This window comes from Mytilus galloprovincialis, chromosome 9 (assembly GCF_965363235.1).
Source record: "Mytilus galloprovincialis chromosome 9, xbMytGall1.hap1.1, whole genome shotgun sequence".
NCBI lineage: Eukaryota > Metazoa > Mollusca > Bivalvia > Mytilida > Mytilidae > Mytilus > Mytilus galloprovincialis.
This window is the reverse complement of record NC_134846.1, coordinates 29350575-29494753: the sequence shown is the minus strand read 5'-3', so window position 1 is coordinate 29494753 and position 144179 is coordinate 29350575. Positions and strand designations below refer to the sequence as shown.

At 31.6% G+C, this 144179-nt stretch overlaps 2 protein-coding genes across 12 annotated transcripts in view; one reads left to right on the top strand and one right to left on the bottom strand.

The window, feature by feature from the left end:
* Positions 1–6020, bottom strand: part of LOC143046722 (perlucin-like protein) — a 7159-nt gene extending 1139 nt beyond the window's left edge. Inside the window, exons 1-4 of the mRNA XM_076219819.1 lie at positions 5964–6020; positions 1397–1543; positions 871–944; positions 623–707 (exon numbers count right to left, since the gene is read on the bottom strand). Coding sequence (XP_076075934.1) covers positions 623–707; positions 871–944; positions 1397–1535 — 298 coding nt within the window. The 5' untranslated portion in view covers positions 1536–1543; positions 5964–6020. The remainder of the gene's footprint in view (positions 1–622; positions 708–870; positions 945–1396; positions 1544–5963) is intronic.
* Positions 6021–31409: 25389 nt separating this feature from the next.
* LOC143044761 (FMRFamide receptor-like) lies at positions 31410–111342 on the top strand. Of its 11 annotated transcripts, none has more exons than XM_076216921.1 (4): positions 31410–31717; positions 98836–98902; positions 104450–104487; positions 108830–111342. In XM_076216921.1, exon 4 carries the CDS (start codon positions 108893–108895, stop codon positions 110045–110047), a length of 1155 nt encoding a protein of 384 aa, XP_076073036.1. In that variant the 5' UTR covers positions 31410–31717; positions 98836–98902; positions 104450–104487; positions 108830–108892; the 3' UTR covers positions 110048–111342. The 11 variants fall into 11 exon arrangements, with proteins under 11 accessions (XP_076073036.1, XP_076073035.1, XP_076073027.1 ...); XM_076216923.1 differs by lacking the exon at positions 31410–31717 and adding an exon at positions 44560–44681; XM_076216922.1 differs by lacking the exon at positions 31410–31717 and adding an exon at positions 74302–74443.
* The last annotated feature ends 32837 nt before the right edge of the window (positions 111343–144179 follow it).

The window sequence follows — 144179 nt, the reverse complement described above, 5'->3', positions numbered from 1 at the left end:
CGAAATTCATTTAAACGTTACTGGATATAAGTTGACCTCGTCAATGTATATCCTACTACATAAAAAAAAAACGGATACCGGTCTCATGTAATGTTATTTATACAGGAATGATTTGGACACAGCCATAACATTTTAAGGATGCTAATATTATTTTGAAGCTTGTTATCTTTTCGGAACACTCAAGTATGACTTGTTTTTCACTTACTTAACCGTTGCTTATATATAGAGATTTTTCCCCGTCACCAATGACCATGTGTTATCATCTGTTCTATGGTGGATAGTTGTTTCATTGCTAATCTTATCACATCTCTTTTTTATACGTATGTGATGCTTCTAAAACATGACTGGTTTAAACTTAACCAGAACATTATAAAAGGTGCTACTGAACCTGTAGTATTCTGTGAAGTATCATGAGAACAGTTATCATATACTTGTAATCGCCATTTTGTTTACCTACTGTTCCTAACTTATGTTTCATTACCTATTGCTACTTTCTTACTTTTCCTTCTTAGTTGAATTGGTATTTTTTTTATCAATGTTAATACAGTAGCATGAAGTTTAACAATAGAATTTTAATTAATATTATCTTAATTTTAAGAGTATAAAGATGATAAATGCTTACTCTTACTAAACTGTGTTTTCAACCATACATTTTCTGAAGAGTCGTCAATTTTGACCAGATATCCACCTATTTGACGACATTTTTTCTGCAAAAAACAAAAGTGAAGGTTGCAAACACATTAAAGCTTTCAAAATTTCTGGGTGTTTTTAATTAGAGAAGTATATTCCGACAACCAGTAAATGAATGAACATTTTTTGATATACGTTTAAGACTTATGATTTATCATTATACCGTATATTATAAGTTACCTCTGCAGTAAACCAAGTTTCGGGATCTCCTCCAAAATAATAACAATGATCTTTGTACGTTTTCCATTCTTTCTCTATCAAATGATAAGCAAACCATTATACATACTAGTATTACATTGTAGTTTTTCTCTTAGCTGAAGAAAGAACACCGTTTACACGAAAGTGATTGCATATAATGGAATAATTTAAGAGGAGTCATGTCTCTAAACTTTAAGAAAGCTACGATTGCTTTTTGACATCGACCATTCGTCCATGTATGCAAGGGGAGGGGGCTTGAGTATTTTACTCAGAACAAACAATTTGGTTCAGTACATACATGAGCTCGAATAATTTTGATTTTCACTCATTTTCCCTCCCCTCAACCAAAAAAACATTAACTTTAGACACTAGCCTCTCAAATTACACAACACACACAAAACACAAGTGAGCCGTACTTTTGTTTGGAGGAAAATGTTTTGTTTTAAGACTTGTTATGTGGGTTTTTTTTTTTTTAAATTGATTGCTGTCAATGTTTATTTGTACTTACTCTCTAGTTCCTTCTCTAAACCATCCAATGTCTTTTTGGTTTTCTCAAATATCTTCTTAGATTTGTCTGACAGACATGGCAAACAACAAACTTGAACTACCATTAAGGCAAGCACTAACAACACAGTAAATGCAACCATTTTCTATCCTAAAAGTATATTTTCAAAATTTCAGTTATGTTATCTCCAGTGTTTACATTTGTTCCTCATCAGATGACAAAAATCATATTTACAAGAGAAAATTAAGCAAATAGTTAAGTAAGGAACCATTTTGCGACCTCTATCTACACGCAATGGTCGTAAATCTACAGCCCGTAACAGAGAAGTGATCGAATTCGCGTTTCTTTACCGTCAGAATAAGTTACGTTATCGACAAACTTATTTCAGAAGTGACATAATTTAATTTTCTTCATCGACAAAATATTTCATGTACAATGTGTAAGTTTTCATTCTTTAAGTCGAAGTTTTTTTCTTTATATCGTCTATAATCTCTATACTTTCGTTTCCATGAAAAGGCAAATATAGCTTACGTTTACATAGAACAAGAACGAATTGCACTGTACATGCTGTAGTTTATAATACATTGTTTCTTTGAAAGTCGTTATAAAGAATTATTTACATCACTGTATACAGGTTCATTTAATTTTAGAAATAACCGATTATTTATTATACACTGCTTGCACTGTGAATATTTATGGGATTCAACACTGTAAAAGTTTTTCTTTCGTCTGATACAGAATACCCCATATCTTTTCTTTTTCATACCTATCTGTTTATTGTGTCCCCGGGATTATGTCAATCATACATTGTTGCAATACCGACATATAAAAAAGAAGATGTGGTATTATTGCCAATGAGACAACTATCCACAAAAAGACCTAAATGACACAAACTATAGGTAACCGTACGGTTATGCGTGTACTTTGTCACAGAAAAAACTGAAATAAATTTCTTTCAAATCGAAGCAAAAAATACAAATGTACCCTTTAACATTTGAAATTTGAAATGTTAAAGACAAAATTGCTCTTTATCTTAAGTTATTGACGAATATTTGAAATTTAAACCTCTATAAGATGTGATGTACGGCATTTCATTTTATCATTGGTAATGATCCATATCTGACAGAGAAGAAATATTCATAATTCTCAGAAAGTTTTCGTAAATATTGTTAGATACCACTAATCGTTCAAACAATCAAGACATCAGAGACAAACAGGAAAAAAAATATGAAAATGAAAAGATATGACCTAAGTGTTAGCATGTTAAGGGAGACGGCACCTAATTTACAAAAAAAATAATTGATGTTTTAAGAAACTGTAGAGAACTCCACAGGTTTTCAACAAGGGTAGAATTCAAAACCTTGAATATGAAAGCCTCGAAATCCATGATACTTTTTCTGTGCGGTAGTTATATCTACAAAATCCAATCATGTACACGACATATAATACATGTATGAAATACATGTATATTCATACATGTATATGTATATATTGGGAATTTATTTTTGTTTCCAAACAGAATTATAAGGTTATGTATAAGTGCCTACGTTCACTGCACAATTGTAAATTGTCTTCCTAACGACCAGCAAAAATAAATGGCACAAGTTCACGTAGTCATAAAAAAAGTCGTATAATTTACGTTATCGAACAAAAAATCAGAAATACGGAATAGTATAAATTCAAATTCAAATATTTTATTGGACAAAGCACATATGATACAATGCGTATTCCAAGATATAAACACATTAAACATGACAATTTATGCAAATACAACATAAAGAAAACATTTGAAGTACCAATTATATATATAAAATTGAGAATGGAAATGGGGAATGTGTCAAAGAGACAACAACCCGCCCAAATAAAAAACAACAGCAGAGGGTCACCAACAGGTCTTCAATGTAGCGAGAAATTCCCGCACCCGGAGGCGTCCTTCAGCTGGCCCCTAAACAAATATATACTAGTCCAGTGATAATGAACGCCATACTAATTTCCAAATTGTACACAAGAAACTAAAATTAAAATAATACAAGACTAACAAAGGCCAGAGGCTCCTGACTTGGGACAGGCGCAAAAATGCGGCGGGGTTAAACATGTTTGTGAGATCTCAACCCTCCCCCTATACCTCTAACCAATGTAGTAAAGTAAACGCATAACAATACGCACATTAAAATTCAGTTCAAGAGAAATCCGAGTCTGATGTCAGAAGATGTAACCAAAGAAAATAAACAAAATGACAATAATACATAAATAACAACAGACTACTAGCAGTTAACTGACATGCCAGCTCCAGACTTCAACTAAACTGACTGAAAGATTATGATTTCATCATATGAACATCAGGCACAATCCTTCCCGTTAGGGGTTTAGTATCATACCATCATAACATATATGAGAAGAACATAACCCGTGTCATGCCAACAACTGTTTTTAGAATAAATGTGTTTAGTTCCGATGCAAAGACCTTATCCATGACTCAATATTAACGCCAAAATATGCAATCTTTAATGACTTGACAACAGTATCGTAATTATATCCCTTCTTAATAAGTCTATTCAAAGGTTTTGTAAGTTTCTGAGGTGAATACTGACACATTTGTGCTTTATAAAGAATATTACCATAAAAAATTGGATGTGAAATACCTGAACGTATTAAAAGTCTGCATGTTGAGCTATATTTACGAATAATGTCTTTATACCGATGATAAAATTTAGTAAATGTTTTGACTAGTTTGTGATATCGAAAACCCTGGTGTAATAATTTTTCAGTAATACATAAATTTTTCTCGTTAAAATCTAAAACATTGTTACATACACGAGCGAATCGTACAAGTTGAGATATATAAACACCGTAAGATGGTGACAAGGGAACGTCACCATCTAAAAACGGATAATTAACGATAGGAAATGAAAAATCATCCCTTTTATCATAAATTTTAGTATTCAGCTTTCCATTAGTGATATAGATATCAAGATCGAGAAAAGGGCAGTGGTCATTGTTAGTATTAGTTTTATTTAAAGTAAGTTCAACAGGATAAATTTCATTAATATACATACTGAAGTCGTCATTATTGAGAGCCAAAATATCATCCAAATATCTAAACGTATTATTAAATTTGTTTATCAGATGTTGTTTCGATGGGTCTTTGCTTATATATATAATATCACAGTATTACATAGTATTATACTTATGGTAGACCAACTGACATTAGATTATTATTACGAGCTTCAAAAGCTTGACTTAAATAAGTGAATGGTTAGGAAATCCCGTTTCCCCTGCGTGTTTTAAAAGTCAAAGACAAATGTTTTCCCTGATACAAACGTTTTAAGAACTAGCTTTGTGTAACCTATAGACAAATTCGACTGTATATAAGGAAGTGAATATGTTTACTCTGATTTGAAACTATCTTATAGAACTTGTTTTAGTAATTGAGAACCTATGTTGTTTATGGGTAATAGGTGAAATGTTGCATGACCCATCAAAATGACAGCAAACGCAGTTTTCCGGACGATTTTTATTTGTACACTGTTAAAAACTGACAATCATGTGAAACGGACGAAGACATATTCTAACAGAAGTACAAATACCAGTCCTCCCTTTTGTGTATACATATGAGAAAACATTTCAAAGTTATTAATTGAATTCAAATCCATCACACATACGGTACACATTGTATTCCGAAACAAGAATGTGTCCAAAGTACACGGATGCCCCACTTGCACTATCATTGCACTGGCATTAAAATTAGAAAGATCATACTATAGGGAACATATTTACTAAGTTTCAAGTTGATTGGACTTCAGCTTCATCAAAAACTACCTTGAACAAAAACTTTAACCTGAAACTCCCACGTTCATTTTCTATGTTCAGTGGACCATGAAATTGGAGTCAAAAGTCTAATTTGGCTTTAAAATTAGAAAGATCATATCATAAGCAACAAGTGTACTAAGTTTCAAGTTGATTGGACTTCAGTTTCATAAAAAACTACCTTGACCAAAAACTTTAACCTGAACGGACGGACGCACGCACAGACGGACGGACGAACGAACGGAGCCACAGACCAGAAAACATAATGCCCCTCTACTATCGTAGGTGGGGCATAAAAATAAAGGACTTCATTCCTATCAAACACCTTTTTAATTGTTTAAACCAGTATATTTCTTTTAGTTTTGGGTAAAATTGTAAAGGAAATAATACTACCAAGACGTCCTTCCATAAACCTTCTTTTTCTGTTCTGACTTTGAAGAAATGACTTCTTTTCACCCAATCGAAATGGTGCATGGACATATTTTGTTTCATATTATTAGAATTATTTTCAATATTATCGGTATTAAACTTGATTATCGACACATGAAAGTCTGTCAGCATTGTCAATCTTTTTAACGTTAAAGTTCCAATAGTTCGGTCACTACTCAATTAAGTTTGTCGATAACGTAGCTAATTTTGACGGTAAAGAAACACCAATTCGATCACTTCTCTGTTACGGGCTGTACACGGTTACCGACATCTTAACTCGATGAATATCCAAATTCAGAGGAACACGAATCTTAATCGTTTGTACATAACTTACCTTTGTTTAAATTTCAATGTGCAATAATAAGTTGAATGTAAACCTGAATGAAAACAATTTATAGTGAATCTGCGTTCTTCAATGCCATTATAATGAAATAGAAAACGAAATCAATGACACACTGTCACGTTTAGACAATTTCCACGAAATTCAAGAATGTGAACAAATTTTGTTGTTATACAATCTCTTTCTTGTTTTCCATATAAACTACAAAAAATTACTATGCAACAGTACGATATATTTCAATTTGTGCTTTCGATTTTAATATTCATTTAAAAAGATCTTGAAAATAACAAATTTTTAAATGTTATATAAATGACCATTTTTTTTTTAAATATTGTGGCTAAACTGAGTTACTTCGCTTTGCATATAAAAGTGTTAAATTAACATGTTGTCTATCACTTTCAATGTAAATTTAGATACCTTATTTTTACCATAAATGTTTAGCATCGACAACAGACAGAAAATGCGCGAAAGAATTCCTCCAAAAAATAAACTCAAAATTAAGAATTGAGATGGTAAACACAAATACTTGTAATTGGGGTCTTTTGTGTATTTCTTTGAAACACACTTCTAACGAACTGACCAAAGAAACTTGATAAATGAAACTGCTTCCTGAAAAGATTATTGAGAATTTAGTACCGATGTCAGATTGAATTAGTATAAATTTGTATAAATTTCCGACTGTAAATACAATACATAATAAATTTAGTTCCAGGGTGGAAGGGAAATAGCCCGTTAAGTTAAGGCTTTGAGATTTGTTTTCTTACGTGAACTATTACCTATCTTCTTAATTTAGACAGGTGTGAATAGATAAAGGTCTATGTTTTATATTTTCAATGATACATATTAACTGCAATTATACGACACCAACGAAATCCAAAAGAGATCTACAAGTCATTTCAGGTTAAACAATTATCGGTAAGTGTTTTTACTCTGGATTTCCCCAAAATGTAGATCTAGAGTATCCACATAGTGAATAATAATTAATCTCACAGAGACGACATTAAGTCTGCTAAACTACTGTTTCGAACAATCAAGCACATTTAAGACCAGATTCCGCGTATCAGTATAGACAAACAGATACCAATAGTGCTGATGTGTGAACATCCGTGACATGCTTTTTACATTTGGACATTTGGACCCACCGAATGTCAAATTGAATAGCGGCGGAATGACATTTTATGGCGTGTCGGGATTAGTTGTTATTTTTTGCGGTATTCAGGATAGGATTTATTTTCGCGCGAATTCAAGATTCACAGCTGTTGAGATTCGGGAGTTACGTTAAACGATTAATTTTGCGGATCCAAAAAGAATACTTTTTTAGGGGGATTTAGGATGACACCACCTCCTGCAGGCCCTCAGTAAAACATCTCTACGTCTGTATTCTAAAACCTACATCTGGATTGTAAAGAATTCCTGAATGTACAAAAAAATTATGTATCAACAAGAACCACTAACTAAACTTTTGGCTTAGAACGAAAATATTAGAGTGCAGCGGGATTAAAAATAAACATTTCCCTTTAAAATTAGTTTTGTAGTTTTATTCCCTTTTATGGAAATCACTGATCTACAAAAGGAACAAATTAAGACAAAAAACACAAAATAAATCCGTCTGAAAGACTACTTTATTCATTAATATTGATATTATACACAAAATGAAAGAAAGTTACAAATGTATTTCACTGACTTTACATGAGTTAATTATCCCTCAAAAAAGAGGAACTACAGTCTCTTGTTACATCTGGATTATTTTAGTCGTAGGAATTTTATCGATTCATACATGAGCCACCTCCTCATACTTAAAAATATTACGTTTAAAATACGAAACTTAGGTGCAGGGTGTATTTCATATTCTGTTATGTTTTTCTACATTACCAGATATCTATTTAAATGAGTCCATAAGTGCAGTTGCATAAGCCAGCTACTTTAGAATTATTTTAGTTCATTGTTATATAGGATTTACATTAACGAATTATCAGTTAGTCGTTTGTATAGGTTTTTACAACGGTATAACAGATATTTATAGTTTTATAAATCAACCATGATGACAAAATCTATCTGCTTTCATAAAACGACCCATACAATAATTGAAATGTTTTCGTTTGGAAGTTTTGTATAACCCTATGGGATATGGAAGATAAAGTAAATGGAGTGATTTCACGGCCAGCAATTTCTATGTCTCCCCTGCGTCGAAAACTACTAGAATTTCCATTTACAATGCAGCATGCTTAAATATGGAGAATTATTTAAACGGAATAGTCACGCATCTCAAAAGTTTTACGTACAACTTGAATGAAAATGTAAATTTCAATTAACATTTAGAATTTTTGTCTATACACCTACTTTTAGAACACGGTACTGAATTTCTGCAATAAGGTAAATGTTCACGTAGTGATATTGCAGGCCAAATTTTAATTAAATCTGAAATCTAATACAACTTGTGCTGATATATTCGAAGAGGATAAAATTTGTCATCGTATTTTACCTATTTTTGGACTATTATCGTGAAAAAAATCGCAATTTCACAATTAAACATTTTTTTCATACTTTCTATAAAGATGAAGTGGACCAATCTGAATAACTTTTACTTACAAAAATTATAGGTAGGTGTTAATGTAAGAAAGTTTTATCATATTTTGACGCTTTTTTGTGTAAAATTTACCATGATGTCAATTTTGTATTTTTGTGATTTTTCTCAGTTTTAGGAACAAAATGCATATTATTTCAACTTTTTTGTTATAAATGATTGAAAAAATACATATCTAAGAAATTTGAAAAGACCATAATGATATGGGATGTACATAGTTCTTGTAAAATCATTTTTTGTATCTCTCACCCATTTTCTCAAAATTTTGGCTAAAAATACTGACTTGATTGGTCATAAACTTTGAAAGCTGGATTACTCAAACACCATTCATTGTAAAAACACAATTTTTTCACAGATTTATGTTTGTTTATAATATTTTTAAAATTCATTGATATTTTCCACTTTTATCACATGTTTTGGAAATAATTCAAGAACGAGATTTCAACGAGACTGAACGAGACTTAAAAGTCAGAAAAATACATCCTTAAAGTCCGATTTATTGTTCCATCTTACTACCGGGTTCCATAAATACATGTCAATGTTAAAGGTTCAACAGATAGGCAGTTATGCGCTCTTTACTACATTTGACACACTATATATAGATAACCATAGTAACTGTTTCTTTTGAGATTTTCTTGAATTGATAACATGCAAACGGAAATACACATTTATGATAATTGCTTGTATATCCATTTCTAAGAATATATATCTTTAGCTGTATTTGGCAAAACGTTTAGGAATTTTGGTCCTCAATGCTCTTCAACTTCGTACTTTATTTACCCTTTGTAACTTTTTTGGATTCGTGCGTTACTGATGAGTCTTTTTTTTTAGACGAAACGTCCTTCTAATGTAAATATACATTTAATCCTGGTATCTATGATGATATAAAAAAGAAGAGGTGGTATGATTGCCAATGAGACAACTGTCCACAAGAGACCAAAATGACACAGACATTAACAACTATAGGTCACTGTACGGTCTTCAACAATGACCAAAGCACATGCCGCATAGTCAGCTATAAAAGGTCCCGATATCAGTTTGTTTTCAAAAGAATGTAAAGTTTTTATGCAAATATCTTTTCTTTTAATTAAAAGAATGTTGATACTTTTTATCATGAATACAGGCAAACAGACCTAAACTTTTCTATACAGCAACTGTTGCAAGATGAGTCATTTCCCTTTATAATACACAAATATTTTGTCTGTCATCGATATTAACCTATCAGTCTTCGTGTAAATGAGGCATGAAATAATAAAAGATAATGATGTTTTAAAAGCCGGACGCTATCATACTCGTATATTTAAGACTGGACTTAGGTATGCTAAGCCTGTAAGTTCTGATGATTAAACGAGGTTATTTACAAACAATGCCAACGCACCCCACAGAGCAATACACCTACTTAATATACTATTCTAAGTAATTCAATAATTGATTTTTCAAGTGCTTCTGAAAGCCGTTAACAGCTGTGTTTATCGTTACTGGTGCAGTACCGAGGCACACATATAATAAATGAGGGGTGAACAGTTTGCTCCTTTAATGATTTTTTGTTGATGTTCTTTTTACTATTGTTTATATGAATTTTTGTTGATATAATGGCAAATGTTATCAAAAATAAATATCTGTGATATAGGTCAGAAAACTAAATATGAACTCATTATGACAAGTAATGAAGACATGAAAAGATGTATACCAATTGTCCATTAATAGTGAACTGACAAAAACAATTGCAGATAATTTTCAATTCATCAAGCTTAGACACGGATTAATCTAAGCAGGGACGAAAGATACCAGAAGGACAGTCAAACTCGTGCATACAATGTAGATTGAAAATAAACTGACCACGTCATGGCTGAAAATAAACAACAAATAGACACAACATAAGTTTTCTGTGGAGTATCTTAAGATTTTTTATTTGAAATATCAAAACTGTAATAGTCCATTACAGTTTCATGTGACATAAAATTACACTTTTGTTTATTGAACACATAATGTTTGGCATGTTCTATGAATGTTCGTTTTATATTTTCTTTGATAACTTCTGATATGTAGAATAAGAACATGGTATAGCTATTCCATTTTACCTCAATCTTAGTATGAGCTGCTATTGATATCGAGAAATTCATATTTTAGTGTTAACTAGAATTAAATTAGAAAAGCCATCACCATCAGTATAAACTAAAAAGTACATTTGTTAAACATGACAGAATTATATTCCACGTTTGCGAACGTTAGTGTGTCATTATATATTTATTTTAATATGATACATTTTTAATGCTTTTATTATTGTCCTTTTTTGACGTGGTGTAAGCATTTGCAAAGGAAATGGTCATACTTTTGTTTAGGTTTTCTCACTGAAAATTGTTTGTTTTGTTGTCACACTGTTGACAGACATATATGCAATTCTTCTCCCCTAATATTCTCTTGCGTGAAGCTTTTGTTTTAGAGCAACTGCAACTGTCTTCTTTGCAAAATTAGGTCTTGTCTTGTGGGGAATTTGTAGGCAAGGCTTTGGAAATGTAGGGATATCAAATAATTACTGCAGTAAATAAAGGCAACATTAGTTTTTCGCTGTTCAAACAGAATAAAAACCGGGTTACAAACTAAAACCGAGAGAATCACATCAACTATTAGAAGAATACAACGGAACAACAGAAACACTGACGTGCAACAAAAACAAATGACAATGCTACTTACATAGAAATGAACTTTTTGATAACAATTGCCATATTCCTGACTTGGTACGGGACATTTTAAGAACACAATGGTGGGATGAAACTGGCTTTATGGCTATCTAAACCTCCCGCTGATATGGAAATGATCAAAATTTCGCCGAAATGACAAAATTACGTAACAGGCCAAATAAAAGTAAGAACAATCAGAACAGAGAAATACATAAATAAATAATATAAAAGTATATTTCGGCAGGTACGCCGCAGAATAATAACGAATACCTAAAATTATTTTACGACAGTCCACACACACAGCGTGATAGAAGTATGAACTGTGCTTCACAGTAATGTATCAACGCCACAAAAAGTAAAGCTGTATTCTCATTCAATGATTCTTCAATGAATGCGTCAACCATGACACATATTTGGTTATGTAAAGCGTTCATCAACTCCTATATATTAATTCCTGAACGTACCGTTTTCGTGAGTTTTACCTGCTCATTTCATTGATCATGATCATGATGTTGGTTGAAGTTAAGAATTTAACCAATAAAAAATAATCTTCATAGATACCAGGCTTAAAATATTAAATCCTTGACTTTATTTCAGAAAACACTTACTATTGAGCATGATCGTAAGTCTTGAATAATGCAGTATACTTAAAATGTACGACCAATCTTGTTCGTATTTTTTGTGAAACCGAATTCAGATATCTGAATTTACGGTTGAGTTATCTACATGTAAGTCATTATGGGCCGCTCTCTGGATTAACCATCATCAGAGGAATGCCCAAAACACCCCCATTTGATATCCAATGGTGTATAAGATCTAAATACATGAGGATAATTCTATCCTTAAAAAGGGACATAATCAGGATAGTCAAATTCATTTAGAGTAAACTTTGAATATTCTGTGTGCGATTTTTCATAAGTAATGTGTAATTTCTTACAATCATTGTATATAATATTTATATTCAGTTGAATATTTTTTAACTTTTATAATCTCAATTCTTTTTTTTTCAAATAGAACTGTGCTTTTGTTTCCAATATAGTGTGTTTTGTGTATTTTAAACTCTGCATGTAATCATTTTTTGTCGAAGAATGGTTTCAATATATATAGTTTAGATAACAGGTTGTTTATTAAGATATTCGCTTTCGCCTATAAAAACCAAACATTGTGTAGATGTCTGGGTTTTTCTTTTTGTCGATGTGTTTGTTTTCGTTTGACATTAACTTCCGTAACACCAATAATTGTTTACCTGCTTAGAAAGCTACTTGGAAATTACCTAGAAAGATTCCTTTTTCACTATTGGTTTGAGGATGTTCATTTCCTGTTTTATTTGTATAAAAAAATGGGTGAGCCGCTTCCGACTATGAACAAAATGGCGAAAACCAGTTTTGAATTTTCCTTTTTTTTTAATTTTACATTCCAGTTATTTTGTTATTCTTCAAAACACCAAAATGAAGTTAGACGTGATTGACTTGTTTCGATAGTTGTGGAATTTCATTATGTAATTTTATTGATTTATTTTGCTTTGTTGTTATATTAATTTTGACGATTGGAACTAAGTGGATAGCTCCTTTACTCAGGAGCAATAATACATTTTTAGTTATCAGTATTTAAAGAAATTTCAGTAATTGCCAACGTCTAAACAAACAAATAAATAAAATAGTTGTCTACTTTTCTAAACTAATGATATAACTTTAACAATTATATGAAAATCAAATCTAATAGATTACCTGAAAGAAACATCATTCGGAAATTGAATATGTTGAAAATAGAATATTGTAAACGGAAGTTGGCATGCACTGCAGTGATAATAATAGAAAAAAGATAGAGATGGCAATTTGTAATAAGGTATGGCGTCATTTTAAATGATAGTTTAAACTTCATTAATTACAACAAGACACCGACAATATAATGATGTTTTGATGGTTGAATAGCATGTACGCAGAAATATAAATTTTTCTACACCTATTCTTCCAGACAAACTATTAAAATGAATATGAGAATATACCAAAAATTGCGTACAAATTGTAGTCACATATTTATACAAACATGTACATTGTATATATACAGTTAACACTTGTTGTATCGAACTCTGTTGACTCGAGTTTAGAATATTAAAGGTCAAGGAAAATGTCATAGATTTTGCTAAAATTTTGCATGCAAACTAAAACTGAAAATCGAAAAAATAAGGCATTTATCTCTTTTGTTTTCTGAAATATTAAAGATTGATTTCTTTCAATATGGGTGAATATTTGTATAGAAAGCACATCAAATTGTCTAAAAACCTTCTAAAATTTGCCTTAAAATTGTCAAATCTCTTATTCTACTCCATAGAATTTCTTAAATAAACTATATGTTGTTGATCCATAAATTTCTGTTTTTATGATATAAAATAATCATGTAGTTACCGACTTTATGTTTGTCTAATGAACATTTTGTTACATTGTTCGTAGCAAAAACGTCAAAAATAAACGTTTTCATGGATTTACGGCCTGTAACGCGGTAGCGTTGCGATTATTAAGACGTTTTGTTAGATTTTTTCACTTGGAATGTTGTTTAACTTACAAACGAAGTCGGGAGTCGAAGTTGTTCCGTTTCAGTTTGAGTCGAACTACGGGTATTTTGAAAGATTTATCTGGTCCGGCTGACTTCGAGATAAAGAAAGTCGAGTAAATATATAAAAAGTGACAAATCAGGCTGTAATCATTCTTTAAATCTTGAGTAATTGAAAACAATAGAGGAAATGCGAAAGCCTTTTTAATTTAAATATTTGATAAAAACGAGTTTTTGGGGTAAGAAAAAATATCTCTTACTTAAAAAGAAAATGTATTTAAGACAATAACAATCAAAACCAAGGAGTAAACAAAGACTCACAAAACCAATGGACATTTACATCAACAGTTATAAATAAAAATAAGAAACAACACGAACTCCACTAGAAAGCGGGGGTGAAATCAGTTGGTCCGGAAGGGTAAGCATTTCCTGCACCGTATTCGGCACCCGTCGTGCTATTTTTTTGTTCAGTTCGGTAATGATGGAAGGTTATAATGACGGAGGAAGAATATCAGATATGATTTCTGACACACTTTTGTCATAATGGCCAATCAGCTCATGATGGCGACCGTTAAATTTCTTGAGTGATGACTTTAATTTGATTGATTCATAGCCCTGTCTTAGCAACTTTTGAGAAAGCAGTATCCCTCGTTCAACAATATCAACGAACCTTGAGCTAGCTCTAGAGAAACGTATCAATTGAGACACATTTACTCCATATGATGGTGCCGCTGGGATGTTGCTACACAGAAATGGAAAGTTGACTATAGGAAAATTAAAATCATTGCGTTTGTCATAAATTTTGATATTTAACCTACCATCAGTAGTTTTTAAATATTTAAATATTTAATTTGAATATTTAAAAACGAAAGTTTTTGGAGTAAGAAACAAATATCTCTTATTTAAAAAAAATGAATTAGAAGAAATGAGTGTTGAACATCGGTTAATTAATACTACCTAAAAAAGTATTTAAAATATCAAGAATTCCATTTGTCAGAAACATATTGCATTTTCAGTCGGTTCATGATATTTAAAAATCGGTTAACTACTGTCGCTTTGAGGTGGCACTAAACACATTTGATTAAAAGTAATTTGGCTCGTTTAATTGTCAAAAATTTTAGACAAAATATTTCATTTTGACTCTTCTGACAAAATGATTAAAAAAAAAAATGGTAAAAAAAATAGAACCACACACTATCTCGGATAAAAACATTGATTTTCTACTTTTTACAGAATTATCACCTTGTTGTTTTATGTAAAACATTCATTTACTTTGGAATTTCTCGCTACATTGAAGACCTGTTGGTGACTTTCTGCTGTTGTCTTTTCTATGGTCGGGTTGTTGTCTGTTTGACACATTCCCCATTTCCATTTTCAATTTTATGATAGCTGTGTTAATTTAAATTTCTGGTTAATTGTTTTCTACAATGGGTAATGTTTTTTTTTTCGTGTGTCTAGATTGCTTCAGAATCAAATTAGGTATGTGAATAGATTGTGAGGTAATATATGCAAGTAAAACAATATTTTAGATCATCTCATAAAAAACGTGTATATTACGGGTTAAACTTTACTATTCAAACCATATATTTTTTATCAACCACTACACATGTCATCAAATATTTGTTTATATGACTGCATTCGATAACAGTACACAGCCATATATTAAGAACAATGACTGACAAACTCTCTTATGATTTTCCAGCACTTTAAGAACAATGCTTAATGTACAATTTTATTACGAAACTTTTTTAAGTTAATTTCACAGTCTTTGATTATAATGTTTTAGAACATGCTGAATAGTCACTGCACTTTAACGGGGATTTAGAGATTTGCTTTTGTTGAATTAATAATCAGATGACATTTAGATTATATGATAATTCGAACGTAAAATGATAAGTGTAAGTCAAAGTACAAAACAGATTTAATTTTGATAAGAACTCATCAGCTTACAAAATAGTGAGAATTTGATTTGAACAATTAATTTAGTTTTTGATAAGAATTTGAAAGTACTGTAAGCACCAATTTATGATTAAATAGACACCTCATTTAGTTATCCGTTAAAGTGGGATCCTATAGTTTTAGGTGTTACTTAATATACGTGTATGTAGATATGAAATTTATATAATATGCACTAGTTGACTAGATATATTAGTCAATAACCTTTCAAAAATCCTGAAAGTTTGTAAACAGATTTAACATTCTGAAGATTTTCCCCAAAAAGGTGCAATCACACCTGTTTCAGTTTTGCTTTTTAATTTATCTACACTAAATATACCCTCTATTGATTACTGAGTTCAAAGATTTAAGTGCATCGTCTCATGAACAGAGTATTTTTATTTTCAAAGATCTGAATCGTATAAAAAAATCCCTTTTTTCACGTCGTAAAAAATCGTATAAGAGAAGAATCACACCAATACCAACATTAAAATCACCAATAATGATATCATTAAAATTGTGGACTATTGATCGAGATCATATTTGTTGAGTTGATCGTTGATATTTAAAAAAGGCGGTATTTCAATGTTTCAAAGTTCTTCAATTTTTAATTGTTAGATATATAAATTGTGCTCTGTCTCTCAATCGCATATATCCCATCACTCTTGAGATAATGATTTTTTTCAAAAACTATAAGGTCTGCATCATATATATCTTTAAGTTTTGCTATATTATCACTGATGCACGACCTCAATTAAAACCAATGACAAAAGTGAAGATTCAAACTTTGAAAGTTGTGTAGTTCCCATAAACATACTGACAGCACCATGGTATGGCGTATACAATTCAACCTTAAGGGCATACGATACAGTTACAGGGGAGGTAATGACGTTGCTAACGTAAATTGTTATTTTCGCGACGTCAAACGGTGACTTATCGGGAAAAGATGCAGTTTTCGGCTGATTTTTATCATTCAAACTGCTTAAGGTGGCTCGTGGGTACAAAAATTTCAGCAAAAAATTGAACCTTTATTTTTTCATTACACATTTTATTTATTACACTATTAGTTATCACTTTATGATATGGTAAAAAAATCAACCCAAAAAATCGATTCGGTTTGGCCCCAGATGACTTTAAATGTTTATATCATTGAAAAAGTTCCAAATTATCTCCCTTTGGTGCAAAAAGGCCATTTTTTTACATTAAATTTGAAATATCTTTTTTAACTCATCGGTGACCTATATTTTTTATTATTGTTTTCATATAAGCTGTACATAAACTAAATAATTGTAAAATTTAAGCGATTTCTGTAATTAGGTTATTTTTTTATTTCGATATTACCTCTATTTCTCCTATTAGTTCAACAGAAAAAAAGGACATTAACAAAAATGTTTGCTTTTTCCTGAGGCAGATTGTGAGCTTAAATGAACGGTGACCCTATTTTTTTATTTCATTTTTCTTTTAAGTGTATGATAAAGTTCATTTATAAAAAAAATATAGCGAAATCCTATATTAGAAAAAAAATTTTGATTTATACCCAGGAGCCCTTTTAAACTTGAAAACGAGTTCATGGACTCCTCTTATGGAAAATGACATTTGGTTTGATTACGTAAGAAGATTCTGTGTACCAATTTTCCTGAAAACGTAAATAGTGCAATTTTTTAAATATACAGCAAAATATGACGTCTTTTTCCTACATTTACGATCATTTGATAAACTTGAGTTATTTGTAAAAATGAAATGTACAAATATATGCACTATTTATATAACACATAAATTACAAATAATTTAACAAAAAACAGATCGTGTTTATCTTTTAAAACAAAAACGTTATGCATTTCTAACAAAAGGAAAAATACGTCCCCAAATCCGTATTTTGAGTAAATATCTGAAATGTGAACCTCAATTTACTCAAAAAGTAGCACATGAAGGTATATTTTTTATTACATATTTGATTTAATCAGGTAAAAAAAAAGCCTACTTGCAAATTTTCAGAAAAATTTAAATACGAGATAAATACTGTATCGTATGCCCTTTACACATTATACATGTACTCGTTGTCGTTTGTTTATGTAATTTATACGTGTTTCTCGTTTCTCATTTTTGATATAGACTAGACCGTTGATTTTCCCGTTTGAATGGTTTTACACTAGTAATTTTGGGGCCCTTCATAGCATATTGTTCGGTGTGAGCCAAGGCTCTGTGTTGAAGGCCGTACATTGACCTATAATGGTTTACTTTTATGACACAATATGAGATCACCCTAATTTTTTGGTTGGGTTTGCGTTACTCAGTCTTTTGTTTGCTATGATGTGTCCAGTGTACAGTTCTTTGTCCTTTTAGTTGTTTTCTTTTTTTTTCTATGGTGTTGTCAGTTTATTTCCTTCTTATACATGTAAGTATCTTTTTCGCCTCTTTCTGAATAAAAAACAAACAAGGAAAGTACGATGTTATTGCTACATAACCAGCACATTAAACAATGCATTTCTTTACGAAAGGAGATGAAAAACAGATCTTTATTTGTTTCAGGTGTTTGAGGCTTTTTTTCTTTAATTCACCTCCATTAAAACGCTAAAAGACGAACATCTAATAGCCGAGGGTTTTAAGGGATCGACATATTTGGCTCTAGTAATATAAGTTGAAACAGAATTTTTTTCATTAAATACATGTATGTAGATATAAGATGTGGTATGAATGCTGATGAGACAACTCTCCATCAAAGTCACAATTTGTAAAAGTAAACAATAATAGGCCAAAGTACGGTCTTCAACACGGAGCCTTGACTCACACCGATTTATATATGTTTTACGGGTTTATAACCCTATTACAGACATAAGGAATAGCGCTGGTAGCATGGATGGAGGCGATTACATACTGACACATAAAAACATACCAGCTTCCATTTCTACATTTTCATCAGACAAAGATGACGTCATAATCAAAAATAAAATTACTGACAAAAGGGAAACAATTCTCTCTTACACACAGAAACATAATCCGACCATACATACTGATATATAACACATCGTTACCTTAACCATAACACAAAGAACGGATTTTTGTTACAAACTATGAGCTAGATTAACAGCAATGGTCACACACACTTCTTTTGTATTCGGCATGTTTTGTTTTATAACATATATTTCAGAAGAATTAAATCGTATAAATCATGATTATAAGACGCCATTTTACTGTCAAAAGTATGAAAATCGCTGATGGAAAAGTCAGCGACAATTATGACCTAAATTAATAGAGACTGCATAACAAATTAATTAGATAGTGTTTAGTGTATATTCTGACTTTATTAATTAAGTTAATTCCATGGACATGTTGTTTGCCGTTAAATAAAATCAGTTTATAGATATAGGTAGATGTGGTATGAGTGCCAATGAGACAACTCTCCATCCAAATAACAATTTATAAAAGTAAACCATTATAGGTCTATGTACGGCCTTCAACAGTTTAGTCTACCGATCTTTCTGTCATCAAAACAATTATTAGAAAAATGTTTCGCTAGAATCACTGTGTTGCGTAACCTGTTTTTAAGACTAGGATTGTAACACAGAGTCAAGCAGAATTCGTGTATAGAATTCCTGTCTGACAAACAAAACATGGAATTAAAAGAACTATTAAAAAGTTTGTATTGTGTCTGTAGGATTTTTTTAAATTGCTTTGGTTGACAATTAGCTGCATAGGTTCTATTAACCATCACGGGAGTATTATTGCACGTGAACATTTCAAAAATGTAAACTGAAATGCGTGACATTAGTTACTAGAAACTTCAATGTGTAAGAGGTTATTAGCTTAATGGGGTAGGCCTTGGTTACACCAAAATTCTCCTCTCGTTTTCTTATATTTACATCATTGAAAAGGTAGGGGTCCATGCATCATCTGCCAAAATCTTAAGAAAATTGACCGTTTCATTTTATGTTTAGGGTATATTGAATATGAACAGTTTTGGGGTACCCTAAAAAACGGTCCAAAACACTAGTAGGTAAAAATCATTGAGTGTTTTTGCATATGTTGTCACTAGAAATACCCCTGACTGTTAAATTGCATAGAAGAAACTTATCTTAAAGTAAATCTGAAACATCATGGTAATATAAATAGACTGAACGTAAAAAAAAACCTGTTTTGATAATTGATACGGTGAAAGTCTGGCCAGCTCAGATAACACATTTTTTTTCAAATTTAGCCAGAAAAATTTTTTGTCGTTTAATTTTTGCCAAAAATTGTTTAAACATTTCTTGGTTATTAATCTATAAAATCACAAAATTTTAACGAATTTGATCTTTTCAAATTTTCAAAATTTGTCAACAAGTTGGCTAACAAGGCGCACGAAAAAAGTAGAATTTTGAGACAAAATTCATGTTTCCCTTATAAAACCTCCAACAGACTGTTTTTGCATTCTTTTAATGTGTAATAGTAAAGGAGTACTGTCTTAATAATTATTGTATCAATTATATAAGGAAAAAAACCATTAATATTCAGTATGGGACGCAATTCTTGGGACGAGTTGACATAATTTATTATCACAGCTATTTATTTTTTTTCTTTCCCCAGAGTACAAAATGCCCCTGTCATCAATAGCAGACGCTATCAGAAATCATTGTTTTAACAGTCTGTCACTATCTAAGTACTATCTTTGTGTTAATGTAGATTATCTATTAGCATAAGTTTGAACTAGGATTGATGCACAGATCATATCTTCTGGAATATAGCCTTTTATATTGAAAAAAAACCATGCAAACACAAATAGTAAGTACAAACTCTGTATCAATGACTTAGCACTATTTGGAATTTGATTGGACTGTCATACAAGTGAGAGGTTTAGCTAGCTTTAAAACCAGGTTCAATCCATCATTTTCTACATTAGAAAATGCCTGTACCAAGTCAGGAATATGACAGTTGTTATCCATTCGTTTGGTGTGTTTGAACTTCTGATTTTGCCATTTGATTGTGGACTTTCCTTTTTGAATTTTCCTTGGAGTTCAGTATTTTTGTGATTTTACTTTTTTCTCAAACCATATTACTTCATTATTTACTTTATATGTTCAAATCTAATTTCCCTAATCTTCAAAGCTTTTTGCTAAAGGATGCCACAAGGCTCTTTAGTCAATAAAATTGCTCCAGAACTCACCAGACTCAGTTCATTGCCATACATAATTTGTGTTTTTATAAGCATTTCATGTATGAATGGTAATTTTCTACCTTTTTATCCACATCATTTAAAAAAAGATGTTCTTTATTTTAATGTTTGATGGTGTCAAACATGTACAGCTTACTTGTTCTGTCTGCATCATTTTCTCAGCCAAATGTAAACAACATAAATGCTTGATCACAGTTTAATTTACTGCTATGTTAAAACGCACTAATGACTTTCAATACATGTGTAAGAGTTATCTCCCATATCCCACTCAGGTCAACCCCCTTAAAAGTATTTTTCTTCAATTAAGCATCAATGTTTCAAAACTAAAAGTAACAAGAACATGAAGAATGAGCATTTTGTCTTTTTACCAGTTTAACAGATTGACCATTAAATTTCGAATAAAACTTTTATAAATAATGGAAGACTTTGAGAGTAAAATGAAAACTATTCAATGTATGGAGCCAAATTTGTGTACCGATTTCTGCTAAATATTTTTCTGTGACTTCTCCTGTTTTCCAATCAATATCCTTGATACCGTTTTCTCTTTCCCAATTATCATCGTAGTAGGATAACTTGTCTGACTTCACTAACAGGGTCGTGCAATATACACAACAATGTTATGAAGAATAGCGACTGAAACATACGGTCATCATCATGAATCGTGTTGTTTTCAATTTTTCTAGCAATGGGTTGCTACCTCTTCTGATATTATGGTTTCATCATTCCAATAGGCAGTAATTGGGTAATGACATGATTTATAACAAACCTTTCAAAAATGGTCTGTTAATAGATTTTCAAATTATTAGAAACTAAGGTCACAACTCCCTCCTAATTGAACTTCGATGGACTTGGCTATTTTAAGGTCCTTTTTGTGACATTGCTCTTCAACTGTTTCGGTTCTTGTACATCCTTTGATTTCAAATATTCAGCTTTAAGGATTCCAGATAAAGGTAGATACCAGACGCCTTGTACGCATGAAATTTATAAGGTTTTGTTTCCATTTTTTGGAGTTCACGTGTTTCCTACAGTTTATTGTGTTCGCTAAGTGGGTTTGTTTCTCCTTAATCGATTTACAATATTTGAACATCGATAAACTACTGTTGCCTTCGTTTATCGTGAATGACAAAACTTTAGGTCATAGAGTGTTCTCATTGTAGAACTATTAGTGTGATCAACTGGACAGTTAAACATAAATTCATTTTGTTTTACAATATTAAAAGTTTAACAACATTGATATTAAGAGACCTTACTATAATATTAAACTGATATCTGTATTCAAATGAAAACTAACTTTACAAGGATTGTATCCAAATGTGCGAATTCTATAAACAGAAACACTGTAAACTTTATAATGCTATATTCCGTTCGTACCCTCATAAAATATAATTTTCAAAAATGAGTTTTCAGTACATTCAAAATTCATTGAATATTTAAATCCTCCAAAATTCTAATGCGTTTCTTCTCTCAGATAAAGAAAGCTTTATTCGGATTTATCCTATTTCTATAATTTTGTTTGAGCTGTTAAACTTCATAATTAAGTTGGTTTTTCCAATTGTTTTCATTTGAGTGCTACTAGTAATTTTGATTTAGAAGAACCCGTGTTTGACGTAGACATTCGAAAGCTTTGTAATTTTAAGTGTTTTGTGATAAGATTCCTACTTGTTTCGTCAAATCTTCCACCCGAAATCTATGTATGTGTACATCATAGGATACTTTGTACAGAACTTTAAAAGCGAAAACCATTTCATAAGTGTAGTGAGGAGCTTTTGATGGTAATACTTACTTAACTACTGATCCCAAACTCTGATGGATACTAGCATATATCAGACTTTTGTTATTGCATTATCGTGGGTTTCATATATCAATAATTTTTCAGCATTTTTGTTTCACACATTCATTCAACAATGGTAGGATTAATTACAGACTCATAATAAATTGGTTGAACATGTTAAAATATAGATGAGAGTGTAGGCAGCCGTCATATGATTGTGTGTGTTAATTGAGATGCAATTTTATCTTTTAATTGCATTGGTATATCATATAGATTAATAAATCGAAAACTGTAATTTTGAATCTTTTTTAGTAAATAATCTATTAATGCAGACAAATATAGAAAACTTTTTTTAAACCGTACAGTTTAATTTATATATCATTGTTGCTTGGAAACGTTTTCCGGGAAATCGTTCACATTGGATTATGAAATGACTACAGTTTTTCAAGTATTTTCTATTAAATTAACGAATTATGTCATTTCTGGTGGACATAAGGCGATAACCATACATTAAATCAATTTTGAAATAGAAAAGTTAATAGCTTTTGTCACAAAAAGAAAGAAAATATCATAATAGATGTCATTTTCTTAACATTAAATCGATATAGGCATGTTGAAGAACAAACAGTCAAATCACCAAAAAGTTGCATCCACCCGTTAGCAACAACCTCAATTCTGATTCATGAAAGTAGTGAATATGAATTTGATATTATATATTCAATAAAATTGAGAATGGAAATGGGGAATGTGTCAAAGAGACAACAACCCGACCATAGAAAAAACAACAGCAGAAGGTCACCAACAGGTCTTCACTGTAGCGAGAAATTCCCGCACCCGGAGGCGCTCCTAAACAAATATATACAAGTTCAGTGATAATGAACGCCATACTAATTTCCAAATTGTACACAAGAAACTAAAATGAAAATAATACAAGACTAACAAAGGCCAGAGGTTCCTGACTTGGGACATGCGCAAAAGTGCGGCGGGGTTAAACATGTTTATGAGATCTCAACCCTCCCCCTATACCTCTAGCCAATGTAGAAAAGTAAACGCATAACAATACGCACATTTAAAATTCAGTTCAAGAGAAGTCCGAGTCTGATGTCAGAAGATGAAACCAATTAAAAAATAAACAAAATGACAATAATACATAAATAACAACAAACTACTAGCAGTTAACTGACATGCCAGCTCCAGACTTCAATTAAACTGATTGAAAGATTATGATTTCATCATATGAATATCAGGCACAATCCATCCCGTAAGCGGTTTAGTATCATACCATCATAACATATATGAGAAGAACATAACCCGTGTCATGCCAACAACTGGTTTTTGAATAAATGTGTTTAGTTCTGATGCAAAGACCCTATAAGTGAATCAATATTAACGCCAAAATTTGCAATCTTTAAAGACCTGACAACAGTATCGTAACTATATCCCTTCTTAATAAGTCTATTTAAAGGTTTTGTTAGTTTCTGAGGTGAATACTGACATTTTTGTGCTTTATAAAGAATATTTCCATAAAAATTTGGATGTGAAATACCTGAAGAACGTATAAGAAGTATGCATGTAGAGCTATATTTACGAATGATGTCCTTATACCGATGATAAAATTTAGTAAATGTTTTGACTAGTTTGTGATATCGAAAACCCTGGTGTAATAATTTTTCAGTAATACATAAATTTCTCTCGTTAAAATCTAAAACGTTGTGAAGCTTAAATTGAAAAAAAAATACATTTTTTTTCTTTCTGGTATCTTCTTTCATGTCTTATACATTTTCAGGGAAAAATACTTGAAATTTGCCCGAATCTGTTAATACTTGCAGTTTTGAACTGTGCTCAGGAGTTATAATTAGTGTGTTAATTCTTTTTAAATTAAGACCTCATGTTTCATAACACACATTCGGCTTTACTACCGTAAATAAAAGTAAAGAATGAACGACTTTTTTTTTAATTTGGCCTTGTTGTGAAATATATTCAAAAGGAACATTGGCCCCTATTCTTTATCTTTTGAAACTTTTTTGTCAAGAATAAGATTTTGTCTCAGCTTTGTAAAATTCCATGAATTGGTTTAAAGATATACTAATGTAGAATGAAATTTCATTATAGACCCAAATGAATGTTACAGACAACAACTAAATGTAGGATCGCTATATCTCTCCTCCGCTACTTTTTAAGCAGGCTCGACAAACATTACATAATCTTATGTATAAAGGGATTTCTATGATGTTCTTTAATAAAGATAAGCAATGGACTTTTTTTTAATCAGCTACAAATTACGATATAGAAGCTAAAAAGTATTCCGGTAATGAATGTTGTAATTTACATGTCCATTGTAATTCCTTGCCTTGTACTATTTAATTTTATGTATATATGATTTCTTTGACACTCCATGCAACTATACCTCGGATTATTTTACTCTACAAACAAGGTACTTGTATTTGATCATGACAATTTTCCTCAGAGTTCAGTATTTTTGTGATTTTACTTTTTGCCTATTTCAACTACTAACTATATTGTATATATCTGATCAATTTTAATGTCATATCAAAACACCGTTAATAATTCAAAAAGAGATACAAATACTGTTCTACATCTATTCCTATGACAGCATATGTACAACACGTGGAGAAAGGAATTTTTGTCATATATCGGAAACATATTTGTTTGATTATATATAAACTGAACAAATTAAAGGGGCATTATCTTCAGTTTATAAAAAAAATAAAAAAGGATTAAATGATATTTATTTGTTTGTTTGTGATACAAGAAAGAATGCTTTATACCTTGACATTTTCCTTCATATTGAAACAGATGAACGATTTCATATTAAAATCTATGACAAACGGGATGAATTCACACTATACCGACTTATAATACAAGAGTAAGCGCCTTACGCAGAAACTGGTCCGACAGAGTTAGGAGGAGGAAAGATTAAAAAATGACACTCCGTAAAAGTTATGGTACCATCACAAATTGATTGATCTATACAATGAGTCGGTGTCTAAACTAACTAATGATATTTCTATCACGTCTTATACTATGGTTTAAAATCTATGTCGTCTGTCTGCAAATTACTTATGTATTTAACTTTGATGTTTTTGTTATTGTTTCGGTTGGATAATATGTTATATCTTATCGTTTTAGTATAGTCCATATAACTATAACATTGCCTTTTGATACCATCATTGTCATGAAAATTGTTTTGGACGAGTATAGTGAAAATAATTGTATAAAGTTCAAGATCGTATGTTGCTTGCGCTGGGGCGTCGCTGATTGTGCTATCCTGCGGTGTTTGTCGTTAACGGAATATATTCGTTGTTGTTCTGCGGATTGCATGTTTTTCGACTATTAATTATTTGTTTGTGTGTCAATCTTTGAAGAATGTTCTTGCTTGTGTTTGTAGTGTATTACTATCATTTAGTATTGTCATTTGAAAGATATTTTTTAACATTGTCACGAAGCAGGTGGTTTGGCTAGCCACTAAACCAGGTTCAACTCACTATTTTTTTAGCGAAATGTCCTGTATGTTTCTACATTTGAAAATGTCTGTACCAAGTCAGAAAAATGACGGTTGTTGTTCGTTCGTTTGATATGTTTTATCATTTGGTTTTGCCATTTGATTAGGGACTTTCCGTTTTGAATTTTCCTCGGAGTTCAGTATATTTGTTATTTTACTTTTTTTTTGGCGTTTGTTTTTGTTGCACCTCAGTGTTCCTGTTGTTCCTTTGTTTTCCTGATAAAGTTGATGTGTTTATCTCGGTTTTAGTTTGTAACTCGGATTTATTTTTTCTCAATAGATTTATGACTTATGAACACCGGTTTACTAATGTTGCCTTAATTAAGCAAATAAAACTGAATATATGATATTAATTCATAGTTTGAATCAACGTATAGCATAACATTGCGGTTTTTTTTTTTTTTACAACTCTTACATAGACGTATTTCACTGAAAGACGATTAATATATTTTTAATTTTGTGAACTATACAATAATAATCCTTATGCTAAAATAGCATGAGACATATATTCATGCCTGTAGACTACATATTTGATCAAAATAGAGGCGTAAGATACCCATGGGACAATGAAACTAATCATTACAAAAAAAAACGGCTAAAAGACAAACAGCAATATACAAAACTTAACATGGAGAACAAAAGACTGAGCAACACAAAAACAAACAAATGGTCTTTTAATTTTATAGGATAGGAACACACATCTTTTCCCGGTATTTTGTTTGCTTCTTTCGTACGGGGAAAAATTAAAAGGCCAAATTATAGGCTCATGAATATTTCCATTCCCCTGCAGTGTCAATCATTTCCAACTCCTAGAGTGTACGAAATCCTGAAAGCTCGATCAAATTATGTATTGAACATCTAAAAAACGACTCATTGAACTTTTTTTCAGGAAAAATGATTTAGGAGTATACATGTATATATTCAGAAAATATTTTAAAAAATCTTCGAATGAAGAATATAAGTTTGAAAAACAGATTTTCGACTCGAATTTTTTTTATTTATCATGATAGATACTGTAAGTAATTCTTGGACAAGGTTTAATTTTTTGGGTTTCTTTTTTGCGTTTTCTATATCGTCTGTTAGGAATGAATACTTCAAAGAACAAGAGAGCTCATTTCCTAAATTTCCGTTCTTAAAAAATAGTTTGTTTCTAAGTATGTTGGCTTTTGATTTTATTTTTTACACTTAAGTGTTTCTGTTGTTCCTTTGTTTTCCTCATATAGGTGGTATGTTTCCCTCGGTTTTAGTTTGTAACCTGGATTTGTTTTCTCTACATCGATTTATGATTTTTGAACAGTGGTTTACTACTGTTGCCTTTATCTATATATAATAGGTATTGTTTAGCGATCGAAAATTCAAGCGATTATCATTTTGCTTTATGTAACGCACGTCAACATCAACGTTATCGCAAAGCAGTCGTTAGTTGCACATTTGATTTAACACTTAACGTTAATCGATATAAATGACACGGAAGCCTTCACACGAATTTAAATGACATACCTAGCATGCGCATGGAGAATCGAAAGAGAACGTTCATTTTAATAACATAAGATAAGGCAGATAGATACGAAACTTCAAAGACTGAGGACAATTTTTTTTATCTGAACTGAAGTAGCTGTCCTGGAAATTATATTAAAAGAACCAGCACTAGATCAAAGCAAAAAAACTACAACAGTAAACTGCTCAGACAATATACAATGCAGTTAATAAAATCTATTAAAAATAAGTTGTGAATGAAAAACCCGCAGGGCCAACAAAATAACTTTGTCATCAACACCTCGTTTCCTTAAATGACAATGAAGATTAAAATATAACAAAAGACAACAACTGGTGGCATTTGCATAATTCCTTGGTCTCTTCAGCTTCAAATTACTATCTATCAGCTTAGACATTTGAAACATAAAATAATTCTTATTGTAAGCTGTAAAACCAGGATTGTTGATGTGCTGCACATGTATTATTTATTGTGGTTGTTTTTCTATTGATCAATTAAAGGATTTGTTTGGCACCAAATGATAAGTTTCAATGATAAAGTAAAATAACAAAAATACAAATCTGCAAGGAAAATTCAAATCGGAGAGTCAAATGCTCAAACACATCAAACGAATAGAAAACAAATGCTTGGTGTAGACATTTCCGTATGTAGAAAAATGTGGATAAATCCTAGTTTTATAGCTAGCTAAAACTCTCACTTTTATGACAGTTGCATAAATATATTGACAATAATGTCTGAACCAAACATGCACAGACATAATAGGTAAAAATGTATAACCCGATGAGGAGATTTTTTTTTTCTTTCTCGTAGACGATATTTTACATTTTTGTTTTATTTCAAGCATTTATTTCTTGAATCTTTATTTCGACAATAAAACTGACCTTTTAGTTCAAAACTAATCATTTCCCTTTCTGCGAAGAAATTTTGCATCAAGGTGGACTGCAAGTACATGCATATTTCAAGCAACTCCATAATGGTGTGCAAATCAATGACATGGACAATCCTGTTTATATATAATAAGTGGTGAATAAGAAAGATTGAGATTTCATCGAGACATTAGTTTTCTGTGTTGTGTCATGTGTACTATTGTGTGTCTGATTGTCCTTTTCATTTTTAGTCATTGTGTTTTCAGTTTATTTTCGATTTATGAGTTTGACTATCCCTCTGATATCTTTCGTCCTTTTTGTTCTCTCTCATTACACACCTCTTGTTGGTTTGTATACTCCTAATCACTGTACCCAAACATTTGACCGTACTCTTGTTTCATAAGTTATAACAGAACATGTGTCATGCGTATTTGAAATTTAATCACAAAAAGAATGAAATAACCAAGGGGACAACCACAAGGTTAAGAAGGACATACAATAGCATGGTAACCTATGTTTAACTATAGATAAGAAGATGTGGTATAATTGCCAATGAGATAACTCTCCATTCAAGTCACAATTTGTAAACAGTAAACCATTCTAGGTCAAAGTACTATTGACAAACCATTGAAAGAGGAAAACCAACGGTCTAATCTATATAAAAAAAAAACTGAAACGAGAAACACGTATAAACCACATCAACAAACGACAACATCTGAACAACAGATTCCTGACTATAGGACAGGTGCAAACAAATTGTTGTTATTGGTTAGCAGACGGAATAATCAGTCGTGGTTTTTATATAGTGTAACATTTGTTCGTCTTTACTTGCAAAATATTAGATTTTGCAAGTTTTTGTGATTTTACTAAAACTTAGGTAAATTTGTTCTCTTAGCGTCGGATTTAGATTTTGATATCCCTTACCTATTAAATCTATTTTTCAAGTTTCTTGATCACGAATGCACCAGATAAGTTTATACAGACAAACATGCTGTATAGAGTGAAATTGTAAAAAAGTAATCTTTACGATTCATGCAAATAGTTCTTTCAGAATATTTGAGATCTAGAGGAATCATGTGCAACTGTGTAATATGAAAGATGGTAAAATAACAGATTACATTTAGCTTCAAATAAAAATGACTGCAAAAAAGACACAGAACGATTGATGTTTAATCGCAAAGTATTTTGTCAAGCATTTTTGGGTGGGATAGGTAAGAATCGTGTGATTAACTAAATTTATGCTGCTATGAAAACTACCAGCAAGCAAAGTATTGAAGTATTTGATGTATTAAATCATGTGCTAATGTGTAATATGAAGGATTGTAAAATAAAAAACAAATCAAACTGACTGCAAAAAAGTCACAGAAAGAAAGATTGATTTTTTATCTCAAGGTATTTTGTCAAGCATTTTTAGGGTGGATAGGTAAGAATCGTGTGTTGAAATTATTTCAATCTAGCTTGTACAAACAGGAAAGTATTGAAGTATTGGATGTAGTAATAACAATTTGTTTGTCTATGATGGATATAACTTATACCAAATACCTCATATGATGTAATGCATATCAAAGAATTCCATGGTATTATTAGCTAATGTTTATCAGGAAATTTGTTGGTATATTCTACTGAAATAATTATAATAATACGAATACCAGAGACAGAGAAAAAAAGAGAAATATAAATGTTTGGCATGTTCAGTATACCAAAGTTCAACATTTGTAGATTTTCAGACTAAATTAACGCATTGTACCAATGAATTATTATGTCAAACAGAAACATTAAGACCGGCCTTTTGAACTATTAAAGTACTATTCTGCAGGTAACAAATTAAAAAAAAAATGATATATAAATCATATGTTTTTTTGTAACTAAATGGGTAGTTTTTATTATAAAACTTCTGTCCTTATACTTTTTTTCAAGAAAATTCTCCAAATTCTCCGAATTTAGAAGACATTTTACTTTTTTTTAATTGTTTGCTTCCAGTGAACAATAATAATTTACCGATATGTTTTCCGTATGCAGTGAACTCGGAGTGACTTTTCTCGTAAAAATCCGGTGATCGCAATAGGCATGGATCTGTCATTGAAATAAACTTTCATCTTATTGTACATGTTATACACGTTCTCAATATCCATGCTTCATTGTTGGTTGTTTACTAAGGGTGAAAATGGGAAAACTACGGCTTCAAAACACGACAATTGATTAGCTGCCATATTCTCACATCATTTTGTAGACCGAGAGATATTTTTTTTACGATTATACGATAAAGATGCGTAAAAACTGATAAAACTGTGCACTAAGTTTTTGGTATATACATGCATTGTTTCAAGAATTGGATAAACATTATTTTACACCAGTCACTCGTTTCATATGACTTTAATTCCAGTTGCATTATGGTTGCAATGCAAATTTCTTCTGGACGATTTAAAGGCATATCTCGGTAACAAAGAATCAAAAAAACTTCCCTATATACAGTTAATAATTCATAAATCGTTAGTTGTTGTCAAAGCTAACACATTGAGATAAAGTTTTTTAACCTTCAATTGGTTTATGATGCAGGTACTAAGGGAAGTCAGAGTACTATTGCAGAACCTGTCATTATAAAGATTTACTTAAATTTATTATTTATAATTTTTCAATTATTGTATAGTTGATAAATAATTTAAAGTGGCATGAAGTACGTAAATTCACAAATCTGACAGCTTTTATATTCAACTATAACTAACCATCGATTTGCAACTCCCATTCATTGTAGAAATGCATTTTTGAAACGAGATTAAAAATATTCTGAAACAACCAATCAAAAATACCGTGCATGTCAAATTAACATGATGAATAGTAGAAATAGTGAAACATACTAAACGGCTTCATCATTACAACATACAACCTTCAACACGCAATATATTATATTAACATAGCTGATTTTCAAATTATATCGCTGATCAAACGAAAGTTATATTATTTTTTGTGGTGAAGTGTAAAATTACTGAAACTGTAACTAATCATCTCCTATATGATTTTTGATCTGCAAAAGTGTATCAATGATATAAATAAACGTAAGTGCATTAGTCCTGAAGCAGAAGTAGTATAACTGTGAAATACTTATTCAAATGGGACATTTCAATTGTGTTCTAAAAACAATGGATATTTACGATTCTCCTTTTTGAAGAATTTTAAGTTGCAAAATAAAACCTAAGGTAAGATTTTCTCTACAATTGTTATTAGTATTTTTACATATTGAAATTGATTTTTTATATAGTCTAAGATTTCCTAGTAGCTGACACTTTTTTATATAATGTATCATGATTACTGCGCTTTATAATAATTGCGTGTTTGCCCACCCAGTTTGAGCGCTGGTATTGTTACGACAATGTTAGTAAAATATAAAACTGTCATAAAATATATTTGCATTGAAAGGGGTTCTCATACCGTTATTGATAATCACTCGACCGTAAATATACGTCAGGAAAACAACGATTTGATAAAGATCATATCTATTTTTCAAGTGTTAGCATTTCTCGTAGGACTTCATGAATTGACTTAAAGGCAACCATGTGATCGCTGTAACACTGATATATGAATTGATATACAAAACAATGTTATTAATTAATTATTTAGTGTTTATAAAGATTATGGACAATAATTGCTTTCAACTCTGTATTGTCATTGATTTAAATGTATGCATGTAACGGGGGTAGGGGCGTATATTTTGCTGTTTCTGCACAAAGTCAGGAACCATTTAATTCCGGACCCTCATCTATTTATTTAAATCATTTTTGTTTTAAAACTCATTTTTGAAACGATAGCATTTCGTTTAAGGCAACAACGTTTCCAGATGTTCTTATACGAAAATATAGATTGAAACAGACACTTAGAAAAAAAATCAGATATATGTAGAATAAAACTAATACCTCACCGTAGTTAGAGGCTTGCGGTAGATAATTCACGATCATTATAAGAAAGTCCAGGGCGTAAAATTGAATATTTAAAATCATCTTTGAAGTATATTAAGTCAGTTGAGAATTAATTATTTTTATATTGAGTTGTGGCTATAAAAACAATTGCAGATTTAGAAGCGATATCAATCAAAGTAAAAGAGATACATTATAAAGACATCATACCTAAAATCTAAGAGTGCTTAAATTGGCCTCGTGAGGAGAGCGAGAAAATAACTTTGATAGCGATTAAGATATTTTGTAGGAAACCACATCTTATTTGAACCCTGTTTGCTTTTTATATGATTAAATGCTAGGTCGTCTTTAATGTGTGTTACATTGTACATCTAACGTAACAATATTTGTCAAAGCTTACGTTAGCAATAGCCAGTAATCACACACATTTTAATATCTCGTTTATTTCATAATTATTGTTGAGTTCAGTAATTAAAGATTCTCGGCTAATTGGTCGTAGGTATAAAATGTTGATAAACAACACTTAATCTTCATTAAGAAAATATCTAGAATAAACAATTTGATAGATGCCTGTTTACATTGTACATGTACTTTATCACACTGCATTGCAAACATTGGTTTTAATCAGCTTTTAAGTTATATTTATATATTTCTTAGAAACATTTTAAACGGTTAAATTATAGCGATATGTTGATGTGCAGTATTGGTTTTGCTCATTGTTTGAAGGCCGTACGATAACCTAGAGTTTTAAAACTTCTATGACAGGGGCTCTCTGATAGAAAGCTGTCTCATTGGTAATGATACCACATCTTCTTAAGTTTTTAATTATCTTTGGGTTACAATTCTACACTTACAGTTCTGGACATTCAAAAAGGTATTCATAGATTCGACCGAGTCCTCCTTTTAAAGTTCTTTACGGAGAAAATTGGAGGTATTTTCCTTTTTTCAGTTTGTTTGCAAAGTCTAGTGATAGGACATTGAAGTATCGACTAGGAACAAAAACAATTAAATTAGTACATGCTTACAGTTAATTCGGTAACTCCGTGAATTAATTTGCATCGAAACGGAAACTCGACGTCAATCTCACTATTTACATATCAAAGCTACTATTGGCTCTCTATCTTCAGGCATACCTATAACATAATCTGGTTAACTGTTAGGAGTAAGAACAGATAGAACGACGGACATGAACGGGACATACCATGACAAGTTCATAGATATTGAATATAGAGAAAGTGCCGAGGATAACTTTAGTCAAAATTGTTGTTTCTGTATGTGTTATCTGAGGAAACACGATGGGATATCTATAATCTATTGCGTTTAAGTGTCGGACAAGATATCAATCATATGATTTCCTTTCCCCTGACACAGGTATCCATCATAAATGCATTTATCTTTACAAAATACTTTTATTATTGATTTGAACAGTCGTTTTTTTAAAGTTTACGTATATCTTTTTGACTCAACAACTGTTTTTATGATTTTGTCCGATGTAATAGCTTTGATCGTAGTGATATGAAAATGATTTAACATATCATACTATTCATTACCAAAAGTCACTTTAAGACGAATGCGCTATCCTATATCATGCGGCGATCATGGTAACTCGGCACTGATATGATATTTATATACATATAGTTAAACTAGTAAAGTAATGGTTTCTGGACTGGATCATGACTTGTTGATGAGGCAGTTATAACCATGCGAGTCAGGTTCAAGGTTGTTTTATCCAATAACCTCTGAATGATGAATATTAATACAAGGTCATTGATATGTGGTATCGTTTTATCTATACCATTAAATATATTTCTGTTTCTCCATGGACAACTCATAGACTTTAAGTAGTCTCACTCTGGATTGTCAAATCTATACCGACCGTTTCTGTTTCAAGACAGGCGTCATGATATTTCAAGTTATGTTTATTACACATGCAATATTGGAAAAAACAAACATAGAGAAAAGGCGATCGTTTTTTTGTTTTTATATTTATTAAACAGTTCTGTAATAAATATAAATCGTGAATTTAGACATACAACCTGTTTATTGCATCTGCCGTCTTTAAAATTTTGTTATTATAAGTTTATGGAAATTTCAAAACCATTACGATTATTTTAAAGTATTTATATTTATCACACACAATTACCTTTCTTTCAACAATTAACAGAAAATTAATGTCTAAGAAATGGTGTTCATGTAAAAATTTACCAATTATATGGTAATGAAATATAAGGTCAGCTGACGGTGTTTAGCTGCTATCACTAAAATCGAGTCAATTTACTACACTATAGCTGTAATTTAAATCAGAAACAATCTTTAATTTAGAATAAAATTTGGGGACAATTCTTAATCTTATAAGTTCATATGTGATGATAAAGATAGTAAGCACAAATTATAGAAATGCTGTGTCTTTATATCAAATTAAATCCTTATTATCCTTTCTTATGGTTATAATAGTGTTTTCAATTTTAAATGTTATTTCTTATAAGTGTTTTCTAATTTTGAGGAATTCCATTGTAGGCGTGGATAACATATCTCTATATGAGATCTAAGATCATCACGGTTATTGGTGGAGTTCGTGTTGCTCTTTTGCTGTTTTTTTTGGGGGGGGGGGGGAAGGGGTGGGGGTTGTAGTTTGTCTAGTGAATCATTAACGTATATTCGATATCTCATTTTATATAAATTAAGAATAGAAATGCAGTTTAGTTTTAGTTTTTTTAATTCATTTCGTCATATCTTAATACGGTAATAATTAGCTGTAACTGTTGCAAATGTATGTTTTCCAACCAAAAGTCGGTGGTTCTCTCAGGGCACTCTGGTTCCCCCAACCAATAAAAAGTTACCGCCACGAAATAGCACAATAGTGCAAATTGACGTTCAACACTTATCAATCGATCATACATCCGGTTGCAAATGACGTTAAATTACTAATTTGGCTTCTTGTATATATTATAGAGTTGTTCCATATGCAATCACACCAAATCTTCTTATTTTCATATTGCCAAAAGAAACAACTCAAACATTGAAATTGCAAAGCATTCTACTGATTTATCATCTATTTTTGTGATATTTCTTTTTTTAATTCAAATCCTTAAAATATCTGAAATTTCAAAATATAAGTGTAATTGTCTAATCTGATTCTATATACTTCCGGTTTCTTTCTGTTTACTTTCTTTCTATCTATAGATATAGGAAGATGTGATATAAGTGCCAATGAGTCAACTCTCCATCCAAGTAACAATTTATAAAAGTAAACCATTATAGGTCGTCTAGGTACGGCCTTCAACACGTAACATAGGCTCACACCGAACAGCAAAGGGCCCCAAAAATTACTAGTGTAAATCATTCAAACGGGAAAACCAACGGTCTTATCTATACATAAAAACGAGAAACGAGAAACACTTATGAACCACATAAGCAGACGACAACCACTGAACATCAGATTCCTGACTTCGGACAGGTGCAAACAATATGCCATACTACAATAGTTGGCACCGGCGTTTCACGTTTCCGCACTTTGGCACTACGTTTCCGCATAAAAATTCCTACGTTTCCGCATTTTTGTAGCGCTCTTTTCTTCATTATTTTTACATTTATTTTTTGTTGAAGGTTATTTACGTTTCCGCATTTTTATTTTTAATGTATGCCTATTCCGTTTGCCAGGTAAACCTGGGGCGTGTTTTTTTGTTCTTCGGTGGTGTTTGGTGTGTAGTACTACTTAAAACACTATTGGGTTATTCTGGTATTATTATTCGTCTTGATATGTCGCTTATGCCTTTTTTTCGTTTTTTAATGTAAATTGATTGATTGTTTGTTTGTTTGTTCCTATATTTTTTTACGCCCAGTCACAAATATTTCATCGGAGTTCAAATCAGTGTGAAGTGGATGTAAGCAATCATAGGCAACCTTTAGGCCTTCATCAATGACAAACCCGATACCGTAAAGTCGTCTAGAAAGGCCCGACATGAAAACTGTGAAACAATTCAAACTAAAAAACAAATTGTCAAATTATACATAACAAAACACTTTACAAAACATCAAATATGAGTAGAGACATGAACCATCGACAACCACTGAACTACAGGATCATGACTTAGGACAGGAACAGTAAAGAATATGAAAGGCTAGGTTTGATATAAAAACAAAGATTTGGTATGATGTCAATGAGACAACACTCCACAAGAGATCAAATCACACAGAAATTAACAGCTTTATATAAATTAATACATGTCGAAGGAATCATGTTCATCATAATAAAATACAAATAATACTTTGATAAAATAAAGTCTTATCTATCATTATCATTTTTTACAGGTGAAATACAGGTAAAAATGTGGAAATGTAGTATCTATTTTTTGCGGAAAAGTAATGCACAAAAATGGGGAAACGTAAAACTGGATTTTTGCTGAATTTGCGGAAACGTAATACGCTCGTTGGCACAATATTCAGCTTGAATAAAGCACGACGCGTTAACCTCTTCATTCAGTTTTTTTTTATAGAGTGATATTTTCATTCTGACAAATCATTTGAATTTAACGATAGCTTTCTTTCAAAATAAATTGCTAACGTCTTTTATGTTTAAATTTGATGATAACCTCTCAGCACTTTCTTTGTGTGTATCTTATTTTTATACACGCACTACAGCAAAATTAGAAATCAAAATTAAATCACTTTCATTGTATGTGCACTATCAATCTGAAGGAATTCATCTTCAGTCTTATCTCTCTATTATGCAATTTATTTACTGATTTAAAGAATTCTGTTATCTTTGAACTGCATGTACAGTATTGCAGACCTGTTTATAAGATCATCTATTATTTCTTTTATTTGCAAAGTTTCTATTTACGAACAATCTTAATGATACTTTGCAACATTATTCACACGTAACATGATCAAAGCAAACTTAAATATTTTCAATAGTTGAATTGAAGATGTAGATCATAGTGCCAATATAAACAGTATTATCAAAGATACAAGAATCCAAACAAACATCGGTAATTGATTCCACAGGAACATGATGAAAAACAGAATAAGGAAGATTTTAAGTTTTAAGTGCTTTAGACCACAAGGAAATTCAAAAGATATCGGTGTATGCACCTGGCCTTATTTTACTTCCTGTTGGGTTTCTCGCATTGTCATAAATACATGTAAGTTAAAGCGATATTTGAAAGGAGACGCAACAACCAATATTTCTTAGAAAAATACAATGTATTGAATTGTGTGAAGGTTACGACAAACCAATTGTCCATTATTAATCCTCGTCAGATTAAATTTAACTCAAGATTGACGCTTTTAGAGTTGACATTGTTGTCAAATTGTAAACTTGTTTTTTTCTTTTGTATTCTGTCTGCTCCGTTATATTTTTCCAAATACTTGCCTGATGAACCTAATTTTGCATGTTATTGCTATAGTTTGTGTTTTGCAAGACTGGCAAAGTTTTCTAATTGCCAACCCTCAAATGCACCATTCATTCATGAGTTTGATTAATAATTCCACAGCGGAAAACATTCCATGCATATTTAGGATGAGACACTGTCAAATTTCAAATTAGGTACATTCATGTAGGCTATGCAAGGCCTGAATGATGCAAATTTGAACTGCAACTGAAACATTTTGTTGTGTTGGAAAGGAACATCAAATTCTTCTTTGCAACAGGCCGAGTTCGGACTCTTAGTAGAGTTGTTTAAAGGGTTCGTTAACGTGCAAGAAAAATTGTTTCCCCCCTAAACGGAATATCTGACTTGACGTCCCCGTTCCGACTGACCGTACATTGTACATAATGTTTTTTTTTTTCTTCAAAATTACATTTTTACTGTTGCTGTTACATTGTACAACTGATAATTAAGCAAGACACTGTAACAAAACTACATTGTATCTAGATATCTCACAAAAATATTGGTTTATTCTATCCTAAATGAAACCCTGTCATGCATAATTAATTTAATCTCCTTTTTTACATGTCAGTTTCCTGTCTGAGGGTATTGGCCGTTCTATGATAATTCGTCAATCTTTTGATCTTCCATTATAATCAATAAGTACAAATGTATACAGTATTTAGAAAATTATTAAGTTTGAAGATCATTTACCGCAATATCCTGTACATCCTTTATTAGTGGATAACAAATTGAATTGATGAATGAATCTTCAAAGTATTTTTAAACAACCATATAGTTATAGAAGTATTTTCATCGCAATTTCAATAGTTTAGTTGAAAAAATAAATCATTCAAAACTAAATACTAAATACTTTCTTATATATATGCAGGACATTTTCAGATAAACGATAGTAAATTAATTTTAATAAATATATTACCAGAAATCTTTTCAATATACACCCGGTCATGCAGAAATATTTAAATTGTACGTTGTAATTGTACTCGGCGCAAAAACTGGGTAAGGGCTTTTTTTTTTTTTTTTTAAGTTTCCTTCTTGTATTGGATGCAAGTTATAATTTGAGACGAGTTACTTCCCTTTCCTGAAAGGAACACGGATTTGCTGCTCAGGATTTTCCGAGTTACCGGTCCTTTCTAAGGGCCAATAACTCTGCATGGGAGATTGTTGAGGACGATTCTATTAATTTAAATCAAATTGAATATTTAGAAACAATTTCAGGTCTTTTTCATACTTCAAGGAAAGTGAAGTTATAATTACATATCGAAGCATTTAACAATTTGTTTTGACATTCTAAACTTCGCTCTTCTTTGTAGCATGTAAGGGTTACACCAAAGGAAGGGGAATAACTCGTATCAATTACTGATGTACTGTCAAATTGAGGCTTTCAGAAATAACTTTGAAGGTATATGAAAATGAAATTTAACAAATTCGAGTAGTGTTAAAATACAATTATGAAGTTTTAACAATAGCGTGACGTTACTTTCAGTATTCATTTATAAATACAATAATAAATACATTCATAATTCTGTATCCAATTGTCGTAAATAATGCATGATTTAACAATACTTTTTACATTATTCAATGTCACTTCAAAATAATAGAATATAAGGAACTAAATTGTTATTCAGAACAATAAGCCAAATCAATTCAATTTCATCTTTTAAATAACGAAAATAACTTTCAAATAGTTTCGTAGTAATTATTTTATTGTATAAACTGATAATTACATGTAAAAAAATGTATAACATTCTTCGGTATCTTAAACATTTTAGTTGGACGTCTGGTTTTGTTATAAACTATAAAATTCTGATATTTCAAAAATTTACTTAAGTATGCATTAACAATGCATGCATTGAAGCAAATATTTGATAATCTAATTAAATGATTTTGAAATTTTTTTGACAGTCTTTATATATTACTATTATATTTGCGTAGGATAGACACATCTGTTAGACAAATATCTATACAAAGTCTGTAACTGTCTGAAAATTGAGTTGATATAAGAACCATATGAAACAAAATAAAATTCTCTTATCACATATTTGTTATGAATATCTTAGGTTTTGCATATGCAATAACCTCAAAATTGCCCGGGGCAAAAAAAAAGAGTATATTGATATTGTGCCCTGATTCCAAATGACGTGACGTCATCGCGTCCTTTACGACACGTTTGTGATAAAATGTGTAAGATTTTACCTTTTATGTTTCATTAAATTGTTATAATTGACCTTTTTTTTTCTCTTTTCTGCAAAACTTAAATATGTGATAAAAAGATTATAACATGTCTTTTCCATATTGGCACGGGTATCATCCCTCGACCCATATCGGCCCTCGGCTAAAGCCTCGAGGCCGATATGGGAGTCTCGGGATGATACCAGGGCCAATATGGAAAAGGGCATGTTATAATCTATACGTATTCAAATGTTCTAAATATCAATCAAAGCCTAATATAGGTGCATGTATACCGTGCACTTACATAAGGTCATTTCTATCCGACGCAAATATGATATAAATATCTGAAATAAATTATTTAAATCTATTATACTTCAATCTTTGCTAAGCATCATGGTTGCCGGGATTCTTAACCAGCTGTTACAATATCATTTCCAAGTACCAACCTTTTAGTTAGTGTGAGCGAATGATACGACAAAATGTATCATCCTTTATCTAGCGTAATATATCATATGTTACAAATCAAATATGAAATTTGAAAACTTAATCTTTATTTACGCTTCTCAAATAACAGATTTAATGTTGATTTATTATAAACAAACATATTACATAACCGCTATTTGGAAATGTTTTTTTTTTCAATTACGTGTTACCCTTTCTAAATAACGATTATTTTTTTAGTTCTCTGTTGCTTTATCTTTAGTTTTCTGTGGCATAATCTTTAGTTTTCTGTGGCTCAATCTTTAGTTTTCTGTTGCTCAATCTGTAGTTTTCTGTTGCTCAATCTTTAGTTTTCTGTGGCTTAATCTTTAGTTTTCTGTGGCTCAATCTTTACTTTTCTTTTACTCAATCTTTAGTGTTCTGTGGCTTAATCTTTAGTTTTCCGTTGCTCAGTCTTTACTTTTCTTTTACTCAATCTTTAGTTTTCTGTTGCTCAATCTATAGTTTTCTGTTGCTCAATCTTTAGTTTTCTGTGGCTCAATCTTTACTTTTCTTTTACTCAATCTTTATTTTTCTGTGGCTCAATCTTTAGTTTTCCGTTGCTCAGTCTTTAGTTTGATGTTTAACATGTAGACAAATATAAACAAGGAATCTGATGAACAGTAGTTGTCGTTTGTTTATGTAATTTATACGTGTTTCTCGTTTCTCGTTTTTTTATTTTATATAGATTAGACCGTTGGTTTTCCCGTTTGAATGGTCTTACACTAGTGTATATTACCACGCCATCAGTAGTATACGGAGAATACTAGAATAACAGTCAATTAGAAGATACATCTGCATTTCAATTGTATGGCAGATGCAATTGCTGTGTTAATAAATATACATGATTGTTGCTAAATCGTCATAATTTGGTTAATTGATTTATGTTCACTTAACCAGCAGTGGCAAATATTTCATGCATTTTCTATACGTAAACATATTAATAATAAATACAAGGGGTGGGTTCGGAGATGTATGTCTTCCGGGATGAAGGGTTGCAAAATATTCATTAGAAAAAGGGGGTATATAAAATATGGGAAAAAATATGTCTTTCAACAGGCAATCTATCAACCCATCAGCAGCAATATTCAAGTGTAATACCACCATTGATTTTCCCCTATTAGTCTTTGTTGAATTTGCACTTTTCAAAAAAAATGTGAAGCATTTATCTTTGTTTCAAATAAAGAATTACTTGGCATAAGTAAAGTTTTATCCTATCCAGAACTATAGAAAAATAATCACATAACATTTAATTGCATATAAGAAAATAACCATCTTTGGAAGTTAACCAATCAAATTTCTCCCCTTATTTTATCTATGTTCAAGGTTCAGTCACCATGTAACTTCAAGATTACAAAATATTCTATAGAAATCCTAAATAAAAGATAATGGTGTTTTGAAATACCCAAGAGATATTATGTTTATGACACAGAAATATTTTACTGCAATGAAATGAAGGATTAATTACCTACAACTGTCAAATTCAAGGGAATATTTTTTTCGACCTACTTTCGTATACAACTGGATGTGACGTACCATGATTTGGTGGTATTACACCTTCATTGGTACTTAAACTGTGGTACTATCTCTGCATCAGTTTCAAATTCAAAATCAGATAAGTCTGCATACTAATTCCTGCTGTACAGTAGTCTGACGTTAGCAAAATTTTGATTGCCCGACGGTAGAAGTATTGACCATCTGTTTATGGTATTTTCGGCAGATTTGCACTCTTGGAGAAAAAATTGAAATGATGAGATCGTAATCTTACCTAGTTACCTTGTAGACTGAAACGTAGAAAAGAAATTCAAAAGAAAAAGAAAAATTTTCTTTACATTCTTCTTTTTGATTTTTTTTTTTTATATCTAAACTCCCTAGTCGTGAAATTAAAGACAATGATATGTGTAAGCTAAATAAATATTTATTTCATTCAGAATGATTGCAAGTGCGTCATTGATCCTACAAATCTATAACAACAAAAAGATGAAAAATAAGATAAAGACGCGCATTCAATTTTGGTGGTATACCTTTTGTTAGATAGGTAAAAATCAATTTTTACTGAGTAGATTACCAAATAATTCATTGCTCCTTTTTACATTTGTAAAAGCTTTACTATTACTGCAGATAAAATGAAAGAAAAGAACAGTACATATTCTATAATGACATTTTTTTCTGCTTTTATTGCATAATAAAAAGCTAATTTACCAACCATCACTAAACACTTTCAAATGATATTACACAATTGTATATCTGTATGAGTTTGAACTTATATCAAAGCTGAAGATATAAACGAATAAAATAAATAGATGTATGTAATGATGATAAAAATAAACAACTGTAGGTGGTTAACCAATATAAACACATGTAATTTCATTTAAGAGCCAAAATATAAAGATAATAACACATAATTATTTTAAGAAAAGAATAAATAAATCGGATTTATTCTTAATAGAAAGATAGGATATCACTGATATCCTTGTGCAGCATAATTGTGCCAAACAATCAAGGAATACTGTGACAATTAGAAAAGGAAATTCCGTTTTAGGAAATTGTAACCATATTAGATAATTCATGTACAAATCTTACTATCGATTTAGAATTATGATATTAAAATCAAGAGACTAACAAAACCCGAAGGACTTGCCTAAATTATAAAGAACAAGAATGTGTCCATAGTACACGGATGCCCCACTCGCACTATCATTTTCTATGTTCAGTGGACCGTGAAATTGGGGTCAAAACTTTAATTTGGAATTAAAATTAGAAAGATCATATCATAGGGAACATGTGTTCTAAGTTTCAAGTTGATGTAACTTTAACTTCATCAAAAACTACCTTGACCAAAAACTTTAAACTGAACTTCGCACTATCATTTTCTATGTTCAGTGGACCATGAAATTGGGGTCAAAACTATAATTTGGCATTAAAATTAGAAAGATCATATCATAGGGAACATGTGTATTAAGTTTCAAGTTGATTGGACTTAAACTTCTTCAAAAACTACCTTGACCAAAAGCTTTAACCTGAAGCGAACGGACGCACTGACGGACGAACGAACGGACGAACGGAGGCACAGACCAGAAAACATAATGCCCCTCTACTATCGTAGGTGGGGCATAAAAATAAACAGAACTTCGAAAAAGCGTTGAAGTTTTGTCTCTTACAATTCAGTATGTATTACCCCCTATGGTATCTACCTTTATTCAGAATGTCACCTCAGGGAATAGGACACAAGCGGAAAACTGAAAGATCAGACGACTTTTCTGGTATAAAAATATCTAAGATTGCGAAAAACACGTCTCATGTGAGTTTAAAAACAGACACATAGTATCGGTCAATCAAAACGTGTTGGTGACACAGTACAATTTTGTTTGATCATCCTGTTCTGTGACTACTTTCAATTCCCGCGAGAGTGCTGATATTTCAATACTGTCACGTGACGAAGATGTTTGATATTCAATCAGTCTCTAATTCAAATATGATCACATGCAGCTTGTTTGAGATAATGATCCGATATTAAGATTTGTCCTTTTGTTTTTAACATCTTCGCTGCAAACTCTGATTTAATCAAATTAGTCAATGAGCAAATTATCAATTCATACTGATATTGTTTTCGACACAAATAAACCGAATGAGTTATAAAACAAACATCGTTTTAAATTGATACAATATGTAAAAACCAAATGTACAAATCTTTTAAGGTTACAACGTTCTCATGAAAAACATATGTGTTTGACCTATGTTTGTACATACAGGAAGAATAACAGCTACTGGCTTATTACATAGCATCAGCATATAATAAGTTATTATACTTGAAAAATGCACTTACAGATAATTGAAATTATCATGGTTCAATTTTCAGAAAGAAAGAAGTCAGTTTTAATTGCCGATGAACATTTTCTCATAAAATGTGGTGTGTATCTAAATGAATGTTAACCATCATATCGTTAACTTGATTCATTAAATTCATGTTGAAGTTAACTTTACATGAAATAAAGCAAGTGTAATATGCGAACAATTTTACACGAGAAGTCTTATTTAAATAAAGTGGGAATTCTTAATTGATTAACAGGTGTTATATGAGCAGTAGCACTATCATGTTTTGTTGTGTTTTGGGATAAATATTTAACCAGCGACAACTGCTGAATGTTGCTGTAAATAGATTTCAGTGATTAAACATAACATTTTGTAATGAAAACTTATATATAAAGGTAAGTCATTTCCAGCACTCATTTTGTTATTTTCCTTTATCAAATAAACTCATCATAGATACCAGGATTACTTTTTGTTACGTCAGACGCGCGTTTTGTTTGCAAAAGACTCATCAATGTCGCTCGAATCCAAAAAAGTTAAACTAATGATAAGGACATTGCTAAATGTTATAACCACCCCAGTAGTCAGCACTTCCGTGTTGACATGAGTTATCATTGATATACGGTTCTAGTTATGAGTTAATTGTTAACAAAGCTTAGAATTATTCAAAATAGTAAGGATTTGACGCGTGAGGAATAGATTACTTTTGATGTATTTGGCAAAGCCAATGCTCTTCAATTTCAAACTTTTATCTTTTTTTTTTAATCGAGCGTCTCTGGCTAGTCTTCTGTAGACGGAACGCGCGTCTGGTGTAGACATTTTCGAGCCTGGTATTTATGATGAGTTTATTAGTATGCATTATTGTAAACAGGATTAAACAGCAAGAGTCCAAGAATAAAAACAGGACAAAAAGTTCTCCCAAAAAGTAAACATATATATTTAAACTAATGACACTCTTAAGTTGCCAACGTATATTCTGAAAATTTGCTCTCTTTTCCCAGTAGCCATAAAACCAGATTCAACTTGTCATTTTTTTCCTTCACCAAAACAGGAATATGGCAGTTGTTAATAAATAATTAGTTTCTGTGTATGTTGGCGTTTATTTTTGTAGCATTCAGTGTTTCTGTTGTTCCGTTCTTTTTTATGTGTTTCCTTCTGTTTTGGTTTATGACTCAGATTTGTTTTCGCTTAAGGGCATACGATACAGTTACAGGGAAGGTAATGACGTTGCTAACGTAAAATGTTATTTTCGCGACGTCAAACTATGACATATCGGGAAAAGATGCATTTTTCGACTGATTTTTAGCATTCAAACTGATTAAATTTGAAAACGAGTGCATGGACCCCTATTTTTTAAAATAGCAATTTGTTTCATTTTGCAAAGGAGATTATGTGACCCAAATTTTATAAAACTGTAAATAGCGCATTTTTTTTAATTTTAATAAACATGCAGCAAAAAATGACGTTTTTTCCTCTATTCATGAACATTTGATAAATATAGAGTTATTTCGGAATAAAAATTGCATAATTTTTAATGATACTTATAAAATACAGAAATTACCGATTATTTAACAAAAAACAATTTGTGTTTATCTTTTAAAGCAAAAAAGTTACGTCGTTCTTTCGAAAAAGAAAATAAGGACACAAATCTGAATTTTGAGCAAATATACAAAATTTCGACCTCATTTTACTCAAAAAGTAGCACATGAAGGTATATTTTTTATGACATATTTGATTTAATCAGGTAAAAAATAGCCTATATGCAAATTTTCATCAACTTGTAAATACAGGTTCAAAACTGTATCGTATGCCCTTAATCGATTTATGACAATTGAACAGCGGTATACTACTGATGCCTTTATTTATCAACCCCTTGCCGTAGCCTATATTCCATAGTCTATATCTAAATACTTAAGAGGAACCGAGAACATAAGGATCGAATCAATGAATATCATTTATATAAGTAATGATGACCTCTCGACCTCACGAGAAAGTGTGAACAGTCCAGTGCATCGTGGATAGCTTTCCACTTTATAACATCGCAACGGTCAATATCAGTTCGTTTCAAATTCTGAATCCACTAGTGTTGCTAGACTGTTAGTTCCCGTCGTTGGATCGTACCATCAGCTTAGTAGTCAGTGCTCCGGCGCTGAAATGAATTTCATCATAATTTTCTGATGATGAAATTGTTGAAAAATAAAGGAAATACTTATAAACTAAGACCAGTTCTATAAAAAAAAATTTACTTAAGCTAGATAAATTTAATTGTTTATTCTTTTTAAGTGCTTAATTTTTATCTCCTCAAGTCCTTATGTATTTATCCATCCTTGACATGTAAATGTCTTGGTTAGAGCGTTCCGGATGAAGGAGGATGAAGGAAAAGGTTGAGGACGTATGATATGTCAAAGTGTTATTTTCAGTCAATGGTGAATGACCTGAAGGTTTCCCAGCTTATAAATGAAGTTATTATTAAATTGAATCATTGCTCTTTATATGATGCAGAGGTTCAGATTGTTAAAGAAGCAAACTCGACATTCAAAATTATATTATCTTTTGTATTTGATATTGACATTTTCAGTACCTTTGAAGGACCAATTACTCAAACCGCCTTTTAAGGGCATACGATACAGTTTTGATCCCGTATTTACACTTTGATGAAAATTTTCATTTAGGCTATTTTTGGCCTGATCGAATTAAAATATGTAATAAAAAGTATACCATCATGTGCTACTTTTTGAGTTAAATGAGGTCGAAATTTTGTATATTTGCACAAAATTCGGATTTGTGGCCGTATTTTTCATTTCGAAAGAAAGACATTACTTTTTTGTTTTAAAAGATAAACACAAATTGTTTTTTGTTAAATAATATGTAATTTCTGTATTTTATAAGTATTCTAACAATTAATGCAATTTTTATTCAGAAATAACTCATATTTACCAAATGGTCATGAATTGAAAAAAAGAACGTCTTTTTTTGCTGTATATTTATCAAAATTAAAAAAAATGCACTATATACAGTCTTATGAAATTGAATCCACATAATCTCCCTGCAAAATGAAACAAAATGTCGTTTTAAAAAAATCCATGCACTCGTTTTCAAATTAAATCAGTTTGAATGATTAAAATCAGTCGAAAAATGCATCTTTTCCCGATATGTCACAGTTTGACGTCGCGAAAATAACATTTTACGTTAGCAACGTCATTATCTCCCCTGTAACTGTATCGTATGCCCTTAATCTGTTTTCAACTTGCTGTTTATACTGTCTTCCTCGTATCGATATATTGATACATACTAGATAAGTTCAAAGTTCATTATTTGTCATATTCATCTTCGTTTGTAAACAACTTAATATTTATTAAAACACATTGTAAACAAATAAATCAAATTATCAGACAAGGTTTGCGATAGGTAGCATGCTTCTTTCCAATTAGTTAATTGCTTCATTGCAAAGACAGTGTGCCTTCACACTTCAAAGATAAAGTAAATTACACCCGTGAAAGTACTATACTTCCACGATTACACTTATAACTTATTGCAGGTACATGTTTCTGATTTGTTATTATTCAATTGTCTTTATTACAGTAATTACTTTGTTATAACAATAATTGCTTTCGCCTTTAGATTTATTTTTTCGCTGTTAATGTTGTAATTCAGAAGTCAATTACATAATTATTATTTATTAGTACTGGTACTGTAGAATTAAGGTAATTTAGGCATATCAACACCGCCAGCAATTCGGGGGATCCATGTACTATTGATAATTTGGTTCATTCACCAGTTTGTTTGTCTGTTCGAATTGTATATCCAGAACTCTTTCCAAAACATTGACAGCATTTTCTTGAAAATTTCAAAATAATTTCTTTTTTGATAAAATAGCACTGCACATCTCCTGTTTTTCTCCCAACTCGCTCTTGTGATTGATTATTTAGGATCATCTCATATCAAATAAGTGTTTCAACAAAGTGCAAAGTGTTCCAGTTAACGCCAATTTCTGGGAGCGAGATTTCCTAGCTGCTTTGAAAAGCTGTTGATGGGCTTATGTTGTTTTCTGCTCTTTGGTCAGGTGGTTGTCTCTTTGATCTCTTTCCAGTTTATATTCCCTATTCTAATGTATGCAAGCATGAGTAAATGTGGTTATATAATTTTTACCATCAAACCTGCATGACTTTATTGTGAGTACCATTAACGAAATAAAAATAAAATTTCAAAATTAGATCATCCAATTGACTTTTGGATCTTATTTGTGGTACAGTTATTACGAATGTTATTTCAACTGATCGGGCGGAGCTTACGTTTTAATTTGCATGAGGACAGTCTATTTGAAGGTGTGTTTGATAAGGATGATTGCCGTTATAATTATTATTGATTTCTAATCACCTATCAGTGTCATCAAAGGAATTTATAAAAGAATGACTGCACACTTCATTGATGAGTTTATCCGAAAACAGCTATCTATAGATGGACTGGTTTGATATTAGGGAACCGGTTAAACCCCGCCCAGTCAAGTGAAATAAATCAAGTAATACCGTTAAATATTAGTTTGTCGATATCGTAGATGTATTTGTCATATAAACATTACCAGGAGTTTATTGTGCTATATAATAATATAAAGATGCTTAGAATAATTTAATATTATTGATAGGTATCATACTTCTAATTCATTTCTTGATTGTATTAGATATTTCCCATTACCGTACCATACTTCTTATCTAATTCATTGCTTGATTGTTTTAGATACTGTTCATAGACGTATCATGTAGACATTCTTCGGAATGTTTTATTTTCATAGCAGTTAATTGCATTGTTGCATAATTTAATTGCATTTATCTACATGCTGCTGATATACTAATTTTCAGTGGTGTATGTTTTTTTGGTAACGATAATGGTGAATTCCTGCTCTACAATATTTTTTGAAATTGATTTATTTGTGATTTAACCAATAAATTTCTTAATCATGATTTACCATGTTATGCAATTTTGCTTTGTTCTAGTTGTTGGATCAGGTCAATAGCCGAATTTATTCAGCCCTAAATCTAATCAAAATCTTGTTGATATACATGTATATATTATATTAAAAATGTTAAAAGTAAAATGCCTTTACCAAGTCAGGAATATGACAGTTGTTTTTCATTAGTTCAATTGGTTGATAAGATCTATGTTTGATAGTGTCAGTTATCATAGACCTTCATCTTTTGAATATACCTTGGAACTCTGTTTTGTTTTTTGTTAATACTGTTTCAATATCCTACAAATGTTTCAGTTTTAGTTTGTAACCAATATTTGTTTTCCCTCGATTGATTTATGTCTTTCGAACAGTGGTATACTACTGTTGCCTTTATTAAGCATTTGAAGGGCAGGGGGACTGAATCTAACGTTCTTCCATTTTTTTTAGTTTCCAATGACCTTCAATCGTGACAAGTCGTTGGATACTGATTCTTTTCTCACTAGAATATACAAATTGTTTTTGTTTGAAACAATAGTTACATTTTACGGTCGGATTCCAGTTCTTCTTGTACATTAAAGATTATTGTGAAAATAAATACTGCAACCTTTGCAAGAGCTGTTTGTTATATGCATAACAAATGAATTGCACATATTATCTCTGTTGTAATAATTACTCGTTCTCGTTGCGTTAGAAGTACATACAAAAATAGCATAATGAAAATGAAACGCGAAATTTGAATATCTAACCATGTGTTAAAGTACTTTTCCGCCGTTTTGTATTGCATAATTAAGAAAGTCGTTCCGTACATGCACACGCTGTCGTATAAATTGCCTTTCTTTGTAGGTCACTGTGCCTTGTAAAACAATTCGGATCTTTGTAAATCATACCATGTAATTAGTAAAGCTCTGATTTATTTAACATGACTATTTCTACCCATTATCTTTACAGATCAGATTATTTTCACAATGGAATTAGAAATTATAATAAATAAATAAAATGTTGTCACGTTTAATGAGGATACAGAGAGAGAGGGAGAGAGAGAGATGCCGAGCTGGTATTGCTGCCATTTCATTTACAGCCAATTATCTTTTTACAACACCTGCTTGTGCGTTCAATGCCATTATCATTAAAAATTTACTTCATCGCTTTATAATAAAAAGACCTTAGATACCATTAGAACAACCAAAGATGTAAATGCAAGAAAAGTAGACATCACCATGGCCTAAACGAAATCAACAAATATACAAAATAAAGTCTGGTGGCACCGTAGGTATTGCTCATTGCATTACAATATTCGGTGACAATTCACAGGGACGGGATTATGGCTAGGCCCGCTGGAACATCTTTGACACAGTGTCTTTATAACCGTCAACCAAATTATGATATCGTTGACCCTCTACCAAGAAAATTATGAAAGCGTAGTACTGGTTATCAAGAAAATCAAGATATGAAATGTAAGCTCTGGAAAATTGTATAAACTTGGGATATATTCCCTGAATATGAAGGTGCTGATGGAATTGTTGCAACATAAAAATGAAAAGTTCACAATTATAATTCTGAAATCATTACCTATAATTTTAAGTAAGCTAATTTCTCAAACGACCTTTGTTGTCAATTTCTAGACACTATATTCAAGTTCATAGATGTATAGCTGCATACGTATACAATTTATAAGGTTTTATTCTATTTTTTATGATACTGGTTTGATACCGCTGCTGGCGGACTTTCAGTCCCCAAGGATATCATCAGCCAAGTAGTCAATTATTTGGTGCTAAAACGATTTATTACAAATTGCTTTTGAAATTGTCGGTTTGAAAATTGATTAGTTATTTAGAAACTTAGTTTCCACCTCCCTCAGGCAAACGTGGCCCTTAAGTGATATTGGCTATTATGTTTAGGTTCGTTTTGATCAAACAGGTCTTTACTTTTTTTGTAAATGCGAACTTAATATTCAGCTTTGATCGTACCTCACGAAAAAAACTAGAAAAAGCGAAGCAGACTCTCACAACTTGCATTGATTATGTAAAAAAGAAACGGAAAGGCTATTGTAACTTTATTTTTTTGTATGTTATCTGCAGAATATTTAATATGAAAGATTGAATAATACTGTAGCACAACCTATGTACCTTATTAATATAAGAAATAATAATAATTAATACGTACTAAAGATTAGTCACTTTTCGACCAATATTTCTACAACTAAGTTAAACGTTGATGTAATTGATTCATAAAGTGAAGAATTAAATCATTATGAAAACAGAAATGGTTTACAAACAATTATTCAGTCTTGTACGCATTAAACGTTCAAAGATGCTCAGTGAAAATAATTCGACAGTAAGTTAAAAAGTTAGTTTGTAGGACGTTTTTTATAACTGTTTCAATTGGCGAGTTAGGTTAGGGTACAAAATAACATGTGCGTGACAATCTCTTCCTTGTTGCCTCATATTTCAAAACAGTTACACTGACAGATGTTTCATACATGTATGGATTGTTTTTTAATGGTTCCTAGTATAATACAGTATTTCATTAAAAACAATTACTCCAGTACTTTTAAACGTAAAAGTGTATAATTTCATACATTGTATACGTGTATACATATTATATAAATATATGTAACGTATGATGTTGTTCTTTGATTTTAATATAGATTTATATGTGACATTCAAATAAACTATTATCTATCTTATCTTATCTATAATATTATATTTTTGATCATGTCACATGTATATTTATTTGAAATAGTTCAGATGTGAAAAAATTCTGTAGCTTTTTGGAAAAAAAACATGCTGTCCTAACCCAGCTGCTGTCAATAATGTGTTATGCCAATGTAATCAAACCATTAAGATTAATTAATGTAATATTAGTGAATATCTGTAATGTAAGACATCCCTATTATATACGAGTCAGATTCAATTGTTATACATGTATATATGAAATTTATATCGATACACAAACATACAAATATAAAGACGATCCGATACCTATCAAATATATTAGTTGTTTCTTTTCTTGAGACAAAAGAGAGAGAGTTGCTTCCCCTTTTGAGATTTGTGAGATTTGAACATAGGTAACTATTGTCTACAGTATACTTATCTAACTTTGTACCTTTACCTGCAGGAAAGAGATTCTAGGTATTTATGTTTTCAAAAGAAATAATTGTAACATGATGATTTTGAAACGGTCGCAATAATAAATACTTTATTCAGTCATTATAATCCGACTTACTATCGATCGCTGCATTCACATCAAGAGGACACTGGCCGAAAGAGAGCGCATTATCAGAAGACGAGTACAAAACAAGAGCAGAATGACACTTATGTGCGACATAAAACAGTGGTTAATTTATTTATAGAAGTGTGTTGCTTATGCGTCTTCGCCCAAAATTAATTACGATCATCATGTCTCTCTGACGGCCAATATTGTCATTTGTGTCCATTTTTATGGCATAATTCGAGCAAAATTAATTTCATTAAGTCTGCTATCAAATAAATTCACAAATCAATGAAAATCAACATTGTGTTATGTATGAAATAAATATTGTATTCATTTGTACTTTGTAACTTTTACATTGTACTTAATTAACTGAAACACAATACGTTTTGATCAAAATTGTGATTTCATCTGGATTAAAATATTATCCCCAGGGAACAATGATAGCTAGTATTGAAATAAATTGACTCATTTATTTTTAATATGTTTAGGTGTATAATTTGTCTAGATTGCAATAGTAATAACTTGACTTTCAATCGGAAGAATTTTTCCTGATTTTCTGACAACACCCAAGACATACCGAAATATTGAGACTGGTGTCCAACAAAACATATATATATATATATATATATTATCCCTTATTAGTATTTTGAAATTATTGACAGGGATTGTCTGTCGTGGTATTATGTAGAATATACCCGGTGATTGCGGTGTATGCCATTATTTTTACGCTTGTAAAAAAGTTGTCAAACTCAACTTCTCATTTTAATTTCATTATTATCAAAACTTTTTAAGTATGTTAATTTTGCCTTAATAAATTTTAATTGTCCTATGTTTGTTCTGATTTGCTATCGTCGTTACGTCGAACATTTATTATATAAATGACAGTTTGATAAGAGCATTTGACTGAACTTCAAAATTGTCGTTGCTTCATTTCCGCCCGCGTTCTTTGTTCTCTGTAGGCCTAATAACCATATCTTGATATTTATATATATAATTCAATGGCATATACGTTTAAGAAATAGTAACCTTTTGCACCTGTAGATGCAGCACATATAGATGTATAGAAATTTTAAACAATTCTTTCATTTTTTCAATATAAGTTCAACACACATACTTTGGTATACATAAGCTTATGTATCACCTGTAATGTTGGGGTTGAGAATATAATACAGTAATTATTTGTTAACATCTATAATTACTGTAATACCACAACTTAGATTTGGATAACATAGAAACTAACATACAACACATTACACGATTATGCATTTTTTGTATTGATGATTTTATTCAATTTAGTGAAACAAAATCGTTTTGATCAAACTTGTGGGGGTTTGTTTGGATAAAAATCGTATCCCCAGGGAACAAAGAAGTTTATTATTGAATCAATTCACCTTGTTTTATTTATATAGATGAAGGAATAAGATACCTTATATAATGATTAACGCAAGTGACGTTTCTTTATTATGTTTCATCACTCAAATACAGCAAAGCTTAGAGGTAAGGCACTTTGTAAAGTAATTTAAAACAAATAAACAAAAGTTTTGATATGATTACCATTTCTACCAATGTCACATAAGAAAATTAAAATACGATTAAAAATGAAAGCGCGAATTTGTCGCAAAACTATGTTTTCTTTTGAAGTAAGACTGAAACATTATATACATACATATATGCATATAGCATATATAAACTCAATATGGCTAGATATTTTCTCAATAATGTTGATTGCATAGATTATTTATCCCGCCAGGTCATTTCAGAATTTAGGTGATTTCAAGATGTGTAAATTGATTATGTTTTATCAAACACGAATACAAATATGCTACAAATGTATTCTCATTAATATAATGCTACAGAGAATTTGGTACAAAATTATAAAACAGTGATAATAGTGCATGCAAATATGAAAAAAGGCAGTACATTGAATTGTGTGTATCTAACAAATTTCAACTAACAAGGAGGTACGACAATCGATAATACGTGTTTAACCAATCTTGCAAGTTTTTCAAAGTTTATTTTTTTTTATTCATTCATTCATTTTAGTTATATCTTAATTCCTGGTAAATGAAATTAAATGAACATACAATTAGTAAATATAAGTAAACGTATAATATAAAAGTCTATTTCATTTGAGTAACATACATTACGGTGGTTTCTTTTGTATCGATGAATTTTATGCCGTCTGCTCGTTTCAATATACAAACGATTACAGCCACATATGAATTTACATGCAAAGTACATGAAGGTAGTTTAGATAAATAACGCTCGAAATAGAACTCATTCTTAAATATTCTACAATTATATCATTTAGTTTTATTCTAATCTTAATCCAATATAATTTAATTTTCGATGTAACGCGTTTTCTGATTGGCTTACGTTATTTTGTTATCAAACCATAGACATTATTTAGTCATGTGACCGTGACGTCATCAACGTTTTTTTATGGTTTTCTACGGTTTAAAATGGACTTTAGAATTAAATTATAAGAAATGACTGTAATATTTTTTCTGTCTATTCAAAATAACATAAAAAATGTGGTGCACACTGTTAAATAACCCGCTACGCGCGTTATTCAGTGTGCACCAAATTTTTTATGTTATTTCTTCATAGACAGAAAAAATATTACAGTCATTCCTTAAATAAGTAAATATGACACTGGGATCTCCAAACATTTGAGAGAAATTGATAGAAGGAAACATTGTCTTACTAATTCATTCACAAACGCTGCCTTTATAAGATAATAATAAGAATTTTATTTATCTAATCAAGAACCCATAAAAGGCATCATTTTACAACAATATTATGCACAATATGATTGGAAAAAAGCAAAACAGCATAAGCATCTTACATTTGCACCGTCATACTATGATAGACGACAGGTAATGTATAATTTTTAATATAGCGGGTGAGATCATCTGTAAACACCTTGTAGAATTTAAGTTCCCATTATAAAAAAAAACCAACAACTTTGAAATGGATAACATATAAACTACTATACCATACAATGAACTACATGATGTTGTATTGTGTTGATTAATGATCTTATTTGATTTAGTGTAACACAATCGTTTTGGTCAAACTTGTTGTTTTTTTTTATAGAAAACTAACACCACAAGAACACAGGTATCTATTATTGAATTAAATTAACCTTATGCATTTATATAGATAAAAGCTAAGATACGTCATTTAAAAAAATACAAATGATATTTTCTTTATTCTGGTTCGTCAGTTTCAGCGAAAAAACATAAGAGGTAAGGAAACTTCAAACAATATTCTGAACAAATGATAAAGAGTTCAATATTCATCAAATGCTTGATTAGTTTTATAAAATATGCTTATTAAATATGTGAAGCGTTTGATTTGTCGTGGTCATATGCGATCAATGTTTTGGTGTCTTTAACGTTTATATACGTTTATATTTTAAAATAGTTTGGCTTTGAGCATCATAAAAGAGAAATATTTCATTGAAATGTGCATTTGGCGCAGTACAAGTTAAATTGGAACCATTAAGGCTATAATATACTCTTTGATTACTACTGAGAGAGGTTGAAGGTTTGATTTAAGTCATATCTACTGCTTCTACCCTAAGTACGAATCAAATAGCAAGATAAAAAGTCCAAACACATCAAACGACAAGCACAATAGTGTAAAAAATTAAATCACAAAAATACTGAAATATGAGCAAAATTCCAAACGGAAAGTACCTAATAAAATGACAAAATCAAAAGCACAAACGCAGCAAACGAATGGATAACAAATTTATTCGGTGGTCACAGTCAATATGACAAGTTAAATAAATAGTTATTAAAGGTACCAGGATTATAATTTAGTACGCCAGACGCGCGTTTCGTCTACATAAGACTCGTCAGTGACGATCAGTTCAAAATAGTTATAAAACCAAACAAGTACAAAGTTAAAGAGCATTGAGGACCCAAATTTCCAAATTAAAGCTTCCTATTTCCTGTGATTTTGAATAGTAAAACATTACAGTTCATATAAAGTATGGACGTGACATACATATTGCAAGACCTTCACTGTTCAATTGTTCCATTATCCTGTTTATTGCCGTTTAAATACATGTATTGCATACATAAAACTCGTTACATAATTCTTTTCAACTTTTATGATCAATTAATCGTTAATTCAGCTGTAACGATAATGTAGATTTTAACAAAATTTTAATAGAATAGAAAGTATGTCAGCTCGCAGTTATCACTTTACTACATAAGATGTTGAAACTAACAGTCTTTATGGTACATTGACGTCGTTTCAAGGCATTTAATGTTGTGTATTTGTCATATAGTGTTATTGTTATGGTTATTCGTGGTTCATTAGGCACCTCTTCAAACAAGCAGATTTCCAGATTAATTGCAATAAAATATTTTTTGTAGAATTGTAATGTTTTCCAGATGGCTTAACTTCTTGTAAAGAAAACAGGATTTTAATATCATTTTGTTTTCTCCTGTTAATTTTTATTTCCCTTTTCCACGTTTATGGACATTTGAATCGGAGAAATGTATTGTTATGCCAGTTGTCAGGAAACAAAAGGTCTACTCGTGTCGAATATAGAGCATAAACCACTGGTGACACCTGCATTCAACTGAAATGAAATTATTCAGTCTAACATCGAGCTTATTCAACTGATGTGCAATTATTAATTCAAAACTGCGCTAAAATATTTGTTAAAAAATCCCAAAACAAGAAATGGAAACTTGAACAAATTACATATTAAACCCAATCGTCGCGGTTCTCTATGTTTGTGTAAGTATATATGATACTGGTTGAGGCCTTATGTGCTGACAGACACGAACAGGATGAGTGCGTGAGTGATACATAATATACATGTACGCTATATTTAGTATATCAAGTTTGTGGTATAAAGAGTTGACTCCGATAATGCTTAGTGATTGTGCAATATATAAAGCACATTACCTGAATGTCTGTTATGAAGCATTTTAAACTATAAACTAGTATAGAAAAGAAATAAAATACATAGTATCGGTTGTCTCTGCAGGATGCCAAAAGGGCAATTCAAATGTGGTTTATTTTCCAACAATTTGTGTGGCGTCTCACGTATTTATTTAGTTATACTGTGATGTTGATGAATTAAAACTTATAAGTATTAACTGTCACAAGCTTTGTGCGATTTTTCTTTCTCATCTCTCCATTAATATATTTCTTTTTGCTTCAAACGCCACTGGTCAGTCTTATGTAGACGATAGGCTTCACAGCCATATCATAGACCTTTTAACTTTGATAAGTTTTAGAACAATTGAGTTAATGCCACTTCTCATGGACGTTTTGTCTTCAAATGTAGCACCAGTCCAGAAGTGAATACTAAAAGTGCTGTCAAGATATTCCGTTGATGGTGTCTTTATATGAGTTATAAATTTGCTATTTATTATTTGTTTAGATAATTTGAAAAACTAAGGTTTTTTCTTCTGACAGGGAATTATGGCACCAGCATGATTTGTTGCAATCTTGTGAATTTTGTTTGTATTGCTCTTCAACTACGTAAAAGATTCTGTAATACAACAACTTTTTTTATTTCCAGATCAACTTGTGGGTCTTGTCGCGAGTAAATGTGTGCCTGTCATGCAACCTTATATGCCTAGTTTTCCTCCCCGTTCGAAGTTGGTTAACATTGGAGCTATAAATTCTCAATGTTATTGATATTGAAAAACGTTCATTATTTGAGCATTTGTTATATTAAAGACAAATCCCTCTATTGTTTATGCGCATATACAAGCGCAACAGTACTGTGCCGTCAGTGGTTTATGACGTCGCGGTTTCCGCGAACTGGAAACGTTTATTAGAGTTATTCCTCTTTGAGCCGATGGAGAGAGTGACAATCGTTTTGATAGGTTAATTTGCCGAGAAAAAAATGAAAATTGTTTTATATAATAGACATGTTCCAGAATTGGATAAAATATGAGAATGAAAACAGAGTCAACTATACAGCAATCTAACAACAAAAAGTACACAAAAATGACCGTAAAGAAACGAAATAGAATCTGGATACTCGACAACAAGATGAGCCAATCAAATTTTAATATAATACTTTTTTCCTTAATTTTCTACATGTATAGACTTTTGTAGGTTCTTAATTACATCGACATTTTACAAATCATTAAGAAAGTACAAAAATCATCAATCTTTCTGATCATGTCCTCAAAATTCACTGTATCTTTAGCAATAGGTATGGATATGGCAAATTGCACTGACGTATTTTGAATGTGTACTGCACTTACATTTTTACATGAATATGATAATTAGGATTTCAAATAAACACCAACAAAACAGCAACCTAATGACGCATACATGTAAAACAAAGTACATCTAGAGAAGTTAACATATAATCTTCTAACATTGTAGGTTTTTTTATATGACCATTCCGAGTTTGTTCCGATTGTTTGATATTTATGTATAAGGTGCGCAATTTTTGTATAAAAAAACATAATCGTGTCTGTGTAAAAAAGATGTCGGAATGAAGAATTACAGATGAATGCATATGGGAAAAAAATAATTAAAAGGAGATTTGAGAAAAGAGGTCGGACTAGGTTTTATTCATACTCACGGTATGACAGCTGTATGAGTATACTAAGACTGAGTTTCTAGCAACATTACGGAATATTTCGATATTCATAGATGCCTAAGGATGAGTGATCAAAACAGAAATGGTGTTAATTAGACCCCGTTATCACTTGCACGGAATTGAAATAAAATCGATCTCTCAAGAGCATCTCGCGTTTTCGATCTTTTTAAAAGAACTTGTGCGTTTACATTTAGTATACATTGCATATCTAAAATAATTAGCCTAACCATTTCGTTGACAAAAAATCGTAAAAAATTGAATAAGGAAATATTTGGTTCATTAGATAATTATATGCTTCTGCATTTATTAATATTATATTTGATTAACATGTCATAAGTAATTAAAAAAAGAATTGTCAGAAAAAAATTACTTATAACGGTCATTTCGTTTGAAGATGAGTAATCTACAGAAAGAAAAAAAATACTGAATGAATACAATTGAAAAGATATTTTTTTAAAAAGGTGCACCGAATATCACACGTATAGTAAGAGAATATGGAACGAATAAGTAACAGGGCATCAGTCGAGCACTGAAACGAGTATTTACGCCTTAGAATAGGGTTATTTTATCTCTTAGAACCAATATATAACATCAGAGACAAGAAAAAAAAAATGGAAGATTTGTTTAAAAAGGTGCGACCTATAACAAACATATTGTAAGCGAATAAGTAGCAGGTCATTGGTCTAGCGCTAAAACTGGTACATACGCGCTAATAGGTATATTTCACTTTTAAGAACCTATAGCTAACACCAGAGACAAGAAAACAATTGAAAAGATTTGTTTCGTAATAGGTGCAATGTATTTCAACGTATAATAATCAAATAAGGAACGAATAAGTAACGGTATCAGTCGAGCGCTGTAACGGGTCCTGTCTCAACTCAGGAGTATGTAATTTAAAGTGGTTGTTGTTTGTAAAAGAGTCACACATTTGTTTTTCATTAATTATTTTTTTTATTATTTTCTAGTTTGAATTGTGTTACATTTGTTCTTTCGGGACCTTTTATAGTTGTGTATGCGGTATGGGATTTGCTCATTGTTGTAGGCAGTACGGTGACCCATAGTTAATAATTTCCAGTGTCAATTGGTCATTTGTGGAGCATTGTATTATTTGTAATCATAGTATTACCACATTTTCTTTTTCTATTTATATATTTTCAGAAGAATGACGCAAAAAACGTCGAATATATTAATTTGGTTTTTATTATCTCCATGGCACGTTTTGTCAAATCATTTGAGAATAAACACTGAAGTCATTTTTAAACTGACCATGAGCAGATTTATTTTCATATCTACATAAAACACTTGGAATTTTATATCGATTGATTGATTGATTGAAAAGTCGATCGCGATGTATCTAAAGCGTTTTCACTTGAAGAAAAATCGGTTCATAAAAAAATCGGTCTTTTAAAACTACGTCTGGAGATGGAATGTTTACGTCCGATTGAAAATCGATCTTTCTCATTTTTGCAATACTAAAGATTGGCGATTTCAGAAATGATCGATCTTTATTGTTATTGGAAACGGAGTCTTAGATTTCTAATGATTTTAAGTAATTATCATCAAAATAAAAAGGAACAACATTCTTAAACGAAATTAAAATTCATGATACCGGAAGCAAAATTCTGTCTTGTCTTTCAGATGTACTTTGATTGAACAATGATATTATATAAAAATGTCTTCACTATTTTAAAAAGAATTTCTGTTCAACACATAAGCACTATGAATAACCTGAAATGAAATGTTCACAGAAGCATTCGTGTGTACATTTGTACAACGCATTGTTTTCCAACCACCGCATTTATATTACGTGTCTGTGATACTGACTGAAAACTAAGTACTATCATGTGTAGATTAATGTGAATTTATCGTAGTTTAAAACAAACAAACAACAAAACAGCAAATAATGAGAACTGGGTTGTCTCTAATTTGTGAGAATATAGCCTAAAACGGCCGAACGTCTTTCGACGTTGTTTTTAGAATTGGCACAATGTGTTCCCGCCAATTCAAATTGTTAACCCCTTTTTTGAAATATCTTTTTTTCCATTACGGTGACCCCATCTTTTTATTTCCTTATTTTGTTTAGATATAAACAACGCATATTCTATTGAAGACTCATGGAGAAATTATTGGTCAATTTTATTTAAACCTATTTTTTTTATAGGTATTTCACAATAAAAAAGGGCGGGAAAACTATTATAGCGACTTATCATTATTGCTTTCCATTCAGTAAAGGGTGATATTATTAAAATAATTTGTATTAACAACTAGGTTAACAAAACAGACAAGTTTTTATTGGATACGGACTTTAAAAAAAATATTACACTGCTATTGACTAGAAGTCCCAATTTCCAAATTCCGTGAAAAAGATGGCGTTTTAAATCGAAAACGAGGTCGGTGACCCCATTTTTTTATTTGCTTATTTTAAAGCTTTTACCTAGCCTAAAGTAAAAATAAAATATAAAAAAGATATTATTGGTAGATCTGAATCAATATTGTCGAGGTCAAAGTGAACAATTTTGATAATGTGAAGAATTTTCGTTTAATTATTGATATGTTTGTTTCCTTTTTCTCCTAGTTAGTATATATAAATGTGTTTCAATTCAACTTACGGATTTCTTTGACATAGATAAAGTTTGCTATTAAATTCAAGTTTTGCCGTATACAACATTTGTATACAACTTTTTATTCTTGACTGTTCCAGCTGTTCATTAATTTATATCAGTCGGATCTACAAAGTTCACTATTAGGCGTAAAAGTAAACTGCATACGTAAATGTAATGCTACATACATATATATGTTACAGTGAATTTGTATAATCAGGAATTATGTAGAATTACTAAAAACATTAGTGATTATATAGATTCGCTGAAAATGACCAGTGATTTTATATAATCACTGATAATTTTAATTATTATTCTACAAATTCCCTAATATGATTTCAGGGATTATCAATAATTAAAAGCTTCAAAGATGATATCTCAAACCAATTACACTAGTGGTTCCACAAGGATTTGCATAGTCTTACTATACAAATCCTTGGTTCCAGGAAAGGGAGATCCCAAAAAACTAATGGTCAATATTCTCGAAAAGGCTGAAGAAGGATATCGCCTTGCTATATAGCATGGAATCCTGCTCGGATCTTTATGTAGACCATACAAGAAATCAGTTTGAGGTTGCTGATTTCCCTTCATTGGTACAATTTGTACCTTCAGATGTTTGTGCTGAAAACTCTATTTCTCTGAGACGTGCTGTAAAATCTGATTTGATGTGGAGGACAAGGTTTTTTTAATGTTGATATCGTGGTAAAAACAGATGTGAATTTGATAGATATGCCTGTAGAAAATCAGGGCAAATGTGTAATAGTCGATGCCATCCAAATTTAGTTTGTAAATAAAATGTTTAATATTAAAATATTACACATAACATTAACATTTATCAAACCGACTGTACGCATAAAAATGGTTTTAATGACAATTTCATTTTATTTCATATTCTGAACCTAAAAACAATTGCTAAAACAATACGATAAAAATAATAATCATTATGCAATTCAATATTTTCATACTGACTTCATCAAGGCTCGCTTGATATTATTACTGATAAAGTCAGTATTAAAATCAAAACATCAATTATTCTATACATATTTTGCTTATCATTTAATAATATCATTTAATTATTTTGTGTATAACATTTCAATATTTTTGTGTCTTTCATATTAATAAATTATGCCTAACGTTTTACAATATTAAGGTTATTATTATGATATATTAAGGTTAACTTTTAAGATATTTCAATATGTTATATATTTTAGTATTATTTCAGTTATTCTGTATAATCCCTGACGTTTTTTTTTCTAGTGATTATACATAATTCCTGAAAGTCTTAGTGTTTATATATAATCCCTAAACTAACCACTGATTATACATAATCCCTGAAAATTTTAGAATTCTACATACTCCCTGAAAATTTTAGAATTCTACATACTCCCTGAAAATTTTAGAATTCTACATAATCCCTGATTATACAAATTCACTGTAACATATATAGTCTTATGGTGCCAAAAGGTTTTCAATCCTTGTTCACACCTCTGAAAGGAGACTGTGTTTATATAGAGCTTGCCTTGTCTTGTGTGTTATTCATAGTATACATTCTTTATCTGGGCCATTTTACATTTTGTTTGTCTTTGTTCGTTTTATTTTTTGGAAGAGTTGGATGTTGGTGTTGGTTGTGGCAATGTACAGTATTTGTTGTTATTACTATCAAAAGTACCTCAACGAGATATCTCGTCATTCGGAAATACAATTCCAAAACAAATTTTCTGATTCGAAAATGTATTTATCATATACATTTACCTTTTGTGAACATGGACAACTAGTAATAAGAAGAACAGAAAAATAACATGCAGGAAAATTTTAATTGTTAACTACATTACAACAGCAGGCATGTAAGAAAATTGTAAGACTTTACTTTATCATTTGAATGCAATTTTGGCACTGACATACCATTAAAAACTGTCAACAATTAGATTGTTTAATCATATGTCAAATTAATAACAAAATACAGAATTTGATGCCAAAGGTTTTAGGGAGACTCAGTGATTAGGAAATGAAACGGAACATTGAAGCAAGGGTTTGGCTAAGATTTATATACATTTAATAATTATACCAGCTGTGTGGATCGTCAAATATGATGTTGTCAAGCTTCAGTTAGTATTTCTTGTATTGTTGCTATGTCAATACTGTTTGCTGTGGAAACGGTTTTCTGTTCTTATGGTCGATTATTTAGCAAGTTGAAAATATAATTCTTATAAGCATTTAGGATATGATAAATATTTGGATAATGAATAACGGTTTTATTTTGTTATTTGTTCAAATGTCAAATATCGTTTAATTTTTTTAAATTTGTTACATAATCAGGCGTATTTTTTTCTTCTACAATTCATGATGGTTGCAATAGTACTTATTTCGGGAATGAATCATTGGTACTTGGGTATTGGATTTATCGTCGTTGCACTAAATATTCACTGTTTAATGCCATATATCCAACTTTACTGAGCATAAGTTTTGAGATATTTAATCATCTCCGATAAAGACCTTTTTTATTAAGTCTCCCAAACAAAGTTTGGAGACTTATTGTTTTTGCTCAGTTCTTATTATTTTTATTATTATTCTTCTTTTTCTTTTTCTTCTTCCGCCACTTTAAAAAATAACTTGTCCGCAGCGTTTCTCCAAAACCACTTGTCAGATTTACTTAGGGTTTCATAAAATGTTAGACTAATATGTCTAGGTGAGCCATCAATCGTTTGTTTGTGCATTGGGGTCTATTAAGGGGTATTTTGGGGGGTCGAAAGAAGGGATGGGTTTACTATAGAACCCTATGGGATTTTATTTTTGAAAATTTTCAAATGAATATAACTTGAAAACTTTAAGTGATAAACACACACAGTCTTCAGAAATGATCATAGGACAATAAAACAAATCACATGAAATAAAGGGGGAATCCCTGGGGGTCATCCCTACCCCCTTAAATTTGAGAATATGCTATTATCTGGTAAACGGTCCAAATCCCCACCCCTAAACCTTATACATTCTTGAATGGGACGATAAAACAAATTTAATGATGTAAAAGGGAAGTCCCTGGGGGTCGCCCCACCCCATTCAATTTGAGAATGTGCTATTATCTTGTAAACGGTCCAGATCCCCACCCCTAAACCATATAAATTCTTGTAGGGGTCAATAAAACAAATCAAATGAAATTAAAAGGAAGTCCCTGGGGGTCACCCCACCCCATTCAATTTGAGAATGTGCTATTATCTTGTAAACGGTCCAGATCCCCACCCCTAAACCATATATATTCTTGTAGGGGACAATAAAACAAATGAAATGAAATAAAAGGGAAATCCCTAGGGGGTCACCCAACCCCCTCTTGTTTGAAAACTTGTAAACGGTCAAGATCCCCACCCCTAAACCATATATATTCTTGTAGGGGACAATAAAACAAATCAAATGAAATTAAAGGGAAGTCAATTGACGTCCATGGAAGTTGTTGCAAAATACAAGGAGGAACAACGTCTTAATGTTACACTTTATATGACGCACACATTAAACAAAATATGTTTAGTACTTCTTTTTTTCTAGAATGATCCAAATAAATAAATTATTATTTATATGTCTGAGGTTTTTTTCATCAAGGAGTCTCTTGTTTTCTTTGATTTTGTGGTCTTCTGTTGTATTAGTTTTTTGAGTTTTTTTTTAGTCTCCTCTTGACATAGATTTTGGAGTATCCTGTTGACTTTGTTTTTGGAGTCTCTTGCTGTCTTAATTGTTTCAGTTCCCTTTTGTCTTAATTTTTGGAGTTTTCTGTTGACTTAGTTTGTGGAGTCTCCTGTTGACTTAGTTTTTGGAGTCTCCTGATGACTATGGTTTGGAATCTCCTGTTGATTTTGTTTTTGGAGTTTGCTGTTGTCTTAGTTTTTGGAGTCTTCTGTTGACTTAGTTTTAAGAGTCTCCTGTTCACTTTATTTTGGAGTCTCCTTTTGACTATGTTTTGGAGTCTCCTTTTGACTATGTTTTGGAGTCTCCTGTTGACTTAGTTTTTTAAGTCTCCTGTTGACTTAGTTTTTATAAGTCTCCTGTTGGCTTTGTTTTGGAGTCTCCATTTGACTTAGCTTTTGGAGTCTCTTGTTGACTTTGTTTTGGAGTCTCCTGTTGACTTAGTTTTTGGGGTCTCTTGTTGACTTAGTTTTTGGAGTCTCCTGTTGTTTTAGTTTTGTTAGTCTCCTGTTGTCTTAGTTTTTGAGACTCTTGTTGACTTAGTTTTTGGAGTCTCTTGTTTACTTTGTTTTGGAGTCTCGTGTTCACTTTGTTTTGGAGTTTCCTTTTGACTATGTTTTGGAGTCTCCCTTTGAATATGTTTTGGAGTCTCCTGTTGACTTAGTTTTTTTAAGTCTCCTGTTGAAATAGTTTTTATAAGTCTCCTGTTGACTTTGTTTTGGAGTCTCCATTTCACTTAGTTTTTGGAGTCTCTTGTTGACTTTGTTTTGGAGTCTCCTGTTGACTTAGTTTTTGGAGTCTCCTGTTGAATTAGTATTTTGGGTCTCTTGTTGACTTAGTTTTTGGAGTCTCCTGTTGTTTTAGTTTTGTTAGTCTCCTGTTGTCTTAGTTTTTGAGACTCTTGTTGACTTAGTTTTTGGAGTCTCCTGTTGACTTTGTTTTGGAGTCTCCTGTTGACTTTGTTTTGGAGTCACCTGTTGTCTTAGTTTTGGAGTCTCCAGTTGACTTTGTTTTGTAGTCTCCTGTTGACTTTGTTTTGAAGTCTCCTGTTGACTTAGTTTTGGAGCCTCCTGTTGTCTTAGTTGTTTTAGTCTCCTGTTGTCTTAGTTGTTTTAGTCTCCTGTTGTCTTAGTTTTGGAGTCTCTTGTCTTGTTGTTTTTAGTTTCTTGTTGACTTTGTGCTTGGGGTCTTTTCTTGTATTAATTTTGGAAGTCTCCTGTTGTCTTTGTTTTTTAAGCCTCCTGTTGTCTTTGTTTTTTAAGCCTCCTGTTGACTAAGTTTAAGTTATCTTCATTTTTTAAAGCTGCAAATACAAATCATGTCAAAACTGTAAGACAAAAAATTGTTCTAGATAAAATTAGAACACACAAACTGACAAACAAAAACATTCATAAATCAATAAATTCATCACAGATATCAAGAGCCCCAACAATTACAGAATACAATACGACTGAGACTAGACAAAGCCGTTTGCAATGCAATAGAGTGGACCGTGATAGGATTGCGTTCCGACAGTACCTGATCATCTCGAAAATGCCGACAGTTCTCGAACGGATAACTTCCGTCAGCATCGGTTCACTGTCTGGTCACTGTCTGATCTCTGTCGGATAACATTCGGTAGAATCGGGACGCAATCGTGACAGACTCGGTCGAATTTTACCATGCGAAAGATACAAATCGGATTAGAATCGGATTGAGAACGGGATTACCGGGACAAATTCGCTTGGAAACGGTTGAATATCGACGCTTCCTGAACAATATCTGATTGTTGTCGTGATAAAAATTTTTTTTTACAAAATTTAATTAAAGTTTGAATTTCCATCCACGATTCACAGGATCTTGATTAGACTTTTGACAAATTTTAATCGGGAATGGTCCTGTAAAGGACCGCAGTAAAAATCGTGAATGTGTGACCCCAGCTTTAGGGTTCCTTTTATTATAATCCTTAGTATTTCCCAAAAAAATCAAAGTTTGTAAACAGTCCATTTAATATGATAACGACCATAATGATTCATGTCAAATAAGAGTTGCTGGATTGTGGGTTGTTAATCTCTCGAGAATGAAACCTCTACCAGCAGCGGCATCGATCCAGTAATTGATAAACTCATCGTAGATACCAGCATTAAACGTTGGTACGCGATACGAACGTTCCGTTTGTGTATGTCTTTTTAAACTCAATATTTCAATTGAGGAATAAATATTGTTCATTGAAAGAGTTGAAATGTCTTTTTATTATTTGTGAATCAGAAATTACCAAAACAACTATAATGCTGGTAGTCAAACTAAGCAATTGACATCAATGAATCAATTGTGTAATGATCCTGTTCAAAATATCAAAAATATTGTTAATGCAACAAGTGTCCATTCTTTAGGAAAATACATGAGTTGCTTATTGAAAAATGCAAAAAATTATAACTGTTGTATTTCAAAATTCCTTTACGTTTGCTAGAAATAAAGTATTGTGTTTTTTATCTTTCAAGAACTTATATTTCTGAACTCGATGTTACTCCTTTTGTTGTCAGTAAATAGTAAGCTATGTAAGAAAAGAGATTTGTTTCCATATTTAATTTTCTAAATGAAGTTTATATCGTGCTATTTTAAAAAATGTGATAATTATTGGTCAGATTTTGTAAGGACAATATATGGGGAAAACTAATTTGGGTTAATACTCCATGATGGAATTTTATTAGTAAACAATAAGAGAAGAAAGCTCTCCTTCAGTGCGTCCTATAAAAAAAAGAAAAGTAGGATTACTATGCTTATAGTCTTGCTACATAAATGAAAAATCCTTTTTAAAACTAAGTCATCTCCTCTGATATAACAAAATTGTTACATTTCAATCAATGAAAACATTTTCTCTATTTTTTAAACAAAAATGAGATTATAAAATGCCTTCATTTGAAAGAGTTGCGAAAGATACGAAACGAATATTCAAACTTAAAAGTTGAATTCAAACTGACAACACCTTCCTCTTTATTAAAATCATAGTAGTTTGTCTGCTCAAATTAAGAAATGCAATTAACGTCTTGGTATTTTTCATGGCATAATTTTTCAGAACTCGTAGAAAAGTTTTTTATTATTTGTATATGCAGGTTACAAAGATAACAAAAGTTTAATAATATAGACAAATCATGTAAGCAATTACAATTATAAGAAAAAGAAAAGAAAGGTTTGGTATAAATTCGAAAACAGCATATGATATATGTCCATAATCATTACAACCTTTTATTAAAGGCGCCATTGTGATATCAAATCTTTAAAAGTCTTGAAGAAAACATACATGTCCACAAGAGATCCTCGAAGTATTTATGTTGTCATTATTACGCAGTTTTTGTTCGTGATTCAAATTGTTTTAGCATTGCACATTCATACATCTCTTTTATAACCATAAGTTATAATTTCTTGATTTAATGGTCTGGAATCTACAATATTAGATGTGTATTGGTTCTCACAGCTTTAGGTACATTGTTTTTGCTCATTAATTTCTTATCGCTGTAGGTAGTATCTATGGTAAAAACATTAGACATAAATACGCATCAGTAATTATTGAAACGCAGTAAATTATAAACAGATATTATAAACTTGTTGATTTCCACCTGCTTGACGACGTTAGTTTCGCATTCGTTGGTGATATGGGGTTATACGAAAATAAACCAAATCCACCAAATCGTATATAGATAGCTCTTAGGTATAAGCACCTAAAATATTTTTTTAATTTTTATATCAAGATAATTATTTGGGCGTTGACATTATTAAGTTGAAATCTGATCGCTCAAAGAAAGTCTACAGATAACTAATTTATATTAAGTTGTAGATATAACGAAGATTTTGATAGTACATGGCGACTTGGAATTTACTACATTTTTTCCTTAACAGACTATTCCATATCATGACCGTTCTTATTCGTACTAACCCTTACTTATACCGTAGCAAACCGCTGTATATCCACAGTACATACGCCTCAACACGAGCCGTTGCGTATAGACCGTGTCATTTCCGTATTCAACCGTGTCATACCATAGGAATCCGTATCACTCATATCGCCAAAATACCCTTTTCCTACTTCATCCGTTCATGGCTGGTACGTCAAAGCCCGTAGTCACACCGTTGTGCATCCGTATCTGAATACGGAAACTGCCTTTCCGAGGTAACCTATGAGATTTAATCCATAGTGGAACCGGCGAGGTGATCAATGAATGTTTGACCTAGGCATGAGGGAAGTAATCTAATTAAAACGGTTAAAATCGCGTGGTGCACATCATGTGAATAAAGTACCTAGGATTTTTCCATATGGATCTTTACTACGACGAATGACCTCAATTTTGTTGCAATTGTTCAAGTGACGTTTTCGAAATAAACATAATTCGTAACATGAACGTCAACTGTTTTCCAAAGTGACGCTTAAAAATACATGAAACTGTTCTGGTTCTTTCAAACGCAAATGAACTCGAAATATGTTTATAAAGCAGGCAATGATAATTAAATATAATAATTTGTTTTCGCTTTCGCTAATAACACTATAAATATGACGTGTCGAACCTACATTTGACGTAAATGTCTTGTAATCCTGGGAATTGGATGTTGAGTATGTAAATCAGCAGACCCTTTGATATGAAATATGAGAACAAAACTCATTTTGAGAAAATTTATCACATATAAATCATTGGAATCATCGCAAGAATTAAAAGTGTTATTAAGTATAAAGTAATCAAAAATTGACTGATGCCTAAAACTCAACAATTAAATTTACATTTATTTTCCATTAAAACTTCCTCGGTCATAAACTTATCGAGTACTATTGATAATTTTGCGTGTTGTGATTTCCTACTTCAAAGAATTATCTTCTCTTTGAGCGTAATGTCTTGATGATTGCAACATCTGAATATGTAAACCAATTTTTACCAATAGTTCGATGCAAAGATGAAGACATGTTAGTTTTTATTAAGTTTTCATAGATATGACAATCGGGTTATCGCCAGTCTTTCAAAACAGCATGAGATACATCTCGCTAGCAAGAAATATGTTCCTATGATGTAAAAGTGCCCGAGGGTATAAATCCATTTTTATTTTAGATATTATAGAATATCGCTATTTTTTTCTATAAAGGAACTGCTGTATGGTCGGGGTTGTCTCTTTGACACATTCCCCATTTCCATTCTCAATTTTAATATTTATCATATACTAAATTAGAAAAATGAAATAAAAAACTGCGGTCATCGTTCATTTAAGCCCACAGCCTACCTTCTAAAGACGCATGCATTTTTTCTCTGTTGAACTACATGTAATAGGTGAAATAGAGGTAATAAGAACTAAATTACAGAAATCGCTTAAATTTTACAATAATTTAGTTTAAGTACAGCTTTTTTTTTAAAGATTAAAAAATATAGATCACCGATGAGTCAAAAAATGATATCTCAATTATAATGCCAAAAAAATAGCATTTTTGCACCAGAGGCAGATAATTTGGAGATTTTTCAACGATTTAAACATTTTAAAAGTCATCTGGGGCCAAAACGAATTAATGTTTTGGGTTGGTTTTTGTATCATAAAGTATCGACTTATAGTGTGATAAATAAAATTTGTAATGACATTTGTAGTACCCTCGAGTCTCCTTAATAGGTCATTGCTGCGTGATTGTCTACCAAAACTGCACAATAAAAGGAACATTGTTTATGCCATACAAATAATCATTTTTGGTCGGTTATTTTGCTCGTAATTCAAAATATTAGGAACCAGGAAGTATGTATATAATCGATATATATGAGTAGATGATCATTTCTGTACACTAAAAATAAATACTTCGTGTATTGTATCAGAGATCCTTGTTTAATTCCTACAAGAAGGTAACACCTCCCGAAACGAAAGCTTATTTTTATAAGCTAGAGTTAGAGGAGGGGATAAGGTCTCTGCGCAATGCTAGGCGGTGTTGTCGTAGAAGTTAGAAAATAAAGTACAGGTTCCAGCCCCGGCGCCGGGGAGGAAGTTACGAATCAAATCTACTCTGACATCGTTAGGTTGATTTTCTAGGCACTTATATATATATATATATATATATATATATATATATATATATATATATATATATATATGAGTCTGAAAGATTGTGTAACAATACCGATAAATAGATGGAAAACAAAACACTAAAAGTGTTGAATATCATTGCACAAAGATGGAAAAACTGAACAGATGATATAAATTATACAATAATTGCAAATATTTCGGCTCAACAAATGGCCTTCTTCGGTGACAAAAGTTTTAACAATAATGAGATATAATGTATAAGGTGTAAACATAGATCACTAATAATACAGGTAAGTTTTGGTCGATTGATTTTAATCCAAAATCCTGAATATAATAATATAAACACTAGACTGTACATTTAATTATTTCTTTCTATTGATTATATATATATATATATATTAAAAAAAGCGTACTATACTTATTACAACAATTGACTGCCAAGCTGTTGATTCAGTAGTTTTCGAGAAAATGTCATAAAAATTTCAGTTCATTCAACTTATTGAAACATTTCAAGAATCTGCAAATATGAAGTAAGAAATTATCAAACGAGCACATTTCTCACGCTGTTATGTCAGATGTGCATCTTTTTCTTGAAATAATAAATGACATTTTTATCTGCCAGTCCCATCATACTTATAATTACTGCTTTTGTTATGTTTTGCAAGCTAGTGCTTTTACATATTGAAATGTAAAGCTGGAATTGATACAGCTTCACACAGAATTACAAAGAATAATCTTACACAGACATTGCTACTCTGAAACAGATTGAAAATGCTTTTTTATAAACCATTTTATCATATATAGCAAATTAAATCTGAACATATATCAAGGAAGGCGCTTAGAACACGTTATATGTGTACTTTTGTTAGTTTTTATTGTGTATGCAATATTTACCGGCAACTTTTTTTACCCCTAAATGGCACTCAGAATAAAATAGTGTTGAATTCATGATTTAATGATGCAAGGTTCGTTCTTCTTATTTGCGGTTTGAAAGCTTATCTAATTAGGTTTTTAAAATCTAACATTTACGAATGGCTCTATATATATACTACCTTTTATAACATTTTTTTCAACTGTTTTTTTCATATGTAAACATTATATCCTGTTTTTATATACTTATTTTACTTAATTACAAATATGTACGTACTTCAATATTGCACTTTAAGATTGTGTTGCCATGTATTAATTTAGTTAGTAACCTTTTATTTTTAATCTGTGAAAACAAAATAGAAAAATAAAACAATTATGCGATAATTTATTCCAATATCTCATATCCATTTATTTTATTTGTTTTACCAGCAGGCACATGATAAACATAATTATTTAATCAACATAAGTTGCCGGAGTGTCTTTTTTGTACATGGTACATCTAACCACAAGTATTTAGTACGAGAACACAGTCATGTGCTGAATAATTTTCCGAAGAAAATAGTTTATGGCCTTGATAGAACAACGTGTTTCTGCTTTCTTTAAATCTAAACTATTTTCAGTAAAGATTGTTAGAAAACATTGTGACTTACAAAAGGGATTTCAATTTTCCTCAACAGTGTTCCATTTCGCCGGAAGTCACCGCGTGACATTGATTTTTCAAAATTAACAATGTAGTTTTATTATTATGATGTATATCAATGAAATAATAACTAAAATGAGATATTATTAATGCATTGTAGAAAATAATCACACGGGGTTTTCCACTGAGTTGGATAAAGCGAATGCTTATTGATTTCGTGAAAAATTATATTATGTACGCAAAAAAAAATTTAAAATCCATTGGATTTCGAAGAACAATGATAAATCTTGATGTTCATCAAACTTTTTGAGTGCAAGCAGCCGACAACTGCCAGTTTGACATAATTACTGAGACACAGATATTGTCTGTAAAAGGAAGAATGATTGAAAGTTTCTCAGCATGAAATAATTGAAATATTTAAATGTTATAAAAGAAAAAGAAAGAACATTGTTTGATATTTCAAGCAATTTAGAATTGTGAATTATGTATGAATATTTCTCTAATTCGACGTGCATTTTAACCAGTTCATGTTAGTTTGATATTTCCCATTAATTTGTCTCGTGTTTTCCGCTAAGTCCATTGGATGTCCTATACTCGACCTTTTCCCTATATAATAAGAGAAACATATTCTACCTCTTTAGCCCGTTGACAACGATACGTGTAGGTGTGTCCCATTTGTCAATTCAATTTCGGTAAACCTCGCATTTTAATGTTTAGAATTTAACTAGCTCGGGGAGGAAAATATCATCATCAACGAGGTGTTATGGCAAAACTATATGATAATTTGATGATGATTTTTATTAAGAACGGAGGATTTTAAAATGTTCATAAAACATACGGCAAGGTCAAGATCGAAGAATCAGCATATTTTTGTTGACGTGAATATTTTTTCTCTCCAAAATGTCACATGAGCCTTTAAATCTCAACTTCATCAGGTTGATACTGCAAGCCCGGTAACAGAAGAAGTAAAACCAAGCGAGTATCCCTATAAAATAAGGAAAATGTTATCAAACGGTTAAATTGCAGTCATTTCTTCTTTTCAAAATATTGTCATATAACTCCTATTTATAGGCGCTCCCTCGATTTCTCCTCCTCATCCGCAAATCCTCGATCTACTCCAAGTGCGCACTAAGACTTATGTCAAATAAATCTAAATTTGCTTTTGCAGTTTTTATACCAATAATGTATATAAATAAAACAGTATTCAAGAGATAATCATGTATAAGGAGTTCAACGTTCTTGATTAGGTTGCATTTCCTAATTGTATATAAAAGGTTCTTGACTTATTAAACTAATAATACATCGCCCTCGTGTACATTTTTCTCGTCGTTATCGCCCTCTTATGTGTTCATCGTTGTCTGTCTGTGCTTATGCATACTGATTAAATCATTTATTTACATATTAAAATAGATAAACTTATCTATATAGATGAATGAATAATATTTTTGTTTTGGTTGTGTGCAAATTTACCACTGAGTGTACATACACATATGCGTAGAAAAATTCTGATTCTAAATGAATATAGTATTTCTGGTAAAAGATAAAAATCGCAGATGCTTCTGTTGTTTTAAGTCATACATACATTAGGAGGAATATCATAAAAGGTAAGAAACATTCTTTTAAAGAAAACAATCATACCACATCTTCTTTTTTATAAATATACAGTAAGATGCCTTACTGCTTAATTCAGAAGCCACCAACATTTCAATAGGCAATTTTAATACAGTCGGCAACTACCATAGAACAATATTTTCAGATGTGAATAATAATTGTTCTTCTTTTATGGATAATAAAAAAACAGATATCAAATGTATCCCGTTATTTATCTATATTTTTTTTCGGAATACCTACATCGGTTTCCGTTCTTGACAACATATTGGTAACTAGCTTTATGACCATCGTTTCTTAAGGTCTAGAATAAGTAATGCCGTTATTTTGAAGGTCAAGATGCGGGCTCATTAGTAACTAAAAATAACATGTCGATTTGCACGGGCATTTTATTTTTATAAGAATCATATCTACTGTAGTATATTGTTACTTTATTGTAACGTTATTCTTGAATACTGGTCTTAGATATTTGCTTAAGACAGACCTACAGGACAATAAACTACTGTAGTGTTGGTATTTGACGATTTACATGTGCCTGTCTATTATTATAAATCGCAGAAACATAACAGCAATCAGATTTTTATGATTTATTATTCATCTTCATATGTGAAATTGTCATGTTTTGGACGGTTTAAAGAAGTGTGCGAGTTCTTTCTAATTGCTGACCGCTGCCTTTGACCTATAAAATAGATGCTCGCCATCCTTAAAGTTTTAAAAAGCTACATATTTCTGTGAACTATTCTTCCTCAATTGAGTTAATAACTGTATTTCCCCTTAAACCGAGAGATAACAACCTTTACACAGAGAGAATGTCCGTCTCTGACACTTGCTTACATTAGCAATTACGACCAAATGGTCCAATCACTGCTCTATAATATCTGCCTCGACAAGAACAATGTCACCGAGACTACCTTTTAATCCCAGTTATTCTGTTATAATTGAATTTTGTAATAGATATGTCATATTCAGTATATCGAATGTTTGTTTCCCATAACTGATATAGTTTTATGTTTCCCTGAAGAGTTTTGTATCGGATCAATCATGCCTTATAATACTTTATATTTTTTGCTGATTGCGCCATTTGAAGGAAATTATATTTTGTCATTTTTTTTTTTTTTTTTTTTTTTTTGGCTGATTTTGCCTAGCGTACGGAAGTTAATATTTGGCGAATACACGTGTAATGATATGTGGTTATGTCTGTTTTCAGTCATTCCTTTTACGTAATATGAGAAAAAGGTTACATAATGTGCATTTGCTATCATTCATCATTTTGTTTTAACGTGGATAATAGATCTGTTGGCCTACATTTGTGTGAATAAATACTTATTGTGTTGTACATTTATGGGCACGGTAACCAAACTTAAATTGTCCTTGCATAGTGATTACGCAGACGGATCTTTGAGGTTTTATGGTGCATGACGATACCAACTACATTTGTACAAAATGAAATATTTTAAAGACATTTTTATAATTATAGCTGGGTTTTCCCCTTGCTGCAGCTGTTTCCTATTAGATATATAAATAGAGAAAATAAAGTAACATACCTCATGGCATTTTATGCTACTTCACTGTTTGAAAAGGATATATGAGAAGGTAACATTACAGTAAGAAAACAGACACACAATGAATATAAATATAGGGGTAAATTCTGTAAATAAATAAACGTCATCATGGACCGCCCATTTGGGGGAGAGATTTCTGTATAAAACTAAAGCCATGTGCTCTTCTGACTGGTAGATAATGTTTGTAATAAATATTCTTTGATAGATGGATCAAAACTAGAGACGAAAAACTAGGCCATGTGAATGCCCAAAAATGCCGCATGACCCTATGTTTATATTGTTGCAAAAGATAGGGCTACGATGAAATATGCAATTTTCTATTTTCTAAATATAAATCAGGTATAAATATATTTCCAGAGATTCTTTTAATGAATTTACCCCTTTATTGTTTGTGGTACAGAAGATGTAGAAATGATAAAAGATTAAATTGTCAAAACAACAACTAATTGAAACTAAATATACAAACATGTAACTGTCACAATATGTTTTCGTCTTATAATAGTTGATATTATCACAACATATTAGTGTAGCTGAATCACATTCGTTTATGTGTTTTTAGTGTTGCGTAGCTCGTCATATGCTACTATTTCGCCATTCTTTTTAAAGATTTTAGGTATTTTTCATCAGTAAGTAAGTAAGTAAGTAAGTAAGTAAGTAATTTTTTTATTATAGCGACATGTGTAATCACATTTCAGTTTTAAAAGTACAATATATTACATACACAATAAAATACACCCGACCCATTGGGTCTATAAGTCACTTTCAAATCATATAACGTAATTCTTTTATCACGGATTTCAAACAAAATAATGAAAAGTAAAATTAAGCCAAATTCAAAATAATTAATTAGTAGTGAAAAATTCAAACTTATATAAATGAAAAAAAAAATAAGTTATTAGAAGATCGTTTAAGTAAATGTCCAGTTGAATTCATAATAAATAAATATTTATAATAAAGAAACTGGAAATATTCAGATTCACAATGAAGTAAACTTTTTATAATCATCAATAAATTAAAGTTTTCGATAATCAATTAAACTTGTCCGAATACAACTTGACGTCGTTTCCTAATTGCGTCCACCAGACAGTTAGCCGTTTTTCGTGGAAAGTTGATTAAAGTCATATGAAACGAGTGAGTGGTGAAAAATAATGTTTATCCAATTCTTGAACCAATGCATGTATATTTCATAAACGTAGTCCTCTGTGCACGAATTTCTCATTTTTTACGCAAATATATCGTTTAATCGTCAATTTTTTTTTCTCTCTGTCTGTTATGATTTAACAAATATGGCTGCTCATTAAATGCCGTGTTTTGAAGCCGAAGTTTACCGATTGTCACCTTATAGTAAATAAATAACAAAAAGCATGGGTATTGAGCACGTGTTTAACATGTACAATCGGTTAATTGTTTATTTTAATGACAGATCCATGCGTATTGCGACCACCGGATTTATACGAGGAGGGTTACGCTTAGGTCACTATGCATACGGAAAATATGTCGGCGAACCAGGAAGCAATTAAGAATAAGTAAACTTCTTTTAAATGTGGACAAATTAAAGAATTTTCCTCAGAAAAAAGTATATGTTCATAAGTTGTATAATGAAAACTATCCATTTAGTAATAAAAAAACATATGCAAATTTTTTTTAATTTGAGGTTTCTTATGACTTTAAGATATGATCAAGTTTTTCGTCATTGCTCATTTGCAAGTAGTTGACATCTGATATAATGTCTTTGAAATGTTCATTTCTAAGTTTAGTATAAAGCGAACAGCCAAGAACAAAATGTGATTCGTCTTCAATGCAGTTTTCGGTACAAAATTTACAAATGCGTTCCTCTCGTTGTTCACCAATGTACCTTCCGGTCTCTATTCTTAGCGGTAGTATTCCACACCGTAATAATTAATATATTTACTTAATAAATCCACAACTAACATATCTAATTTAGTCACCCTTTATAGTTATATCATAGTTTATAACATTTATACTTATTTTTTACACAATATGCATAAAACAGTTGTGTGGTTAACGGTGAAATCATGCGTATCGACATGCAGATGGAAATGAAATGAACAAGCATTACGCACAAAAAAAACCTCCTACCCCCACCATAAGAATGTCCAATGGTCGTCCCCTTAAACGATTTGACAAACAAACAAACAACGGATTACGATGTCCCTAATAAAATTAATCTATATTAACACTTTCATAGATTTAATAACAACGACTCTGTAGTGTTGTAGATTCTAATGGGTCTCTAAAATAGCCGGACAATTTGTTGTTAAGGTACTCGTGCGCTATGCTCTTATATATCATGCCTCTGAACAAGAACAACAAGTTTTATCTGCCCATGGGCTGTGTTCTCACATATGCCTATGAACTAGGAATCCAGTTGTTTACCTACATGTACCCGCGCGCTGTTTTCTACTTTGTCTCTGAAGTAGAATAAAACAATTGTTTATTTACCCATGCGCTGTGCTGTATTTACGTTTTATTCAGTTTATCTTTGTTTGTTTACATTTTGCAATTGACTTAATAAATGCGTGTAACAATTAATGTATATTGGTTATCACAATCATACTCCTTATGATCTTTAGTATCAACATTCATACTTGTTTATGCATAATAAATGATTCGATTACCCTACGGTCATTTGCCGGACACACACACACATCCTGAGGAATATCATTATATATGTGTTTACTTTGTGACTGTGTCCTTAACTAAACCTACCTGATCACAATTGTTTCAACCTGTCCTCAGTCAGGAATCTGAGGTTCAGTAGGTGTCGTTTGTTTATGTGGTTCAAACGCAATTCTCGTTTTCCGTTTTTCATGTAATAGATTAGACCTTTGGTTTTCCGGTTGAATGGTTTACGCTAGTCATTTTTGGTGGGTCTTTATAGCTTGCTGGTCAGTGTGAGCAAAGGCTCTGTGTTGAAGCTGTACTTTGACCTATAATGGTTTACTTTTATAAACTGTAACTTGGAAGGAGAGTTGTTTCATTGGCACTAATACCACATCATCTTATATCTATTCATTTTATTAGCACATTTAACGAGTTTTAAATATTTTTGTAAAGGTGTTTTTTTCAGCCATGAACCTAGCTTTAATTTTTTTTCAAATTTGTAAAAAACCTACTTGAATGAGAGTTTATGAAACTAGATTTATCTTGGAATATCAAACGGCCAAATCCATTGTACTCATTTAAAAAAAAATCTTTGATATAATAATGATTTCAAAGACTTATGGTTGAAATAAATAAACTTCCTATAAAATTCTGTATATCTTGTAATATAGGGTTATTGCATGAATATTGGGGAATATTGTCCCGAGTAGAATTTTATATTGCACGAGCTTGCGAGTGCAATATATGTTCTACGAGGGACAATATTCCCCAATATTCATGCAATAACCCTTTTATTGTATAGCAATATAATATTTGAAAGTAAAAATTGGTTTAAACTAAGATTTTGTCGTTGATGACGACATGAATTTTGAAGATTTATTGCACTAGTGCAATATTGGAATTTATTGCACGCTAACTTTTGGTTACTTTCTGTGGGAAATATTATATTGCTATGCAATAATATGCCATATTTGAATTTAAGATTCGGCAATTAATAAATCAGCAACAGCACAAAAAATGCGTGTGAACATCAACTGATTAAACAATCATGTACATGGGCGTACATATTTAAATTGCCTTTTTTTCAAAGTATCAGGGGCAATAAGCACCAAGATCGGTCCCAATTTTCACACCCAAAATACAACAAAGTTCCTTCAAAGTCCGATGTTACCAACTAAAATAATCATTGTAAAGTTTGATTTAAGAAAACATGTTATTTTCGGCAAAATATTTTAAACATTTATTAGAAATTAAAAGCAAATTAGAATTAAAGAAGCATCAGTGATCATCTATAAATAAACGAGATATGAACTGTTCCATTGTACATGTATAAATAGGTTACATGGATACAATTTTAAACTAGACAGGGCAATTGACCATCGGTTATAAATAGATATTCGAAGAACATTAAATCACCACACAATTTTTTGTTGCAACTGAAAAATTACCTAATTAAGAAACCATTAGTTTTAGGGCATAATTTTTATCAGTTAACTACTGCCGAACCCTTTAGCGTTGATTGATTGACATAAACATCATCTCATTTACATATCATTAAATAATACTAAGTAGTCCTACGCTATACCTGATAATATATACCTGTAGATTCGTAGGTTAATGATTTAATTAATCATGTTTTTCTGTCAACTCAATCAAACCATATTTACATTACTGTTTAGGGAACATTGATAGAAAATACGTTACTTTATCAATACAAATGGATATGTGAATAGAAAATTTCATTTAATCACTACATAATCGCTGTAATTACATGGATTTCTAACACTTAAGACCGTATCTGTACTGGAGTAGCTTTAACGGTATGTTATTACTTAACTTACGTAACTTTTGCAACATTATGTGCTTTTTATGTTATGGTGGTTGTTTAATTTGTTTTAAGCTATAAAATAGAAGCCTTAGGCATTCGATAGATTTGTTATCTGTCCTCTTAAAAACGAATATATCGGAAAATCATAGGAAATTGTAGCAACACATTCGTAGTTTTATTTATACAATCTGAGTATTTATATATATTTTATTAGCATTATTTTACCATGAAAGAAAGTTGCTGTAATCTTATGCTTGATTAGAGCGCCACTACATTTTGGTTCTATCAAAGAGTGCTTTGATAGATCTGAACTTTGAAATCTAGTTTAAAAAAGTTATACATTATAACAAAGGCATATAATACAATTTTGTATTACATGTCTCCGATTTTAAATAGGATACGTTTTTCTTTTCGCTAAAGGATAAAGTTAAGTACTTTAAACATTGTCAAAGTAGTGATAAAAGGTGTATCTTTCATTATAGAAAATTAAACTCAATTTCTATGTATGATCAACATCTGATTATTCTAAAAGCAACTGATTGTTGTGAACGTATTTGTTTTGATCATGATAACTTACAAGTTGTCGGCGAATTGTCTTTGCATTAATACTAGTTCATTAACACGTTAACGTTTATGTGCACCAAATCCCCTTTCTTCATAAGAAAAGTAATATTTAATTTTGCTAGATGCAAAAATATTTCCCAATAACAAAACACAAACGTATAAAAAAAGGTTAGATTCAAAAGGCGACAAAACGAAATAAAAGAGCCGGAAAAATCAGATCACAAAACACTTAGAAGATTTAGCAACACGAGACGAACCACTAAAACTACATAAATGAAAGTGCTTTAGAAGGGCAAACAGTGTCTGCTCGATTACTGGCAATCGCTGCGTTGTCAATTTCAGGTAAAAATCCGGAAATAAGTCGCTTTATACATGTAACAGTCCAAAATATATACTCCACTTAGGAATCAGCTGTGGGAGCTGATCTTTCTTCTCAATTTGTATAACCTTCCTTTGAACAGTGGTAACATTTCATTCTAAAAGAAAACTGTTGTACTGAGCTTTTTGGAATCTTGTAGGGGGAAAAGGAGTGGGACGGCTAAAACCCAAAGCAGAGATACCTAACCATTTGTCATATACATATGTGGTACACTTATGTACTGAGCTTGCAAATCCTGGGGCTTACAATCCACAAGCAGAGCAACCAAAGCACTAGTCACATATGTGATACAAAACTAAAATAAAACGACACCTGTTCTTGAATACCCCTAAACAATAGTATAAACTGGCAAGACTGCAACAAACCAGATTTATTGCGTCATTTTACGTGTGATGACACAATGTCAAACTGTTTAACAAATGTTTTCATGTTATAACAGTCATTAATATCATTGATGTTGTACCATAACGCGATCAGTAGTTTTAGTGTCAAAAAAGTTATTTTTAAACGTTTAGTTCTTCATGGGCGAATCCAGCCATTTTTAAAAGGGGTTTCCAACCCAGGAGAAAGGGATTGTTCCAACAATGTGTCCCCATTTAAATTCATTGTTCGTCTCTCCAAAAAAGAAGAGGTTCCAACCCCCGGAACCCCAACCCTGGATCCACCACTGTTCTTCTATGAAGGTACGGCATGATTTTATTTACCTTGGTGATATCTATAACAATATTTATACCTGTACTATGTATGTAACTAATGCAAATGTTTGAATATGTAAAGGTCTTCTTTGAACTTTTAAAGAAAAGGGGAAGGATACCAATTGAATTCTGTTGAAATATCACATTCTTCTGTTACGATAAAGTGGTATGCATCTATTTTTGGAAGTTGTTTATTATCTGTTTCCTTTTCTGCACTTGGACATGAACTTATGTTACATGTAGCCTCATACATCAACACACGTAATCGGGTTTTTTCTTCTTTCCTTTAAAGTCCAAAACACTTCGTCATTTTACACGTACATGTAGAAATAGCTTGTTTTGCCACGGTAAGACGCTCAATTGTTAAGGAAACCATAAATCCTGTATAATTTGTCACCTGCATGTTTTTTTATCTTTATGTACCGATAAGAAGTATATCCGACATGTTTGATACCGATAATGGTTACATACTTAGTATTCATAAATGTTTGGTGCATTGTTCCGATCGGTAATAATTGTGTTGGTATATATTAGTAATTAACCAAATACTTTTGGGTACCTACTAGTAATTTATTAAATACTTTATGAAACCGATAAGTAAGATGTATACCAAATATTAAAAATGCATTCATGTTCGTGCTTTGATTTTTCATATTGGTTAAATCTGCATTACGGTAGTATTTCTCCAAATGCATTGTGACAAAATATGCATTAATATTTTAAAAATAGGACATATCTTTCTCAAACCCATAAAGATATTTGACGGTTATATAATAACTGTAACATAAAATTTCTCTTTGATCATATTGATGATATTATCATAGTTTTACTAGTATATATTGTATCAATTGTGTCCTTCCGACCTTAGCTATATTAAAGAAGTATTAATGTTTATCAAAACAAATACAATAATGGTATATAGCTATAAAAATGACATAAAATAGTTGAGAATTGTATATTCTTTCTAACGTCTTACGCCTACTTATATTGGCGGAAGATTTTAAGATGATTCAACGCTGACCAACTCTTTACCCAATTTAATTTCCTGGCTCTACATTCATCGAAATGTACTAAATATGTCATGACCTATAGCATACTTAGGGTGCATTTATTTCTAACTCAAACGATGCAAACGACTAAACGCGCACATGTTTTGATCATTTGTTTCTAACGCCCTGGTCACAACGAACCCACGACACATCTATGCAGTGCTACGACATGAAATTTGGTCAAATCGCGGGTAATTGATGATGGTCGTAAAACAGTCGCACAACAGTCGCACGATATTTTGAGCATAGTGGCGCTGTCGTGTGTCGTGGGACGAAAATTGGACATGCACCATTTTTGCACCATTTTTGCTCTACAATTTTTTGTCGTGTCATTGTCTTGTGGTTGTCGTGAGAGTGTTTTACACCAGTCGTGCGACTGTCGTGCGATAAATACATTGTCGTGGGTACTAACATAAACCATTTTAACAAAACAATCGTAGGGCTGTTGCACGACAGTCGTCCAACAATCTCATGACCGTTGCAAGACACTCGTGAAACAGTCGCACGATTGTCTGCCTTTCGTACGATTCTCACACAACATTGATTGTCTGTCGCACGACAGTGGTACGCTCGTCGTACAACATATTTTCGTTTTATTTAGAAGAATACAATTCGACGGGAATGAATATTTGTCAACAGTTTTCGAATCATCATATGTTTCAGCTTGTGGTAGGGGGTCCTCTGTCTGGTCAACATAATCCACGTGCGCTACCACCTTTCTTTTGTTAATTTTTCTTTTCGGGGGCATTCTGGTTTAAACTCGCTAAACAATTATAATATAAACTATATAAACTAATACAAAAGACGTCGTTTACTTAGACCGAACCTTTAATGACATTGAACAATATTGAAAGCAAATGGCGAAGGGTACGCAACAAGTTTTTATCGACCTTGTCTGGCTATACAGCCCTTGCACGGTCGGTAGGGCACGCAATAAATCGGCCCTTCTTTATATACTAGTAGTTTGAAGTGAAACGCACGAGTGACCCACGACTGTTGTGGGACAGTCGTACGAAAGTACCACGACAGTAACACGCGCATCCCATGACATAAAAACCTGAAAAATAGCCCCAAACAACTCAAGATTGTCGTACGACTGTCGCACGACCGACTTGCGACAAACCCACGACTGTACAATTACACATTTTTTATTCTTTCGTGTACCCCTCGTGGAACCATCGTGGACATGTCATAACTCATGTGACCACTCGAAATATTTTAAAAATATTTTGCACAACAGTGCCACGACAACTATTTTATAGATCCTCCACGACAAAACATCGTACGATCTGTTGTGACCGGGGCTTTACATACGTTTGCAAAGTTTACATAAACTTTGACAAACTATGCACTCGCTAAAGATGCAGTTTTTCGTTCGTCGTTTGTTAGTACAAACGCAGCATTTGTTTCTAACTTGAACTTAATTAAACGATATATTTTTTCTACTTTTGTAAAATGTTTGTTTACCAACAACATGTGCATGCATTATTGAAAGTTCAAACAGGGTCAGTAAAGACTTATTAAACGTTGTATTTCTTTCTACTTTCATAGCGTTTACAAAACTACAACACACGCAACACAACGTTTACAAAATTTTAGTTAGAAAGAAATGCAGCCATTGTTTGTCCTATTTTGTTCAGACAAATTTCCCAGAGAAAACATACAATTTTAGTCTTTCATAAAATATTAAATACAGTTATTATATTTGTTTCCTTTAATTACATGTACAAAGCAGATTCACGAATTGGGTCCAAGAAATAAATCATACTTTGTAACAAAAACACTCAGATTCAAGCAAAAGTACTTCGAAAATTAAATATCTCATATTTTATTTTTACAAGTGTTTTTTCGTTTTCATGCCTGTTATTGTTGTTGCCTGCGGATTTTGTCTCTTTCGGAATTTTCGGTCTCTTACTGACCCTTTATGCGTTGCAATTTTTTGTGTTTTATAAATTTCGAACCTTTTTTCAGTATTAAACTAGATAATAGTTATGTTTCTGTTATCCATTCCAGACCTTGCTTAATTGATATCGTAACTTTTTCCTTGAACCTCTGTTTCTAAGAAATATCCTACTGATTTTGGTTAGGATTGATTTCACATTTTTTTTTTTTATTTTATTTTTTATAATTTTTTGCTGTGTATTAAAGTTAATCTTTTCACCGAATCACCTCGGCTGTCTCGTCGTGGGTCCATGTTGGTCTATTAGTACGATCAACGGTTGGGTAAATCAAAGACATGTAAAAATAGCATTTGTGGCTTATCCGCTACACAGGCAAAATTTGCTCACGTGAATTTCATATGAATCTCACATGAATTTTTCACATGAAAAATTTTACGTCAGATTCACCTCAAACGAGTTTATAGATCTATGTGAAACTCACGTGAACATTTCCATGTGAATTTCACGTGAATTGAGATTCACATGAATTTCACATGAACTTTTCAACAAAAAAATTGGAATTTATCATGATTTTACTTAAATTTGAAAATTTAGATGTTGTTTGAATTACTTTATTTTTTAAAAAATTAATGTGAATTTCACGGGAATCAAATTCATGTGATTGTCACGTGAATTTCACGTGAATTTCACATGAAATTGAGGTGATTAAACTCACATAAACATATTTTATGTGAGTTTCACGTATAAGCTCGTTTGAGGTGAAATTCACGTGAAATTAATGTGAATGAAATTTGCATGTGTATGTGTTCAAGGAGTAAGAGAAATGAATAGTCAGATCGAAGTAGGAATAATATGAGTATAAGGTCACACCGTTTCATGTGAACTGTTACCTTACGAATAAGTACGTTAAAAATCTGAATCAGGGTGTCCTTAATCAAGGTTCGTATTGATTTCCTTTGTAATATTTCCCGCTGGACATTAGTCCATCCATGTATCGTTTCATCTTCTTTCCGACAAAATATAAACATATTGAAGTACCAGTGAAGTCTGCCCCTGTTAGTGAAGAAAATATACTACATTCAGAAGAATTGCTACTGGGCTTTATCGTCTATTAAATCAGTAAATAGAGATGTTCATTTAAAGAGATATAATAAATGTTCGATGTGACTTTGCTGTTAATATTATAGAAACTATTTAGGACAAAACAAAAAACAATTTTGTTGTCATGATTGTCTTTCTGCTCAACGCCCTATATTTAACAAGAATATTTGATTTATTATACACGGCTCTTCCCGAAATGATTCATGGATTACACAACTTTTTCATTAATATATTCTCGTCAAATATTTGTAAAATATAGATATAAATTCTCTATTATACCATTAACCTACCTTAATTAGAATATACTTTCTTATACATCATGGTAAATCTTTAAAAAAAAAAACTCTTTCTTGTATGTACACATACTAGTATAAAGAACAAAACAGTAACGAAGCGTTAATTTGACGGGGAAAAATCAAATACTTCCGAAAAATTAAAAAAAATCAACATAGTTACATCTATTCATAGAAGTCATAGTTATCATAACGTATGGGTTTCATTTTAGGCTCTTATTTTCATATGATATTAAGGCTTGACAGGTTTTTCTAAAATAACTATATTAATAACTAGGAATTTAAGACGAAGAACAGAGTTGTTCTTTGATTGATAGGTTGATCATTTCATTTATCGGACCACAGATGAATTATCACGTTGTGATTGGTTATATGCCGTCACGTGGTGACCCCCTATGAGACCGTATGGGATTAGTAAGTTTCATATGGGGTTCATGACGCGTTAATGGCGACGTCATCTATTAATGTTGTTGTGTTTCATTGTTTATTTTTCAACAAAACGCCGCAGAAAAAGTCCAGCGTCCGATAAATTCGTTATACGGTTAACTACTGACCCCCTACGGATCCATAGAGGGTGAATAAAATTCATAGGGGACTCGGCCTCCGGCCTCACCCCTATGGATTTTACTAACCCTCTATGGATCCGTATGGGGTCAGTAGCGAACCATATAACTTATAATATACTGTAGGTAGGTAGCAAGTTCACACACATGTATGTAAACGGACACATTGAAAATCTGCTCTTAATCCCCAAACCCCATTCAACATTTTCGATTTCATTTTCAAATCAGTCTCTTAACTTTAAAAGTTTTAACTAAAACACTCGAACCGTATTAGAATGGCTACATCAGCATACATTTTGTACATTTGTTTATAGAGGCTATCTTCAATGAAGTTTAAGGACCAACATACTTGTTTTCATATTTGTTTTCTTAGACATCGGAATTGAACTGTCACTGTGATAAATCTTTTGTGCTTTAAACTGATAATAACTTGTCTGAAAGTAGATATGTTATGGCGTTGCCAGTCAAATAATATCTAAAACGAGTCCGAAGAGATTAAATATTTGTTTCAATTGGCATCTGACATTACTTTGACCGTTAAAATGTAAATATCATCAGCAAATAGTGACCATTCATTCGGACTTCGTATTTATACCCCAGTCAATGCTACAGGGGTTATATAGGTATGAATGACTCTCTTAAGATTTGCTTTGTTATTCTTGGCATTAAATAAGCTTTCAAATTATCATATATGATATACGTGTTGACAAACATTTGAATGGCCTCGGTATTTTAGGAAATCATTGAGACTCTACCGAATTTCGCTATCAGTCATGACGATAGCATGCTGAAAATATTGTAATGATGAATTAAACTATGTTGGCCCACTTTGAATACCATGTCAATTGATTAAAGTCATAAAGCATGTTTGTGAAATAGGTAAACACTGGAATGTGTCAATTTTGAAATGATTGATTTACTTATCATACATGTCTTAATAAATTCTGAAACTTTGGAAGCAAATCAAACTCTGAATTATATACATATAATTGTATAATTCACTACAAAATATAATAATTGACTAGGGAAGTAAATTTTAATTTTAATTGATCAACTTCCGTCAAAAGATTTTATGAATATTGCATGAAATATATATATCATAATTATTCATTTGATATTGCCTGTCTGTATGTCTGTCTGTCTAACTGATTGTCCATTATGTATAGCTGTCTGCTCGTCATATGACTATCTACTGTCAAAATATCTTTGAAGTTATAAAATTACTATGTCCAAACAATCAGCAGTGTTTCCATAACTAAACTGAGAAATGTCAAAGAGAGATGAAACATACCAAAGAAATAATATTCAAACTTAAAGTTGAAAACAATAAAAATAACAATGTCATGGCATTAAAAATAAAAACGATCAAAAGACTAACAGCATGCATATTTAAACACAAAATAATAAACTAAAGACTAAGCAACAGGAACCATACATGTATGTAACAAACCGTGGGTTTAGATTAGTTTAGTTTAAACAGTATTTTATTCAAATAAATTGAGTTGGATTGGGGTGGATTTCAAAAAAGACGTAGAAAAGCCAAAGGTTGTATGTATGTACCGAATCAAGCAAATTAGCCAATGTCTCGGGCTAAGACTAAACTTTCTTTACTTATTGTCAATTGTGTTTGTGTTTTTTCTTTTCTTTTTCTTAAGCGGGTTTGGCTCTGGTGATTGATGTGGTATGTATTGTATATGATCTAGTGTCTTTCATAATTGATTTTGATTTTGTGATTTTTTTCATATATATCTATTATCCGAATATATTTACAATTACAAAACCTATTTAATAATATGTGTAAATTTATTCTTGTAATTAATGTCATATTCAGATGTTTTGGTTGACACAAAATGCCGGAAAAGAATTCTTAAAGACTTCCTTCCAGTGAATGGAATATTAATGAAAGAATTAGATAACACTATTAAGGCGTCAATGAACTTGTATATGTATCTTGAAATATCCGCTATCAGCAATATAAAAAATGATAACCAGAAAACATTTGAGCGGCATTTTATGGACAAAGAACATAACATTCGTTAAAACCAACAAAAAAATCCATTTTTCTCATGTACCATTATAAAGATTTATAAAGATGAATTTGTTGTTTACAGTATTGCTGGTTTCTGCAAACCGGAAGTAACTGATTTCATTAATATTGATGGGTATTGAAACAAAAGCCTTCTTTCAAAGAAAACACCGTCTAATTGCATACTTACAATTGATCCACACGATTTACTAGTTTTAGATGAGTAAATAATGTCATCCCGATAAACATTAGTCAAGGTTTACTTATTTGCATTTTCACATAAAATACTTTTATTTTTCCTGACACAAGCCGATTTAATTAGTAATCAAAGTTTTTAATGTCACGTTTTGCATTTTGATGACAACATTCAAACATACTATAGACGATTGATTTATAATGATTAGGATTTTATCATCTCAAATCTCCGTTTTATAATATGACAAGTATAAATGTATGCTTGAGCTGCAAGTTCCAGCAGACGTTCGATTGAGGCGGGAAGATATCGTGTATCAGGTTGATAAAGTGATAATATCGGGTGGTAATATTTTCTCATGCGAAGTCTCCCACAACTAATTTAACTTTTGCATCAAGATTGAGTGATTTCTCTCTTTATCAAATACAGAGGCGATAATGCATTACATCATATCAGGGAAAATTAAAGACTAAATCAAACGCAGGGGCGATGGCATTGTCTCTGATGGGATCATTTTCAACTGGGCATTTCCCTCTGAATAGATGTACTTTATAAAACTCTTAAATTCTATTTTCTTCGGAAATTAAAATTATTTAATTTTCTCAAGCACCGTATATACGTGTATGGTACCAATTTTAAGTAAAGTGATGCGTACAAACCGTTAGAACATTTGCACTTCGTTAGACATTTAAATTTGTTGTTAATTAACCTTAACCCACGACATCCACGAAAAATTAACATACCACAATGATAAATCCACAGTAATTGACTTTCATTCATTACACATGAGCTGCATTCGTGCAGGTGAACTGTTTGACAATTACGTCATCATTTTTTTTTTTTTTTTTTTGATTTATTTAGCAATGCAAAGCACAATTCTCGTTAACATAAAATGAAAAGCCATAGAAAAGTGTTCCTCTGAGAATTGCCACTCTAAACAAATAATCTTTTTCCCATAAGATCTCGTTTATTTCTATCTTCTTTAGAATCGTATTCCTCAGACAATTGCCCCTCCAGACAATTGATTGTTGGTGTAGATACATGGTATAAAAAGTAAAAAAAAGTCGTCGATGTAGTATATACATTAGTAAAATCGAAAAGAAATAGTTTTAGAATTTTGTGTTGATGGCATATTCTCAGTTGCCAGTATCAAAACTAAACTTAGAACTGAACATTAAGTGTAGGTTATTGTAAAAGACCGTATTTTGACCTAAATATCATTGGTTTTTGTGGATGTTGTGTAACTATTTCAATGGCCTCCATTTTGTTCATATATCTTCGTTGTTTTCTACTGTCTGTCTCTTTAGTCTAGTTTATAAGTGTAAACTGGAAAATCTAGACCCATTCCTATTCGATGGATTTGGTTTTCTTCACATCAATTCTGGATTTTTGCAATCTTATTTCTGTCCTAAGGAAACTATTCTTCCAGACTTATACAACAGACACATATCTTATCGTCAACATTGTCTTCTTATGAGATTGAAAGGAGAAAAAAACGAATAGCCATTAATCTTCTTACAGTTTTTATCAGATGAAATGGAAAAACTGTGTAGTAAATATTTGATTGTAATTCTAGACAAGTACCAAGGGCAAAGCAGCGGTCACGTCATGATTCTTTAGATATATATAGATTATACTGTGAATATAGACTTTGTGTTAGATAACATGCGGAGAAGAAGCACGACAGCCCTAACATTTCTATTTCCTAAAACATTTAATAAGAGTTATCCCCTCATACTTTATTTGAAAATTTTAAGATCTACGTTTTTTTTTTATGAAAACATAAGAGTGTTTTCCCCTAAATTATCTTTATGCAATATAAGAACTTGCACTACCTGTAGGTTGAAAATAAGCCCGAGGTCATGGACTTGTTATTATAATTCTTTTATATTGTGCGAAGCAATAAAATTTCGGCAACTAAAACATATTTCTGCCACATATTTACATCACTACAAACTGCTTAATTTTCAAATAAATGTTGACAACTTGTTCAATGTTTCAGAGAAATACTCATACCTTAAATATGGCAGCATTGATGACGCACAAGTTTTTCTCTCCATATTTTCTTCGTTTTTGATTTGGTTTGTTTAGCTTTTTTCAAAAGATATAAAATCATGGTTGTTTTTAAATCTATAATACGACAAACATTTTGTTGGTTACGTCCACATATTGTCTGACTTTCGCTTGAATTAAATAAAAATGCATTTAGCTAAATTAAATGTTTGTAAGTTTTTTATTTAGGCATTTAAAGAGTTGGTTTTCCTTTAAAATGCTTAATACGTTGAGTACACTCGTACTAATTTTTCATATATAAAAAGTTCTGTAATTTTAACAGTCATAACGAAATCAGCAGATGTCGATGAGAGATTCTTACCCTTTAACACATACATAGATAAACAGATTTAATACTGCTGAATCAGAATATACTGTTATGATGATAACATTTGTAACACCAAATTCATGTCGACGCGATTAATATCCAATATATTATTAACAAGATTAACATCACACATATTGTGTTGGCTAGATTAACATCACACATAAAGTGTTGGCTAGATTAACATCAAATATACTGTTAACAAGTTAACTAATATATCTTTTTGGTTCAAGTTTGATGAATTTGTAACAAACGTTATCAAACACCTACATGTAACCCAATCAGTTCTTTTATCAGTATGTAAAATCTGAGAGAAACGTCTTTTATCTTCTTTAATCAACTGTTTAGTATTCTATCTGATGAGATAGAAACCTTTGAGTCAATCCTTCGTGTTTTATCAGGAATAAAAATACAACAACTGTGTTACGGTTCCGATTTTGCTATGTTATTGCATCGTTAGCAAAGATATAAATTGGGTACTGTATCTTTACAAGACACGTGGTAGAAATTTATTTTTTAATATGAAATTTCTATTATTGAAAAATAAATAAACAAAAAATCAAGTTCTCTTGTCAATTTTAAGTTTTTAAAACTATTTAAAGTATTTTGTGTGGTTGACATTTGTAAAATGAAAGATATATAGCATTGGTTGACTGATTGATTGATTTATGGCTGATTAATGTCAATCAGCAAATATCACATGAGTACTCATGGCGGTAACGTCTAATTGTGGTACAAGACCATACACTTGCCCTGATTTGTACCACACGGAAGTCGGATTCTACATACTCAGTACAATGGTAACAATTCCCGTAAAAGTATGCCGTCCTACTATGATAAATTCCGATCAGTAATTATGCTTACTCCTAATTGTCGAGGAAGAGCAAATGCGCATTTTAAAGTGTCATATTAATCAAGGTGATCGACCATGTACTGGAGACAAACATGCTACCAAGAGACAGACCGTTGATGCTGAAATTTAGTACTGATGTCGAATATCTGTTATAAATCATTCATAAAAAACGTTTATTAAAACATTTAACTAATAATTTCAACTGTCAGCTTATGTGCCTTTTAAAATTCTTGAAATAGTCCCCCACTTACATTTCAAAACGCCTATGCAGTTTAGATAAAAGACTACGTGTTTCTTATAAATTGTAAATTTGACATACGTTGCGTAATGATCGAGACACTTAGTGTTGTAATTTTCATGTAAAGAGTCAATCAGTACCGTAAGTCAGCTGTCTTGTACATTTTATTCTCAAAGGTTAATAATCTGTCAATCTTCTTTGTAATTAGTATGAATGAAATACCAGTGCACAAAAGAAACATTGTCACGGACCTAAACAAAACCACGTATCTGAATACCTAGACTCGTGTTATGCATAACGAAAAAGACACTTTTACTACAGTGTCAATAAAAATCGAACTAAGATTTGGATTTTGAAAACGAAACCATCTTGCTATAGTAAACGTTAAAACATAGTTTTACAGTTGGCACATTCAATATTTTAACAAAATGCAATGAAATGAGCTAGTTGATTACTTTTAAATAGAGTGAAGAGTGAAGGTATCAATGGGAAAGGGGGAATTAATATCTGGGGTGGCAAAAGGACAGACAAAACTTTAACCCAATTCAAATGTATAACAGACCATTCAATCTACAAAATAAAAATAAAGCATGCTCTGTCAGCTGGCTTTTCTTGTTTCGTTTCCTGACAATCATGCCCTGTCTGATTTTTCCCCTTGATTCGTTTTCTTGCCTTCTTGATTCGTGTTTTAACCAGAATGCCCTGTCAAGCTTTTCTTGTTTCGTTTTTAAATAATCATGACCTGTCAGGCTATTCTTATTAAGTTTTTAACCACCTTGCCCTGTCAGTCTTTTCTTGTTTCGTTTTCTAACCATCATGCCCTGTCAAGCTTTTCTTGTTTCGTTTTCTACCAATCATACTCTGTAAGGCTTTTCTTATTTGCCTCAATTTATATATATTTTGTACCCAATCAACCTTTCAAATATTTTCAAAATGACACAGACATTTATACCTATTAGTGTATTGTCTTAACGTCTTTAAAGCCATGTTATTTGATTTTAAAGGAGTAATCGTGAACTGCAAAATAACAAGGACTACTTTAGAAGCCATGCATGTCAACAATGTCATTGTTTTTATTCTCTAAGAGTACTTGTAACGAGTAAATGAATTATTTCTGTGAGATGTACACATTAGTTTAAAACTATTACGAAGAAATGAAACAATCCGTGAGTAGATTATCTGGTATTGTGACCTTTATAAATTAAATTGTATTGAAACCATTTCCATCAAGAGTTTTTTTTATAAATTTAGATTAATATTTGCAAATTGAACAATTCTTGAAATGACTTCCATTAGAAAAACACAACGGAAGATTACACAATTTATCATTGTTTCAGCGCAAGTGATCTCCAAAATATTGTTAATCGTCAACATTAATCCATCAAAATGTGCCATTCTGTCAACATTATAAAAATCTTGATATTTTACATTTACTAAACTTAAGCATGGAAAACTGTATCCAGTATTTAAAAAGACATCTTCAGAAAAATATTCACTCCAATTTACCATTTAGTCTTTGTTCCAGTTTATTTTTGAATAATTCATCAAAAGTGTGTTAGAGTCGATCAAGTAATTCGGTCGAATTGAAATTTTTTCAACTTTAAAAATCATTCCTTATTTTAGTCAATGCCGCTAAAAGGACTGTAATTAGTCAACAACAATTACATTTTTAATTATACAACCAAATAGAATTATTATATACTGCCCTTTTAATGTTAAGAAGTTTCTTTGATAGAGGCTTCCTGCTAATAAGGACGCTTTTGAACCAATGTTTCCTAATGATAAATTTGATGAGTAGGTTGTCATGATATATGCCCCTATTTAATGCGTTTTGTATTACATGTCGTTGTTTTCATGGTAGGATTTTGTGGAGTATCGTTTTACTTCTCAATGAATGTCTTTCAGCTGGTCGCAGTGTAGTCTGATTTCCCTTTTGTTTATTCTCATGCATAATTTATAGAACGACACAGCAGGAAAAATTTCATGACCTCACAAAAAAGCAGGGTTTAACGAAAATGCTTCGATTTAATTCATGATAATGTGCTTGTTTTAGCACATTTCAAAGAAGAGGACTGGAGATAACTAATTGAATAGTTTTCATTCTGGCACAGTCTCCTTTTTGGTTGTACATAATTGGCCGTTTCAGAATCTAAAGCACCATGGGTAATTTTATTGTTCGTACCCCAAAGTGAAAATAACGTTACGTCATTGGTTGAATTTCCATTGTTTATAACGTTTTAAACCAATCAAAACGCTTTGGTGTACGCTTTTGAAAATATTACCCAGGATGCATTAGAATATCATTTTACATTTATACTTTACACTTCATGTTACTATTTTGAACTGTGTGCGGTTAGATAAATCACTTTGATTCCTGTTCGATAGATAAATTTGACGGACTATGTTTAATGTTTTATTTCGAAATGTTGAATTGATCCAAGACTATTTAGTCGATAAAACAATAGGATTAACACGATTTATTAAAGGAAAAACGTTTGTGGATGCTCTTTCGAACTCAGGAAAGTTATGTCAATATGTGATTTTTTTTAATTATGTGAAGTTGTTTGTAAATTAAAATACTAAGGTTAAAAGGGAACAATATATGATAGCCGAACCTAGATTTAAAAAGTAATATCACAAAAATACTGAACTCCGAGGAAAATTAAAAAAGGAAAGTCCCTATTCAAATGGCAAAATCAAATGATAAAACACATCAAACGAATGGAAAACAACTTTTATATTCCTAATTAGGTACAGCCATTTTCAAATGTAGAAAATGGTGGGTTGAACCTGGTTTTATAGCGATAAACCTCTCACTTGTATGACGCATACAACTTTCTAAGATCCACACTATAACATCAACACTACACATATATTGCATTATAATATTGAAACCTTTCTTTAGCACTAAATAAAGGCGATAATATTTTCTGCTCTTCAAAACATAAATCGATTTAATTAAAACAAATCCGGGTCACAAACAAAAACTGAGGGAAACACATCAACTGCAAGAGGGAAAAAACGGATCTATAGAAATACTGAACTGCTACAAAAACAAACATCAATTTACATAGAAACGGACTTTGTGATCGGTGTTCATGTTTAAAAAGATAATGTTACTTTTGATGGAAAAGGTATCCAAGAATTACATACACCATACAATATATAACTAAGTAATATGTTGACCGACGTGTGAAATGTCATATCGTAGTTTTTACTCTGATATGAAGGGAGTATAAGTGTAGAATATAATGCTTATTTGCATTGAAAATACACAAACTTCTATGTATTCGTAACATGTACTAAGAAATGAGTTATCAAATCATGTTAAGAGTACATTTAATGTGGAATGCATAAACGTAATTGAAGAGGCGTGCTTGCCCCTTATTTTTAGTGAGTAATGTATATCAAAAGGCTTAGACCTTTAATCTCCCTCTTGTTCAATGGTAACAAAAATGTTGAGTTGTACGGTTTAATAGGAGGTTCGCCACTAAAGTGAAGGTCATAAGACCAGACCGGTCAAACCAATCTCATATTTATTGTTTTATCAAGTGACAATTTAATATGAAAACTAAAATCATGCTTAACTGTTAATGTTTATATAGAAATTTTGACAGATTTTCGAAACAATGACTCGAACCACGTGTTGGTATTATGTCCTTATATATCTTCAATATTCAAAACCACTCTTCCAAATTTATAATGCTATAATATTTTTGACTCCTAAAGAATATACTTATTATTGTTTCAGTTGACAGAGTACATAGCAGAGAGTTCAAATGTACTTTGATAATTACAATCCAAACAGGAACTATGAAGGGAAGTTATAATCATTTTAATGTCAAAAGATCATGACTATTTAGCTATAATCATGCCTCCAAATACATAATGGCGATGATACTCCTCCAACAACATCATAAATGTCAACATTTTCTATGTGTTGAATACTTTTAGTTTTAGGCATTTTATGTTGTTTACTTAATTTGTAGTCTGTAAATTAAAAAAAACACATTTATAATGAAATGCTAAATGGTATAGGCAAACTATTATTTTTAGTAAAGGAATACACTATAGAATTCGAACTATCAACAATATATTATATTATATTCTGTATGATTTGAATAGCGCGAGCTTTTGACTCGAGCAGTGAGATCCGATTTTGTTTTTGCTTGTTTGTAGCAGCTTCGATATACCCCAGTTTTGTTTATTTATAGATAGTGTCGCTTAATTCAGATCCATGTGGTGACTCACACAGATGCAACTTAGTATAATACAATGTGTACAACGTCAAAATACGAACAAGACCCGGCGTTGTGTCGAAATACAAAATCATGCGAATGATAAAAAGAAACTCAACCAAAATTTCACTTACTTCTTGATAAAATGTACTGAATATTTACTATAAATGTAGTTTTGAATTGAAATTGAATCGAATTAAATGAGGAAATAAACCAAACATTTTAACACATTTTAGCAACCCCGAAAAAACATTTCATGGGAAAAAAAAACATTAAAAAATTCAAGCTTTCACGAATTAAGTGGAACAGTTTAATAACTTAAGGAGTGATAAAGGAAATTTCCAAGTGTATTTTACAGACGAACAACCGACATAAGTGAAGTGATAAACACTTAATCAAGCATCTAATAATGAAATTTCACTTGTACGCTGAATGAACTTGTAGTACATGTAGTTCTTCCTTTGTTTCTCCTCTTGTGTATATTTTACTCATTAAATTAAGTAAATTTTAACGTACAGGAAGGATAAGGATGTAAAGTATTGTCTCAGCATATAACATATACCTATATATGTGTTTTAAAAGGACACGGAGAAGCATATTTGTTCTTTAATACTATTCCAGTTCAGTTACTCAAACTGACGTATAGGCAATATGTGGGCAATTACCAGGAAGTCAACGGACGAATTCTATATCATCTGAATTAAACCAGGGGCAATATTTCATTGGTATAGTACGACATAGACGTCATCGTTCTGACTAATAAATGGTCAAAATAGTTTATTGGAACTATAAGCTTCTTTAATATCAAAGATACCAAATCGGAGTAAAAATCTCTAAGGAATCGATTGGTTATCAAGTGGATTTCAATTTCTTCATTGTGTTAATAGTATTGGATGGAAATGGGATGTTTTTTTACCATTTATAGTCAAGCATTGATATACATAAAATCAAAACAAAAACTTTACTGTCGGTTCTGTATTGATTTCCGGAAGTAGAACGAAATACTATAATGATGAAAGAGTGAATATTTTCTCCTTTCATTGGATGTAAAAGCAAGATTTTTTCAATTAAAGATTTTAAAAGAAAAACTTATGAAGGAAATTCAAAACTTTATTGAGATAAAGTGATTACGATATGTAAACTTACGCGATTCATATTTAAAATGGAAACTTACATTAATATATATCTGATATACTTAAAGGAAATACAAACGTAATGGTAAGTGTATGGAGAGACATTCGTATGATATGGTTACATATAAGAGACTCATCATTATCCATACAAGTCATGCATGTATTGCTCAAATTTAAAGATTTGAGAGATCATGTTTCACAGAGAAAAGATATAACATCAATAAATTTGTTTCAAAGGTGTTGAAATATTCAAATTTTCAAACAATTTGAAATGGCATACATATACATTTTTTGCATATTATTATTATTATTATTATTATTATTATTATTATTATTATTATTATTATTATTATTATTATTATTATTATTATTATTCTAACCTGTCAGATTTTATCTTCTCGTCATTTACCTCAACGCCACGACAGTATAAACAATATACCAAGGTCAATGCAATCTGCCATTTTTTAAATATTGATGTATATCTTTTCATCTAATCACGCAAATGGTTAATTAGCTGTCTTTTAATGTTATCTCAATAACCTTTAACCCTTTTTTTTTGTTTCAAAACATAAACTTATAGGTGGATCCAACTAATTAATGCGTGAACAGGAAATTAAGCTTATCAAGGTAAACAATTTTATATTTTCATTGATAAGGGTGAAATGCATATTTATGATATTTATCATATATGTTTTACTATCAATATAATATCGTTGTCAATTGACTTTTGTATAGGCATTTATAACAATATCGTTTCATATCTTTTACAGATTACGTGCTTTACTGAATGCTTACTCGACACCAAGGACACTAAAATAGAAACATGAATACTAAAAAGTAAGTACTTTGATTATTATAATGTTTGTTTCTCAGGACGTCTGGTAATATTTTCAATCTTATTAGAAAGTAACGCTGAAGCTTCTTGAAGATTTCTTATAAGGTGTTTTAACAATATATAGTATGTTTATTATTGAATTGCGTAATTAATTACAAACATTATTCCGTAACTGTATTTTCATTTCATGTCTTTAATGTTACTATTATGCTTCAACATAACATGTATTTAACAATATTGGTTTAGAATAAGACGACACTGTGAGTTGGCGATGTTCGATACTCGTAAATCTATTTTGAATGCACAATCCAATAGATAAAACCTGAGGCAATCGAATTTATTTCTAAACGGAGCGAGACCAGGTGCGTCGAAATAGTAACATAGAGATTTATGGAACAAAAGTAAAAGTATAAGATTTATAAAAACATTAACTATACATACTTTACTTCGCCAGACGCCCATTTTGACAAGTAATGTCTCTTAAGGGATGATAAAAGACAAATGATTTAAGAAATATCTTTCGATATCAAATTGAGTAAAACCACATAGAATATAAAGATATTTCGCTAATAAAAGTCTAAATTGTACAAGTCCTATCATGCACGTAAAAAAAACAATAATAAGAAGTGAAATACGCGAAATGGACTGATACAAGGTTGATAATAATGACAGATTGCTACATTTGATTTGTAAGATCTTTGGCAGAGGGAACATGTATCACCCGACATGCGATCCATAAGTTGTATCCAGTAGTAAGTATCTGGGTCAGTTCGATTACAAAACCAGTAATAATGACTAATAATGACGAATGCCAATAATTGACACGTGATATATACAAAACAGGGTAGATATGAATCTGTAACATGTTAGAAGTTCTTTGAAACACTAAGACAGAGAACGGATCAACAAATTCGTGGTATGGACCCCATATGTCGTCATTTGACGAATTCAGTCTCTCATCATCTAAATCCAATTGGATTATTTAAGTTAAGAATAAAATATTTTTATGTCAATTCTTCCCAACAAAACAGATCTCTGACATATCTTATCCCCAAAAATTACATAAACGCTAAAAGCGGGTAAAATTATATTCAAAAATAGAGAGATGTAAGTAGGAAACATGGGACTGACGGTATTTTCATAGATCCTTGGTTTGAGTCGTTATTTACTAAATGCATGACAAGAGTTGAAAACAAAAATAATGTACTAACAGCATGCTTTTCGAATAGCGGTATACTTCTGTTGCCTTTATTTCTCAATTGTAGTTATTTATCCATTTGTTTGATGTGTTTGAGTTGATTTTGTCATTGATCATGGCCTTCTGTTTTTAATTTTCCTCGGAGTCAGTTTTTTTGTGACTTTACTTTTTAATGCAATACCATGCATATAGTCAAATGCAGTGAAACTACACATTACAATAATTCTCGTTCCCTTACAAAAGCAAAGTAACCGATTAGATTTACAGCATTTAATGAAGAACATATTGTATTAATCGGAAAGGAAATATAACTAATATTTCAACTTTATTTTAAATTATTATATACATATCTAAATTCAAATGTTATGCCCATATACCCAAACATACTCCCTTTGAAGTTTAAACGATTTCTTCCTTTTTTGTTTGTTGCATGTAACTTGACCTATATTTATTAAATACCGGTAAACTACGGTTGCCTATATTTGAACAATTGTACCATTCTCTTTTTCACTTTTTCTGTAACAATGTCATTGTGGTTTTTTATTTGTAACTTGACTTTTCAGTTAAGCACTTTCATTATGATCCATGTTGATATTTTCAAACACCACTACATGTGAGAGTCACTTGAGAAACTGAAGTGACATCTACTATTATTGTGCGTAGAAAAGAGAACGACAAGTATATTAACTACATACGATATGATTCAGACTCCAAATATTATTATATATGGCTAGAGATTTTGAACGAACCATAGTATTTAGAAATGACAAAGACTTTTAAAAATTAGGTTCCGTTATGATTTAATACCTTGTTGAAACAAAATTTGGAGTTAAATACGTTCGAGATTCACTTTGGATAATATGGGCTTACATTTCAACTTCTTCGTAAAATAAAAAAAAGGATTTTGTTAGAGTTTTTAAGATACTTTTGTTGTCCATTTGTTTGATATGTTTGTTTTGTTTTGCGTTTTGTTTTTGCAGTTTGATTAGGGAATTTCCTTATTGAATTATCCTCGGAGTTCAGTATTATTGTGATTTTAATTTTTCTGCATTTTCGGACCTTATAGATTTGATTTGGGAAACCCTGTTAGTATGAGTTCGTAGACTAGTGGTTAAGACCGATGGCTACAGTGCTGAAGGTCCCGAGTTCGATTTTCACTCGGGGTGCTAAAAATATCAGTACACCAGAAGGGTAATTTTCACCCTCTCACACAAATCTCTTGTAACCAGACCAGAGTTAAAACTAGAATGGGTAGTTTGGGGGTCTCGGTTGGTCAAGTTGTCCCCTACTTTGACCTGGAGATCAATCTTCTGATATCTCTCTGGTTTGTCTGTTTCCACCGAGTGGCCCGGTGGTTCTCTCCGAGTACTTCGGTTTCCTCCACCATAATAACAGACTTCCCTGTGTCCTAGCACTTCTTTTGTGTTGGGTGGGGATTGATTGTCCTTGTAAAAATAATTGTCGTATAAATATACGTTAGTGACACATCTCCATTAATCCCGATATGGAGTGTACATGGATGCCACTGTACCCTCGCAGCTTTCGAGGGTTCTTCGGATGTCGGAGGCATTTACCTGTACATACATACATAGAAACCCACGATTCAAAATGTGTCAAAATTTAAATTTAATTGTTGGACATAAAAAAAATAATCTTCGGCAGCAGCAAAGCAGCAAAATTTCTAAATTATCGAAACATTGGACCAACTTTGTGGTTAACTTTGCACAACTAAGGGGCTATAATTCTGTATTTTATAATACGATTTGCTCGGAAGAATTTAATTTATTGACTTGCAATAGTGATATTCCGATTTTTTCCAAGTGAAGATTGTATTTTGGCCTCGTCACACAAAAAAAACGACCAATCTGATATATACTTTATGCAATTCAACAAGACGTAACTTGACATTTAGAATTACGTAACAATAAATAAAAACAATGGCAGTCCTCCTATATAACTCCCTTTTAAACTGGTTTTCCAAATCTTACACTGGAATATTAGTATATAAATCATGTGGTAATTAATTCAGGTTCAAATACCTTACTTCTGCACAAACATACGCAAGTGTCTAATCTAAAAAAAAGATTTTCTATGAACAAAAATGATCAACCTTTGAAATCTAATTACTTTTCCAAGTTCTTTAATACACACAATAATACTATAAATAATTGAACTCCTTTTCTAACATAATATATTATGGTCAGGCGGGGTTTTTTTGTCTGCCATTTGGAACATGCTCCCATTTTACAGGGTAGTCTGTTTGCGATTCTATAAAATACGTTTTAATTGGTTGCTATCTCATAATGATCTTAACAAAGCATCAAAGCGCACAAACCGTTCGGCGAGCTTTGCATTAGCACGGCGGATGTATACTTTTCAAGACAAGAATAACAGATCACTGCAACCGGTTTCAGCGTTTTGGGGCTCATGCAGTTGCCTCAATTTTCGTTTTTCTTATCCTTAATGCGTCTTCGAAATTCATTTACGAAAATCTGTAAACTATTGTTGCCTTAATTTACAGTTCTCCAAACTATAGACTAATTGTAAATGAATCATACAGAGAAACCCCCATATAATTACAACACGATTGTGATGTCTGGAACGGAAGATCCAACATCGTCGAAAGTAAATTATCAGACGAAAAACTTAAACAGTACCATGGTTGATCACATTGATAACAGTAAAAACTAAACAATACTTGTCAACAATTATAGATTTGATATTTATAGTAAACAAACCATCAGTATGATTGATAATTACCAAATAGTTTTATTATCAGCCAGGAAGTCAGATTGTCAACATCAGACAGGTTTGACCCAATTTTTTTTTAAATTGATTTTAGTTGTAATATTTTCTTTTGTTTGTTTGTAAAAATGCCATTATATATCAATTAACAACCGGATGTCGCCGAATTAAAACAATTATCAAAAAAATATAAATGTACTTGAAGAAAACGAGAGTTTAGAAACTAGTGCTTAAAAACGTCGTTGGCATTTATATACCGTAAAGTAACTTGTTTTAGCTGTATCATTTTCCCGCGTTCGGTCATTTATATTAAGTTTGATATATTGTCGACGATTTAAATCAAAGTTATTTTCTCTAAGCGAAAGGTAGTTGTTTTGTACATGTTGTAGTCATGTGTTTTCATGTTGACATACACGACGGCATTTTCAGTTCAGATTAACACCAATAGGTTTATTGGAATGAAATGTTCATTTTATAAACGGTTCTTTTGAAGAGAGTACATTTTGTATTTCTAAAATACTCTGTTGGTTAAAGCTTATGGCAAAATACGGAGGTCTTTTTGTGAACGTTTTAGGAATTCATGGTTTTAATATTTGTGATATTGTTTATCCTTAAAACTGCTGGATAAATCACTTTTACATTTCCGGAATGACTAAATACTTTCTCAAAATAATTTTCTAACAGCATTAACCGACAATAGACAATAAAATATGACTTTAAGCGGATTTGCTCTTACTTATGCTCGTCAATGAAGTACTTACTGAGAGAGATGAATCGATTTCTTTCTGTTGTGAAGTAATTTGGACACAGTGGGAATCATATTGTTTTCTAATGCTCATATGATTGAAACTGAGATATTGATACAATTCCCTGTCAAAATAACATAATAGGATTACTCTATAACCATATTGTCCAGTTTGCCACCTTATTATGCTAAGCGGTTTTCTCAGCGGGATTAAAATCAATTTAATTTCTGAAGAACCTTATCTTCTCCGCACTTGTGCCATTTATTATCTAATTATGTAGTAATTGTATTGAAATGGGATGTAAATGATCTAAATTCCTGTTTATTTAGATGTTTATCATAAGAATTATTTACATTAATACATGATTGGTGTAAAACAGACTGTTTATTGTTTATCTATAAGTTCAGTGACGAAAGAATCATATCTTTTTAAAGTGGCGGTTTTTTTTTTAATTGTATCTCACTAAGGGTCGTCTAAAAAAAAGGGTTCGAAACGGACATGAAATAATAATTTATCGTCCATACTTGTATGAAATATATATATATTTATTCTGAACAGCTACATTACCAGATTGGGCCCATCATTTTGCAGTATCCAGTTTATGAACAGCGGTATACTACTGTTGCCTTTATTTATACAGGAGTTCATGTTGCCCTGTTAGTTTAGTTTTCTATAACATTTATTGTAGACTATTGTGTCTTTTTTGTCGTTTTTAGTTTTATACGATGGAATTGACAGTTCGTTGTTACTTACGGTATCTTCCAAATCTCTTTTGGAAAACATTTCGTCTGACATTGATGCTTTATCATAATTCAAAACAACATTACGATTGATTTTGTCAAATTTTTATCATAATTTAGGAAGAAATAATTGTCGAAGGACATTCCTAAGAAAAAACGTAAGTGTTGCAATTAAAAGATACATTTTTTCATAATTATGTAAATTGATTCATGTACAAGTATCCTTTTATTAAAAAATTTTCTTAAACCTGCAAATTGTTCAATATTATACCAAAACCATCTTCAGCATGTGGTCAAAGGACAATTCAGAATATCTGTGTCATTTAGTCTTCCCTGACGAGTTGTATCATTGGCAGTCATGAACTTCTATGTAGCCACAACTTCCTTGTTAGCAGCAGTAGTGTAAGTGGATCTAATATTTTGTTGAAGATCATTGCTAATGTCAAAATGACATTTTGAAATGCACTGAGTCTTTCCTAAGCCAGGCGCGTTTGGAATATTTGATAGCAAAATAGGATTCATGATTTGATATATTTAATTAACATCTGTAACAGCTATATTAGCTATATGTCGATAAAAGTGACATCGTATACGTTTTAATTGGATATTATCTTCCAATATCTAGACAGCGCTTTTTCTCAATCAAATCCTATGAATTGAACATGAAGCTAATATTGGACTTGAATCTTCAGAGATTAATTGTGGCAATGTTAACTTAATAACTTTTTCTGTTCAAAGTTTTTAGAAGTGATTGCTTTCTCTTTTTTTGTTAATGAAAATACACATTCACTTAATAAACGGACCACCATGTAACAGAGGTTTTCGGAATATTTTCCTAGATGTTAACTAAATTGATCACGAGCTTGGCATAAATATTTAAAAAGTGAAACAACAAAAAATGCCGCGCGCCAAGGAAAATTCAAATGGCAAAATAAAAAAGCACAAATACATCAAATGAATTGAAATCAACTGTCTTGGTACAGGCATTTCCTTCTGAAGTGATGGTTAATCAGCCTAGTCTTAAAGCTAGCTTAACCTCTTACTTGTATATGATAGTCTCGTTTTAAGACAGTTTGTTTCAATTTATTCAGGTTCGTTAAGATCTACCATGCAAACATGCATTTTTCCCGCCTTTCATATTTACCTTACTTTTCTTGATTTTAAGGAATTCACATCATAACTGACGACGTGGAAATGTGATTTTTAAGAACCCGTTATTGAAAATAAAAAACTTAAAACTTTGTATAAACTAAAATTTCTCTCCTTAAGGACAAACTGTGTGACCAATTTGGAAACACACAATGGCAAATTGTTCAAAGTTTCAAATCAATGAAACCGGCCTATATTAACCAAATTCATTTACGAATGAAAATTTGTTCTTATTAAGCAGGTATATGCTTTCCACAGGTTGAATAACTAACAATAATTAGTTTATATCTGATATAGAGCTCCAGGTTATGCAGGCTTCTGGTTTATACATGGTTTGGAATATTAAGGTTTAACTGTCATATACTATGTGATATAGTAAAACCATACAATTTTGTTGCTATTTTTCCATTAATTTTGCATAATAATAACTAATGAAGCAATCTCAACAGAGGTTTATCTAAATCTGAAAATATTACACCAAATTCAGTCATGAAAATGTAGCTTCTACCGCTGATAAACCGTTATCACAATAATGCAGACATGTTTATGGTGTCTGTAAATTCGTAACCAAGGCGTAAAACAGATATAAACGAAATGTCAAATAAACCATGAAAAGGTCCAATAATATCTTGGTTTCAATTACAGTTGGACATGTCAATAGATTCCGAGAGATGACTATCGTTAAATAAAAGCATGATTGTAAAAACAAAATAAGTACCTTCATGTTTCGGGAACGTTTGTTGTCACGGAATGCAATTCATTATCAAATTTTCACCCTAATGGAAATTAGCTAGTTTCGTAGACTGTTAAGTATATACTATATACTCAAATACGATGCAATAGGATAGAATCAGTAATCTGATTAGGAAACGAAGTAGGTTATGAAAGGTGGAGAAAATTGCATTAATATCATCGGATTTATTATGTTATAGGTTGCTGATAACGTCCCGAGACAGTCATTGATTTTTATGCAACATTTCATTTGCGCATCGTTTACATAACAGTCAGACAGTAAATTAACACTATCCTTTGACGTTTATTCTGATGAAATGGAAAATGACTTTTCAATAAAGCATCATATTGTATGTAAAATACACTTTATTTGACTTTACAGTGGAAAGTTTTCGGGCATCTATTTCCGAAGACGAGCTTTTAATTCTAAACCAAGTATTTATATGCCTATAAATGTTGTAACGATGCCACTGCCATTATCATAAGCTCATAAATTTGTTTTATGCAAACATATAAACCGACACGTTTTTTTTTTTAAATAAAGTCGACAGAAGTTTATTGATGTTCAAATCTAGAAAATGGATAAAAAAAAGTATAACAAACACAAAATGTGCCGATCACATCAACACAAAAAGAGCGACCCCAATTGTGTCGAAAGGTTATGCGTTCCTTGGAAGCTAAATTGTAATGATGCTTAAAATAGCATGGAAACACCTGAACCAGTTTCCAAAATGATAAAGCTTATATCATAAACGTTACAGAGCATCAAAAATAAAAACAGAAATACGGTATGAACATAAACCGAATTACCTGCATGAAAACTTTAAACGAAAAAAGAAAACTCTTATTATTCCATACACTTGATATATTGTCGTGTATCTGGTTCATTATATATCTAGTGGTCAATGGCATAAATAATAAGTATTCTATTAAAATACATGTATTGTAATAGTATTGTAGAACAAGACCAAACTGTTTATATGGAATAGAGTATATTTTTTTGTTAATAATAATCATAGATACCAGGTTAAGCAATGTGTATGCCATTTTGTCTCACCAGTGACGCTTAAATCATCAAAAGGCCAAAGTACGGAGTTGAAAAGCATTGGGGATAAAAAAAAAAATACAACCTCATTTGTTGGTAACATTTGGTATTTTTTTTTTCCTGCCAAGTTAAAAGTTTTGTCATAAAGTTAAGCAGAAAAATCCCAACATGTTATCCATAGTTAAAACTTGACAGCATTAACATAATAAATACTACTCGGAAATTTTTAAGGTTTATGACTCCTTCTGTGGGCTGTGAATGACGAAATTTTCAAATTGTAATAGTATCAATACAGCAGAGATAATAAAAAATAAAAATGGACCATGTTGTACACATTTCAAGGGGAAACTTAGTGCAAAGCATTACAATTTATTGTTTTATTGTATTTAATAGAAAAGGGGAGTTTGGTAAAAATAAAACCAAGATTTTTGTAGACTTTAATTCAGAGATTTTTGTTGCAAATTTTAAACATAGATTACTCACTTGTTTTACTATGATGTGCTAGGGTTTTTTCGTTTGTAAAAAGTCCTAAACACCCTTTAAATTCCATAACACCTCGTGCTCTTTCACTAAAGTCGAGTTCACCCTAGAAGGTGTACTTGAATTGGTGCATATTTATATTTGTTTTAACCAATATCTTAATCGATAAATTTGTTGTAATGAAATCATTGCTTGCACTACATACAACAATCATATATCATCTACCAAGCATCGAATTGCCAAATATGAGAGTAAAAGTGGAAAGTCTGTGGATTTTCTTCATTGAATCAACACAAGGGTACATAATCCTTAAGTAAAACCATTATAAGTAGTACAACGTTATAAAACACATTTGAACTCTATTACGTGTTGTATATTATTATATACTTGTATAAGATGCAATAGGATATTATAAGTAACCTATTAGATAACGAATTAGGTTATGAAAGGTTGAAAAAAACCTCAATACTTAAGTCATGACTACTGTCAAGATTTTTGTCAGATCGATTAATGCTCTTAGGCATTTAAGGAGTTGTGGAATATTTTTAGCACTGTCTGTTATATTTCTCATTTCTTGTCTTAGTCGTTGCCATTTATAGCTTGGCATCTTATAAAGGCCTATTTTTAAGACTACTAGTATAGGTTAACCTATAGATATGATTTTGATGCTGGTGTCTTAGACTGATGTCATGTTGACGCGCATCTTACATGTTTATCACATCTGTGGAGCAATTTATTGCATCTAGACCACAGAATTTCTATATCTAGTTATCCATTGAGATTATTGTATATGCAAAGATACCGACAGTACAATTTAAAGTCAGTGATACATAATTGTCAAGTTAAGTTTCAGCTCCTTCAGTTGATCATACATTGGTTTTGCTATATTTTATATATGACATGTCATATAAAGGTCTATTTTTTGGTCATATAGCTCTTTGCGTATTCGGTATTCATCCGACTTAAGCTGTCAAGTTTTATTTACTTCAGTGTTCTTGAAGAAGATAAATCCAGGAAATGTAGAAAGTGTTATTTTCATTTTAAAGTGAAGAGTTGTTTTTAAACTTATAAGACTGATATGTGTTCTTTTTCAGGATATAGAGATGAAGAATAAGGAGAGAAAATGAAATGATCGACAAAGTGAAGGTACTTTCAATATGGGAGTCCATGAGATAAACTTTGCATTGAATTTGTCATATAACAACGGTGAATATTTACAAGATTCATGTAACACTTCCGTTTGTTGGGACGCCATATATCTTCAGTATGTGTTCAATGGAATATTATTGCCAATCTTAGCAGTGGTAGGCATTTTGGGTAATGCCTTAACAATGGTGGTTCTGTGGCGTCGAGAGATGCATTCATCGACAATAATTTTAATGAGAGGGCTTGTAGTGACAGATACTGGAATAATAATTGTCGCGTGTGTAGCAATGACACCATATACACTTGCGTTCTATCATCCGGAACTTAGGTATTTTAAAAACGTCATTTATCCCAATATTTATATGCCTTGTACATTTCTAGTCATGTCGATTCAACAATGTAACGTGTGGATAACAGTAGCAACATCCGTAGAACGGTATGTTTCGATTTGTCATCCGTTCAAAGCATCAAAGTGGATTTCAAAAAAGAAAACGAAAATATCATTAGCCATCATAACAATTGTCTCGATTATTTATAACATTCCACGCTGTTTAGCTTTTAAAACAAAAACTCCATGTGTGGAGGGTCAGTCAAGTGGGGAGTGTTTTGTTCTCATGACAACTGAATTTGGTGGCAGTAATTTTTATCACTTTTACCAACTATATCTGTATACTTTTCTTATATATGTGATACCTCTGTGTTCACTTCTTGTCTTGAATCTGTTGATAATTAATGAACTTATGCGTATGCGCAGACGTCGTGCTGGTTTGAATATACAGGAAGACAATGAAGCGAACCTTAGCCTAGTTCTTGTATTAATTGTTGTTGTTTTTCTGCTTTGTCAGACGCCTGGCTTGTTAGCACAATTTGATACTTTATTTGATCCAACTGTGATGATTAAATATTTAGCTGTGAGTAACTTTCTTTTCGTTACAAATTCGTCTGTGAACTTTTTGATCTACACTGCCGTTGGTCGAAAATTCCGAAAGAACCTTATGAAATTTTTCTCAAGAGTGTTTCGTGGATCTTCGTTCTCCGAAATTTCCCGATCTTCTCAATCAAGACGAGGCACTGTCGGTGGGTATGAACTGAACAATACAACTTACACAGCCGTTTCAGAAGAAACACAAATTGAAAATTTAGAAAAGATGCGTCTGAAGGATTAAATTATTTGCTTCCATATATGTATTTTTTAGTGTTTTGTTTGTGTATCGTAACAAAAAGATGTCAAAATATCAATACGAGGTACATACCAATCAAATGACTATATTTTTAAGCAGGAAACGTAATATGAAAATACTTGCTGTTTATGTGTATATATTTCTTATGATGCTTTAGACGGCTTGTGTTCGAGGTTTCAATATAAGTTGTCTATCGTTAAATAAATTAATTTTGGATGTAACGCGTCTTCTGATTGGCTGACGTTATTTTGTTATGAGCCCATAGACATTATTTAGTCATGTGACCGTGACGTCATCAACGTTTTTTCATGGTTTTCTAGGGTTAAAAAGGGAATTTAGAATTAAATTATAAGAAATGACTGTAATATGTTTTCTGTCTATTCGAAATAACATAAAAAATGTGGTGCACACTGTTAATTTACCCGCTACGCGCGTTATTCAGTGTGCACCAAATGTTTTATGTTATTTCTTCATAGACAGAAAAAATATTACAGTCATTCATTAAATACCTTTTGGTGACCTCTTAATGTTTGTTTTGTGTATTTTACGAGTTGGACTGCTGTCTCGTTTATGTTTACAATATTTTATTCATATGTAGAGGTGTATATTCGACAGAACAATAATATAAAGTCAGAAGTGCCATACAATACATAGGTGTCTTATTATTTGAAATTCGACAAATAACGCATTGTCAAAAAAAAGAGAAACAACTTCCTTAATCACTTTTAGTTGATTTGCTATTAAAGAAACTTGATTAGAGTAAAATTCATTTTGCAAACTTAAGTTCAATATTGCAATTTTAACTTGACTTGGTCCCATGTCGGTAAACGGGGTTAAACTAGTTTGTTTTTAAATATCTCAACCCTCACATCTTATAACAACACAGCCGACTTTGCTGAAGTATTTTCTCTTAGAATGTATTGAAATGAACTGTGTTGATTGTAGTTTAATCCAATATGAAATGTAGGGCAACATATGTAATGGAATTAAGTTTTTGATTTGTTTTAAAATCATAAAAACACATTACTTATTTTTTATTAATTGTTAAACGTGATCCTTAGTGTTACAGTCATGTGAAAGTTTTATACTTTGCACTTAACTATGACTCAAATAGGGAGTTCCATGTGTATGTGTATCTCTTATTGATGTTTTGACATTTATTGTAGTGTAAACAATACTTGCTAATTATGTGATAGGTCGTATTTATACATTTATTATTTATTATTATACACTTGTCTTTCAATATCACATTGTCATTTCAAAATAAATGAGAAATATGATTAATGGTTTGGTTTATAATTTTGTTGAAAGTACCTTGCCATTTTTTTTTTCGGGATCATGCTAACTTCAAAAACAATAATGTACTAAACTGGATACATCTCTAAACGCTGATTAAGCAGGTTAACCTTTGTCTCCATCATAGATTGATTTAAAACTAGAATTGATTTGAAGGAAAATCTAAGAGCAAAACGTTCCGATTTTTTGGGGATTAGCGTTTTCATTATCTTTTACTGGATCAACATTTCTTAAAAATAACGTGTTTTTATGTTCAATACGCGGTTGTAATACTCCCGTGTTCTTCTGTTCGTCATGTTTTCTTTTCAAAATGTAAAATAAAGAGGAGTTTCGAACAAAAATATGTCAACATAACACGAAAGACAACTAGTCTGACCTATCCATCATAATGGATTAATTAAGTCAATTTTCTTGTCTTCATGACGGATTTACGTTCAAAACTTATTGTTATTTTTTATTGTCTTATTTTGACAGCAATAGTTTCATTGACTTTTCAATCATTCAATATTGAGGATTATAAATTATTGCTAAATGTTTTACTTGTTCAGATTAATTTGATGAGATCATAAAAACTTTTTAAAATGTCCATGTTAATTGAAATCATGACCATGACGTCGGTGAAAAAATCTTGAGAGCGAACATAATTTTGATTTATTTTATTTTTATATTTTCACATTTATCCTGTATTCTTTGGATTTATACCATTTATTCCGATCATAATATATTCTTTTTATCTCTTTTATCTTTCTCCCCTGGCATAATTTACCGCAGCTGTATTTGGCAAAATATTTCGGAATGTTGGGAAAGTGTAAAAGAGACAACAACCCGACCAAAGGGCAGAAAACATGTGACTGTATATTTACTTGAGGAATCGCATGGAAACATTTTTTTTTTTAGAAATTGTCAATGTATATGAAAATTGTACAGAACCATGAGTTTAGATTGTATATAAATATTCAGTGCTAGACGATATTTCATAGATATAGGAAGATGTGGTGTGAGTGCCAATGAGACACCTCTCCATCTAAAAAACAATTTATAAAAGTAAATTCAGTTTGGATTCAACAACTGCATGAATGTATTGTCATGGATGGGTAACTATCACCTTCTCTGCGTTTATGTCTTGATAAATACCCATGAAATGCCCATATTACATGTAACTTTTCTAACTTGACGAGAAGTAATTAGAATTCATGAAACAATACAATTTAAAGCAAATAAAATAAATGGGATAAGTGTTACCATATAAATGAAAGGATTTATATTTCATTTAAATCTTCGGTTTATCGTATAGAGACAAGAAAAAGATAATACAAGATTAAATGTTATGCTGAACTATGATCTGGAAATATAGGTGACGTTGGTAGCCAACTTGATGGTGACGTAGCTCTTTGATCATCCGATAAAGACCTGAGTGTGTGAAAATTGATTCAATTGACTGACATTCAAAGACAAGAGTAAAATCACAAAAATACTGAACCCCGAGGAAAATTCAAAACGGAAAGTCTCCAATCAAATGGCAAAATTAAATGATAAAACACATGAAACGAATGGACAACAACTGATATATTCCTGACTTAGTACAGGCATTTTCAAACGTATAAAGTGGTAGATTAAACCTGATTTTTAAGCGCTTAACCTCTCATTTGTATGACAGTCGCATCAAATTCCATTATATTTACAACGATGCATTAACAAAACAGACATTACTGGTAAAATTGTCAAAATTGGGGTACAGTAGTCACCACTGTGTTACAATCTCAATTAGAACAAAAACATAGAAGTATGAATATTTATCAAAGAAGCAAAAAACGCATCTATCAAATTTAAAAACCACATTAATTGCTTACTGATATATGTATTTTAAATTAACCAATAAAGGATTGAAATACAATCCTAAAAGAAATCCAAATAAATGCAAATTTGATAATATTTGGTGTATAACGCCACTTTCAGCAGTATTAGCTATTATTTTAGGCCAGTTTTTATACTAGGAGGATTTTGGAGAGAATTATCAGCCTTCAGGTTTTTTTTTACATTTAAGATTGTAGTCGAACGCATCAGTCGCGTTTGTGACACGAACTCACAATCTCAGTGTTAAACAGTTAGTGATACAGTAGTTAAACTAATTAAATCACTCGGGCGACTGAGGACCCCTCTTCATAGATCAGTAACCTTGTTGAGATGTCTGCTTAATTTAAACATTCCAGAATTTTCTAGTATTTTTCTCGTTTACGACAAATGTACAAGCGTTCAAGATTCACCTTCTGTCTTGGTCGTTAGATGAACGTTTTGCTTTTACGGGATACGTGTCATATTACTCCATTTGTTATTAACTTAGAAAAGACTTGCAATTTATAAGAAAACCTATTGAATCTTGTAAAAGTGACTTAAAAAAGTCGTAAAGTACAACAAATTCAAAAAAAATAATTGAATATCTTTTTTTACTTTTAAGTGGCTGAGTTTTACTATAAACCCTTTTTTAAATAAAATCATCTATTTTTATCAAAATCTTCATAAATGTACTGCTATTGAATTATTGTCTTCCCATAGCCTACAAATATAATTCACCGAGAGCTTTTCCGTTTGCAGTGACCTTAACCAAGCGAAATCTGACTCGTTAGTACTTCGGCAACAACAGTCCAAATGCTAGTGTAACATTAATTGTGAGATGTTTGTCAATCATCCTCCATGGATTCAAAACAAATATTAACAAATAAGCGTAGAAAGAGCTTAGCTACATGTACGTAAATATACATATATTTGTTTAATTATTATACATTTCTTAGTTTTATAATTTCGAGAAACTCGTTTCATATAACATGGACAGTCTTAAAAACGCATAACCTAGTGTAACGCAAAATATAAGTAAACAGTATCAACAAGATGGATCTAGATTAATGAGTTCTCATAACATGCATAACTTTACATAAATATATAAAAAAAACAATTATTTTATCTTTCAAAAAGAAGAAAAAATGGCAATAGAGACGTGAACGCTGTATCGTCTTTTTTTCTTTAATGCATCTACATAGTTTCACTTGTGAACGTGACATATTTAATTCTAGAAAAGGACAAATATTACTTTATGCATTCGATTTTAAAGATGAGTCTATGTAAACGAAACGCGCGTCTGGAGTATTAAATTACTGGTACCTCTGATAATTATTTACGCCACTGGGTCGATGCCTCTGCTGGTGGACGTTTCGACCCGAGGGTATCACCAGCCCAATAGTCAGCACTTCGGTGTTCACATGAATATCAATTATATGGTCATTTTTTTATAAATTTCCTGTTTACAAAACTTTGAAAATTTCGAAAAACCAAGGATTTTCTTATCTCAGAAATAGATTACCTTTGCCGTATTTGGCATTTAGAGGAATGTACAAAAAATGTAGAAGAAATTTTTAGTGGTATTTATTACATAATACTACCTCCTTGTTAGATGCTTTGTCAGTCGGGAAGAATTGATAAAAGCTACTTTCAGGCTCACAATCTGTATTGGCAAATTACAAAAGACAACTTATAAATCTTGATTGCTTTATCTCAGTGCAATTTGTGCAGCTATATACATATTTTGGTTTATCTGACATCGGTTTTATTGTTACAAAGGAAGTCTTGATTACATTTTGTAACACATCTTATATATGTACCGTAGAATTAACTCTTATTTGTATAGATGATTGCATGATGAAGGCATTTAATTCCTTTATTGTAAAAAAAAACTTACAAAAATACATCTAGAGCAAGAATTAAACATTTATTCTTAAACTGGGGTCATGTTTTTTTGTACATTTCAATATACTTTATACACGACTGTATTTCATGATGACGTGTGCCACGTTTTATCGTCAACCATGTGCTTTGGTTTTTTTGGGGTATTTTTTTTTAAAACTTTCTCTTTTATGGCTTACCCCCTTTTTGGACTGTTCGCTCTAATTCCCAGAAAAGATAGGCTAGAAAAATGTCGAGTAATAAATGAATTCCTTAAATACTATTACATCACGTTCGTTTCAATTAAATGGTATGATATCTACTTATAGAAGAGCTTGTCAAGGCAATATAGACTATTTTATATCTACATAGGCACTAACTATATACAGTGATAAAGACTATTTTTATGAGAAGACACATTACCTAGCAGACGACCTTTATTTTCGTGGATGATTTACCGTAATAAGACTGGTGTATTGTTGTTATCGACCCTGAGGATTTAACGTAATAAGATTGGTGTATTGTTGTTATTGGCCCTGTGAAGGCAAACTAATGCTTTGAAGAACTGGTATCCATTACTTAAAAAAATTAATACCCCAGACGGTTTAAGACTGCAGAAGTCCTTAGTTATGTCTATCTTTCACTTTTATGTTTTTATTTACAGACAATCTGGTGTTCCATTTGTTTCTAATGTGTACAATATCTTCAATTTACACCTATTTGGCTGCTGACCTTTTTGTTGCTAGGTTCAGCAAATGAACTTAAAAATAAAACAATGAGAGCATAGACATAATGGATATTTTTTTCAACGATAACTAAATAGTAAACACTCATATATTGAAAAATAGACCAAATGTCTGAATAGCTGCTAGGCAACATTTCTGTGGCTAGGTTGCTGGTAAAATTTTATTAAACTAAAATTTAACTGGTATTTCATTTTTTTACATATTCTGTGATATAGATACAATGGATAATCGTTGATTCTTGAAAAAGAAACCATGAGCTCGGTTTCTATTGTGTTAATGTCTTTTAAAAATTATCGCCTATTCTTAACTAGAAGGTATTGTAAGTGAGTTGAAATAATCATGTATCATGTCAAATGATTCATTACAATAAATTGAATATCACAATTAAATGCTTAAAACAAAAATACAAATATATTATAACACAACACGTCTGTCCTTAAAGATCTTCATACTATCAGACATCTGAACATTGTATGTTTTTACAAAATAAGATATATTCGAAATTATTTCTAATAAAATTGAAAATGGAGAATGTGTCAAAGGGAATACAACCCGGCAAAGAACATATACATAGTGCATATAATAAGTATGTTTTCAAAATTTCTAACAAATAGCCTAATTCTAGTCACATCACGATTTTCTAGCATAGGAATTTACGAATTAACAGATGTAGAATTATGTAGTAAAACAGATGAAATCATATTATATTAATTTATAAAACAAAAATGGACAAATCATGAGAATGTAATAATTTTTGCTTCCATCATGTGGAATAGCCAACAATAATAAAAAAAAAACGACCAAACTCGCTTTTATTAGAGGTCGGTCATTTAAAGACGTATCAACCGTATCATATACGTTGACGTATCCGCATCTGCAGATATACCAAAAAAGAGTATATGATCCCGAGCTTTAATTTTATGTACTTTCGATAATGCAAATGGCCGACTGATTAATTTCTAATGCAGAAATTTACAAAACAATAAGGAAAAATCGAGTTTTTGTGGAATATGTAACCCTACTTTTAAAGATATTCCGGATAGTTGGAACAGTTTACAGGCATGATAGGAGTGAACACGGTAAAATCGTTTGTTTGTTTATGAACTTGTGCTCACGAAGAACCAAATTGTTAATTGACAAATATAGAGTGATACTCAGTACTTTCTATTACCTTTTATGATAAAATCTCAAATGAACAATATTCAAAGTTCCTTGCGTGTATATAAGTAGTACATTTGATTTTTTTGGTGTTTATTCATATAAGATCTTGAAATATTTTTTAACTAGATTATTGTATGTGCCTGTCCCAAGTCAGGAGCCTGTAATTCAGTGGTTGTCTTTGTTTATGTGTTACATATTTATTTTTCGTTCATTTTTTTTACATAAATAAAGCCGTTAGTTTTCTCGTTTGAATTGTTTTACATTGTCTTATCGGGGCCTATTATAGCTGACTATGCGGTATGGGCTTTGCTCATTGTTGAAGGCCGTACGGTGACCTATAGTTGTTAATGTCTGTGTCATTTTGGTCTTTTGTGGAAAGTTGTCTCATTGGCAATCATACCACATCTTCTTTTTTATATTTAAGGATTGTGTACGATATTCGTGTACCTGCCCTACATTCGCTCCTTTTTAAGGGCATGTAAAAGTAGTTGATAGAACCCCTTATTTATTTTTTTACAAAACACCACTATCACAAATATTGAAAGTGTACGTTTGATTGTTTCGAAGATTCCAATTATTTTTTTTTAAATGAAATATGGTCTGATTAATAAGCTCGGGATCACATAATAGTTTTTGATATAACTGCAGATGCGGATACGTCAACGTATACGATACGGTTGATACGTTTGTAAATGACCAACCTCTATTACACAAAGTATCCACAATAACATACAAAACAAGAACAAAAACTGGAAAAGTAGAGAATAGGGGCAACAAAGAGAATTCAGGGATTCGAACCTAAAAATACAAGTCCGTACCTTACACTCATTTATCTTAACCATGAAACCTCGTGGCTACCAAGTCATACTATTCGTTTGCCTATTATGTATATTTAAAGGTAGAAGCCCTGTTTGACTGTTGTGCCGATGTATATCATATATTCATGTATATAAATAAAATAGACGTTTAAATCGTAACCAATTGTTAGTCCAGAGGTTTCGTCGATAGGTTGATGTCAGTAACTCGTATCAGAATTCATTGACGGGTTCAAATCCCAGTGAAGGCATATAGAAATCACAAAAATTAAAGGTAAGTTTTTAAAACAATTCCGTTAGTGAACAGAAATCAGTTAATTAGTCAATTCAAACTTAATGAAATCAGGCACACAAAGGAAACAAAAGAATCTATTATGGTGAGCCCATTTCAGCGACAGATTTAGGAAGCGTTGATTCTAGAAAAAGAATCAACGGTAAATGAATAGGCTGACGTCACCACAACGGTTTAATTTAAAATAGACAATCTTATTTGCAACTTCGTTAGCATTGGATAACGATTATTTGATATTTCTAGCATTTTTATCCCAGACATAGATTTCCTTAGCCGTATTTGGAACAACTTTTTGGGGATTTTGGGTCCTTAATGCTCTTCACTTTTTATTTGTTTGGCTTTTTAACTATTTTGATCTGAGCGTCACTGATGAGTCTTGTGAAGACGAAACGCGCGTCTGGCGTATCAAAATTTTAAGCCTGGTACCTTTGATAACTATTGGAAAAGTTAGTAACCAAGTTTTGTTAATATTGGCATTTGATATTGACATCCTGCTAGAATCTATTGATTTCTGGCGTGATATAATCTGTTAATTATTTGTTGTACACTATAAGTTTAAAAACATTTAACCAGTAAATGGATAATTAGCATTAAAAGGCATCACAAATAACACTGAACGACGTTACCAGACAAAATCAATTTGGTTCACCTAGTGTGTGACGTCTACTTTATTGCAAGTGACGTATGCTCATAACCTATTTAAACTTTTGTGATATATTACAAACAAAATACATGTATAAATAGAAAAACAAAGGACTTTTTATACCGAGTTTTATTTAATTAATAGATAGGCAGGTATCACGATAACGTAAGAACGTAGACTTCTGTAATTTCAAATTCTTCCAATCTGGTCTGTTGCTCAAATGTCTTCAAATACGAGGTGCATACATTGTATATGCAATATCAAAATGAAAAAGAAATATACCACTGGGTTCCAGAAACATTTTTTTTTTATTGTGTCAGAAGTCATATGTCTTTGAACTATTTCTTCCTTATCTTCTTATCTCTCAGCCGGGATATAGTTATGCGACAAGGTATACAATTTTTTGATTCAGTTTATGTTGTTTTTTTACTATTTCATATCGCTTGAGAATAAGCTTCTCTTATTGGATAAAAAGGGACCACACGACATTCATTATTATTCAGTAATAAATTCCATCGGTCATTAACAGAACGAAACGGACCAGAAAACCGGTCGTTAACGGATTTTCACATGATAATGACCGACGGGACGTGGTTTCCGTCAGTTAATGACCGTTGGGGCGTGGTTTCCATCTGTTAATGACCGCTGTGGCGTGGTTTCTCTGTTAATGACAGGTGGGGTGTTGATTCCCTGTTTAGAGAGATGTCCCTTCAATAAAACATTTTCCTGTTTTCAATATTATATTTAAGTTGTTGAATTGTTTACCATATGTTTTGGTGAATTATAAAGTTATAGAGAACTTGATTCAGTATTCATATACTGAAAGATTACACTAAAATGAATGGCATTATTTCTACGACTGGTTTTAACTCTTTGCCATAGAAATCGTACAACTACTCGAGTTTGCTTTGGACATTTTGAATCTATGAAAATTTTCTGAAACATGGTTCCACAATGAAATAAACATAATAGTCTTTGAATAACTGGTCATTATCGTGATATATGGACTGCCCGTAGGATAGCGGTATTGACTGTGACAGCGATAATGACCTCGCATTCTGCTCAGTCATTATCACTATCTTAGTCAATACCACTGTCCTGTGGGCAGTCCATATATAACCATAATGACCAGTTATTCAAGAACTATTATATATAATTAGTGAAGACCGCCTCTGGTTGCGGGATTGTCCTGCTGTGTCAAGGACCAGTTGGTGGCTGTGTTTATTGCTCTTTGGTCGGTTTGTTGTCTCTTTGGCACATTCTACTTTTCCATTCTCAATATTATTTAAATCAACAGAAATGTACCCTATAAATGCCTCTTATAAACTAATCAATTGAGAATGTTATTTCCTGTAACAAGTTTATCATACATACAAAAGTATTAAGGTGTATTATTTTCAATATTAAAGTAACATGTTATATTGCAAAACATTTTAATCGTAGAAGTGAAGTGCACTAACTAATTTGACATGGAAAAACATTATAGCTGTACTTAATTGCAGTTCGTATATGTATTAGTAGTGATAAATCCAAAGGCAGACATTCAAAGAAGTCATTTAGAAACTTTCATTCATTTCGTTGAATCAAACTTACAATAAATTCAAAGAACTGAAATTTCACTTCATAAAATTGTTTTTAAATCAATGTATATGCCACTGGAACAAGTTGAATCTTTTAATGATGTTTATCCTCAAAACAATCTTCTTGCTTTGATTGTATTCTGTGTTACATATATATAAATGTTATGAAAGTCATGCAGTGGAAAATAATATCGGCTTTTTACAGATATATCATAGATAGATATTTTGATTTTATATAGTTTAATGATATATAAACCTTCCTTTAGACATAAATAAGTGCAAATTCACAGCTGTCTTCGAAACTGACAAAGTCTTTCCAATTTTGATTCCTTGAGCGAAATTTGGTCAAACTCTGTTGTACTGCTTTGATTTCATTCATATTACAACAACATTCAAAAATCACTCATTAACCTTCATTTAAAATCGTATGCAAAAATCGGCAAAGTACAAAACAAGTCATACGTTGGACTAAGAAATAGCCATTTGCAATTACGGTTGCGTTCAACTGAGCATCAAATTTCAATATTTATTGTTACTTACAAAATAAAAGAGACATGAAGAATTGGCTTTAATTAGTAATGTCAATTTTTCCTGTTTTGAATTTTAAAATCAAGCAAAAGTCTAGACACCATATCCTCTATTATTATTACATGACGGTTTTGATCAACATTAAATTTCTAATTATGGTAAAAAGTTGAATGCGCGTTTGCCATTTGTCAAATTATTTCTTTAATTGCAGATGGATTTAGCGTATTGAGAAAGGTCAATGACTACACTAGTCAGCAAACTGTGTCGAGACTTATGGCATGACACGATATACAATGTATATATTTATATATATATACATTTCGTCTAAATATCAGCCAAACAATGTTACATCTGTTAATTTGCGAAAGCAAATTTTTTGTTCTTCCCTCGCTAGGATTCAAACTCATGCCACTGAGATATCGTGTACCAAATCGCCTTGCACAGGTGCCAGACACACTAGAACACTCCACCACATATGCACAATGTCAAATAATTTTGAAAAGTTTCATTTGTGTTGTTTTTAGCATAATTATACTTAAATCTATTTTCAACGTTTAGATTTTTTATGAGCAAAGCCATAATATATGTTCCTGCTGAAACAAATATTGTATACCCTTTATTCTGTAAGGAACAAATACTGTCATTTGTTAAAAGGGAAATAACATTTCTAAATAGATGTTCCATTTGAAACTGATACTGTAAAGGCATATATCATCGGTAGGACATATCTATAATGTAAACTAATATTTTAAATAGATATAAGAAGATGTGGTATGAGTGTCAATGAGACAACACTCCATCCATGTCACAATTTGTAAAAAAATATATATATGTTAAGATTCTGAATTGTATATCACTTGTATATCTATTGAGTGTTGATTGCTTACAGTGAAACCAGGGGAGAGATCCGTTTGCGCCAAAAATGTGTCCTTTTGCGCCATAACATTTTTCTCCAATGCTACGTTTGCGCCACATTTTTTAAAAATTACACGGTATCATTTGCGCATAGTGTGGCATCATATTTACTGATTGTTTTTGTCAAAAAGATGTTTTTAATAGAATATTGACAAAAGCATTGTTTGTTTAATGTACGGCGAATTGCTGGACGTTGTACGGCGAATTGCAAAATAACAACGTTTGTCTGTACGGCGTCTTGCAATATACATGTATTGTAATTTTAAGAGGAAAATTATCACTGTTTAGATAATATCAATTGACGTTATTTTTGACGGTATTTTGTCGATATCAAAGCTTCCCAGGCTTACAAATATCTATAATACTAAAATTACGAGGTCCAATTTGTCAGCCGTCATCACGTAAAAACGACGAATCACAGAATTCAACTTTATATATAACTAATATAGTGCAAAAGTGTAGATTAAAAATTACACCACTCCAGGCCCTTTTGTTTTCCACGTAATTAATATTGCCAATAATTAAGAAGTTCCGGGTCGAGTCCGCTACCGATACCAATAGTATATTCACCTGTTACCTTATCTGTACGTTCCGCATCTGACAGGCGCACCACCAAACGTTGTATTCAGGACTAATATGCTATATACACGGGTCATAACCACAGGGTTGACACTACTAAATTGTCAAATTGTTACCTATTGTAGTATTTTAATCAGTAAGACTTTCTAAGATAACAATACGAATACTAAAAGTCTGGACTAAAAATAAGGCGTATAGGTACAGTTTTCAATTTGTTAGTGGGCATGACGTAAAACAGCAAAGCAAAGAATTCAACTTTATTTATAACTTATATAGGACAATGCTGTTGATTAAAAAATACTCCATTCCAGGACCTTTTGTTTTCCAAATAATTAATATTACCAATAACTGATAAGCTCCAGTTCAACGGGTTCAAACAGAAAGACTCATAGGCGGATCCAGGGGGGGCCCGGGCCCCCCCTTTCGTGGGAAAAATTTGGTTGATTATATAGGGAATCATTGAAGCATAACTGGAGCGGGCCCCCCTTAGGAAAAGTTCTGGATCCGCCACTGAGACTTGAAAGCAGAGAAAAACTGTGTATCTTATAATCGACATGACTTTATCAGATGACAATACTAATACTAAAATAAGGCTTGCGCATAGTTGTATACTTTAATTCAGTCACGGGTGTGTTCTAGTACAAAATAAATATTATTAAATACACGCCGTTAATTCCGTTCAGAAGTCGGCGTTGCGTACCGCTATTCGACTTAGTACAAAAAGTTTTTTTCAACCATATTATCCTAAATATATTCATATATTATTATACTACTGACGGCTGTTGTCTTATAATTTGTTGTTAGGGTGAAACTTTGTAAGTTCAATAAAATAAACCGACCATTCATCTTTTGTTGGTGCTGTTGTTTTTTTTAAAATACAAATAGTGGAGATGTGGTATAATAGCAAACAAGATAACTATCTATCGAAAGTGTATGTTAGCAATTACATGCATGCTATCCTACGGCCTTCAACAACGAAAACTCGTACCTTATAAATTGGGCTATAAAAAGCACCGACATGTAAAATGTGGAAGGATTCATCAAGAAAACTTACGGCCTAACTCGTAATAAAACCATTTATGAAAAACAACAAATATGATAGAGATGAACCAACGCCAACCAGCGAACCTCACGATCGAGAATTCGGACAGACACATAAAAGTATGTGCTGGGTTAAATTGTTTATTTTTTTTAATTTCTGAAATAATTCATTTGTAAAAATTTAAGAAAATACTTTGTTTCAGTCATCGAAAGTTAGGAGAAATAAATCGTGAATTGTGTTTCGAATTAATTTCAGATTTGCATTTGCGTTAAAAGATATAGTAGCACGTGATTATTTGTTTTCAAACAAAGACACCTTCTCTGTTTTGAAACTTATAAAGTATGGATCTCGGTCTGATCTGTTTGGTTGAATACAAATGTGAATTAATTGTGTTTCAAAATAAACAGTTATCCCCAATTTTGTGCGTGTGTGTAAATAATCTTATCTTTAGGTAGATGCTAAAATCATTTTTCTTAATGAAGAAGAAAAAGTGCAACTTAAGCACGCCTTGATGTAAAAAAGTGTACCCGACTAAGAATTTACCGATTACCCTTTTTTTTTTAAACAAAACTGTTTTGGAGGGCAAATAAATAAATGAATGCTATCAAATCAACAGTTACATTTTCGTGGATTTTTTGTCAGGATTAAAACATATTTCAACCAGTCCTTATTTCATGTTATTTGATTTGACGGGTCGCACGGACATGGGTTAGACTTAACGCTACGTCAGGGCATAAAAACAGGCCAGTGAAACAGTGACATGCCTTTTCGAAAATTACAACATTTACCTGCGTTTGTATATGTCGTATTCAAATTGTATACATCTGGTTTTAAAGATGTAATAGGACTGTGTTCAAGCCTTCAGGGGCGGATACAGGATTTCAGATTAGGAGGGGGGCGCAAAGTAGTTATTCGCCGAGCTCTCTGATATGACATTTTTGTAGGTAAAATCGTTGAAATATTCTTCTAAAGCAAACAAATCTACAATCAAGACACCGTCACTTTTTGAAAAATGATCTATATAGCAATATCAGGTAATAAATATCTCAACCAAATCTTTAAAGACATGGTGCTGGTAGTTGTAACATGCATAAAGAAATACAGAAAAAAAATAACCCTTGTTTGCAGATCCTCTATGTGTCTAACCCAATTGTACACGGTTTCAATAGTTTGACATTAACTTGAGAAATGTGAAGAGTTGACGGATAGACGAGTGGACCGACGGAAGCAAAGTGGGACGAGACAGATCACAACAGCTCACCTGACCAATACTAGTATTAGATTTTTCAAACGAAAATTTCTACTTTTTGCCGTGATTTTTTATTGTCCTTTCATAATATCTGTTTTTACTTTTTTTATTTTCGGAGGTCGTAACATACTTTACATTACTGTGGTGTTGCACAAACCACTAAAATCAGAGTGAGATGCATTTACGAAATTATATTTATTTTCTAGGGATATTTTGAAACTTAGATTATCAAAGAAATTGATTATAAAAACTGCAAATACAATGTAACAATTCCTTGTACTTTAACTGCTAAAATCCTATTTTATTTTTCAACAAACGCTGAGCTCCGCGTGTGACACATTCCTTTGAAGTCTATAACATGTTTAGAACTTTAATAAACCGTAGGTCAGTTGATAAGTAATCACGTAAATACTGTTTAACTGACGTTTTTTTATACTTTGAATTTGAAAAAAAGATGGAATGGTCTCTTCTGATACTCAAAACAGTTGAAGACAACCCATGCCTTGGAAATTTTAGAGGGAGGGGGGGGGGGCTCTAGCCCGCCACGCCCCGCTTAAGTCCGCTCCTGACCTTAGATTGCGTATACATCTTAAATTCTGCGGATGGTATTTTTATCTAATGTATAATTTGATATTAGAACTTAATATTTTATTTTCCTTGAAAGGACGGCAAATAAATATTCTAAAATTAGCAAGTTGCCATACAGTTGAAAACAAGTTGCCATACAGTAGATTTGTCAACACGAGCAAGGTGCCGTACCCTAGACTTTATTTTATATGGTCTATATTCTGTAAAAAAACATCTTTTTGACAAAAAAAAAAGTAAATATGATGCAACACTATAATAATCTAAAAACGTGTCTGGAAAAATAATGAAAAACAGTTCAATGTCTTGAGAATTGGGCGACAGAGGACGATCGACCTTGAAATTTTCCGGTACTAAGTGGCAAGTTTTGGAGTATAACACACAATCTTGTCTTAATTTTGCATTTATCGGCGTAATAATTTAAAGAATAATATATCAGAAAATCATTTCTTAAGCGACACCCTCATCCAATTAGTGGAAATGCTTTAAATTGAATGAATTCTTAACTTGTTTACTTCTTTTTCTATTTCTCTCCGCTTCGTTAGTACCCAATTTCCGGTGGCGATGATAAACAGTGGTACATAAACAAAATATAATTACAACAACATAAACCGCCTATAGTTTACATTGTGGCTTAACTTATAAGTTTGACACTTTAAAAAAGATAATGACTTGTAAGAGTATTTGAAACAAAAAATGTAAAGGAATTGTCTAATTCATGAAAATATTTAAAGTATTTAAAGGGATTGTACCTGATATTCATATGATGAAGACATAATCTTTCAATCAGTTTAATTGAGGTCTGGAGCTGGCATGTCAGTTAACTGCTAGTAGTCTGTTGTTATTTATGTATTATAATTGTCATTTTATTTATTTTCTTTTGTTACATCTTTTGACATCAGACTCGGACTTCTCTTGAACTGAATTTTAATGTGCGTATTGTTATTCTTTTACTTTTCTACATTGGCTAGAGGTATAGGGGGAGGGTTGAGATCTCATAAACATGTTTAACCCCGCCGCAATTTTGCGCCTGTCCCAAGTCAGGAGCCTCTGGCCTTTGTTAGTCTTGTATGATTTTAAATTTTGGTTTCTTGTGTATAATTCGGAGTTTAGTATGGCGTCCATTGTCACTGTACTATTATGCATATTTTAGGGGCCGGCTGAGGGACACCTACGGGTGCGGGAATTCTCGCTGCATTGAAGACCCATTGGTTGCCTTCGGCTGATGTTTGCTCTATGGTCGGGTGGTTGTCGCTTTGACATATTCACCATTTCCTTTCTCAATTTTAAAGATATGAAATTTATATGACAATCATTTGAATGACTTATACTTTGTAGTGTTGTCTCTCTCCAATTATATTTAAAATGCTATGCTACCATAACATGTGAATCGAAAAAAAGCAAAGGTGAAAAGGCGAAATCGCGAAAACGCGAAAACGCGAAAACGCGAAAACTCGAAAACGCGAAAAAGTCAAAAACGCAAAATCACGAAAAGGCGAGATCACGTTGCCATTTCGCGTTTTCGCCCTATAGAATATGAAAGGCGAAAAAGCGAAAACGCGAAATGGTCTTAACCGGCCACCATATATTTCACTGTTTTCCATTTATAAAAAGTTATCAAAGGTACCAGGATTATAATTTTGTACGCCAGACGCGCGTTTCGTCTACATAAGACTCATCAGTGACGCTCATATCCAAATATTTATAAAGCCAAACAAGTACAAAGTTGAAGAGCATTGAGGATCCAAAATTCCAAAAAGTGGTGCCAAATACGGCTAAAGTAATCTATGCCTGGGATAAGAAAATCCTTAGTTTTTCGTAAAATTCAAAGTTTTGTAAACAGGAAATTTATAAAAATGACCACATTATTGGTATTCATGTCAACACCGAAATGTTGACTACTGGACTGGTGATACCCTCGGGGACCAAACGTCCACCAGCAGTGGCATCTACCAAACACAGCTGTAAAGAATAAGCAGCACGAACCCCACTAAAAACTGGGAGTGATAGCATGTCCCCATGGAGGGTAAGCAGATCTTGCTCCACATGTGGCACCAATCGTGTTGCTCCTGTTATTACAACCCGGTAATAAGTGTAAATTTAAGACTTTTCAGTCAATTCGGTGGGCATGCAATTGGTAGCTTATGTCACTTTAACTTTGAAACAGACATGACCAGTAGTTGAGAGAAAAGCGGCATTGAACCACCTTCTCTGTCAATTGTAAACAAAACTTGGTGATTGTATACTTATTAAAGAATCATTTGTTTTCTCTTATGTCAACTTTTCAGTGAGAATCTGCAAATTTACGAAACTTAGGGGAAATGACAATCAAGTGTAAAAATACGTTTGTTTATTACATTTTCTAACCGAATTTCTTTCAGCAGATATATTAATCATTCACTTGATAAAGCTGTATTTGGCAAAACTTTTAGGAATTTTGGTCCTCAATGCTCTTCAACTTCGTGCTTTATTTGGCCTTTGTAACTTTTTTGGATTCGAGCGTCACTAATGAGTCTTTTGTAGACGAAACGCGTGTCTGGCATATATATTAAATTTAGTCCTGGTATCTATGATGAGTTTATTTATATTCATATTGGAGCGAAATGAAATTACATATTTAATGATACAACCAGTGTTTTCTAGCTTTTTATCGATGTAGAAAGTTTTTAACTGTCTTTATGATAACTTCTGATGTATGTCTCTTACCAATGTCTTCTTTTTGCCATCTGTTTGGTAATGATGTGTATAGAAAACCTCGATAGAACGCTTGTTGTATTTGATTTAGAGCATCAGAAGTTTCCACTAATGATATATATGATTAAACAAATCTTTTTCTACAGTGGTATAATCGGTACCGATACACTCACAAATAGAATGAGAGTCCGAACGACGGTTTTCATTTAAATATTAAATATTTATACCATTGTATTACAATGTGAATGGTGATTTTTCATTGCAAGTTTGAACCTAAACTAAGGTTGTAAAACCAAAAAGCTTCAGTATGTCACAAACAGAAACTGGGTGTATCTGTGACTGGGAAATGTGTTGGCCTGGAACCACACACACACAATAAACAGTATGACAAGTCTGCACGGACTCTAACTCTGGGACTAGTTCTTGTAACAAAAGACGACTCTGGTTAGCGCGATGTATAATTTAATAAGTTCAGCATGGAATACAATTGTACAGAGTTGGAACTGCTCAGTGTAATACTAAATCCCATCTGCCGCATTAAAATAACAACATAGTTTATATAACAAACCAAAAACTACTTGAATAGACTTGACAAATATTTCTCTAAATGAGTGAGAAAATTCAATTAAGGGATTACAGAAAAATTTACACATAGATAATAATTAACAATAGAACATACAGACTTATTTATGGAATTAAAGGTTTGGCTGGTCATATACGAATAATAGATCATTTTGAAGTAAAATGTCGCTAATTGAAAAACAAATTAAAACATGAAGTTAGATTAGCTTAATCTTCTAAACTTGACTTAAATCTTGCACAATAAAAAATAACAAAATCCCTTAGTGAAATATTGCAATTATAACAAAACAGTGATTTTACAAAATCTTTTACAAAATGTCCGAAAAGTCTCAAATCAATTTTTTTGTCCATTTTTCCACTGTGACAAGTACCTTAATATTAAGAAATAGGAAATCATATACCATTCAATAACATACCTTCGTTGTTCAGTTTGTTTTTGAAGTATGACCTTCTTGGGGGTCAAGCTTATTTCAGATTCATTTTGTCATTGTTGTTATCATCTTGAAATGTCATACCATTCCTTATAATGCTTCAATTTCGCCACTTGTATCGACCACGTGCTAGTTTTTTCTTTTTGTTGGAGGAGTCATTTGTTGTTAGTATGTGTCGTTTGTTGTGATGTTAAATCATCTGGGAGGTTTGCAAGCGCGTGAAATTGGTTAAATCCAAACATATAGTGTACCCGGACAAAGTCTGGCTATCTGGCCCATTATTTGCATGTTCGATCAATTCGATGCGATAATTTTATCTATATAGTTACTAGTATATAATGTATCAACGGAGTTTATTTCCGGAATATTTGTTATGTCTTTTTCCATTTCAGTATTAAGTTGGTTTTTTTTTTAGCTGTAATGCTTATTTCTTATTAGATAAATGTGAACATAATGATGCTATAACTTCGTAATTTGTGTACTATATTTGACGTTTTATTTTAGCAATATCTCATTTAGGAAAACACACGTTTTGCCAATATTCGAATACGACTCCAACTGTTTGGGAGTTTAATTAAACATTTTATCTAATTATTCTAATTGCGAAACTTTGTACCTATTTAACAGTTAAACGCCTTTAAATCGTATGTTAACATGAAGTTCATCAACATTGTAGAATTTTTAGATCTTTTTGCTATTTGCAAGTGAAATAAGCGCAGACTAGAAAGAGATGATTACATTTTAAATTAACCTAATAGTAAATGGGAAAATGGAGATCATATAATTATATATTTATTTACCGTCCATGGTGGTCTCTTGGTAGTTATTGAAAGATAAAATTGAGAATGGAAATGGGGAATGTGTCAAAGAGGCAACAACCCAACCAAGTAGCAGTTAACAGCCGAAGGCCAGCAATGGATACTTGTTTTGTATTTGTATTTAAAATCAAATAAATTGTGACAGTTATTTTTTTCAGTTTATGTAAGTACGCAGTTTTTTTTTTTGTAAAAGTAAAATTCCAGATTTGGTTCAAAATATTTATTATACTTCAAGTGAACCAAGTTTCTTTCAACGGAGTAGTAATATTACATTGGAAGTTATCATTTTGGAATATAAACTAGAGAACTGCGTACCAAGCATTACTTGATATGATTAAAATTGAATCGCCTTATTTCATTTTTTTTTTTGTTTATAAAAAGTATCAACCATTCTGTTTTTAAATTGCAATGGTGATTCATTAATGCAACATTAGCTATGATTGCGACAGTGTTAGTTGCAAAAAATATATATAGGTTCTTTCTGAATATTTACACGAGAGGCGAAAGATACCAGAGGAACATTAAATTCATACGTCGAAAAAAAAACTGACAACGCTATTGCTAAAAAAAGAAAGACAAACAGACAAACAGGCAAACAATAGTATATAAAACACAACAAAGAACTTTTAAGACTGAACAACACAAACCCTCAACAAAACCTGGGGGTGATATCATGTGCTCAGGGAGGGTTAGCAGATCTTGCTCTACATGTGGCACCCATCGTGTTGCTCATGTTATTACAAACCCGGTAATAAGTTTAAGAGTGTCAGTCAATGCGGTAGCTAATTTCACTCTAACTTTGAAACACACATGGCCAGTAGTTGAAGGAAAAGCTATATTCAACCACATTTTCTTTCGATTGTAAAAATAACTTGGTGCGTGTATATTAATTAAAGAATCCATGGTTTTCGATTTTCTATTATGTTGAATTTTCAGTAAAAATCTACAAATTTAAGAAACTTAGGAGAAATGACAATCAAGTGTAAAAGTACATTTGATTATTACATTTTGTAACCGAATTTCTTTCAACAGATATATTAATCATTCACCTGATATTATGTTTATATTGCAGCGAAATGAAATAACATATTCAATGATTCAACCAGTGTTTTTTAGCTTTTTATCGATGTAGAGAGTTTTTAAACTGTCTTTATTATAGCTTGTGATGTATGCCTCTTTCCGACGTCTTCTTTTTGCCATCTGTTCTGTAATGATGTTTACAGAAAAATTCAGTATAATGCTTGTTGTATTTAATTTAGAGCATCAAAAATTTCCACTAATGAAATATAGGCCGGTGACCAAAGTCGGAATTATGAAGTTTAAATCGTCATAAATGGTACATGGCTATATCATATATCATTGGATTAGGAAATAGATAAAGGCAACAGTAGTATACCGCTGTTCAAAAATCGTAAATCTATGAACAAAAAACAAAATCGGGGAAACACACTAAAACTGAGGGAAACGCATTAAATATAAGAGGAGAACAACGACATAACATTCAAATGTAACACACATAGCAACGGACTAAGCATTAGACAAAATCCGATGAGAATAACCAATATAACATCAAAACCAAATACATGAATTTGGGATAGAAAAGTACCGTGACACGTCTTATAGTAATATGAATTCACACTCAAATATAGGAGAAAACAAACGAAATATATCTACTTTGAGATTCTTCTGGTCGTCGAAAGAAAATATGGTGCAGTTTTTTTTTCAGAAATCGTGATCAAAGGTAACATGTCGTCTTCAAGGGGAAAAATAAATATCTAACTCCAATTCAAATACCCTTTTGACAATACAATGATTGAAAACTTGATTTATTTTCTTCCTCATTAAAATTTTCATCATAAAAGTGGAAACCCATCACTAAATGAGATTTCCGAACACACGTATGCGATTTTACAAAAAGGGGGGTAGTTTACAGTTTTAAAAGAGGGACGAAAGATACACAAGGGACAGTCAAACTCATAAATCGAAAATAAACTGACAACGCCATGGCTAAAAATGAAAAAAGACAAACAGACAAACAATAGTACACATGACCCAACATAGAAAACTAAAGAATAAGCAACACGAACCCCAACAAACACTAGGGGTGATCTCAGGTGCTCCGGAAGATGACATTATTCTGTGAAATCCAGCTAATACAACCTTTATATATACAGAGTCTATGATTTAGTTGAATTTCATTTAAGCATTTTCAACTAAATTTTGAATATCGAAACGACTGCTAGCAGCCGGATGGATATTGCATATCGAATATCAAATAACGAACCGGCTGCTAACTTCACATACATCTTTTATTTCGTAAGGAACAAATATTGTCATTTGTTTCAGAGGAAATTATATTCCTGAATATTTCTTTCAATTTGAAACAAATGTTGTGAAGGAACTTCTATTTCATGACAGCTGAAAACTCAATACCCGGTATATCATCAGTAGGACATATCTATAACGTTGGATAGTAATTGGCCAACAAATCTGTGTGTTTTTTTTCATTAAAGACCATACATATTTCATGCATATGAGTATTCTTCTGCAATTTTGAAAACAGAACTTTTTTTACATGTCCATACGCTGTCGACAATATATTTAAAAAGAATATGTCTTGATTCAATTCAATGCAATGTTGGTATCTATATATCTTACCTGCAAACTTGATTTCTGCATTTTTATGCCCCGTTTATGGGCAATATGTTTTCTGGTCTGTGCGTCCGTTCGTTCGTCTGTACGTCCGTTCGTCAATCTGTCCCGTTTCAGGTTAAAGTTTTGGTTAAAGTTTTCGGTCGAGGTAGTTTTTGATCAACTTGACAATTAGTAAACATGTTCCCTCTGATATGATTTTTTTTTTAATTTTAATGCCAAATTAGAGTTTTTATCCCATTTTCATGGCCCAATGAACAGAGAAAATGATAGTGCGGATGAGACATCCGTGTACTTGGAACATATTCTTGTTTGTTATACTTTTTCTATTTCAGTGTTAAGGTTTTTTTTATCTGTAATGTTTTCTTCTTATTAGAAAAATGTAAATATAATGATACTACAATTAATTTGTGTACTGTAACTATATTTGAAGTTTTATTTGTAAAATTTTTAGATCGTGTTGCTATTTGTAAGTGAAATAAACGCAGAATAGAAAGAGACGAAGTGAATTAAGATAACATTTTTAATTAACCCATTATCAAATGGAAAAAGTAGATCACATTTGTTTTCTGTCCTCGGTGGTCCTTTATAATGTGCTTGTTATTGAAAGAAGCATGTTTCGTATTTCAAACCAAAAATATTGTGACAGTTACTTTTCAGTTTATGTAAGTACACAGTATTTATTTTTGTAAGTTTTGTTTTGTTGGGTTGTTGGGATTTTTTTTTTTTTTTTTTTTTTTTTTTGGTAAAAGGAGCATTCCATATTTGGTTTAAAGTAGTTATATTGAGTTAAGTGAACTAACTATCTTTCTACTGGAAAAGGCTGTTACATTGCAATAAAATTGAGAAAGGAAATGGGGAATGTGTCAAAGCGACAACAACCATTATAGAGCAGACAACAGCCGAAGGCCACAAATGGGTCTTCAATGTAGCGAGAAACTCCCGCACCCGTAGGTGTTCTTCAGCTGGTCCGAATTATACACAAGAAACTAAAATTAAAAATCATACAAGACTAACAAAGGCCAGAGGCTCCTGACTTGGGACAGGCGTAAAATTGCGGCAGAGTTAAACATGTTTATGATATCTCAACCCTCCCCTATACCTCTAGCCAATGTAGAAAAGTAAACGCATAACAATACGCACATTAAAATTCAGTTCAAGAGAAGTCCGAGTCTGATGTCAGAAGATGTAACAAAAGAAAATAAATAAAAAGACAATAATACATAAATAACAACAGACTATTAGCAGTAACTGACATGCCAGCTCCAGACCTCAAATAAACTGATTGAAAGATTATGTCTTCATCATATGAATATCAGGTACAATCGCTCCACATTTTGGAATATAACCTAGACAAATGAGTACCAAGAATTTCTATCATATGATTAAAATTGAATCGTCATATTTGCGTTGATGAAAAGCATCAATCCTTCTGTCTTAAAATTGCGATGGAGTTTTCATTAAAGCGGCATTTGCTATGATTTCGACAGTATAAGGTTCCATCAAAATATTTACAAGAAAGGCTAAAGATACTAGAGGGAAGTTTCAATAGTAAAATGTATATAAAACACAACAAAGAACTTTCAAGACTAATTAAGCAACACGAATCCCAACAAAAACTGAGGGTGATATCAGGTGCTAAGGGAGAGTAAGCAGATCTTGCTCCACATGTGGCACCCATCGTGTTACTCATGTTATTGCAAAACCGGTAATAAGTCTAAGTTTAAGAGTTACAGTCAATTCGGTGGGCATGCAATTGGTAGCTAATGCCACTTTAACTTTGAAACACACATGGCAAGTAGTTGAGAAAAACGCTGTATCAAACCACCTCCTTTTTCGATTGTATAAAAACTTGGTGCGTGTATTCTTACAGCAGTATTTACGGTTTTCTCTTATGTTAAATTTTCAGTGAAAATCTACAATTTTAAGAAACTTCGGGAAAATGACAATAAAGTACATTTTTTATTAAATTTCCTAACCGAACTTCTTTCAACAGAATATATTGAAGCGAAATGAAATTAAATATTAAATGTTTTCTAGCTTTTTATCGATGTAGAAAGTTTTTAGCTGTCTTTATGATTACTTGTGATGTATGCCTCTTTCCAATGTCTTCTTTTTGCCATCTGTTTGGTAATGATGTTTACAGAAAAAATCAGTTGATTGTTTGTTGTATTTGATTTACAGCAGCAAAAGTTTTCACTAATGATATATAATTATATGACTCAACAAATCTTTTTCAAAGTTGTGTCATCGGGACCGATACACTCACAAATAGAATGAAAGTCAAAACGACTTTTTACAAATTAGTATCCTCTTGACAGAATGTGTGTAATCTTTATACATTAAATTCTCAACCAAAACATTTGTGATTTTTATCTTCAAATTTCACTGTTCACATTGAAAACCAAAGAAGGCTATTATGAGGAAGGTTACTTCAGATAAACGTGAGCATACTCGGGGTAACATAATCAACCAGTTATGGTATAAAACCACTTATTCATAGCCACATTGCTTTCTATGTTAAATTATGCGAATTCAAGCTTTAATGGCTACTTTGTACGTTCAAACAAAGTGGCAGTTATTTCATGTTAAAACTTCACCTCATCCTGACTTGTGCTGAAAGGCTCAACATACCTTAAATTGGATATTAGAGCGTACTGCTTCCCGGACGTCTGATAATACAAAAACAGGTACATCTGATCTGAACAAAAGGGTAAATTTGCTCTCTTATCATAATTTTATATACTTCTTAATTATTCAAAACAAACTTTCGATAAGGGTTCTACAGTCTGAGTTATCCCAAGTCCCTTAGCCTTCATTTAATGGCAAAATATTCAAATATTTTACCTTTAATTGACAAAGATGTAGCTATGCATAAGAAATATTTTGTTTTAAACATGTACTTCTTTCTTGTAATATGTGCTTTCCGACCGGGTCGGATTAAGTGGTTCTATACCTTATACGTAAGGTGAGCAATACATGTTGATACCGCAGCTGATAAATTGTCCGTACCAGAAATTATCATTAACTCATAGTTTTTGATTCTGTATTTTCATGTTTTATCTGATGGCTAATCAGTTTATTATAAGTTAATACGTACTTGACTTCTGCTTTGGATGTTTATTTTATGACGTTTTCGGTTTCATTTATTTGTTTCTTACACGTTTGAACACGAGCATCATATTTGTAATGTTGTTAAGCTGTTCCAATTAATAAAATTGATTGAAAACGTGTTTATGAAATATATAGAACAATCATTGTAAGTTAACAAAGAAAAAAAATCTGATGAATGTTAGTACAGAATTCGTACTTGATCCAGACAATGTATTTTTCAGTTAAAACATCTTTTTAAAAAATGATTCGAACTAGTCATTTTCAACATCCGGGAATTACCATCGATATCAGTGAAACAGGCGCATATGTCAAAGGTGACGTCTTGCAATCGAAAAAATCAATTAATTGATAGAATATTAACATCACATACTAATTGTTAGCTAAATAAATTTGATTTAGGTACTAACTATTTGCAATTCTTTCAATGAGACCTTTTATGTTTGCCTTGCAGAACTGCATGCGAGACAATAGGAATCAAACAGTACTAGAGGCTCGACACAGAAATAATTATAACTCTGAACAATAACAGAATGATGAAGCGAGGAAGATATCGGGCAGTGTACAGATCGTCCATCAGGGTGAAGATATCAGTATAAATTTGCGTGGACGATACTGGACAGTCCATCATTATCACGTGATTAATTGCTCAATGTGACATTTAATTCCAACTCTTATATCTATACAAGACACTCCTGGTCTGTCCATAGTATTACAAAACAAGGATACTATTAATTTGTTTCACTTAGAGTGCAGACCAATTATGTACAATTTCTGAAATTCCTCGTCCGTGGATGTCTGAATTAAGCACGAGATATGTTTTAATCTGTCATTCTGATTGAGTGCGTCGGTTTTGATGATGCTAGGTTAAGGTTTTATACGTATTTGCATTCTATTGTTTCAATATTCATTCACTGCCGCCTTGATATTTTACTTTACAAGAGCAAAATACTGGCAAGTCCTCGCAATATGTTGGGGGCGTTGGCGTAATGAAGCGAAATGGATATAAAGTATATTAATTAAATTGATTTCTTGCAAATAATTGAACAAGGACATTCACAATGATGCAAATTTTAACCAAAAGCTACAGAATCTTCACGAAGTGGGTTTATAGGTATAATGATTCAATTGGCTTACTTTATATATTCATGACATCAGAGACAGTGTTTTTTTTACTTTAAATCTGTTTTACCAGTACTGTTAAAGTGTTGGGTGTCTGTCTCATTAAAATACAAAATGTATACCCCCACAAAACTCTTTCAGCATAAACTAATAGGTTAGTTTTTTTTTTCTCATAAATGTGCATACATGTATAAAGTAACACACTAACCAGTTAGCATGCGGAATTAGTATAATTCCGATATCAGGATGTTGTTTGAAAACTATCTATTCCTATTTTTTCTAGGCAAAATTTTCCTTCAAGTCGAATAGAAAGTATGCTGGTGTGGAAAAAATGATATAATTTAAATTAAACAATCATTGCATCAATCATCGACCATTCCTTAAGATCTTTTGAAGTCGCTTGGCTTCTGTCGAATATATTTATTATCATTGGGTTTAAATCTAATTTATAAATTTAAAGCTGACTTAGGGGAACATGCTACAAATAAAAGTCCGTCGAATATTAATTTTACATAAATCATTACAAAAGTACAGTCGATTTTCTATTATTGTATGTGGTTGTATTTTGTATTTATTTACCTCTTGTTTCACATGTGAATGTGACGGAGAGTTTTTAAATAAAGCATATTGTATTGTTTTATTGTTTGTTTTTTTTTGTGTGAGTTGTTTTCTTTCTCTTATGTGTGTGTTATCAATATAAAAAAACTAGCTTTTACGGACAGTAGGTTTAGGTCCTTTAATGTTGCTTTCAGTTACTGTGACTATCTTTCATTGCTATCATTTAAAATTGTACTTGTAATCTTTGAAAATCTTGTCAGCAATTATATCAATATTTATAGAATCGGCCTTATTTCAGAGCTTGATATAAAGTTAAGGGTCAAACAAATCATATTGTCGCGTTAATTTTTGATATTTACGTAAAATCTGACCTAGAAAAACTTTAATAAAAAGAAACAAAATGAACCCTCGCTTGAAAATTGTATACAAGTGGCCGAAATATCGATTTAGTTCATAACGATTTGGATGCGTAGTTGCATGTTTGGTGTCACTTTTTAAATTATCTTTTGATGTACACAGATCGTCCATGATAATTTGTGTATTCTTGTCTTTCATTTTTTGTTAATGTGCTTTAACTAGTTCATGTATAGTCCTTTTGTGCTCTTTTATTACATATGACGTGGCTGTGTACTTATACATACGGTCATTATGTTATTGCGTTATTGTTAAAAAAATAATTGTATTTTTGTCTTTCATTTTTGCTTATGTACTTTGTCTATATGCTTTTTGGTTTTTTTTTTAATACATATGACAAGGATCTGTACATATATACCCCGTCATTGTGTTAATGTGCAATGGTGAAAATTTTGTATTATTGTCTTTAATTTTTACTAATGTGCTTTGTCAAAATGCCTTTTTGTGTTTCTTTGATACATATGACGTGATTCTGTACTTATACATCCCGTCATTGTGTTATTGTGCCATGGTTAAATTGTTGTATTCTTGTCTTTAATATTGCTAATGTACGTTGTCTATGTAGATATAGGAAGATGTGGTATGAGTGCCAATGAGACAACTCTCCATCCAAATAACAATTTATAAAAGTAAACCATTATAGGTCAATGTACGGCCTTCAACACGGAGCCTGCTTGTTTGTGCTTTTTTGCTACTAATTTGTTTGTTTTATAGTGATTAAGATTATAACACAATGTTGACTGCTGTACCCATATTTTGACATTTTCACCTATTATGTCTGTTCTTTTTGTTCACATATCGTTGTCAATATGATGCGACTGTCATACAAGTGATAGATTTAGCAAGCTATAAAACCAGGTTTAATTCACCATTATCTACACAATAACATACCTTGTAAATTCAAGATTATGACAGTTGTTATCCATTTGTTTGGTGTGTTTGAGCTTTTGATTTTACCATTTGATTAGGGACTTTCCGTTTTGAATTTTCCTCGGAGTGATTTTACTTTTGCTGTTTATATAATCGATGTTATGTCTGGTAGTTATACATTGATGAATAGTAGAATATAACTCAGGATAAGACAATAAAACATATTGCATGTAGTGTGGGACAGCTGCTTCTATCGAGATTTATGTTCTCTGTAAGATAAAACAAAAAATCTGGTTGAAATATTTGAATCATGATATTATGCAAACAAAGTCTTCCGGGATTATTATTTATGTTTGTTGACAGAAATCCTAAACAGTCTGCAATGAGGTAAATGAAAGTTAATCTTTCTTCTACGGTTTTACCAGTGTCGCTTGGTACCATTTCTCTCAAGAGTATAATCAAGTCGACCTTCGTTGGGTATTTTCTCCGACATTGTCATACTGTATCCTAATCGAATTCACCGTTTTATGAATACATTGGAACCATATTGACATGTATTTGTCTTTGCGGTTAATCAGTTTTGACATCTGACTATTCTGATATATCATACTATTTGTTGATGCTATCTTTTCCATGAAATCCACTCCTCTGGTTTAATTAAATTAAGAGGTTATACAAATATTTGAAAGAACTGAAAAGTTATTATCTCGTGTTGTAATTGTTAGCATGTAGCAAAGAAATACATGCTGGTTATGTAATCTATATATGTATCTTTTAAGAGTACAAAGAACAGAAATCTTAGGGTTTAATGTCTCATTTTCCGTCAGACTGCATTAGATATTTTAGTTTATGGTATGGACATTAGTGTGAGTCGGCGAAGGGTTCCTTACATTGTAAAAATACTTATAAAAGGGGAAACACTGATACACAAACCACATTTATTTCATTGTGTGTAATTTCAGGCACTCAAAGTTTAAAGATCCTATTAAGCCATTGCAGGTCGAAACTTATACCTCATCCTGACTTGAGTTGGGAAAAAAATTAACATAGCTACATCTAATAGCATATTAGAGCCCAATGGTTCCCGGAAGTTCGGTATTACAAAAAAAAACCTACTTCTGATTTAAGAAAAGATTGACATCGAAGTTTAATTATGTGTAGTAGTTTATTAACTAACTTTTACATTGGTGACTATTATGTGATGCCATGAAGACTAATCATGTTGTTTTAATACAGTTTTGTTTTTATTATTGCCAATTCATGTGCATATTTTATTTTTTAAGAAGGCAAAAATGATGATTTGTTATATGATGGGCCCTTAAAGAGTCCCATACGCTGTATATGCTTGAACAAAGAAAATACATGAAGATCAGTAAGTCTGAAATTTTGTTCTGTTATTTATTTACCTTTATTAAGTGTTTTTAAACTTTAATGATTATTTGATCAAACGCTTACAAAAACACAATATGCAATTCATATTAATGGAATTTGATATTTTATGTCGTCGACAGTATGTACGAATATCTCTTCATTTCTATTGGTCATTTGTGTCAATTGTATACTTTGGTATATGATAACCGGTATTATATCATCGATAAATTCCCCAAAGATACCAGGTTTTAAATTTGGTAATCCAGACCGACATATCAGTTAGTACAAATCCAACAGATTGAGTGTAAAGACGTCAAACAGTCAGAGAATATATTTATATTAGAAAAATATATTCGACTACATAAGACTAAAATTGAATACGAAGCGAAAGAGCATTTACAACCAATTTTTTTGTTAATACGGCTTAGGCTATCATGAAAAGGGATAGAAAAACATAAGTGTTTCGAATAGTTTTGTTTTTTTTTTATATTTATATAATTAAAATATTTCTAACCTACAACAGTGGTGAAGCATCAACACATAAAAATATTTGAAAAAATGAGATGGAAAGACTTGACTCTACAGATCAACATAAAAAACAAACAAAAACAGTTAACAAAACGATTGAAGATACAAAGTACCTATCTAAGATTACTCGCAATTACAGAACGATAGATCAAAGTCAATTACTACTAATAAATACATTATGGTGTCGGGACCGACATATCAGTTAGTACAAATCCAACAGATTGAGTGTAAAGACGTCAAACAGTCAGAGAATATATTTATATTAGAATTGAGGAATTTGAATCAACCTTTTTCGTGCAGTGATTGGCCATTTATCACATTTGTATTTGAGTTAAATATTTTCATTACTTATCAGTATTTGAAATTTATCAATCATGATAAAAGAAATATAAGTACCAATAAATAAAGGCAACAGTAGTATACAGGTGTTCCAAAGTATTATATTGATTGAGAGAGAGAAAATCCGTGTTACAAAATAAAACCGAGGGAAACACAGCAACTATAAGAGGAAAACAATAGGAACACATGAACACTAACGTGCAACAAAAAACAAACGCCAACATACATAGAACGAACTATTTAATAACACCTGCCACATTCCGGACTTAAAACAGGACATATTAAGAAAAAAAGGTGGGTTGAATTAACCTGGTCCAACCTCCGGTTAATGACAATGTTAAATAATATCGCAGAAATAACAATACTACGTGACAGAAATACAGCAAAAACACAAGAAGAACATTCATCACAGAGAAACAAAAAAATACAAATTATGATAGTCGACACAACATGCAAACTGCAGAACAACAACGAACATATCCAATCAACGGCAAACACTATAGAATATATGAATAAAAAAACAGTGACGCACTTAAGTAACTAACAAGCAATCTCGAAGTCTATACAACTATTTTCACAATACTCGCCCAAAGAATTTCATTACAACGATGTTATGGAAAGGCGATTTTATAATTTTATGGTGTAAAAACCATAAAATATAACAGATAATCCGAACGAAACCAGAACAGAAACATCAAAAATGAATGTTAGATGTACAAGACACGTCGCGAAGAAATGCCAATTCACATCCGGTATACCAGTCATATTTGGGAATATGACAATGATGGTATTGATAGGCAATTTTACAATGAATGTTAGATGTACAAGACACGTCGTGAAGAAATGCCAATTCACATCCGGTATACCAGTCATATTTGGGAATATGACAATGATGGTATTGATAGGCAATTTTACAACTATTTAGACAACAAACTATACGATATAACATACAATTCAACCGAAACCATAGTTGAAACATCAGAAATTAATACATGAATGTTGGACGTACATAATACCAAGACGCGTACAGCAGTGCAAATTCACACTCAGTATAACAGTCATAATCGGGAGTAGGTCACGTTCGGTACTTAGCAGACAGACCACATGGAAGTTAAACCACAATATAAGCCGTATGAATCAACCAATTCGTGATGGTATCCATACAATTTACAGAGCATCATTTTTAAATCTTTCCTCCTCATAACTCTGTAGGAGCAGTTGCTGTGTAATGAGCTCACTCCTGTATATGAAATTCTATATTGTGTGAACATGCACGTGCATAACGTACCAATTGAGATATTTAAACACCATATTACGGAGAGGAGGGTATGCTACTCCTGAGAAATGGGAAATAGGAAATTTGATAATTAGGAAGTTGAAATAATACTGTTTGTCATAGATTTTGATGTGAAGTCATCCATTTGTGTCAATATTGAGGAAAAGATAAGGGTATGATGCAGTCCTTCTTGTATCAGTAGTATCCTTAATTTGGGTTTGGATTTGGGTTTTAAAATATGGGTTGTTCAGTGATACATGTAGGACATCATCATTATACCCGTTTTCAAAAACCTTATTATAATTTCCAATGTTATGTATAAGTAATACACTTTTAGAATAAGTTTATTAAAAGGAGAGTATCGCATCAAATTTATTGACTCTGTAAACAACATCACAGAGCAAAGGAATATCCCATTTGTTATGATAAACTACATGTATTTGTACCAAATCATTGTATCTTTGAAAAAAATCTGTAAAAGTTTCAAGTGTTTATAGTAACGAAATCACTGACTTAATAATTGATAAATGTGTTCATTAGGGCGTACTACATTAATCTTACTGAATGCAATAACAGAACACGACTGCGTATGAACCTCTCGTTTAGAGTGTTAATGGAATGTTGCTTAACGGGTCGTTAACTACAATTAATTCTATAAATATTGCGGTGATCTAGGCCACCAAATAACATTGGAATTAGTTGCACTCAGGAAATAATATTCAATTCCTGTGCGAAAGCGTTTCGGATCAGTACATTCAGGTTGAATGTTACCAGTTTATTACATTCAGAATTAGTCAATCCTGCATCTAAAGTGATGTTCTAGCTTGTTTATGCCGAATGCATATTTTGTATTTGCTTTTAATTTTTTAATACATATTGGAAACACAGTAAAAATTTCAACACAGTTGCTTTCAAAATGACAAATGTTGCTTCACTTGTTTATTTTTGCGTTTGATTAATTGTGCTGCAGTTGGAAATATAATTTCAGTTCATTTTTCATGTAAAATTTTTGAACTAATGAGCTTAAGCTTAAATCTTGTATAGAATTCTATTAAATGAATTGCATATTTAAATGTTTTTGTTTTGAGACTCAAAACGATCTATTGTTAGAAATAAAGTATATATATCAAATTAGGTGATATAATAAAATTACCAAATGAACAACTATTCAGCATAGTTCAAATGAAGAGGATTTGTGCAACTATGAGACAACGTACAGCCCTCAACAATGAACAAAACATATAACATATTGTCATTTATAATACGCCACGATCTGACAAAATGTGAAATAGTTCATTTAAAAAACAAACGACTAGATTTATGATAAAATGATAACCTTACAAATTACAATCAATAATTAACGACATTGACTTATAATAGGGTTTTAACATGGGGTAGGCGCATATATAGAATGAGGCTGCATTTAGCATGTTTGTGAGTGCTCAACTCTTCCCAAACATTAGTATAGGGGTTTAACACTACGACATAGTTTCTTCAAATCAGTTGCAAATGGTTTTACTCATCAGATCGGGATAATGAACACACAAATCAAACTTAATACCGTCATTTTTATACAAATATAAATAGATAACATATACCTAGTGTATGCATGTGTGTGTTAATAGTTATCAAAGATACCAGGATTATAATTCAGTACGCCAGACGCACGTTTCGTCTACACAAGACTCATCAGTGACGCTCAGATCAAAATAGTTTTAAAACCAAACAATTGCAAGTATATATGAAGAGCATTGAGGACCAAATATTCCAAAAAGTTGTTCCAAATACGGCTAAGGTACATGAAATCGATGCCTGGGATAAGAAAATCCTTAGTTTTTCGAAAAATTCTAAATTTTGTAAACAGGAAATTCATACTAGTTAGTTTATTCAGTTTCTTAGCGATTCAAAGCTTTGCAAATAGATTTACGTTTTAAATGTTATTGAAATTAACTTTTCATTAGAATGATGACCGTATTTTGAAATATATAGATTATAAACCTTTTTTGGTAAATCTCTCTGAACATTTTTCTATAATACTGGACATTCATTGTCTTGACATATGACCATTTCATTCTGAATCACAATGCTTGAAAAATTCTTCTGAAATCACATTTAATGTCTTTAAGCTTAAAGAATAATTTCCATGAAAGCACCTAGGCGTTAAATAGGAAATTTATAATATAAATTATTATCAGACCGTAATAAA

Bases quoted from the DNA above. Each gene is read 5' to 3' on its own strand.
- LOC143044761 (XM_076216920.1), top strand. From the start codon at position 108,893: ATGGGAGTCCATGAGATAAACTTTGCATTGAATTTGTCATATAACAAC.